General features: G+C 46.5%; 2 protein-coding genes across 3 annotated transcripts; both read right to left on the reverse strand.

Annotated features, from left to right (window-relative positions):
- Nucleotides 1-2,949: 2,949 nt before the first annotated feature.
- On the reverse strand, nt 2,950-67,367 carry LOC142587449 (epoxide hydrolase 4-like). Of its 2 annotated transcripts, XM_075698475.1 has the most exons (8): nt 67,151-67,367; nt 55,470-55,511; nt 47,175-47,403; nt 28,903-29,039; nt 22,635-22,747; nt 17,681-17,858; nt 8,370-8,506; nt 2,950-3,686 (listed from the first exon to the last, which is right to left on the reverse strand). In XM_075698475.1, the coding sequence occupies exons 3-8, from the start codon at nt 47,361-47,363 to the stop codon at nt 3,277-3,279; spliced, it is 1,164 nt and encodes a 387-aa protein (XP_075554590.1). In that variant the 5' UTR covers nt 47,364-47,403; nt 55,470-55,511; nt 67,151-67,367; the 3' UTR covers nt 2,950-3,276. The 2 variants fall into 2 exon arrangements, with proteins under 2 accessions (XP_075554590.1, XP_075554591.1); XM_075698476.1 differs by lacking the exon at nt 55,470-55,511.
- An 8,647-nt stretch (nt 67,368-76,014) lies between these two features.
- LOC142589042 (putative multidrug resistance-associated protein lethal(2)03659) lies at nt 76,015-113,755 on the reverse strand. Its single transcript, XM_075700830.1, has 2 exons — nt 113,570-113,755; nt 76,015-76,195 (listed from the first exon to the last, which is right to left on the reverse strand). Exons 1-2 carry the CDS (start codon nt 113,698-113,700, stop codon nt 76,060-76,062), a joined length of 267 nt encoding a protein of 88 aa, XP_075556945.1. The 5' UTR covers nt 113,701-113,755; the 3' UTR covers nt 76,015-76,059.
- Nucleotides 113,756-144,179: the final 30,424 nt, after the last annotated feature.

The raw sequence follows: 144,179 nt of genomic DNA on the forward strand, positions 1-144,179 counted from the left end.
GTGGTCGAACAGAAACTTTGCTGCAGGTGGGATACGATCCAAGAACGCCCCCACGCCGTGTGTGGTCGTCCACTAGTTATTTTAACTATTACAGCACGGCACCAGCTTGCACCCGAGAGCACCTCTTCCGGTTGCGTTGCTACAAAACATACGGTGAAGTAGTTTAACTACTGTGCCGGATGTCCTTTGATCCACATCAATGGCTTAGCTTTAAAGTGAGTTACGCTTGTGTAGAATTGCACAACTCTCCGGTGGTTTCTTCGCAAAGCCAACCTCGAATCATGTATCCATAGTGGTATATTTTACAGTAGGATTGCGACAATGCTTAAATGATGTACGCGTACCTCGCCTTCATTAAATTGTTTTGCCGGGACAAAATCTAAAGGCTTGCGTCCTGCTCCCCATCACTGTACGAGTGGGCTTTTTGCCCGTCCAGCTCTGCGCATTGAATTAGGACGCACTGAATGAGGTACCTCTAGATTATGAGTTTCTTAAACGCTGTTCAAGGAGAACGTTGGGGCGAAACAATTGCCAGAAATTCTAGCAAAGTTATAAATCGGTCTGTAGTCAACATTCTCCTCCTCCTCACGTCACAAGGTTGGGTGTCTGGATTTATTTAGAGCAAGGAGAACCCACAAGTGCTATGTCTTGAGCGTGTTTGAGACATCAAAATAAAAGAAACGTGAGAACTAGAAATGTCTCGCTAGGAGCACTTGTCTTGCTTTTGTATATGTAAAAAACATTTGTAAAACATGTAACGACAACAACATATGTAATTTTACGATATATGTAAAGGAAGTTATTCGGTTTTATGTACTAGACAAAGAGACGGCTTCACAGAGAAGACAGGAGAAACGCAGAGAAATTAACAAAAAGCGAAAATCCGGCTTGCCGCCCTCACTAGGCAGGGATGGGAAGGGGACGTAAAGAGATAGGAAGGAAGACAGAGAGAAAGGGAGTGCAGACACTAAATGATGGCAGCTGGTCACTACCACCGCTTCCTGTCACCACACAGTAACGCCTATAGCACTATACAAAGCGCTAGCACCACTTGTAGCAATGCCACTTTTGCTAATTTGCTGACCTTAAACAGTGAAACAGTGCCTTCGTCAACTTCAGGCGCGATCGCCCTTGTGAGGTCCGCATTCTAGAATAGTTTCCTCTGTTAACAGTTCTTGATGAAATTTTTACGTGCCATAACCAGGGTATGATTAGAAGGTGCGCCGTAGATAGGAACTCCGGAATAACTTTGGTCTTCTTGGCTTTTCTAACATTCTCCCAGTGCACGCATCGCCGATGTTTTTGTACTTCACGCCCACCGATACCCGACCGCCGTGGCTGCGATTAAATCCCGTGCCCTGGGGCTTTGCGACTGTACATCAGAGCCACCGCAGCGGTTACGATATGTAGCACCAGAGTTTCTCATGGGCTAGTTCCTCACTCGTTACTCAGGTTGAACCTCCGCACTTAAGGAAACACAGGCACATAATAAGGAGACAGCCTGGCATGAACTTCTACTACTGATTACTGAGACGAATGACTTATGAAAATGCTCGAAAACTAGAGTTGTACGTACCAAATTGCGTGTAATTAGTTACTTGCAAGCAATTACATTTTGGTTGCCTTGTAATTGATCACATTTATGCTTGGTACGGCTAATGGTAAGTTAATTACATTTTCGTAAACGGTTACTTTGCTGACAGGACAAACAACAGGCGACGCAGCTTCCGGTGTAACGCCCGCCGTCATTCCACGCAACAGCCTCGCCTATTCGCAGGCAAATCGCGGAGCTCATTATTTCTTTACTCATATTATTGCTGCGCCAATTGTTGGCTGACAAATTAACTGTCCCTCCTACGGCTCAACAGCAAAGGCCGCTTCTCACATTGATGCACAAAATTGCCTACGGGCTATTTCTTTTTGCATCTTTTCAATGGCCCTGCCAAGAGCGCCTCCTCCGAGCCCCATCATCAATGAAGTGCTGCACTTTAAGGATCCAGGCGCCAACTTCGCCACATTGAGTAACCACAGCACCATCCTTCCCTTCTGCGCGCATATACAGTACTCGCTGTATCTCCTGATGGATTCATGAGAAATGAATAATGAGGACTGATGAAAATTTCATGAAGCAACTGTTAGTGAAGATAAACACCGCGTGAAGTGCTGCAGAAGACGTAGTGAAAGTCCAAGGCCCTATCGTTCTACTTACTCCATTTGTGGAATTTTCAAAAAAGCTCAGAGAGAACAAAGGTAGAAGTATTATATTGCTATTCAGTATTTCGTCAATTACTTTCGTGGGACTGTCATTCACTAGGGACGTGCGTCGATCACGTGTGTTGGCTCCGCAGAATTCCATGCTTTATTGTGTTTAATAAAAGCACATAATAATACAACTGGGCATTTCTATTTCATGCCTGTCTTCCTTAAATTCAGAACACTACTTTTCTTGCCCGTACCAGTACAAATTTTCAATGAATATTTGATAGTCTTGCAGAAGTGTATAGTACATGTTATCGAAACTCAACAGGCAGTCTGAAAAATCTGGCACGCTTGTTTTCCTTTCTTTATGTGGTAGTGTTTGTCACACATATACACGTAACAAGAAAAAATAACCAATTACAATTACGTTTAAAGCGTATCCAGCAGCCAATTACCATCGCTTTATTCGACCGTGAATGTACATCCATAATTACCGGGCGATCACTGTTATTCATAAAGGAATGCCGGGAATATGGCTTTCCATCCATATATGGAATATGGATGGAAAATCTGTGGCCACTTCCAGACACCCAAAATTAAGGAACGTTGTTGGCAGGCTGGGTAATAACCTGCTATTAATTTCTGTACATTCAGTATCACGAGAGAAGTAAAAGTAAACGACGCTTCTCTGTATGAAAGAATGCGAGTAAGTTGACTTACTTAGTAATTAAGGCACACTGACCAAAGAAGCTGGGCTGGTTTATTTCTTGCTAAATTTCAACACAAGCAGATGTCTTAGGACAGTCATTTCTATATATCGTCTTCCGGTAGTTCTATCTCTACCAATAGACTGAAGCATACTCGTTGTCTCTGGCATAGCCGATGAAATGAGCAAATATTTTGGTGCTTCCGGCAGAATTCGTCCTGAGCATTTTTTTCCCTTCTGATAAGCGTATCCCGAAAAGTACTTGTTTCGTAGTGCAATATTTTCCATACAATTAAAAAGTTTCTTACGGTAAAAGGCAGCAGTTGCTTTCAGGAAACAAACGCATGAGCTGATCGGGCCATGCGCGCTGTTTATTCAAGGTTAAAATCGGGTACACTTGCGTTTGCAGGAAGCAACGGAAATATGGTCACCGTTTTGCTTTCATCCGGGGTCAGTGACTCTGAACACGTGTCCACGGTTTGCTCCGCAGATGTTTCATTCGTCAGAAGCTCGTATTTTTCATCAAGTGCAAACTCCTTGATGCGTGCAGCAACCTGTTCGGAGCATTCCCGCTGCAACCAGTGCCCAGCTTTCCCATAGTAAAGCACATACGATGTCGTAAGCCATTCTCGGTTGAATCTCGCAATGGGATAGGTAAGGAATGCGTCCTTTTGTCCCCAAAGGATAAGCGTGGTTACGTTGATCTTGCGGTATTGCAGCTTGTACAGTCCTTCGCTCTCGTTCACAGCACGATAATAGTTGATGGCCCCGGTCAGGGCGCCTGTGGAAAAGAGAACAGAAAAACATAATTAAATATCTTACACTTGTGGATGCAAACGTGTGCTTGGAATACTTTCTTCTACGTTTCCTGCCACTGATAGACGCAACAACGCCGGAATTGTGCTTTTTAATGGGGTTAGCATTATTTGCTTGCTTCAGCCGTTTTTGACTTGTACATATTGTAGTGAAGAATAACGACTGGACGTAGGCAGCTGGATTACCAAGAACATGTGCCCCCAGAGGCTGAAATTTAGAGACTCTGCTCGGTGAAGCGCTCTACCCGTCATTGGCCCTTCATCTAATAAATCTCTATAATTGGTGGACGTGCTGGGTCCCTTCAAATCTATCATTCTGGAACCCCGCCCTCGCACATTACCTTCCTCCATGTCACACTCAGAGCAGCCGACACTCTCGTCATTGCCCATTCCCTGCGCTTGCACTATTCACCAGCGGTATCCTACCATCTTCATCGGGACGGACAACGACGTTAAAGCGTGGCTTGCGTCCTATGAGAGGGTAAGCCTCATAACAAATTGAACGACTCGACCAAGCTAATGAACGTCGCTTTTTATATCGCGGGTAGGGACACTCTCTCGTTCAAGAACCATGAGGAGGATTTCCGAAAGAGGTCTACGTTCAAGACAGCATTCACAGAAGTATTTACCGCCCCACCGTCCGCAAACTCAGAGCCAAGCAGCGTTTGCGCACACGAAAACAGGACACGGGTGAAACACTTACCACTTACAGAGAATGTTGCCGATCTGTGTAAACGTATCAACACTATTATGTCGGAAGCGGACCGAATTAAGCGCATCGTGAAAGGAATTGGTGATGATGCCTTCTAAACGCTACTGGCCAAGAAGCCGAACACGGTTGCCGACTTTTTTACCTTCTGTCAGAGCTACGACGAGCTACGGAAGCAGCGAGTTTTCACGAGGCCTCCTCCTAGAAGCGATGCGTCCATCTCCAGCCTCCTAATTGGTTCCAACCAAGCGCCACTGGTCATGCAGTTCAGGGTCCTAGTCCGCGAAGAAGTCGCACGACCACTGTCCTTCGCACCCTTCACCCAGGTGCATGTTGTCATCCCCTCAGCGCAACGTAATTCAAGGGCAAGTCGATGACGCACTGCCGGTTGCTCCCTAGTAGACGCTTGTGGCCGCTGCGGCCACTTATGCTGCGGTAGGTGCCAGGCGAAGCCATGAGCCGACACCACCTTTTCATCAGTCCGTGCGTGGCTCTCCTCCACCTGTTTCCTGGGTGGGCCATCCTGTTGGCAAGCCGCGGAACACGCATGGAAGTCGGCCTATGTGGTTTGCATGTAGGTAGCCCAGACACGTCGTAATGCTCTGTTGCCGTATGCAAAAACAATGATCTACGGGTGCTCGTTAGCCGATCGAGTCCAATGCACACTATACTCCATCAGACCTACCGCCAATTAGTAGCAAGGCTTATTGTCCTCGCTTCGACCATCGCCGCTCGCCATTCCCGCGCCTCCGGTTGTTTTTACTGACGTGTCGGCGGCCCATATCTAAGGTCGATGGAACCTAGAAGAACACTTGCCGAGACAAGAAATTTTTAAATGCTTCAGTCCTCTTTCCATACTTGCTAATATTCCCGAAGGTGTCACTATAGTCGCTCTTATTGAAACCGGCGCAGCTGTTTCTGTCATGGATGGCAGATTTCGCTCATCACTTCGTAACGTCACGACGCCTCTTTATGGATTGTCACGCCGGACTGCAAGTGCTAAACCCACCAAACCAACCACAGCATGTACAGCCCATGTGATGATTCAAGACGTTATGTACCCTATAGAGTCATCGTGCTCTCACGCCACTATTCTAGGATGAGATGTTATATATTGACCCAATGCTGTAATGGACTGCGCTCGCGCTAAGGTTGAATTCACGCATCTCAGTGACCTCTCCATCGATCCTCCTTCTTCCGCCAATCTTGTCGTCAAGGGAGGCACCAATACGTAGTGCTCGTAAGCACTCGTAACAGTCTCATGTGGCGCCATATCCGATGGAACGGTCTTCTTCGAGCCACCCGACCTCTTCGTTGCCGGAAAATCCCTTCCTCGGCCTTTTGCTACTCTTGACCTCCCAGCCGACTCTGCACAATGCCCGTTTATAAAGCGCTTTCATCCCCACTCAGATTGCTTCGTCATGCTTTGTCCACGTCAAGACCACCGGTTCTATGCAGATTGTCTCCGTCGCTGACGAAGAGTCCTCTACGGCACGGCCTTCGTCAGAATACATTCTTACGAAGGCCGTGCCACGGCCGAAACGTTAAACCATTATAAACGCAATTTTCGTAAATGTGCTCCTTCGTATCTTCAACTACATATATATAGTGCTCACGTACGGGGCAGAAACCTGGAGGCCTACGAAAAGGGTTCTACTCAAGTTGAGGACGATGCAACGAGCTATGGAAAGAAGAATCATGGGTGTAACGTTAAGGGATAAGAAAAGAGCAGATTAGGTGAGGGAACAAACTCGAGTTGATGACATCTTAGTTGAAATCAAGAAAAAGAAATGGGCATGGGCAGGACATTTATTGAGGAGGGAAGATAACCGATGGTCATTAAGGGTAACACACTGGATTCCAAGGGACGGGAAGCCTAGCAGGGGGCGGCAGAAGGTTAGGTGGGCGGACGAGATTAAGAAGTTTGCAGGGTCGACATGGCCACAATTAGTACATGACCGGGGTAGTTGGAGAAGTATGGGATAGGCCTTTGCCCTGCAGTGGGCGTAACCAGGCTGATGATATATATATATATATATATATATATATATATATATATATATATATATATATATATATATATATATATATATATATATATATATATATATGATGTGTGTGTGAACGAGAAGGGAAAACGTGGCGCCCGGTGTGCGTGTGTGGGTGTGAGAGAGAGACAAAGAACAAAGATTTACTAATAATGTATATCCAGCCAGAGGTACGCCGAGCAAGCGACGGAAGTCGTCTAATAGCTAATTGGTTAGGCTGCCGTCATCATCATGCCGATGACGTCCCGCTGAAGATTTGCAATCGTCATCACTTCAGTAGCGTCATTTTATTCCGTCAGGCCGTTGTCTTCATAGAGCCTCGAATCTACTGAAGGTAATACTTCTTCACCCTTATATCGTAATTATTCAGTCGTCATTCAGTCGTTATTATGCCACCTTTGTCATGCCATCGTCGCGCCTGCGTCGTCCTTAGACCACGGCCATCATGCATCGTTTTCATATAGTCATCGTCACGTCATGATGGTTATTCCATAGTCCCTACTCCAACTTCACCGCCTGACTTTCGTCATGCCGTCATCGTCGGGTCATGGTCGTCAGGCAGTCTCCGTGATACAGTATTCGTCACACCATTGTCTTCCTACACTCGTTCTCATTCCGTCGTTTTCATACCGCTGGCATGCCATCGCCATCATGACGCCGTACTCATACAGTCATCATGATGCATTCGTTGTGAAACCCGTGACACGATCGCGGTTGCTACATCGGCGTCATTTTGACTTCGACATCCGAGTATCCTCATGCAATCGCTGACACGTGATTTTTGTCATGTAGTTGTTACATCTTTGTCGTCACGGCGTTTTCGTTGCGGTTTCATTTTACCGTCGTCGCCCTTTCATTATGTTCATCCTATTGTCGTTGTGAGGTGGTGATCATACCACCTTCAACGATTCATCGTCATTCCTTCTTTCTCATTATAGCGCAATAATGACATCGTCATTCAGCCGTGATTATTCCGCCGTTGTCATGCCATTGTCGTCATTGCGGTGTCATGAGACGGTCAATATCGTGCATCCGTTGCCATACCATCGTCGTCTTGGCGTCGTGGCCGTTCCATCGTCGTCCTTGCAGCTTTATCACCTGCTTGTCGGCTTACCGTCGTTATAAAGGCACTGCCGTTATACGTTTGTTGTTATCGCCTTGTCTCACGTCATCGTCGTCACGCTGTCAACGCTATGCTATCGTCATCACTTAGGACTCATTGTGTCATTGTCATCATGCCGTCGTCATCACACGAGTATGCTCATTGCATCGACGTCGTTCCTTCTTCGTCGTTCCGTCATTAAGGCTTTGAAGTCATGAAGTCGTCGTCATGCTGCCATGCTCTTGGACAACCATGACAAGTGAGTGTGATAGAAAATTGGGCCAATACAGAATAACGTGGCATATAGGCGAAGCAACGGGAGTGTCGGGACCACTATATATGGCACATAAACGCAACCTCAGAATCGCGGCGTCAGCACCTTGCACAAACGCTGATGGCATTACCACAGACATTGATCGCGATGTGAGTTCTGCCATTATTTTTGTTGCACGTTTGCCTGTCGAGGCCCTAAGCGCCAAATGATAAGCGTCGATTGTTGGATACATTCTCCATGCAGTATTCTTGCTCAGCTAAACGAGACGTGACGACACTCTGAGAGTATCATACTTCAACTTCATACAAATTTTAGGCAAGGGAAAGGCATTATTGAAGATTATTACTACCCCATTCCATAGCTCGTATTGAGTGCAGCTACAAGCAGCCTTTTAGAAAATAGCATCCGAGGAATAGGAAATGCCGTGTTGAAATAAGAGTTGCGTGCGATGAGTTGCATCATTTACGCTTGAATTTGAGACTATATATTAAGTCAATTGGATCAATATTTACATACCTTTCCGTGAGAACATGTATTTGTGGGCGTACTCTTCGTCCTTCGAGAAACCTCTGTGCACTTGATCAAAGAAGGCGAAGTCCCGCATCTCTAGGTATTGCTCGGGAACCACGGGGTGCCGAAACGGCATCAGGTACCTGCGCGGCAAAACAATTATAGACAAGGTCTTTCTTGATTTCTTTTTACTTTTTACAATACACGCCTTTACTAACTTGTCAATTCATACTGCCCAACAATTGCGTGGTGTTTCAGCAATTATAAGTATTATAAAATAACCATAGACTCTGTGCAACAAAAGATGAATTACGCAATAAAGGGTTGACTGGCATTGAAGCAAAATGACATTGATGCGCGCAGCAATTCTACTAATTACTTAATCCACCGGCTGGGCCAGGCTGCGACGCAGCTTGATCGAAAGTGTCACTGGGTTAAGTACTTATGACTGTCCCTCTAACGCCAATCTCGGTGATGTCTAGAGACTCTGTTAGCTGTCAATGATGGTAGAGTGGTTTACAAACGAAGCATTCTGAAATGAAGCTTCAAAAGTAGCAACGTTGTAGTCTTTGAGCACGTTTTACTATTTAGCGATAGTAATGTTTTTAGGATTATGGAAATTGCTGAAGCCATTCAGAGAAAGTTCGACACTTGTGTAAGCTGTCCACCGACAGTGCTATTGAACTACTGCTTGTCCACCTTTGACGGGACTTCTTTTATGTAGTGTTTTCTTCTTACCTTGTAAAGCCTTCTGTTTCTTGTGCCTGCGGCACATTTTGGTTGTGTATAACTTACATGGTCATAAAAAGACAAATTTCTTTGAGCGCTTCGACTGTACCGGTTTTCTTTCGCATCTTCTGCTTGAGCCTTCATCCATAAATATCTACGAACAATTCCAGTTGTCTTTTACTCTCTCAACTATACCAGACGATCGCACTTTCTAGGCCAAACCCGACATGAAACAAGGAACCCTACCCTGTTCGTAGGGTAATGTTCAGCTGAATCCACATGACAATGTTTCTGGCACCATATCGACAATGCCCTTTAAGGAAGACTGAATACACAACGGGGAGTAAGAAATGTAGCCCCGCAGTGAAATCTCATCAAATACAGAGCAGCGGTTAGCGCAACATATTAAATACTGTTTGAATAACGACTACACACATGACATAAACGGCTGTTGTGCGGCAATTTTTAGGCTCATAATACTGTTGTCTACGCAGAAGTGATTCACGGTATAGATATATCGATCAGAAAGGGATGAAGCTAAGTTAACGAGGTTAAATGAATACAGCGTGGCACATGCGCCTTGCTGCAGCCGATATTGCACAGCAAGAGCTGGGCAGTTTAGGTGAACTTCGGAATGAAGTCAAAAGTGTTGGCATTCTACTGCGCCGCCCGGCTTCCCTACTAACAATAAGTTCTTAAGTGATCAAGCCATGACAATACGGAGTAAGATAAACACTGGCGCTTGAGCTAAAATATTTCTTCACTTTCAGAGAGTTCTGCGCCCTTGTCTTTATTTTGTTTTCTCGTTTTATTTCGCATAACTTATAGTAAATTCATTCCGACTTGTCAAGTTGGCAGTCGTCATAGGGAAAAAATGTTCCCGAACTACAACGCATTTCTCAAACGTGTTTAAACAAACACGTGTGGCGGTGCGTAAGGCCAAAGTCCGCGAGAAGAGAGAGAATGGCGCACGCATATGCTATTGCCATCGTATTTGACAATTCGGAGAGCTGCTATTTGAAAAAAGCGCCGTTCTACAAGGCCCTGTGGAGCAGCCTTTGTCATAAAAGTTGGTGCCAGCGCTGGTAACATTTTTTTAAACAGTGATGCCTGGTCGCGAACCAAAACTGGTACATCGTGAGCAAAATATCGCTAAGTGACGATGATGATTTCTTTAGAATTTTGCGTTTTTTTTTGCTTTTTATTGTTTGTTTATAGGTGCCTTACTTAATTTCACACCTGACAATAGCGAGTGAATGGTCATAGTGGGAAAAGCCAAATAACCTCCGGCACATTAAAATTGTAAACTCGCTTCGTGTGAAGACCCAAACTGCGATAAAGTTTTTTCAATGCTCTAACAATTCTCGCAGCACTGCCATCCTGCACTTTGATGAACGTCAGAAGTAAGGCCAGAATTCAGTTTTCTCGCGGCATGAAATAGCGCTCTACTTCACCCTATGACTCATCCCAGATGTCCTCCGTTAAAGCAAGCGCCAAGTGTGAAGACAACACGTTTGCGACTTACGGTGCGTGCGACAGCCTCCTGCGCTCTTGCTTTCTATACATAGCTTGTGCCAAAGCTCGGTAAAACAATCAGCGAAAGAGAATGCTGCATGCCCCGTGCAGACTAATAATAACAAACTTCCTTCTCGTTTTCTACTGGGAGAGTGGGTTGCGGCTGGAAACTGCTGATTCTTCTATGGGGAACTGCAGTGGGGCTCATTTGATTTTTACGCTTTCTCGTGGCGGCGTGTTTCTGCGCACATTGTAATTGGGCAACTTGGCGCGTAATTTAATAGTGTGGTAGGCAGCGAACCGTTTTGTGGTGTGCTGTTTCACTGATTGTAATCAAGCTTTGCAGTCATGTAAAGGCTTCCAAATTTGTTCTGTTGGGCTAATCGTGCTTTGGAGGCATAGGCTATGTTTCTAGCCTACCGATCTAGGGTCCATATGCCACTCGCGAGCGATGATAGGCGCGAAGCCTTGCTGAGCTTAGTAAAGTGAGAAGGCTCCCATGTCCTACTCGCGCATGTAAGGCTCCCCGCTTTGTGCGTTCCTAACGTAGAGGTTTCTTTTCTGTATGAATCTTTGTTTTGTCACGAGATGGGCGCTTTTTTTAACTTAGTGCGAATGCACGGTCGACAAGTAAAAATGAATGCTCCCATCAGTAGAGTGTGCGCTGGCCAAACATTGTCCTGGTTTGACTGTGCATTCACTTCACTTCCTTGATTATCAGCCGAGACGATATCCTTACAATGCTGGCAGAAACGCAAATTGGCCAACGAAAAGCTGCCAAAGGTGGCTACGATTTCCGAAATACAGATCTATCAATAGCGTGAATAAATTAAAAACACGCTTTTCTTCCACAAAGAAGGTTAAGACAATTCGCGATTATTCCAAAACTGATATTCCCGCAATAACGCAAAGAATAGAGCATTTTACGGACACAATGATGCCTCATTTCGATCAATGAGCACTTGAACAAAACTGGTCCCTTTATAAGTGCAAACTGTTCGAAAATATGTTCCCCAACGAAAAGTACCCTGTAATCCCCAGTCGCCTTTGTTTACGGCCGCCTTGCGCCGTCTTCGTAACAAGAAAAAGAACTTTTATTTCGTTCCGCAAAAAAAAAAATCAAACAACCTGATTCCTTCGTCGGAATAGCACTGCATTAACTATGGATATTGTAGCACCATTTCCCAAGCTAAGCACACCTTTTTCAGCATTACATTACCGTCATACTTACATGTCAACCTACGTAAATTCTGGAATGTTGCTCGTGGTAATACACCAGCCACAATACAATTGTCCCAGTCTAACACCCCTGTTCAAAGTGATCAGTGTTGCACAATTTTTAATAATGTCTTTGCTCCCTTTTTTCATGATGCTGCACCTATGCTTTGGCCACCTTCAACGAAAGTTTGATACCCTATTGGATTGAATTCTTATAGACTGGGTGGGCATTAGAAAACTGGCCGGTAATTTGAAGATATCTTCGTCTGCGGGTTCAGATGAAATTAATTCCAAAACACTCAAATGTACTGAACTGTATTCATTTATTATTCTTTCTAGGATATTTCAACAATCATTATACTGCTCATCACTTCCAAGCGACTGGAAGGTGGGGAAGGTGGTTCCTGTTCACAAATCATGTAACACACATTGTGCCGAAAACTACCGTCCCATACCACTACCCAGCATTCCCTGTAAGATTATGGAGCAAATAATATATTCCCACATAATTTATTTCTTGAGACGAGCTCTTTTTTTTAACAGTCAGCATGGCTTTAGGAAATCGTTCTCCTGCGAAACGCAACTAGCTTGCTTTACTAATGACCTCTTCTCTAACACCGACTTAGGATTTGACACCGATTGCATCTTTAACGATTTTGCTAAAGCCTTCGATACCGTATCCCTTAACCTACTAATCCATAAACTTAGTTTTCTTAACATTTACCCGCTAGTACTGGACTGGTTTAAAAACTTTTTTGCTAACAGAACACAATACGTAATCGCGAACAATTCGTCGTCTGCGCCCCTCGTGGTAACTTCTTGCCTTGCCTTGTGTCCTCCGCAGTGGTGCGTACCCACTAGGGGGATAGGCCAAGAAGCCGGCGGTTTTCCGTATGGTTAGAAGTAAAGCGAAACGAGATTTGAATAGTGGAGCGTGGATGATAGAACTGTAATTTAGAAGTGTAATGAAAATATTGTTAAAAGTTTTGATAAAGTAGGCTAACATAAGGAAATGAAATAGTATAAATTATGGATAATTTTAGAAATTCAGCAAGATCCTCTTTTTGTCTCTCTAATAAAATGGTGAACTGCAAGAAAAGCATCCCTGTGGCTAGATCCCGGTGACGTCGCCTCAAGAGAAACAATGCTTGGCGAGGTTAGCTAAAGGCCAAGTTTGGTAAATAAGTATTCTAATAGTTTTCTTTGTCTTAGAAAGCCGCGGCACCAGGGAAAATAATGTTCGATAGTTTCAGGAGCACTGCAAAAAGAACATAGATGGGACATAGCGAGACCAAACCTGTGTAAGTAAAAATATGGAGGAGATATACGACATCTCAATTTTGTAAAAAAATATGTCCAATTGCCTTGGACACCAATTAATGTACCATGGGAAGCCAAGATGGTGGAAATCAGAAGACGGTGTTAGCATGGATATTGCGGTGCTTTGATATATAGCGAAATTTCCGTACCTACCCGCGGTGACATAAGCTGATGTCGGCAAAACAGATAAGATAGGGCCGTTCAGGGATGCTCGTGCGAGTGAATCAGCCATTTCATTCAAGTGCAACCCATGATGTCCCGGTACCCAAAGCAAACATACTTTCCGTAAGTACGGAGGTACCATCGCACTAAATGTTCTTTGAATTGCTGAATTTAAAGATGCAGTTAGTGCTGTACATACAGATAGCATGTCGGTCGCAATCACAGCTAATATGTCATTTTGGGGGAGTTTTCGTAATGCTAATTTAATAGTTAATAATTCTGCCTGAAATATAGGTGTGAAGTCGGGAACGCGAAGGGAGTAAGACCATTGAAGAGATTCTAAGATCCCCACTCCTGCCTTCTCATTGAACACAGAAGTGCCAGTAGCTATTACATTGTCAGTGTTTAGGTGGTGTAGGTGGCCGTGTAAGATATTAAATAAATCTCGCCTTGATAATTGTTTAGCATAATTTGGCAATATGTCCTCCAACTCAATTTTGAGATATGTTAAGGGATCATTTGAATGGCAAACTTTGCGCATGGACACATCCAATTTTTGTAACTGTGCTTGTACGAATATTATCTGAGGACTGTGGAATCTCGACCACGATACTTAAAGAAAGCTCAGACAGTTCAGTGATAAATGCATATCGCGTACGTCTTTTTAAAACGCCATAAATTTTTAAAAAATGTCTGAACCATAAGTATGCGGCATCTGCAATCTAGGGTGGGTATATATAGGCTGAGCTTCCTGATATAAAACAGCGTTGGCAACAAATCTATGTAGCCCAAGGCATGTCCGTAGAGCTTCTCTTTCTAAAAGTATGAGAGGTTTAATTTTGTAGGTGAGGCTACCTAGAAATATTACGCAGCCGAATTCTAATATTGGCCGAACATACATTTTATAGATCATCAGTAAGGCTTCCCTGCGTAGTCCAGAGTGACGGTGGCTGAGCCGGCAGAGCGTAGCTATACTGCTCGTTCTGCCTTTGCTTTAATATGTTCCATGTGACTGCGCCAGGTGAGTTTGCCATCGTAAATAACACCAAGGTACTTGACTTCGTCAAATTGAGGAATGATTTCCTGTCGGTATTGTAAGGATATATGCACCTGTGCCGTTCATGGGAATAATAATACCGTACTTTTGCTAATATTGAACGACATACACAACCCCTCTAGCCATGTCTCCAGCACCCCTAAGTAATTCTACAACGACTGTTGTAGTGAACGTATATTACTTGCGGATTTAAAAAATACGATACAGTCCGCATAAACATAAACATGTACTTCTGTAGACAAAGGAATTGTGCTTAGCAAAATGTTAAATAATACGGGGGAATGAACGGAACCCTGCGGTACACCTCCTGTCTGCTTGTGTTTGGACGTCGAAATACCGTGTTGGTAACAATAAAACTGTATTGCACTTATAAATTCATAGAGCCAAGCAGTTGTATATATTGGGAAATTCCTAGACTGAAGCTTATCGAATAGAATACAATGTTCTACAGAGTCGTATGCTTTGGATACATCGAGCGTCACCAAAGCTGCGTACGCCTGTTTGCGGCTACTGAGTCAGGCGTACCTCAAGGGCCAGTTCTAGGTCGTCTACTTTCCTAATCTATAATAATGATCTTGCTTCCTGTGTGAAATTTTCAACTACTACGCTTTTTGCTGGTGACTGCGTTCTATATCATAAAATTACTGATTCAATGATTCTCGTAAACTTCTAGACGGCATTACTAATGTTTTATGGTGCTACAAGTGGTCTATGAAGATTAACTTAAGCAAATGCAAATGCATCCGCGTATCACAGCGTACGAATACTACTAATCTGCACACATATTTCCTCAATAATAGCCCTCTCTCAGTCGTCTCTTCGTACAAATACTTTAGACTAAACATCACCAGCAACCTTTCCTGGCACATGCATGTCGACATTATATGTAGCGATTCCAATCGCGTGTTGAGCTATTTGCGCCGAAACTTCTCATCTGCACCATCGTCACTGAAAATAACTCTCTACGAAACATTAGTTCTCTCCAAACTGGAATACGCATGCGCATTTGGGACCCGGCTAACGTTACACTCATAAACAGCATAGAAGCGGTTCAAAATCGTGCAGCGCGTTTCATCTTATCAAACTACTCCCGATATGCTAGCGTTACCTCAATGAAAACAACACTTAATTTTCCAGAACTTTCTTTCCGTCCGTAGAGGCTTCTGCCTTTCGCTCTTCCATAAAATCTACCACCACAATCCGTTGTTGAAAGAACAGCTTATAACCCAACCGTCATACATATCATCTCGCTCTGACCACAGTTTTAAAGTTGGCGTGCCGACTTCACGTACTAAACTTTGTAGTAATGCATTCATCCCTAGCACAAGCAAAGATTGGAACCACCTTCCCGTCACCATTGCAGCCATCCTGGATGCCGACACCTTCAAAACCACCATTCATGAAATGCCACGTTGATTATGTCTTTGTATCTTGCACGATTTTTTTTGTTACGTTCACCCACTCCTTTCTGTAATGCCTTCAGGCCTTGAAAGCATTTTAAATAAATAAATAAAAACTGGCGAAATTTGATCGCAAAATCGCTAAGTTGCCACTAATGGTCGGTGCTCCTCTCTTTATCACCCCATGCTTATAAGACATTACTTCTTTGCGGAGTAAAGCAACGTTCAACCCTACCGTCTTATCTTTGCCCTTTCTCTTATTATATAGAACCAAGAAACCGCGTTATACATCGAATGTACACTCTATTTCCTAAAAAATCCATCGAAGATTATGATACTTCCTAGTGTGAATTTTGTGCGCCGTTTTTAGGTGCTTTAAATTTGCGATATATTGTCGCAAAGCACTTCCTTCCAAACGACAAGGTCCTCTCGCCGGCTGCTTTGAGCCTCTGCTCGGGTAGGTCGTTTAGCAGCTGCGGCAGGCGAACAGTTTCCACCGGTTACGTCGCTCATTGTTCAGAAAGAAATTTCTGACACATTTTGCATTGTGATTGTGTTGCCACATGGTAGTGACAGTGAAGAACGACACAGTGTCGAGACTGAGTTCCAAATTTTACTTTTTATTGGGCGAAGTTTTGCCCAGAAAAACAAGTAACACTCAAGCACAACGATAGCGACCAGCAGAGTCGGAGATTATTGAAAATCTGATCTGCAGCTCAAGCGAGTCGGCTTTTATACATGACTCATCGAAGGTTCCAGTGTAATCTCGGGTAGACGCGTGGCTTCCAGAAAGTACTGCACAACTCGACTCGCGAATACAAATAGTTACAAGTAGTAAGGCGCAATCTCTTAGTCTCATGGGGCACTCTGCTTTCCTTCTCACCTTTCACGATACTCTCCTCCTCCGGTTTTCGCCTCATTCTTTCACTGTAGCGTTCTCCTCCTCCACTTGCCTCCTCGCGCTCTCTTCCCTATCGCCGCCTTTCATCCCCCGCTGCGCCCCGCGTTCGCTCTTTCAGCTTCTTCAGCTGTGCTCGTTTGCTCAGTTACGAGGGACGCCCGGAGGCACAGACGCCCAAAGCTGGAACGGGCGCCTAAGAACTGCACTTTAAACAAAAAGTATGTGGGCTCGTGCACAGAGCATGAATTTTTCGCTGTTAAAAACACACAGGTGTAATCACGTTCACGACATGAGTGGCGTTCGCATTCTTTTTTGACGTAATCACTCAAGGACAACAGGGTAAAGTCAGGGTTGCATAACAAATAAGACACATTTCGCATTCATCTGCAAGAAATGTCAACCATGCGGCTAAATAGAAGGCCCATACTTACTACACGCTTCTACTTTTACCGCATTAAACATAAGTCTAAACGTACCATCTTCGAACTCTAGTATTTTCCTGCTTTTCGAATTCACAGAAATGTGTCAACTAAAACCGCTTTATTAAAATGTTTTTGTATTGTTTCTCAATCCTGATTTCTTCAGAAGCCTCTCCAGCCGCCGTTTATCTGAGCCGGATCTGACGCACCTATTGTGTACATTCGGGGCAATGGCTAAAAAGTTTGTACTAGTAAAGCAGTAGTAGTAGTTGTAAACTAGAATAGTAAACTAGAAATAGTAAACGGTAGTCGGAGGAGTCGTAATTAAAATACAAACTGTCTTCCAACCATGCGCCGGAAGGGCGTCCCCAGTAATGTCCTCGCCCTGGCTATCGCTCTTCTTGGGAGATTTTGCTTTCTTCTTTTTTTTTTGATTCACTGAGACAATATCCTTTCCTTGCCATTTGTTGAAAGCTAAGTCAAAAGCATATTATTTGCGCATAGGTATGCAATACTACTTGCTCCAACTCACCGCTACTGAACGCGAATACAGCAAAATTCTTCCTTTAGCCAAAACGCAGATATATGGTACTTACCACGACATCCTCATTTGCCTCAGGCTTCGAAGAAGCTGCTTAGAGAAGGCCTTTGGGTGCATGCCATTGATGATGATCATTTTGTTTATCAGCTTCTCGTACATTGTGGCAAAGCAAAAGCTGATCATGCCTCCCCAGCCATGGCCAACGAGAACGACCTTTCTGGTATGGTTCGGGTCTTCAGCAAAGAGGAAAAAAACATTTTCGTGTAAAAAGTCGAATCACACAGGAAAAAATAATGACTTTTATGCTTATTTTGCGAACTATAAATATACGAGACTGACGAAGAAATGTTTTGCAGGTAAACGAGGAGTCTGCCTAAAGCACGTTTTAAACCATCCTCGTTTGGCTACTTGGCATCTTGGTTGCTGGGAGCAGCCAAATCTAATTATATTCAGGGCTAGACGATTTACAGACAAGCATTTGTAAGAAGCACAATATTAGAAAAATCTTGACGTGAAAACATGAGTTTAATTTTTCTTGCTTTTTAAGCACATTTCTTTCCCCTAGGGTTACCCGGCACAAAAATAGATAGAGAGGGAGCCCATCAGGCACATTGCTTGTGAAAACAAAAGCAATCATTCAATCCCTGACACTCTGTACCGGCATTCACTGCAATTTCGTGCCTTTTTAAAATGTACAAAGCGCCGCAATATGATACTTGTCATTGTAGGACTGCATGGTTGTAAACCTCCCAGGGATGAAAACTCCCCACCTGGTTATTTTTCTAGCCCTTCAAGTTCCCAAGATATGGTACTGTGTCACCACACGTGCCGAGCTGTCTCGTATACCGCGAAATAATGTCCGCTGCTCAACACGTTATGCCGGTGTTTTGAAGGCTCTGCGGAAAATGCTACAAAGGGCTTTCACGCGTAACGTTTTTTCATCTATTGAGATATCCTCTGTACAAAACAAAATAGAGCATCACCAGAATATTGAGAACAAACAGAATTGGTGAACAGTGGAATCAACAGGGAATGTCGCTGGAGCCAATTCATCAATTATTGACCTAAACTGTTGTCCTGACAAAGTTTACCTTTGGCCCCAATGTCATCCATTGATTGGCCACTTTTGACACTCTGCGTCAGCACGACTTCTTATACGAATTGTATCCACGCTGGCTCGTTTCTTGATGCGAGAGGGTCAATTGGCCCTTTGAGCGAGAAAGCCGGCGGCATCTGTAGCAGCGAAACTTTCAACAGGCGAAACGCCCCGTCACGATCGTGGCTCGCGCGCTCGTTACGCTGGCTCGCGATTGCCGGCTCGAAGCCTCGACGGAGCAGAGCGCGCGAAAAGGAACACCTGCTGCCGCGCTGTTGCACGAGGAGAGAGGGCATCGTCGGGACACCACGTTACTCAGCCTGTGTTATGCGCGCAAGCTCTCGCTGGCGTTGCAAGGTCGCCCCGGTAAAGGGAAATCAAAACGGCCCAAGCGCCACATTGCTCTCGCGTGCCCGCGAGGACTTCATAACCCGGAGGACTGCACGGCGGCATATATATATATATATATATATATATATATATATATATATATATATATATATATATATATATATAATATAGTGTGTGTGGCCATATCATAAGCTCATAAGCCCACAAACAATGACACGAGGGACAGCATACAGGAATTTATTCGAAGTTCTTGATTGAATAATTCAATTTCATTTTCTTCTATTTGTCATTCCCTTATTCAATTAAGAACAAGAAATGATTTTCCCTCTTCCTCGATCAGTCCGCACCTGTGGTTGGTTGTTCTTTTCGTTCATTTTAATTTTTTAATCATTTCTTTACTTCAATTACGAAGTTCAATTTCCCCAATGTTATCCTTCGCGTCCTTGTTTGTTGGCTTCTAATTACATGATTATTCAAGCTTGGACCCGTCGATTACCTTTCTTCTCGTTCATTACATGACGCCGACCTGGAACCTACACACCTGTAGCCAGTTGTTTCTTCATCCGTTGTCATTGCTATCAATTTATGATTTCTTAAATTTGGTTAGTAAATACAAGTAATTTAACCTATGTTGTCCTTGGTGTCGCTGTTGTTTTCTTATAATATATTATGGGGACACCGGCCACATGGCGGCACACCTGTGCCGATATCACCCATCGGAGCGGGGCTCATGCGCCTGGGCCACGCGCAGCGAACTTTGCACGCGGAGCGGTGATCGGGAAGCTGATTTTTGGGCTTATTTGGTTTCGCACCGGACTGTAAAGGTTGTCCTTTGCATGCCTCCCTCACTGTGTCGTATCTGTTTGTGTGTTTACGCTCAAAAATTAACATTTGTATTTTAAAGTAGCACTGTGTGTGTCTGCTGCTTTCTGTCCCCGTCCGGTCGCGCTTGCACATTGAATCATGAATCCAACCAAATGGCTCTGCCCACGTGTTTTACACAACACAGTTTCTTTTAGCAATTTGTTACTGGAAGCTGGATTCGCTAAACTGCGAAATAGAAAACATTTTTCTACAAACAATTTTGAGAGCTGATAGACCGGAATGCACCTGTGGTCATGTGGATGAGGGTATATCGCATCTTCTGTTAAGATGTCCGCAACATGACACACACAGACAACGTCTAGCACGTGACTTAATGCCATTCGACCGCAGCCCCTTTAACCTCAGGAAAATCCTAGGTCCTTGGCCAACGTATTCTTTGCAAGTACGATCGTTAGAGACCCTCCAATGTATATAGAAGTGAGCAATGTTCTCCGAAACTATTCAGTAGTGTTTAGCTGTGATAAGCTCAATCTATGTGATTAATTTAGCCCCACTTTGGCCACTTCAACGCCGGGATTCATGTACCGTCCTTTAAGCCTAATACGTGATTTCTGTGCCTTGATTTTAATGTAGTTGTATGACCAGACTTTGTGTTGACTTTACTGCACTTATGTGACTCGACTTTGTGCGGGCGTGTTTCGGAGTTGACCTTCAGTTTTAGTGTGGCATTAGTGTGCTTATGTGACTGGCGTTGTGTTACTGTGGTTTGGAGCAGACTTTTATTTCTAATGTATTTGCGTTCAGTCTTTCTTTCATATCTCTATGGGAAAAGCAGTAGGTCGCGCTAAATAAAAGCGGCAACATCTCCCAAGTATCATATATAAAGGTATCCCCAAATGAGAACATTTTTGGAATAATGCTTGGTATAAGTGAAACTGCTGCAGGTTAAGGCTTAAGTAAACCATCCATTTACACCGACATAGGTCAAAGGGAGGCTCTGAAATTGATGTTACCGGTTTCGACTTGATTATTTATCAAAGGAACATAATAAGCCACACAGTATCTGGGAGAAGCATCAAGAAGTTGAAGTAACAAGCCAACCAAGCCGATGCGAGTCTTTCCAGCTGGCCGCCCTACTGCACTAAAATTTCACGTTGAATACGGATTTCTGTGGCACTGTAAGTTAGCAACACCACTGCCTGCGGTCGCAGGAAGGACACCTACGACTGTGGTGTCAGGAAGTTTCCAATGCGTAGAGAAAGCGTTTCAAAGACCCCTTCACAGGATGATGTCAGTGGTGCACTTTTAAACTTATTTCACATAAGTTCCAGATATAACAGCATTGCGTATGTTCGGCCACAAACGGAATAATGTGGATTTGGCGGCATGATTTGGGGACTTCTTTGCGAATCAGCCGTTACTATGATTTTTTTTTAAATGCGTGGATCAGCTCGTTCCTAGACGGATCACGAACTTTTCCAGCTAACACATCTTTTTGTTCTGCTTCCTCTTCCATTTATGCCTGCAGTGCGATGCCGCTAGACTTATTGCCTCTGGAAGCTCTACTCCAGCAATCAGGAACCTTTTCCACGAATGCTTGTTTCGCCTAAGAACGACTCTAGCAGACGATCAGCGCGAACATGCGCCAACCTGTCAAGAATAATGCCTGGAGAGGTAAAGTAATAGCTCCGGTGATGATAGCCAAATGAAAATGCGCGTCACGTTTCTTTACTTCCTTCGTCAATGTGGCTTCCCCTCTCTCTCTTGCTAGTCAATATGGAGCATACCCACAGGTATAGCACGGTAGTGCTAGGGAAACAGCGATGCAAAGCTTGCAGTATTACACTTGGCTTTTTTACTTCGCGTTGACCGAATATAACGACCGGCACGTGGTCGCCAGTAATGTATTCCACAGGCTTTTAGTGAAGACCTGAGCACTTTACACCCGAACGCTTAGGGGAATGGTGCACCAAGAATAAAATGAGCAGCTAAAGATACGACGTGAAAGTTGTCAATCGTAAATTCACTGTGCACCATCTTACTTAAGAAATAATGCCACTCAAAGTTTCTCACAAAAAAAGTATTTTTTTTTTATGAGAACCACTGACATTGAATAAATTGAATGTGTTGTTGCTTTCTTTGGCACTGAATGTGAGGATGAATTGCCGACTGATGCGTACACCTGAAAGTGCAATATTTTACGTGTGCGCTGAAATCTTGGCACGAGGAGGCAGCTTATTATTCCCTCAATTTGCTTAATTCCACTCCATAATTTATAAATGTAATTCGCGATTTCTCATGTGTGTTTGTTCCTTCCCCTTTTAAAGCGGTTTGGGCCTTGTGAAAGAAAGCGATAATATGAAATACAATTACAAGAAGAAAGCGGCCCCAATTGCAGTCCTGCAAACTTAATTATCTGCGCTGCTCGGTATCTTCCACCACTGAGTCTATCGTAGTGGAGACCCCCCCCCCCCCCCACGATTACTTTAACATACGAATGATAGTTCGAAACTTACATGTTGACATTAATTGACATTTGTCGTAAGCAACAGACTTGAAACTGGCAGACAAAAATTGTACTTACACAACGAATAAAGCTGATGGTGTGCCATAAAACATGATATGCAAATTTTTGCAAAACGACTGCACAATACGAGCTTTTATTATGTTTTAGCTCATTTCAGTAGTGTAGTAAGCAGAAATCATGGCAGTGAAACAGCTTCATGTTCATACTCACTTATAACGTCCAACAGGCCTTTCACATCATTGATCAGGAAAGTCATGGCATATTGTTCTGGGTCCAGCGGTTTTGTAGAAAGACCATAGCCACGTAAGTCGGGAGCCACAACACTGTTATCAAAAAGAGAAAATCAAAACAACCTGAAGGAATTCGAAGAGAACGAAGTGCTGTGTGCAGCTACTTAGCATTTAGTGTGTATTACGTGTCCGTACTTTCTTCTAGTTTGCCACATGCGGACAACATAATGAACGTGTACGCTTGCAGCAGTGTGGGACGCGCACACCGAAGGCACTGCAATTGCGCTTCTGGGGTTTTTGTCTCTTCAAATCAACATAATTATATAGTCTTACGGTGACTGGGAGCCGAAGAAAACAATTACTTGCAATGCCTTCAGGTGCGGTGCCAATGTACCAGCGAAACTAAAATGAATTTTGTTCATTCAACTGGAAGCAGCTGTAGTACAGGATTGGCTTTTGTAATAATTTTGATGGGGAACACAAAACCAGATGCAACGTAAAGTCAATTACAAAATGATGAAAAACAACTTATTACATAAATTCAACAAAAGACATTTGTTGTATTTGCGGTATACTTAGCTAAATGGCATAGTATGTTATCTAAAAAGTATAAACCAATATTTCAGAGCATGTGCCCAAAACTATCATGTTCATTGCCTCAAATTTCAGCGCTTAAGAGTTTGAAATGATATATTGCTCACTCTTACGGTGCCATCATTGACATAAGTACCGAATAAATGTCACTATGTCGAACTTAGCTACACAGGCATGGTTGCGTTTGTGGATTCTGCATCTGAGAGAGATTTCACATGCAAATTGGTGCTTTTCATAAAAGTGTGCGATTAGAAGCAAGTGAGGCACGTGCAGCACTGTTTACAGTGTTCGGCTAATGTGTGCTAAGAATTCTGTACTTCAACGAAAAACTCCAGATAATTGCGCCCGTGTAGAGTTGCTAAGTTAAAGCATGGCCATTATTCAAGAGTACTGTCGTCTAGTTTGAACCTGAACCCATTTTTGCAGCAGTAGCCGCGCCGTGCACACATCGTAACTGTACCTCTGTCAATTTGCAGTTACCGCTGAGCCGCGCAGTTACACTCAAGTCGGGTCTTCTTCGTGCCTCTGGATATTGCCTACAATCGCCGAATTCCTACTGAGCTGCTTCGAAGCGCCTGCCTTCGTCATTGTTCTTCGTCTGCCCTGCAGTGCCCTTGACTCAAGCGCCAGGATTCTACCAGCCCCAAATAAACCCCGTCCCTTGGCTAGGAAGCCATTTGGCAGCAGCAGCAGCGCCGTGTACACATTGTAACTGTACCTCCACCTCGGTGAATTTGCAGGTAAATGCACTGGGTTATTTGCCTTGGTTACACTTTGTTCTTGCCGCGGTTTCTGCTGCTGCCGCCACTGTCCCTATCTTCATGTGTGCTCCGCGACCATGACTTGTGATACCTCACTACTGTTATTGCAATGTCGGACACATGTGCATCGTGCCAAAAGACCAGTTCCACTAAAGGAGCGAATGGGAAGTGCTCTGAATGTAGCCATAAACACCACTTCGTTCAATCCGCCGGACTGACTGAAAAATCCTATAAAGGAAAAAGAGAGTTTGACAGAAAATCTTGGCGTTGTCCCACATGCCGCGCTGAGCAGCATTCCAGTTCTAGTGAAGATAGTAATTCTGACACTGATATGATACTGATTCCTGAGTCTATCAAACAAATCATTGAATGCTTATCTGCCCTGAAACTAAGAGTTGAGGAAATGGAACAAGCTATCGGCTTTATGTTGGATAAGTTTGATGACTTTGAAAAGAAAATAGACCGACAAGATACCGAGATAAAAGCACTGAAACCGACAGTTGCAGGCCTAGAACAGGTAGATGATACTAACGCAGTCGTGCAAGCAAAACTCCAACAAGAATTGGATGAACTCTAATTCCGAAGTCAGCGTCAAAATTTGGAAGTACATGGAATAGCAACGGTACCGGATGAGGACCGAATTGCTTTATTAAGTACTGTCCCTGAAAAACTTGAGGTTCCGCTCATCACGCCATGTGATGCTTCCGTTCACAGGCTGCCCTCTAAAGGAGATAATATTCCAAGCATTATAGCTCGATTTGCAAGGCAAACCACGAGAGACGCATGGTGGGCAAATAAAAGTAAGCTTAGAGATGTGTGTACATTCAGCAAAACATGACTCGGCATGATAAATAACTACCAAGATCGATAAAGGTTGCGGCCAAAGAAAAGGGCTATCGCTAAGTGTGGCATGTCAATGGCAAGATTCTGGTGCGCGAACTATGGAGCCGGAGCCGTACATGTCAAGAACACCGAGCTCTTCGATCGACTGTTATGAGCATGCACGTTTATTTGCCACATGAACTGATTGCTGTCGTGTCACCGTTATGACCTGCGTCTGTAAAATGCACACACCTAAATGCCAGGTCTGTCAGAAACAAGGTGCTTCCCTTAAAAGAGATTGCTGAATTTAATTTTTTTTTATTTTCGGCAATCATGTTGAGCGAAACCTGGTGCACAAATGACCAAGATGTTTTCAGGCTCGATAATTACAAAACATTCTATCTAAATAGAGTCGATGCACGAGGGGACGAAGTTGCTATCTTGGTTGAGGAAAAGATCGAATGTCAACTTATGGATCGTTATTGCGTGGTGACGTCTGACTTTGCACTGCGTACGCTGCATGCGGGCAATACAGTACTTTCTGTCTTTTGCTGCCAACCGAACGGCAGCGTTACTAAGTAAATGGAATTTTATGGCTCTTTTCTAACTTTTATTACTCAAAATAATTTTGTTCCAATTGCCGCTGGATACATTAACATCGATATGGGTTCTAATGACCAACGCGCGAGAGATTTTAGTACTGTTGTCACTTTCAATGGTTTCGACAATGTAAACACTGAACCTACTAAACCACTACTGAGTCCAGTTCCATGCTATACCTTCTTATTACAAACTCACAACTATTAACAGCAAAATCTAGAGTGATATCGTATGATACCAGTGACCAGCTGCCTGTGTCCACCTGTGTGAATGGTAGTAGACTACAGACAAACAATAATGAGGAAATGTACTATCAGACAATAACAGGTACTACGCTTTACTGGTTCCGCGAAGAGGTTCTAAAGGCTGACTGGCCAATTGACAGCCAGTTAACTGAGGCAAATAAAGGGTATAATGTATTTCTTTATCAATTTAAAAAGTTATATTTCTCTCACTTTCCTTTAAAGTGTCGCCGAAGAAGTCTTAAAATATGGAAGCCATGAGTAACAACCAAATTAAGGCACGAAATTAAAATAAGGGACCTGCTTTACCAACGTTTCTTAGTACACGAATGTCTGGTGACCTAGCCATTTAAAAAAGAAACACCGAAATGAGTTGACCAAAAAACTGAGATGCGCACAAAAAAGTACCACTTTCTTTTGTAAGCATGGAACTGGACAGACATGATTTACTATGGTCTCGACTGAACGTGCTCCTACACCGCCTTAAGTTTCGCACCCCGCCTTCGAAACTACAGGTCAATGGCCAAGAATTACCTGGAAAGGATTTAGCTGACGCATTTAGCAGTTTCTTTTCTAAGACTGGAGCAAGCAGTGGCTTGCCCAACGCCTTACAATACATGACTACTCCGAACAGTGACTATATTTCTGCCGCCTGCGACAGCTGAGGAAATATCTGTGATACAGAGCCTAAAAAAAAACAGTAGATGCCGTGATATCGATGACCTCCAGGTGCGCCCTGTGAAACACGTAGCTCGTATCATAGCACCAAGTCTTGCTAACATATTTAATGCATCCATAACGACAGTGGTCTTTCCGACAAAAATGCAGATACCAAAGGTAACTGTAAAATATAAAAAAGGCAACCGAAATTATTTGGGCAGCCATAGGCTGGCGTCTATACTACCTGTGATTTCGAAGGTATTGAAAAATTTTTGTACTTGCGTTTATCCAAATTCATTTACAAGTAAGAACTGCTTACTTAGCATCAATATGGCTTCACCAAAAATAAATCAACTGAACTGGTGCTTCTTGCACAGGAAGAATTTATGCTTTTTAACACTTAGAAGTTTTTATACTTAACACTTAACAGTAACACTTTTTATACTTAACAGTTTGAACAAAAGTGTATGGAATTTGAGGTATTTGTCGATTTTTCAAATGCTTTCGACTTGGTGGATCACAACATATTTTTGCAAAATTACATGTAAATTGAGTTCGCGGTAAGGCTTTACAATTATTACGGTCATATTTATCCAAGAGAAAACAAGTGGTACAGCTACCCAGTTCCTGTTATGCAGTTAAATCTATCCAAACTGGTGTACCACATGGTAGCATATTAGGACCTCTCCTCTTTAATTTCTACCTTAACGACATTATAAATATTATGATGTAGTATTTATTATTTATGCAGATTATGCTACTATGTTCTTCTCAGGAAAATATATCAGAAATGATATCCGCATGTAACAATACCTTGACCGCGCTAGGAAAATGGGCAATATCAAACTCTATGCTTATAAATGAACAGAAAACTGAAACTGAAGCAATCATTTTCTAACCAAATAACAAGATCATTCCACCACACCAACCCATAGTACTGAACTTTCGCAACATAAATATTGTAGAAAGTTTCAAATGTCTGGCCGTAATTTTCTCTTGTCTTATGTCTTAGGACGATCATATAAACTATCTAACGACAGAGATAGCCCCAATCACCGGTATGACAGGCCGATTAAAACATCAGCTATCAACACGAACGAAATTGATTCTTTATAACTCCCTTTTGTATTCTCACCTCAACTATTGTGAACTCGTATGGGGAACTTCAGCGCCCTCTAGCATGTAACGTATTCATCTTTTGCAGAAGAAAGACATTCGTCATGTTTATGATGCACCGTACAGATCCCACACACCTCAACTTTTTCACAGTTCCAGAATAATTAGTATACACAACTTATGTAAGTACCGACTGAGCGTGAAGTTGAAAACAGAAATAAGGCATAACCTCAATAGTTTACAACTTCTTGCAAATGTGCAAAGTAAATTAGCATACTACCCAACTAGATATGCAGAAAGCTGGTTAGTAAATACTCCTTGTCTTACTACCGGACAACAGTGTTTATCCTACACATTACCCTCTCTTTTGAACGCCTGCAAATTGGATAGCTTTGATTTTCTTGTTCTTACCAGAATCTTCGCCTTATGTGCAGTGCTTGATTCTGGACACTTCCTTTCGCAGTGACTTCATGTTATTCTGTGGCTTGTATTGTCATTAGAATCTTTTTCTGTTCGATCATTACCCGGTATATTTATTTAGCTCGGTAACAGCAGCAGCAGCTGCTGCTGCTTTGTTTTGTTTGCGTACTTTTTATGTGTTGCTGTGTTTGCCAAAATAAAGAGACCAGGGGTTGTGGGCTCGTCAAGCTGCCTGCGAGCAACTTTTTTCCCCTCCACGTTATTATTATTAATTCAAAAGCTGAGGTATTTATGACACAACGTTTTCGAAGAACGCCCGTAAAAGTATTCGCCAATATTCACTTCTTCATGATGTATACCGTTTATTGGGCCAAGGACAAGATAGGGCCAAACAGTGCCAACAAATTTCGGAAAACAGACATACTGAAATATAAATGTTGCTGAGCTGTTTGATAACTACTGGGGAAAGAAATATCGACCTGCAGATTTCATAAATAATCTCTTCATGCCATTTGTGAAATCCTTAGTGTTTATATTAGAATCTTTCTTCACATACGTACACCTCTTGCAATTATAGTAATAGTACAAACTACAACTGTAACTACCCGATAATTTGTGACTCGAGCCATAACATGAGAGTTGAATTTGGAATGACCAATAATGCTGTCGATGTGAAGTGGATCCATTTGTTAGCACTTTCTTTTTTCGGAAGCTCTCCAACAAGAAATTGGAACCTCCTAATGCGACATAATCCAGAGCCACCGCTATCCTTACGGCCAAGGTCACGCATTGTTTTCTACGCTTTCAACATACGAAAATATGACAGATAGTGGTGCTTCTTTTGCTTCTACATGTAAGGCAGAAAAGATTTCCACTGATGTTCTGGTAAGAAAAGTAGTCATTCACTTACTTTTATTTTTCGGGAAAGACAGTTCTTTGCCGTCATCAAATTTCACAATTTTAAGGTAACACCTGCATTCTACTTGCTATGCAAGCTGCTCGTGCCGCAATAAGATATAAGAAGCCTACTTACCAGAATTCCTGACCCAGTATAGGTATTTGCCTGTTCCAGATGTACCAGAAGTCAAGGAATCCGTGCAGTAAGAGAAGTATAGAACGATTATCCTCTTTGTTGTCACAGCCTTTTGACACGTAGTGAACTGTAATCGACTGAAAAATTCCGTATTGATTTTAACATAAATGCACACTTTCCTGTTTTCAGTAATTTCATACACCGGTAACACAAGAAGTATTAGTAGCTCGTCTTTTCATAGGAATAAGGACGGCCCAAGCTCTCTGATGCGCGACAGCGAATGGAGACCTTTTCTGAAAATCTCACCTGAACAGTGCGCCCTACTCACTTTCTTTTTTGCTTTCGATATGATTCTCAGGAGAACTAGGAAGACCGCGAATGTATTCGGAGTGTTTGGTAGCAAGTCAGTGGAGGGGGGAGGAGGGGGGACTGTAGGTTCCGATATCTGCGACATAATTGTGTGGAGGATACTCATGCAAGCAAAATGTGTAACTGTTGCGGAAGGCAAGGCTCAATGCAGGGATTTGTCTACATTTTATTTGCTCTTTGGAGTGAGTGGTATGCATCCCTTAAAACCTTTTTTTAAACTTCCATGCAGTTACAATTCTACTGAGTATCTGGAAAATCATACTTATCTTTATAAGAATGCAATTGGTTCACGAGTATGCTACTTAGTCCATAAATATTTCTCTAAGCTAACCTTTCTACCATTTCTTCTTCTTGCAAGTCCATCTTTCTATCACATGTGGAAGTTCAATGGGTGATGTCATGCCGAGCTAAGATATGTCTGCAAATAGCCCTGATTGCATTTCTTGCATTGAACATGTTTCGCATTTTTAAATGGGCTTCCATATATACACATGGAAGGATACAACTTCAAGAACGCTGTATCCATCCATGTGTATATATGGAATGCCTTTTTTTTCAGATACTGCAGCATGGGCTTGTGAAATGAAATTGTTCCTGGTACCATCGCTCATTGTCTTCAAAATGTGTCAGTGCTTGTCATTCTTGAGTGTCTCTTCAGTTAATGTCTTGTTCCGGAGTTTCCAAAGTAGATGCTGATGTAGATGTCCACTGAAGATGCAGCAGATGACACTTTAGAAATCAGTGAAATCAGGTCCGAGCTTAAAACGTGCAGACGTCCAAGCAAGGTACGGCTTCCGTGATAACAACGTAGTTCCAATTGTTGTTGTTTTTCTAGACTAGCTAAAAGCTTTCTGTTCACACATGCGGAGAAGAATGGAGAATGAAAGGGATAAATTAAGGGGGACAGGAAGGCTAACTACGACTGAATCCCACCGGCTGTGCTGCACTGGGAAGAGGGAAAAGAGGGCAAATAAATCTGACAAGAGAAATTCTAGTGTTTGCTTCGACAATGAAGTATTTTTTATTTAGATGTTGAAGCAAGTAAATAACATTCTCTCCTGTGTATTGTCTATCCATCTGTACCTTTTATGCCGGCGACATTACCATCTGGACAACAACGGGCAACGACGGGTAAATTGAAGCCCCTCTGCAAGACGCTATCGTTTCCGTCGAAAAATATCTCCAAGGCACGGCACTGCGATGTTGCCCCGACAAGTCGGAGCTCCTTCTATACCACCCTACGCTAAGTGGACGCCCACCACTAGGATCTACACACAAACGACCCTACGAATCAATTCAACTCTACATAAGGGATGGTGCAACCATGCCCGTGTTCTTCACCATCCGGTTCCTCGGTATGACCATCGGAGCCAACGGCGCTAACTCAACAGCTATATCCACGATCTTCCGAAAGAGGGCCAAGACGTTGCAGCTGCTGAAACGGGTGCCCAACCGGCGACAGGGCATGAAGGAAGAAAGCGTCATGCGCCTTGTTCACTCGTTCGTCGTCTGTCACATCACGTACGTCTTCGCGTTCTATAGTTCGTACAAAGCAGAAAAGACTTAATTGTACATCGTTATACGGGGCGCCTGCAAGCAATCCTTAAGACTGCCAAATAACACCAGCATGGAACTTCTAACCCAGTTAGTAATTCATAACACCCTCGATGAATAAATCGAAGCACAGCGTCGGTCTCATCTGGAGCGTCTCACCCTCACAGAAACGGGCCAGCACATTCTGACTAAACTCGGCATCACCTGCTACCGTCAACATGGAGACAAATACCTAATTTCACACGACGTACAGATTTGGCTACATGCCGACCCTATCCCCGAAAACATGGCACCCGGACTACAATGAAGAACATCGGAAGGCAAGGGCTGCCTCCCTCATTAAAACCTATGGCGTCACCTTCGTCGATGCAGCTGAATATCTAGACGGGCCGCCAGCATCGCATCCCAAAATGCTGAGACGGCCGAGGAAGTGGCCATCGCCCTGGCCACCCTCAATCCGGATTGCCACACCATCATGAACGATTCCTGCGCGGCAATCAGCATTTACGTAAAAGGTCGTATTCCACAAGAAACACTACGCATCCTACCCCAACCAAGTCACTCGTGTCTGGTTGCGATCGCACGACGTAATCCGCACATCACCAACATCAACGAGGTCGCTCACTCCGTAGCACGAAGCCTTGTGAACCGTGCCCTAAGCAGCGCAGCTGCACACGCAGAAAGCCATCGCCTCACCAGATACAACGACCTTACAAAATCATTGTATCTCGAAAGAACCTCCTTCCCTATCCCTCATCACAAGCTAAACGGAGCACAGGCAACCAGCCTTCGCCTGTTACAGACAAATACCTACGCCTCACTATCACGTTGCCACAGGATCTATCCAGACATCTACCCTAGTAACACATGCAAGATCTGTAAGACTCAAGCAGCATCGCTTCCCCACATGCTATGGGAATGTAAACACCAACATCCGGCAATTAATACTCTCACCCTCTCGTTGAGATGGCACGCCACCCTGCGCAACTCCCACCTCGACGACCAACTCTGGGCTACCCAACAAGCCTAAGAGGCAATAAAGAGGCAAGACCTTGACGTCCCCACGTGGGAGACCTAAGCCCAGCCAACAAAACTGATGGTTGCAATAAAATTTGTTCCTTCTCCGTCTCTGTATCAAAGATGGTCGCTTAATACGGTAGCCTTCCAAATTGGCAGCAGCACTTTTGTGGTCCTTTGCAGTCGTAATATGCAAGGCCACGTTTGCCGTATCGTGCTCAACGAGAAATGTCTTCCGTCTAGAAATCTTCGGTCAACATCTGGTGGATCATTAAAATGAGGAAATAAACACTGAGCTCCCGGGTGTGCCTTTCTGAACCAAGCATCTGTGAGGTTGTGTTGTGGCAGGACGATGGGCGTTCTGTGGTAGTTTCCACGAAATTCAACTTTTTAAGTACAAGTGTGTCTGCCTATCTTCTCAATAAAGTATTATTCACATGTAATTGGTTACTGAAAAAAGCAGTCGAATTACAGTGATAGTTACCAAGTAAAATAAGTAATCAATCAACTGGAAAAACGACCGAAAAACCACTCTCATAAGTTTCATACATTGCCCCTTGGGAAATCTGTTGAACTTCTCCGCTACCCAACAGCGTAACTCAATAGGCCGCACTTTTAAAAAGTGTATTTCAAAAGATCTGGATATTTTCAACAAATTTTCATTGGTAATTAACATCAACCGAGTGCTTCCTTTTATTAACATGCGCATTTATGACACCTAGTCGGCAATTATTCCTGCTTTATAGCAGTGTTGTAGTTCTAACCAAAACACTGCTATAACGTAGCACTCAAAACCGGCTAAGTGCCGTAAATGCGTATGGTATTAGAAGGAAGTGCGCTCGCTATATGAAAATTGTTGAAACTAGGTCGATCTTCCGAAATACAATTTGTGAAAATGATGCCTTTTTGTTACGTGGCGTGTTGCGGCGAAGTTCAAATATTGCCAGAGCGGCAATGCCCAAAATTTCTAGGCACCGGTAATTGATTACAAGTAATGAATTACATTTAATTCCTTATGTACATATTTGCCTATATGATAAAATTCATGCCAGATTCAGTGATGTAGACGAGTAGCTGGTGGCGAATGTTCGGGAAGCCTGGCAAATATGCCTGTAATTAACAACCTCCGTCTCCTGCTCTTTCGAATGTAACACCAACCTACGCAGCGAATGAGTGAGAAACTGTGGATAGAAATCGCAGCAGACGTATTAGACTTTGTAGAATCTCAACGCAATTTCCAGCGAAGCTGACTTTTTTTTTTCTCTTACAACAGATAAAAAAAGGAATCCAGTTGCCTATTATTAAATCAGATACTTGCTTAAACAATTGCGCGTATGTGACTGGTTCGTTTGGAACCTTGGACGTATGTAACCCTTTCAAGCAACTGTTAAGGAATATTTACAAAGGGCGCAATTTATTCATACACATTTTACTTGGCCAGAAGATTGATCATAGTGCCTCCCTCTCACTCCCCCATCTGTTTTCGCTCAATTAAATGTCATTTGCGCTAAGAGTTCTCCCAAGGGAGTGGAATAAGTTCTACAGTTCGTAAAGCGCGATTATAACCGGGCCCGTATCGCTAGCACCATTTTTTACTGCAAAGGCCTTAATTAGTCCGTGCTCTTCGAACTTAGCCTACACTTTAACATGAAGTGTCGCTTATAATTCTCAAATATAAACAATGTGCCTCATTTAGTTTCCTGAGGACACTGGAGAAACCGATTATGAAAATCGGATGACTCATAGAAGGCGGAAAGAACGAGGGTTCAGTAATTATTTGCAATGGTTAAAATTAGGCCAAGAATATGATTATTTCATCTCACATGGAACTTAAAATGGCCCTTCATTCTCACGTGATACAAAGTTACTGTAACGTATATAAGATTTGATATAGTATTCTAAAGTCTAATTGATAAACGCTGTATGACACTTTGGAAAAAATAATAAAGAATATTTCACAACAAATGTATTTAATGCACACGCAACACAGCACAAAGGTTTTCAAAAGCGTTTTCTTTAATTTCGCTAAATTTATTCTGGGCGGCATTCGTAGTTGTGCGAAGGCAATCCGCAAAATTCTGCACCATTCGTCCGTCACACTAACAATGCTGCACATCGCTTGAATACGTAATTTATTGCAAACACCTCAATTAATCCGCCCCCCCCCCTTATGCCTGCACACCTCCTTTTACATGTCACTTTCTTACCAAACCTGAACAAGTGGCCTGGTTTAGTTCACTGAGAACCCCCGGTTATCCGCATAAAACTGATGAAATACCGAAAGAGAGAGGATTTAATAACTATTTGTTACACTTCTTATTAGGCCAGAAACGCAAACATTTCACGACACCGTGCACTTAGGATGCTTCCTCGCCCCATTTTTACTAAATACAAACTTGGCTTAACGTAGAGTCACCTGGGGACGTCGGGGAGCATAGCTGATAGTGATAGTATGACTCCAACACTTCATGAAGAAATTTTTGTAGAAAGTATTTTATTCACATCTATTTCGCTTATACATCAGACGGCAGCGTGTGGAGAAGGATTGAAACGGTATGGTGAGCCGTCCTCTCCAGCAGTATCACAGTGGATGGGTACTGGTTGCTAGCAAAGATATCGCTTGATCCTTCAATGATTTCTACGGTCGCGAAAGATAGCAGAAACCCTTTTGAGGTGGAAAAGCCGTTCCATAGAGAAAGTAGAGAAAGTAATGCAGCGACATTGGAGATGCTGTTCCAATAGACTGACACAACCGTTCAGGAGTCCAGGGCGACTGTCGTGTCGTCTTTTACTAGGAGCTTGTTCGAAGCTGAAGGACCGTCGGCCAGCGTGAAATCTGATAACGGTAAGAGTTCTCTTTCGGTGCGTGCGCAAAAAATCACGGCACTGCGGCGAGATAGAAAATCCCAGCCTAAGATGAGGTCATGCAAGCGTGGGGAAATTATGCTGAATTTGATGGCGTATAGAGTGTCTGCAATGACTGCACGAGCGGTGCACGCCCCTATTGGGTGAATACGTTGGGCCTTGTCTACACGGAGGGTCAGTGCAGAAGGAGGCATGGTCATTTTCGAATCAAAGGGCTGTTTCGGGGTCACAACGGAAACGGCATCTCCAGTGTCCACAAGCGCAGATGCGTAAACACCGTCCGCAAACACGTCTATCACATTCGATTGGCTTCGTTGAGGGCTTTCAGATTTCGATAGCGTCACAGCCCATGCCTCGCTGACTGCGACGACAAGTTTTACTCTTCTGGAACGACGAAACGAGGCCGTATCAGCAGTTGGGAGTGACGACGTGAACAAGGCGAATCGCGAGTGATGTGGCTCGGGCGTACAGACGAGTCAAAAGGTGTGCCATCATATGGGTGCGGCAAACCTACAAGACGACTCGTCTGGTATGGTGTGGCACTAGAAGGATGCACGCGACTGCAAAAGCGCACCACGCGGCCGGCCTGGCCACACGCCAAGCATATTGGTCGATTGTCCGAAGTACGCCAACTATTCGCTCTGACAGCTCCCATCCATGGCACAGGATGTGTTGTACGGGTTGGTGGTAGAATGGTTGCGCGGAGTGCTGTGGGCAGGGTACAGACACGACGTCGGCGTAGCTGAGAGGCGCACACTGCGGTATAGCTGGGGCCATGCGACCACAGCGACGTAACTGAGGGGCGCATGTGCGCAGATCTGTGGGGGCCGGGCGACTATGTGAACGGAGCTGAGAAGTGCAGCCACAGGAACATATTGGAGGAGCTCAGGCAAGGCCACGTTGATTTCGTGCTCAATGACGAGGAGGAGCGTAGGCACAAAATGCGAGGAGGGTTTCTGCATATGCTCCAGCTGCGCAAAAGTCAGCAGTGATAGTTGGCGGGCAAACTCCTCCCGGACGAACGCCTTCATTTCCTCTAGCAGCGTAGGCTGGTCCGAAATTGTAGCCAAACCAGCAAGGGCTTCGCCGTCGCGCGAGGAAGAGCGACGTGGCAACGACCAGAGCCTCCTTAACGCTTCATCGCTTTGGCACAGCGTGATGATTTCTTCCAAGGGGCGATCATTCCTAGCAGCAAAAAATTCAGTTGCCTATTATTCAATCAAACACTTGCTTAAACCGTTGCGCGTATGTTACTGGTTCGTTTGGAACCTTAGACGTATGTAACCCTTTCGAGCAATTGTTAAGGAATATTTACAAAGGGCGCAATTTATTCATACACATTTTTTTCTTGGACAGAAGATTGATCATAGTGCCTCCCTTTCCCTCCCCCACCTGCTTTCGCTCAATTAAATGTCCTTTGCGCTAAGAGTTCTCTCCCAAGAGAGCGGGATAAGTTCTACACTGTTCGTAAAAGGCAATCATAACCGGGCCCGTATCGCTAGCATCATTTTTTTACTGCAAAGACCGTAATTAGTCCGCGCTCTAAGAACTTAGCCTACAATTTACCATGAAATGTCGCTTATAATTCTCAAATATAAAGAATGTGCCTCATTTAGTTTCCTGAGGACAGTGGTGAAACCGATTATGAAAGTCGCACGACTCATAAAAGGCGGCAAGAACGAGCATTCAGTAATTATTTTGAATGGTTGAAATTAGGCAAAGAATATGATTATTTTACCACACATGGAACGTAAAATCACCATCTATTTTCACGTGATACAAACTTGCTGTAACGTAGATATGATGTGATACAATATTGTAAAACATAGGTGATAAACGCTGTATCACACTATGACGCTGTATGACACCTTCCAGCACATTATTGATCCGATCAGACTCCGCTATGGACGAGCTCTCTTTCTATCATAGGTTCAGAATGTCTTCCATTTAACTGCTAAATGATTCAGACGGCTGCTGACAGCGCGTCCACAAACGCTGCTCGGCGCACATCTTATGAACAGGAGGCTACCAAATACATTGACGAGGGCGCTCTTGAAGGCGGACCAGCTGGGAAATCTGCTTCTTGGTTGTTATACCATAGGCTGGCGACATCCAAGAAATAGAATAGCACATTGTTTAGTTTGGCTGGTTCGTTCCACTAGTTATGCGCGCTAAGCCTCTTGTACATAGTTCGCCAGTCTTCCACATCGGCGTCAGCCAAGCCAGTGAAGATGGCAGAGTCGCGGTGACGAAGCGCACCAGGGCACGTGGTTGGTGCAGGAGGAGGTGGTTTCTGGGAGGCGTCCTGAGGCATGGTAGATGGCAGAGCACGACATCGAGGTTCTAGGGTGGAAGTTTTTAGGGCACAGCATTCTCCGCCAAATGTGGTCAGATGCCAGGGCGCGCCGGCGCTTTCGTTGAGCAGCGCAAAAGCGGGTTTTCCGAACACGTTTTGGCTTAGGCAAGTCACGCGCTTACGAAAGCCGACAGTAACTACACCGTGACGGGAAAAGAATGTCTGACGAACATCTGGGCTCTTACTGAGTTCCGGCCATGTATGTATGGACGCCGATTTGACGTCCGTCACGGACCACCACGAACTTCCTTGGTGGTTGTCACTGAAAGACCCGTCAGGCTGCCTAGCCCTTTGGGCACTTCGCCCTGCAAGACTACGATACTCGTCTGCTCTACCGTAGCGGCCGCCAAACTCTGACGCCGACGCCCCCTCACGCTCTCCCTTGCCCAACGACAATGACCGTTGCTCCGTATCCCAGCTTACCGTTTCTCCCATCGGCCTTCCTACCATCGCTTCCAAACTGTGCAAGAGTCACTGGGTCGCCTCGCTGATAGACTTGCTCTCTGATCCATCGGCACAACCAACCACTGGCGCGTTCCGGCCCTCAAGTTTCGCCACTCGCGACGACATACTCCACCGACGCGTTACACTGCCCATAGTCGCCAGTGGTTACTAGTAGTACCGCGCAGTCTGCGATCTGAAATATGCGTGTCATTCCACTCTGATCTGTAATATGCACTTTCTTGAGTGTTCAAAACTTAGAAGCGTATTTGACAGTGGTACAACTGGCGTAGGATGTCCAGCTACGGCGAGAAGTTTATTTGCTCGTGCACCTGTGTTCAGCGCCAGATATCGTCACCGCACCTCACGCCAGCCAGTGTGAAACCGTTACCTCCCCTACCAGGCCGCTCGGGCACGTCGGCATCAATTTGTATAGGCCACTACCCCTTACATTGCTGGTAACCGCTGTGCCACAGTGGCTGTTGACCACCTCTTGCTATATGCCGTAAGTGCTGTCCTCCCAGCGGCTACAGCGCGTGATATTGCCGCCTTCCTGCTTCGCCAATTGATACTGCGTCATGGTCCACTAAAGTAGTTGTTCAGCGATCGCGGGCGTGTCTTCTTGTCGGAAGTCCTCGAAGCCATCCTCAAAGAGTGCCACGTTGTACACCGCATAACTACTGCTTACCATGCGCAGGCCAACGGCCTTCCAGAACGCTTTGAACGTACACTCGGTGTGCCGTGATGTACGGAGCCTCCGACCACACAAATTGGGATGCCATCCTGCCCTTTGCAACCAACGCCTACAATACCGCTACTCAGAGCATGACTGGTTTTTCACCTTTTTTCTTATTGTAAGGCCGGCACCCGTCACAGGCAATCGACACAGTACATTCGTACAAGCCGGATGCATCTGATTGTGGGCCTATTTCTGCCACAGCCAGACACGCTGAAGAGTGTCGCGATATCATGCGGGCCTTTACTTCAAATGACCAAGAGCGCCAGAACAGCGTTAGCGGTGGCACCACAAAGTGTCCACGTTCCTCCCCGGGGCGCTTGTGTGGCTCTTGGTTCCTTCCACTGCGCCTGGTACTGACCAAGTATGGAGGCCCCCACCGTCTCCTCCAACGCCCATCTCCGGTCAATTACGTAATCGAGTCTGTTGAACCATCTTCGGACATGCGCCGTCATGGACCAGACATTGTCAACGTAGACTGTCTCAAGACTTACTATGACCCACTCATAGTGACAAGCTGTTAGGTCGGCGAGTGGCTCCCTTTTCGTTCCCGGGGGTAATTGCAGAGAAGCACTGGAATCGTATAGTTCTGTGGGTCGTCCTCTTCCGCGCTTTTGCTCCGGAATGCCGCTCGTGCTCGGAGTCATTGCCCCGCCGCACTGCTCCTAGTCCGATCAAATAAACATCTTAACGAGTGCAATTTTGCATAGTCTGATTTTGGTGGCATTTGTGGTTACTCCAGCGCAGTGGGCTCAATTTCGTTCCACTCTTGAAGCTCACTCATGGCGCTCCGAAGCACTTACATACGTAATTTATTGCAAATGCTACAATTACCCCATACTTTGAAATTTGCATGCGCGCACATTATCCCTAACGTGTGCCTGGCTTTTGTTAATATAAACAAGGTGCCTTGTTTAGTTCAGCGAGGTCACCGGACAGACCAACTACGAACCTGGTATGACGCATAAAAAGAAAGAGAGAAAAAACGAGAGTTCAAAAAATATTTGAAACGCTTACAATGAGGCTAGGAATGCGAACGTTTAGTCACACGTTACACCGGAAGTTTTCTTTATTTTTCTCGAATTCAAAGCTTTTATCTTGTACAGTTGCTTTAGGGCTCTGCGAAACAGCGCAGATAACGGAAGTACACTCTGGAAGCTGCGAAAGAGTAACACCCCTGTCAAGCGGGCAAGCTAAGTGCACTTACAGGGAGTGCACTTCGGAACCTTGAGTGTCACTTTAGGCTACGCGGTGCTAAATGCGAAACCAGAGCGTACTCGCACTAAAAAAAATTGGCGACATCCACAGAGCGAGTTTTTTAAAGATGTAGATGAAAAAGAAAGAAATCCTCTAAAAAGTTATTGTTTGACGTAGATAAAAGCAACCATAATGTATATTTTCTCAACAAAAAACGAAAAGATTTTTATTATAAGTGTTGCAAGTCAATGCCGGCCAAGACGAATGTCTAGCAAATCCAGGACCACATGGTGGCGTGCGACGAGACTGCATTTGATCTTGCTAAAACAGAATATGAGCGAGTCCTGTTCTCATTATTTTGTTAAAAGTAGTTGAAGGACTAAAATTAGCTTATGTGTCCTTTTTTTATGCATTACATTTTGTGCCATTCACGCCGCTGGCGGCGACGCTACGCACTCGGCATGCAAGGTGCGTTCCGTGAAAGCATTCCGTCCGGAGTGCACTCTTCCCTAAGCACACTCAACTTGCGACGTTTAGATTTGGCAAAGTGTACTTAAATCGAGTGGCACTATTCGTAAGTGCACTTAACTTGCCGGATTGACAGGGCTATAACTTTGTACATAAGCTATAATTAACCAACACAATCAAATCATTTATCCTTAGTTTCCCACTTCAATAAAATACAAACACCTTGACTCGCATATTTCACCTAGAATACAGTGTAATACCAAGCACGTAGCTTGCGTAACGCATAATTTTTGAGAGAAGCGTATCCAGTAATTAATTTCAGAGAACATGATTAGGGGACATACAGACTTAGGACTTTCGGTACCAGTTGCCCATAAAGTGACACCTATGTTTTCACAAAGTGAAATCTCTGCTGTTTCGTTTCATTTAAGAAAAGCATTAAAAATTATGCATTTAAGGTGTTTACACAGGCAGAGAACGACAATTCCAGCAGTTTCTCATTAACCTGTAATTTGTCAACACACTTCAAAACTTGCCTCCCCATTTCTCAGAGCATTCCTAACAGTTTCGTAATATATAAACGTCGTATATAATCTATGTTGTTTCATTTATTTTTTCAGCTGTTGCGGTTACTCGAGGTTAGCTATGATTAATTAATGCTGGCCTAATATCTGTGTAATTAATACGTCTGCCTTCTCAGCCGTCTTCGTCTTCTAACGCGTGACCTTCCCTCTTTCCGTGGCATGTCTAAATAGAGTTTATTATGTCTACGTGTAATGACAGTGATTGAGTTTGTCTGTTTTGTCTTCATTGGTCTTCCTATTTTAGCTCTCGCTTTCTCATAGTTATTGGATGGTGCTGGCGTCATCTTGTTCTTTTCAGTAAGAACATGATGCCTAACAAAGGGGCAGCCAAATATAAATCTGAGAAACCCAAACAACTCCAGCAATTAGAAGGTAAAGTGCTGTTTTAGTAGAGGCCAATGACTAGGTCCGGATAGGTGAGAGGAGTAAAAAATTCTACGAATATTCCAATACTCCCTAATGAGAAATTTGAGCGCAGCTATATACGCGTTTTCATTTTGCGATATATTGGCAAGCGCGAGCAATCCGTCTCGTGCGGCACGTTGCAAACGGAGCCTCGCTAATCGGAAGATCACGAGAAGTAGCGCGTGGGTGACGTGTGGGCGAGATTCACAGCGGCTGCAGCAGATAGATCTCCAAGATGACGCGCGCTACTCTGGTGCCTTCTCGTAGCCAACGTCGCCGTAGTGCGCGTCTTGCGCACGACTAGGCTTTCTTCTCACACTTTCGCCATAGCCTCCTTCTCTTCGTGAAGCGTGAGGCTTTCCGCCTCACGCTTCCGCTGCACCCTTCTCCTCCGATTTCCTCCTCGCGCTCTGTTCGCTCTGACCTTCTTTTTTTTCAGCCCCCGCTGCGCTCCGCATTCGTCATTTCGTTCGCTGCGCTCGTTCACTCGGTTACGCCGGGAACGCCGACGCCCAATGCAGGAACGGGGGCCTACTCGCTCTAAAAGGCCGAGCCTGTTGACTACAACACTGGGAGGCGCCCCTTCCTTAAGCAAGGAAGTAGCGCCTCGTTGCCGAAGCAGATATATAAAGAAAAACCGAGTAAATATGTTGGAAGGTGGATAATGTCATGAAGTGGTGGAAAAGCACAAAGGACTGAAGCAATAGTGTCCCGCCTCCATTGCTGTTCACGCTTTATGTTACGGGCATAAAAAGACGACTAGAAAACAGTGAAATAATGTTTGATTCATCTCACATTTCTAATGAGAAAAGAGTGCAACAGAAGGTGCCTGGACCAATGTATAGGGATCTTATAGAGTTACTTGCGGACAATGCAGGAGGCTTACACAGACTCCTTAATGTTTGCGGCAACGCAGGGACAAATGTACACTTTAGGTTTAGCACAGAGGAATCCGGAATAATGATATTTAGCGAAAATACAAGTAATTACGCCGTAATAATTAACATGTCATACCCATAGTCAGTCAACACAAATACCTCGGCGTATACATAAACAAAGGAAAGACTTACTCAAGCACCAACCAATTTAATCTTAAATTAAAGGGGAAGCGGAATGGAGAAATAATAAAACAGAACACATTGGGTTAGAAAATATGACGTGGTGCGTAGAATCTCCAGAGGAGTAATGATACCAGCGCTAACGGTCACAATTACTTAAATATTTACTTAAAATCGTATATATTGTCTGGCTTGGAAGTTAACTAAATATAGATGGGCGGGTTGGCTTTCGGAGCCTACGGTAAAACCGAAAATGAGGCACTGCTGGGTGATATGCGTTGGACTTCTTTTGAAGTCGTAGAAACGCAGAGCAAAATTTGCTTTAAAAGATACATGTAAAAAAGGTTGAGTCACTTTCGCATGCGCTAAAGACGATAACGGCGAAAGCCTCCGCGCTCAACCGAGATTCATTGGATTACTTTATATTTTTGTTCGTATGCATTGTTGCTTCCTGTTGCGTTCTCCAACAAAGGTCACAGGCTCCAGTGCCTGACGGCCTCACGAGAAGGAGACGGTGGCGAACTGTTGTGCCAAAACTTCGAAGAGACAGAAACAAGTCATTGCTAACTGCAGTATGATGAATGCTCGCCTCAGGAGAGACCGCCGTAGGATGGAACCGGATATCTGCAGGGAAAGAGCCAGCCCAGCGCGAGGCGCGAACGTCTGTCGCGACGTAGCGCGCACGCTTGCGTGCACGGAAAACGCGGGAAGCAAGCCTAAGTTAACTGCGTTTTAATTAATTTTGCTCTAATTAACACCAAAGGAAGTAGGTTTGAACTGTCGACCTTCACGATGTCACTTGGAAACCAACTTAGAGATATGGCCGGTTTTCTCATGTCTCCAAGTTGGTTCCACTCCCGCCAAAGATCGTATGTTGGAGTGTTTTAATTAATTCTGTCTTAATTAACAGTAGCTTAATTAACTTTGCCTTACCACCACAGGTCGTGCTGGCGCTTCTTTTTGCGTCGGCTTCACACTTCCTTTTTTAAAAAAAAACATTGATGTCGTAATTCGCCCGAACACCAAAGGTCGTTTGTTTGACTCCCACCAAAGGTAGTAAGTTAATTAACTTCGACTTAATTAACACCACAAGTCGTGGGTTGGACTCTCACCAAAGCTTGAGAGTTCGACTCCCTATGAATTTTGTGTGTAATGAATATGGTGCCATAACGCCGGACACTGCATTTTTCGACTCAGGTGGCATGAGCCACGTGAGGCTTTTGCCTTAGTAAATGGGCGGCTTAAGTGCAGAAGTATGTGTACCGGAAAAGCGTCGACACAGAATAGACGAAAAGGTCAAGAAAGTAGGCGACCAAATACAGGCTAATTGTAGGTGTAAACAAACAATCATTAATCATCACAAAGAAGGTGAGAGAAACAGAGATAGTGAATTGAATGCAAATAATGGGGAAAAAAGGAGCATGGGCATTTACAATACTGGGAAGAAAGAAATTATAAGGAAACATACGTGTCGACACAAGAGCATTGCCAGGCTATTTGAGGCTCGAGCTGGTTGCCTAAGGACAAAAACCTACTCGAGCGAACATTCGCAAAAAGATTAGGCGTGCGTCTGCTGCAGCAAAAATTCTGAGCCAACTGAGCACATCCTAATAGAATACGAAAGTATTCGCTCAATTAAACCCGTAGGTAACGTACACATTCCAGACGCGCTTGAATTCAAAGTGGACGGAAGGATCAACCGGTCAGCAGTCTAAATTTTCAAAAGACGTTTACAGTATTGGTAAAAAAGAATCAGGGAAGGGAATGATGTTACCAGATCTGTTACAGGCGTAGCGGTACCAGGTGCATAGAGAAGTTTTGAGGAAGAGAAGAGTAAGCAGATATATACAAAAATACTAGAATGAAAAGCAAGCATAGCATACCTCATGAACTCAAGCAGGCTAGGGGACTATTTGTCACCGCCCCCCGTTTCAAAGGAAATGCAAAGAAATCATCATCATCCTCAACCTCAATAAAATTCCCACTTTTACTCCTGCAAAGATTCCTTGCTCGCACGTGATCGCAACAGTCGTAAAGAGAATCTAGAACGGTTTCGTCTGAGCTACTTAGTTAATCATTATAGCAGCGTACATACCAAATTTCGAAACATGAGATGAATGTCGTGTTGTCTCTTTATTTTTCTCTCTGTAAGGTTATTCTGTACACTACGGAACTGGATCGAGGATACTGGCTGCTTTGACAATGAACATCTGCGGTATTTCGTTTAAATTTTAGCGCACCTCGCGCTGTTGATATGCGCACACAAGGTTTCCCACGACGTTTCCCTCGTATCATCTAAGCAGAATGCTCGGTATTTTCCAATTCCCAAGGAAAAAATTGACTCGACACATTGGCCCTGCTTAAGTCGATGCCGAGGGAAGCTGTTGAAAACCATTACTGCAACTGCTGATAAGGGTATGCAATGTTTTATTGCTTTAGAGTAATGGTAGTAATGGTTTTTTATGGTAATGGTAGTAATGAAAGCAACGGCAATATTGAGAGCACGCCTCCGCCCATAGCGGTGGTGCAACAGCATTGAAATCAGTTGCTAGGCTGGTTCTTCTATATACGAAAGGCTAGGGACGTCACTCCCAGTGCGCAAGCTGCCGTCGACTCGGCATCTTGCGCAAACACCAATTTTTAGCGGAAAACCTACCCGGGGAGAACTACGCGCTTCACATTGTTATCAGGTGCGCCTTATCACAAATTATGTTCTTCGGATGCTTGTTTTGTGCTTGTTCTTTATTGAAACGTATGCTGTTCTGTATGTTTGGACCCTATAATGCAAAACTATGCCAATATGTTGTTATTCCAATCTAGCGACGTCAAATTTGCGTAACCGCCGACGCAAGCATCGGGCGGTGACCCTCAAGGTTGCCTGAACAGACCAATCAAACGCTCTCCTCGTTTGTAGGAGGTCACTTTTGTTTGCTTTAAAAACGAATAGCATTGTGAGCGACTTGTCTTATTTAATTAGCTGACAAGAGGCGAGAGCACGCTCAATTGAAGAGGGATGCAATGGGGCCGACCCACTGCATTGAAAATCGATAACCGCTTGAAGAGGGTCGTGCCAGCGTCTGCGATTGGTCCGCTTTCCCTTACTTTGCTTGAGGTGGCTGGTCGGAAATGGCGGCGGCATGCAATCGAAGATTAATAATACCGCTAAAACGGATCCTTAGCAAAAAAGAGTTGAAAAAGCGAGGTCGTAAACGTGCCAAAAGTTTTCGAAACCGTTATACGGCCACGCAAAAAGCTTTACTGTACGCAAATAAACCCATGCTCTCCGGCAGACACGTGTAGCCAGTGCCTGAGCGATCGGCGGCAGCCGTTTTTATTCCATTCGGAACGGGGCAGCCTGCGGCTATTCCGAAGAAAATTCAGTTTTGTTCGGCATATTAATGCGTCTTTAACGTGTGCACGTCACTTTGATGCGGCGAGTTTTCGCGGTCCTGTGACGTCACGTGACAGGGAGGTGAAGTGGGAGCAGCCCGAAAACTTTTGACCAATATCCAAGGGTTAATGGCTAAAAGGCATGGAATCAGAAATAACGTTTTTGTTTGGTCCCATGATGCATAATCAGTGTGTACGCGACATATTAGATGGGGAGCTATCGCGGTTTTCGTGACGTCGCGGGACACACCGGCGAAGTGGGGGTGGTTAAAAAAGTTTTTGACCAATCACGGAAGGCTGATTGCAGAATTAGAATAGAAAAGTTTAGAATAGCTTTACATTAGAGCGCCCTTGCATGCATGATTCCAAAGAATTCATGCACTCTTCACTCTTCACTTCACTTCACATTGCTAAGTGCTTGAAGCCTCTGCCAGACACTGCTCATGACTTACACGGCCGCCGGGATCGGCCCACATTTTCGCTAATGGACGCTGAAAAGGAAATGCCGACCATCGAGATGCTAACGCCTTCGCTGTAGTATTAGGGGCCCTATTATGGCGAAGTTTTCTCTAGATAGGACCCCGGAATTTCTTCGTGGCGTAACGTCGACAGAAAACTATCAATAGCAATGGCTTATACCTTAAATACAATGGCCCGTACTCCTGTAAAGCAGAGGCTACAAGCACTCAGCAAGTGAAGCGAAGAGTGCACATATTCTTACGAGTCACGCGTACAACATACAGAAGAGCATACCTTTCAATAAAGAACAAGCTCAAAACAACCATCCGAACCACATAAGTGATGATAGTTATATCATTAGAAGCTAACAAACAAACTCACCAAGGACAACACGGGAAATTACTTGTACTTGTTAATTGAAATAAAGAAGTTATAAATTAACGCAATTGAAAGTGGATGAAGAAACAACTTGCCGCAGGTGGCGAACGATCCCACATCCTTCGCAGTTCGCATGCGATGCTATACCAATTGAGCTACCGCGGCGCCGTCTTCCCATCCACTTTCTGAGGTATAAATATTAGAACTAAACCTGGGAGTGTTAGCCAGCGCCACCACTCGCAAACCTTGGCGGTGGATGTGGAACATCCTTTCTGCCTCAGGCGTCAAGAGTACGTGATCTTTTTGGGTGAACGCAACAGGTCCCGCACCTGCGGCAAGTTGTTCTTTCATCCACTTTCAATTCCATTAATTTATAATTTCTTTATTTCAATCACTAAGTACAAGTAATTTCCCCTGTGTTGTCCTTGGTGTCTTTGTTTGTGGGCTTGTTATGATATGGTTAATGAAAAAATCGGGCCCCTCGGTTAACCCCCTTTCTTGTAAGAGATAAGGCGCTCCTGCGCCTACATGCAATGCGAAGTACGTAGCGCTCCCCGCATATGCTTTCCGGTTAAGGTTACTGTTCAGCAAGCTGCCGCGGCGACGGCAGCTTGGCTGCACCATTCGAAGCAGGGAGTGACGTAACTACACTTTCGTACGTAAAGGAAAAACCCGCCTAGCAACTAATTTGCGCTGTGCCAGTGTTATGGAAGGGTATGTGAGGCGAATTTCCCTTCCGCCTGGTCCACTCTTTCTAGCTGCCGGTAGTCAATTCACAAGCCGTTGAAACGTCTTAGGCTAATAATTTGGTAAACTATATGTGAATGTCGCCACGTGAATAATTTCAGCCTACATCAGAATGGGTAATCGTTCTTCTTGTCGTTTACAGCTTCGCTGTCCAACCACCTTCACAGCATGAATTGGAAACCATCTTTCTGGCGATCAACTCAAGCACTGCTCCGCCGTGATGGCGACTTGTAGAAGAGGATACGTACAGAAAGATTCAAAGTTGTATGCTTTCCGTAGGTAGCGTTGTTAAAGTCCACAGGCTCTTTCCTTTCCAAGGGCTTGAGTATAGATTCTCCGTACCACGATATTTGCAGCTTTACGTATGCCTCCATCCAGATCCACATGCTGGTCCCAATAGCAAGAACGATGAGTTTGCCCACACTTGCAGGAATCATTTTGGAGAGAATTTTTTCAGTAATATTAAACCTGCGCAGTCTGAAAAAAAAAACGATAGTTACAGCATTACATCTTATTAGATAATGACGCTAAGATCACAGGGAGAATGCATATTGTCGGAAACCTTGAAGCGCTGCAACCCTCGCACCCAGTGGTTACGCGCGCCTGTACTCTTCTCAAAATCCTGCCATTTCTTTAAATTAAGGAATTCGGTAATGTGCTCGTTGTGCACGTCATGACGTTAAGTATGTGTAACGGCTATGCTGTTCACATGGCGCATAAGCAGAGCGGGATAAGAACCGAATACCTTACATACCGCCGCGTATCTGAGCGCGGATTTACAAAACTTCTCGTTCGTAAATGCTCTTTGGAACTCTCTTGTCGTCTTCGCCAGCACGTACGTGTAGTATCCGGATTTCCTGGAATCTATTCGTACGAACAATTCTACCAGGAAACCCTTTTGCGCATACAGGCCATCATTTTTGCGCGACTGTTTGCCGGTGCGCTACTCTTTCCGCCAATTATTTAGAGTCGTGACGCAATGTAAACAGTCTCAACTGTGAAACAGAAAGCCGGAACACCGAAGCCGTCGCGCCAAAATTTGGCATGATACACCCGATCATGCGCCATTGACATCGTAAGCTTCTACCGGGTTCCCAGTGGCGGCAAGTGATTCCTCATGTGGCATCGGCTATATTGCGATATAACTTTCGCACGGCGAAGTGATAGCTCTGGCAGCCTGATGAAGTAAAGAACGAGAACTGTCTCTACACCCATGATGAATGCGGTGGATCGTTCGACGCGCTACCCCGTGGCCGTCGCCTTTGTCATCTGTTCACTCCCGACTGTCACAATGCAACAAAACAGTGCTTTGTTTCTTTTTCTTTTACATTATTATTCAAGGGCGTCAGTGCATAACTCGCGGCATTGAACTTGACTCGGAAACTTTTCTTTTTTCGTGCAACGGATCAGTAATGTGCGCAGCTTCAACGAGCACGTGTCCTATTACTACGCGTACACGGGCAAAACCTAGCGTATATACTAAAGCTGTTATCAATATGGGGAGGCAGTGCAAATGCGCGAGCGCTCGTATTTCCTCGAGGAAGTCAGCCGATTTTATTGATATTCCGTACTGAAACCTAACAGCTAAACAGTATAGGACGCCACAGAGCTGCGTTTCTGGTTTTTGAGTTGACGTAATTATGCCTTTACGCTACCACAAACAATCATCTAATGGCTGCTTAGTTACAAAACAACCATTCTCTGAAATATTGCTTTCCCACTTGCCAACTCATCATGAAAACCTGAAAAGTTCACATAATCTATGACCGCGCGCCGGCATATACGCTCATCATGCGATGCATTATCAGTAATCATAATTAGACGTAGCTTAAAACACAGGCACGTCTGCTTGTCGTGAGAGATCGAGTGTTGTTCATAAGCCAAAAAGCGACAAAACAATGGCGCCATCACCGCATGCGCGGCTCCCGCACTACGGGGAGGGGCTTCCCTGCATAAATTTAGAGCCTAAGATTTTGGATCAGCGCGCAATTAAGAGGAAGCTTTAGCTCGGGTGCTTCTATCTATATACTTGTAAAAGAAGAATTACTTTTTCGCAGCGACCAGTGCAGCAAATTTGACGAGGTCTGTTGCATTTACACGAAGAACTTAAAACCTAGTGACTGTTGGTTCTAAATTCTTTATTAGGTCTAATTATTTTATGAAAAATTTGCAAAAATCGCGAATTTTCAGAAAACGAAATCAAATTTATAACTCCGTAACTCAGCAACGAAAAACTGTCACAATTCTATGAATTGCATTTTATAGTACATCTAAAGCGGACAAAATTGATACCCTAACTTGAATCTCAGAAAATTTGGTAATATGGAAATACAGCTTTTCGAGAATGCTTGTACAAAACGTAAAGAATTCACGTAAGATATAAATTGACATATCGAATTTGTTCGCTTTGAACGATCTAATGGCTGCCATTTATAGAACGGAAATATTTGTTCTTGATGCAGAGCTATTAAATTTGTAAACTTCGTGCTTCTGGTTTTTTGAAACTTCCTTGATTTTTTAAAATTATTTTAAAGAACTGAAGACCTAAATCGAACGCCGGTTATAACAGTCACTAGAATTCAAGTTCCTCTCTCGAATGCAACAACTTTCATTAATATCAGTCCAGGGGTTACCCCAAAAAAGCGTTTCTGCGTTTTACATGTATTTTAATAGGCTGCGTCGGAGTTGGGCCAGATTCCTCTTATAATGGGGCACACTCTTGCGTGCCGGTGTCTCGTGTCGTCCTTGTCTTGTTCAAGATAGCTTTGCAGGGCTGTCGCAGGGCGTCCCAGCCCTAACACCCAGCTAACACCCAGTTTCATGCTACTACTTCGCCGCAACCCGCACTGGCTGTCTTGCTTCAGGCAGTCGGCGCGTGGAATTTGGTAGTGTAACGCGGCCTTCCTCGTATCAAAATGAGATGAAAAGGATGCAATGAAAAATCAAAACGGGATGGTGACTGAAATGGAGCGCCAATAAGCAGGACTCTCTAATGCTTTCTGTTCACCCATTTACGAGGAGTACCTCATTGCGAAAATTGTCGACCAGTGTGGAACAAAACCAACCTATTTGTGCCTTTGGCAATTTATTTCTGAATATTCTTTTATGGTATTGGCGACTAAATAATTTCATTATGATGTACAGCTCTGGGGCGATGTAGTAAATAATTACAATGAACAAATGAATAGTACGTTTGTCACGAAAAAGTGGTCGATTTTAGAAATCGTTGTCAAAATTTGTAACTCTTAAGGGACTTTTGCGCGCCAACGTTAGCAAAAAAGCGCCTCCGGATATTGAAGACGAACCTTTGTAAGTTCAGAATGCGAAGTTGTCAAGCGTTAGGCGCCGAAATAGATTTTGTATATATATATATATATATATATATATATATATATATATATATATATATATATATATATATATATATATACCGCTTAAAACACGCAGCAGCCAGCGTGGCGTCCTATTCGCGGTGATCGTTGGAGACGTACGTCGACAGCTCTCTGTCATTGTTCAGTTGAGACGTTCCATAAGACCGTTCGTTTCTGGGTGGCAGACGGAGGACAGCTTGTGCTCAGTGGCACACGAGCGGAGGAGGTCGTCCACAAAGCCAGACAAGAACGAGCGGCCGCGGTCTGTAAGTAACTGTCGAGGTGCACCGTGGTGAACGACGTCGTGAAGGAGAATATCAGTGACGTCTGGTGCGCAACTAGTCGGCAACGCCTTTGTTATCGTGTAGCGTCTCGCGTAATCAGTAGCGACGGCGGTCCACTTATTCCCTCTAGTTGTCATCGGGAATGGGCCAAGCAGGTCAAGGCCTACGCGAAACAACGGTTCAGAGGGAACTTCAATTGGATGGAGTCATCCGAAAGGTGGCAAAGGAGGTTTCTTCCGGCGCGGACACAATTCGCAAGTTGCGACATAACGACGCACGGAGTGGTACAGACCCGGCCAGAAGAACCGGCGTCGTACGCGGTCGTATGTACGCAAAATTCCAAGGTGTCCCGCCGTCGGTGCATCGTGAAGTTGATCGAGAGCGACGGACTGCAGATAGCGAGGAAGGACAAAGGCCTACTCAGGGCCGTCAGGATTGATATTCCGGTGGTAGGGGATGCCATCGTGCAGAACGAACATGTGGCACGGGGCGTCAGTGCTGTCAGATAGCCCTCCTGCCATGATGGACTGTAAGGAGTCGTCGCGTTGTTGTTCAGCGCGCATGTCGGTCCTGTCAGTAAAATCCATCATGCAGGTCACCGGATCATGCTCAGCAGGCTCAGGGGGATCCACGGAGCGACGAGAGAGGTAGTCAGCGTCCTTGTACAGACGTCCCGACTTATAGTTGGCAACAGACGAAAATTCCTGGAGCCGCAAAGCCCAGTGACCAAGTCGTCCTGTCGGGTCCTGGAGAGAAGACAGCCAGCAGAGGGCGTGGCCGTCTGTAACGGCCGAAAACGTGTGACCGTACAAATATGGCCGGAACTTGGCGACAGTCCAAACTAAAGCCAAGCAGTCCCGCTCAATGATGTAATTTCTCTCGGCAGGTGACAACAGGTGGCTGGCGTAACCTGTCACGCACTCGGTACCATTCTGTTGTTGGGCCAGAACAGCGCCGATGCCATGGCCACTTGCGTCAGTGTGGACTTCGGTTGGTGCAGATGGATCAAAATGGGCAAGTATGGGAGGGGTGGTCAGAACTCCGATGACAGCGGCGAATGCGTGAGCGTGCTCCGGGTCCCACAAGAATGGCGTGCTCTTCTTTAGAAGGTCTGTCAAAGGCCGAGCAACGTCAAAAAAGCTTTTGACGAAACCGCGAAGGTAAGAACACAGGCTGACGAAGCAGCGCACATCAGAAGCAGAACGTGGCACAGGGAAACTGCGTACAGCGCGAACTTCTTCCGGATCTGGTTGGACACCGGATGCGTCAACGAGGTGTCCCAACATGGTAATCTGACGGAGCCCGCATGGACACTTGGAGGAGTTCAGTTTGAGGTCGGCTTTTCTGAAGACCGCAAGAATGGCAGCGAGTCAGGTAAGGTGGCTGCTGGCCCTGGGAGAAAAAACAATAACGTCGTCAAGGTAACAGACAGCTGGTACATTCATAGTCTTGCAGAAGAGAGTCTATCAAACGTTCATATGTCGCAGGAGCATTGCATAGGCTAAAGAGCATGACTTTGAACTGATATAAACCATCCGGCCTGATGAAGGCCGTCTTCTCGCGGTCCATTTCATCAACTGACACCTGCCAGAAGCCGGATCGAATCAATGGATGAGAAGTATTTAGCTCCGTGCAAGCAGTCCAAGGCGTCATCGATGCATGGTAGTGGGTAGACTTTTATTCGCGTGATCTTGTTTAAGCGGTGATAATCGACGCAAAAACGCCAGGTACCATCTTTCTTTTTGACAAGGACGACTGGCGGAGCCAAGGACTGGCTGATGACTCAATGACCCCTTTGGGGAGCATTTTGCCCACTTCTGATTGGATCACTTGACGTTCAGCATGCGATACACGATAGCGACGGCGATGTATAGGTTTCGTGTCTCCAGTGTTTATACGGTGCTGAACAAAAGATGTTTGGCCTAAAGGCATGTCGCCAAAATCAAAGAGGTAACTGTATGATTTAAGCAGGAGCTGTATGTCCGTGGCCTGTGCAGAGGTGAGGTCGGGTGCAATAATTTTCGCGAAGTCATCCGTTAAGGAAGCAGAGCTGTGAGCTGCAGTTGGCGCTGATAAGCCACTCTCGGCATTCAGACTCTCAATATCAAATTCGGAACCACTAGAAACACTGGCCAAGAAAATGCCGGCCGGAATCACTTGAGGGCACAGGCTGAAATACAGAAGCGGTAGAACGACGTCATTATTAGTAACCGTGACGAGCGTATGTGGAACAGCGTTCCGATTCAAAACCACGTCTACGATGGGGCGAAGCACATATTCACCTTCAGCGACCTGTCGCTGGGCGGTCAAAGTGACGCAAGTAACTACCTCGCGTGACAGACGCACATCGCGAAGCGACCAGAAGTGCGGTGGGGTGGTGGTCAGAGCATCAGCGAGTTGAGGCAGTTCTAACTGAAGAACGCCGGTCGCGCAGTCGATGAGAGCAGAATGAATGGATAAAACGTTCATCCAAATATAACGTCGTGAGGGCAGTTATCTTACACAGCAAAGAGAACAGAAGTAGGTCGGGCGGCTATACTTAAACGCGCAGTACAAATTCGAAGAACAACCAGCACGCCGCCGTCAGCCACACGAGGCACTCGTGCAGCTGCGGGGGTGCGGACCTTCTTTAAGGGTCTACGTAGGCTAGCATTCATCACCGCAGATACATGGGCTCCAGTGCCGACTACTGCTTGGACAAGAACGCCGTCTATTTGAACGTCAATTACACTTCTCCTTCTGGGCACACACACAGGATTTGCTGCAGTAGTCGGCAATGCAGCACCACCTCCGAAGACTGCATTTCTTAGTTTTCCGATAGCCACAGGGGACGAAAGGCGACGTGGCTGCGGCGAACGGAAAGATAGGCTACGTGTTTGCAGTAAACGAGACTGGTGTCCGCGCACCGATGGTGAGCGGCTGTACCAAGTAAGCATTCCAAGCAGAGTTGTCGGCGCTGTTAGACTCGGTGGTGGGCCAAACATTGGGGGAATTTCCATCAAAACGACTCAGGTTGGTCGGCATGCGAGTTGTTAAGGGCCACGAGTTGCGACCATATCGGGGGACATGACCAATGCGGCGACAGGTGAAACATGTCGACTGGTAGTCCGCAGTCCTCTACTCAGTCGGGTTGCGATAACGCGGAGAGAAACGTCGAGGCGGAGCGAAAATAGTAGAAGGGCGTTCGTTAGCTCTGGGATTGGCGACAGCACACACAGACTGTAAAACAATGTTTTCGAGTTCCTGGCGAACGATGGCTTGTACGAGGGGAACTGAAATTGTAGTAGCATCAGGGCTACGCGAACAAACCTGCGGGCACCATCGCATCCAGTTCACGTCTAACGATTCGCACCACGTCCTCTGATGGCGATGCATGCAGCTGTGAGGGTTGGTCTTCACACCTCGACGTTACGGCAGTACTGGGACGTCTGGTGAATGGTTTGGCCTTTTTGCCTGCTCGAATTGTCGGCACTCTTTAATGATTGCATCAACTGTAGAGCAGCTCTTGCACATGAGCAGATTAAACGCTTCGTCAGCAATACCCTTAAGCACGTGCCCGACTTTCTCAGCTTCTGTCATGTCGTGATCGGCTTTACGACAAAGTGCCGGCACGTAGTGGATGTACAAGACGTAGGACTTCGTGGGGGATTGGGCATGGGAGGCCAGCTCCTGCTCTGCGGCAATTTTACGGCCTGCTTGTTTGCCAAACAACTCTGTCAATTTCTCTTTGCATCGGTCCCAGCTGGTTAGCTCCTTTTCGTGGTTTTCGTACCACATCATTGCCGCGCCTCTCAGGTAGAACAACAGGTTAGCTAACATAAGCGTAGGGTCCCATCTGTTGATTCTACTCACGCGTTCGTACACGGCCACCCGCTCTTCAACGTCGGCGCCATCGGTCGCGCAGAAAGTTCCAGTATACTTGGATTTCACAGCTACAGCCAAAGGTGACAGTGACGTAGCATGCGACGGTGACGTAGGAGGCGGCAACGACGTTAATCCCGAGTGCTCACAGTCATTCATGGTGCGGACGGTGATGCGACGTCCACTGCGGAGCTCCGTTTCCAGCCGTGGTACCGCGCACCTTAATCAATATGTCACGGGGATGTTGGGAGTATAGAATATTATATTTCCAATATATATATATATATATATATATATATATATATATATATATATATATATATTATAAGATGGCTGACCACCAACACACAGCAGCCTGCGTCCCACGACTTCTTCTTCCTGTCTTCTTTCATCTTTCCGTAACAATATTAATAGCAAATGGAATGGCATATTAACAACTAGATTGAACGGCACAGAATGAGATCAAGAAGAAAAATTTTTACAGTCGAACTCACGTCTCGATAACTATCGATGTAATGCGATTTGCATTGGAGCAATGTAGCGACAAACCATACTTCTCCACGTTTATTTACCATCTGTAGTGGTCGTTTTCAGACGTCCGCTGCTTCGGTATAGTCTCACCTTGCTATGGTACTTGCTGGCCAAGGTCTCTGATGAGAATGGAGGGATTACTATGATTGTATGACGCGACCGCGGTGAGGACGATGCAATTTTGCGTTTACGTTCGCAAAAGCCGTTGTGTGCTTAAAATGAGAATCCTTCGCGGTGTTTGAAGTTAACCAAAGGTCGATTGGTCGATTAGCATGGCGGGCCTACGGTAAACAGAAAAAATAAGGCACAACAGAGGGACATGCGTTGGACCTATATTGAAGACAGAAAAAACGCAGATTCAGATTGGTTTTGAAGAAAGCCTCACGAACATGGCTCAAATTAAATTGGCGGTTAAAGCGAACAAGAACTCGTACATCAAAAGCATGGACACAGAATGGATGAGAAGTGAAAGTCTAGAAAGTTGGCAAGTACGTACCGGTTGATTGAAAGTGTAAATAGACAAGCCGGACTCTGCAACCTGGAAGCGAGAGAAGACCGTACGTTTGACCCAAAGAATGAAAATAAAGAAGACTGCGAAAATTTACAAGTACAGCACAAAATAAATCAGCAAGGAAAATTTGGGACTACTTGGGGCCCGAGCTGGCTGTCTCAGCACAGCTGCAGCAAAATGTCCTCAACTGGCTGAGGTATGTGTGTGCTGCAGCATAATTCCGAAAACAAATCAGTACATTGCAATGGAAAGCGAAGTTATTCACCCAACAAGAAACGTAGAGAGCGTCCACCTTCTAGTGACACTGTGATTCAAAGCGGATTAAAAGATTAACTGTCAGCAGTCGTGATGAGCAATAGAAATGTAAATTATCGGTGGAAAGACAAGAGATTGATAAAGCCATAGCCGTTACAGGCATTTGTAAATGTAAAATATAGCGATATAGGTTTCAATTAAAAGTAAAAGGTTATGCAAAAGTGGGCAACAAGCTAGACTGATGCGTATGTATAAAACGTCGATTAGCTAAAGAAGGGTAGGTGACATTGCCGCCGGCCCGTTCAGAAGGTGATGTCAATAGACATCATCACAAATGCCGATGCGCATGGGCACGCTGCCTTCTGTGTTTCTTTTCATACAACTTACTACGGCATTTAAATGTGGGGAAAGAAGATAGAAAAAGGTAGTGGGCTAGAAAAGTGGGCTATTGAATGGGAGGTTTCCGATTGCAGTAACAATTTGGCATTCGAAAGTTCGCCAATGGAGCATTAGCTATTATTTCAGCTAATTCGTTTGGGTAATTGGTAATTCAACACAATAGAAAAACACGGTATTTTATGGAAGACTAAGAACAGAACAGCGTTGGTCGCTTCTTGAAAGCCTAAATCTTTAAAAGCTTGACCCACGTCAGCCTGGACACCCTGTCAACAGTGAGCAGTTCTGTGTTCTCTCGTATGGCACCGCATGTCTTCACAGGAAACGCACCGTAGTGTTCCCGTTATTGCCACTGTAATCACCGCAATTGCTTCCCTTTTTTCCAAGCGCCATTTGTGATGCTGTGGCGCTGTGCACAAGTGGTGCCGCATTGCAGCCCAATGTTCCACGTTTTCACGCGGAGCATTGCAGTTCAACAAGGAAGGCAACAGGCGTACCGCCAAATGGTGTTCTTTAAGCGCAGCCGAGAGCATCAGTGACGAGCATTTGATTGGCTGTTTGTTGTGTTGGTCGACATACAATAGTTATTATTTGGAACTTGCCGGATTTTGAAGATGCCTGATCGTTGTCACTTATATACTGTGACCAAACAAGAACTACCTGTAGGTAGCGTCGCTATCCGGGGCAAGTAAAAAATTTCCTGTTTTGTTTACTGCCTATTTTCCTGCGTTATCATCATAATTAGCATGCTTTCTGTTGAGCGGTTTCACTGTTAGTGTGGATGTTTGGGGATTTTCTTCCATAGGGACCAAGGCGCAAAGAAAATCCTTTTCTACAAAAGGCCCAACCACGGAAGAGTCGCCTGAATGGCGGCCAGATAAAAACACCGTTCTTGTTTTGATATTTATGTTCATAGTAATTGTTTTACATTTCAATTTCATCAAAGGGTGTTTTCAAGGAGGCCCAATTGACGGGTATAATCAGTAACTTCTGTCTGATTACCTTTATCTTGGATAACAATTAAGAATAAACTACCGAATTCTAGCACTTCTTTTTCCGGCTCCTGAAGGAACGACAAGTGTCTTTCTCCCATAACAAAAAATAGGAAGGTGGCAGACATTTACGAACACGGGAATTTCCATCTACAAAAAAAAAGCATTGTTAGGGCACATGCAACCACGTTCCTCAATGCGTTTGCATGTAGCATAGGCAGCATTATGGACACCGTGCTGTTATCGCTACTGTCCGGTAATCTTGCGTAAGGCGAGCATTCACTGCACTGTATGTGTTCTGTTCCAAGTGATGATGAAATGTTGACGGTGCAAGAGTATACGGACATTTTCAGGCTAATACGAACAGTTTTCTCAACACCGAGAAAGAAATATTCGCAAAGGGAGAACCACACACATCGTTGCTCAGTTCGTTTCGTGGACAGAGTAAATCGCGGTCCGGTGGCTTTTCGGGGAACAGGAAAAAGGGAGGATGCTACATAGCCTGCGTCCTTGGCCATAGCACACAGAGCATCCAGTCAGTGCCTGGATTTATCGTGTATGGTTTGTATGTTCGAGCGTTAGCTTTCATTGGCTTATTCCAATAGCCGTTTCGGGTGGCGATGTCTTCCGTCGCCACCGATGTCCGTCGCAGCTATCGCCAGGCTCCTACCCGCTATGGGGTGATTGGCCAAAAAATGAGTGGATTGTTTTGAGGAAGAAAAATGTCACATGCTGGCGCCATTCATACATGAAGTACACGTAGGATATACCTCATTAAATCAAGCAGGCTAGGTGACTGTTTTTTGCTGCCCTATTTGATAGGGGATACCGTGACCATAATCATTAGCATCGTATCGTGCCTCTTGTCACACGAGTGAGATGCGCGCCGCGTAGCGTCGATACTTGCGCAGTTTGCATTGCATTTGCAATTATTGCACTAGGTCGTACACCAAGTAGCACTTGTATAGGTAATGGTACAAGGTTTTGGGGGTTTCCTATCATGTATGCGGCTTCCACCCAATTTGGCCGATTGACAAAGAAATAAATGAATTGTCCTGAGGAAGAAAGAGAAAGTTAACGAGATGTATAAAAATGCGAGAATAAAAAACATGCATAACATACCGTATTACATCCAGCAGGCTAGATGACTGTCACCACCCCGTCACAAAGGGGATGCCAATAAACCGTCATTGTCAAGAGCACCAAACATGTCCCTCGTCACGCGATGGGACAAGCACACCACGTTGCATTGATACATGCAAAGTTTGCACTGCAGTTTCGTTGTATTGAGTCAGGTGTGCTGACATCTGGCAGTTGCATTAAGCAGTTGGATGTAGCATGTAGCTGAACCTGGTTAACTTACGCACGCTATATGACTGTTTGTCACAACCCCCTATCAAAGGCGATGCCAAAAGTTGACAGTCCCTTTCGCGAGCGAATAAGAGGATGATAAGAGCCTGCGTGCTCGCGAGACATTCATTACATTAGTTAAAATTTTCATTGGAATGCGTTGTCACTTCTCATAACTTGTTTTCTCCAACCAAATGTCGTGTGTTTGAGTCCTTTAATTAACTATACCATAATTAACTTCACCTTAGTTAACATCGCCCTAATAACTGCCTAAGGTCGTGCTGACGTTTCTCCGTCGCCTCGGCTTCATGCTTTCTTATGCAGATATTGATGGCCTAATTCACCTTAATTAACATAAAAGATCGATGATTCGACTTCCGCCAATGCTCTTCGGTTCTCACTTCTCCTCATTTACCACCATAGGCCGTGGGTTTGACTCCCACCAAGGGTTGCAGGTTCGACCATCAATGGTGGCACCATTAACGGTCATGCCATTGAATTTTTGTCCCAAGCTGTCGAGGAGCACCATGATGGAAAATTACATCATGAAGAAGAAAGTCGGCGACATGCGTAGCGCACATGGTTGGGGTGGCACGGGTAATGGTGTATCGCGTCGCGTAGTCGGTCGTGATAGCGACCCACTTGTTGCTTGATGTTAAGGTTTGAAAGGGGTCAAGAAAGTCGAGTCCAACACGAAAGAACGGCTCCGCGGGAATGGCGATAGGATGAGGCAGAACGGCAGGTAGCTTAGGTGGTCGCTTGCGGCGCAGGCATTAATTGCAGGTAGCGACATGTCGCAATGAGCGGTAGAGGCCAGGCCAGAAGGAACGGTGCCTGAGGCCACCATAAGTGCAGGTGACACCAAGGTCACCGCAGTGGGCTCGTTGTGAAGCTGGCGGAGAACAGCTGACTGGAAATGAGCAGGCACGACGAGGAGGCAGTCAGGGCTGTCAGGACGCAAATTCTGGCTGTATAGAGTGCCGTCGTAAAAGCATAACAAGTGGAGTGAAGGGTTGGGTGTGGCAGAGCTGAGACTGTCGATGATCAAATGTAAAGCAAAGTCGCGGCGCCGTTCGTCCGGTATGTTAACGAGGTCCGACATAGACATGACGCACACGTCGGTGTCTTGCTCGGTGACATTAGGGGAATCCACTGGATGCCGTGACAGGCAATCGGCATCTTTATGAAGCTGACCTGACTCGTGTGCTACCGCAAACCAGTATTCTTGCAGGCGAAGAGCCCAACGACCACGGCAGCTTGTAGGGTGGTTGAGCGAAGAATGCCAACAGAGGGCATGATGATCAATTGGTGCGGCCAAACATGTAGGGAAAAAACCTGGCGGCAGCCCAGACAGCAGGAAGACACTCTCGTTATCTGATTGAGTAATTCTCCTCCCAACCAGTCAGGCGGCGGCTAGCGTGAGCAATAACGCGGTCGTGTCCGACTTGGCGCTGAGCGAGGACGGCACTGGTTCCATGGCGGCTGGGATCTGTGAAAAGATCTGTCGGTGCAATCGGCTCAAAATGCGCTAAAATAGAAGTCGCGAAGGCCTCAATGAGCGCCGAAAATGCAGCAGCTTGGCGTGAGCACCATGTAAAAGCAACGTCTTTTTTGAGGAGCGAAGTAAGGGGACGTGAAATGTTGGCCAAATTACAGATGAAATGGTTGAAATAAGAGCACAATCCAATGAAGCTTCGTACGGCTTTAGTCGAGTGAGGGATAGGAAAATTCTTTGTGGCACTAACTTTCTCAGGATCGGGCAGGCCACCCACCGTATTGACGATATGGCCAAGTACGGTTATTTCACGGCATCCGAAACGGCACTTTAGGCGTTGAGCTTGACGCCGGCATTGCGGAATACCTCGAGAATCGGGGAAAGGCGCTGAAGAAAGCTATCAAATCTTGGCGAAAAAACGATGACATCGTCAAGCCAGTACAAGCAAGTTGACCATTTCAAGCAACAAAGAAGCGAATCCATCATGTGCTCGAATGTGGCTGGGACATTGCAAAGACCGAAAGGCACGACTTTAAAGTGGTAGAGGCCATCTGGTGTTACGAATGCGGTCATTTTTGCGGTCCAATAGTTCAACAGCAATTGACCAGTAACCTGAGCGAAGGTCAATAGACATAAAATATTGGGCGCTGTGAAGATAGTTGAGTGCGCCATTTATACGGGGCAAGAGATAAAAGTATTTCTTCGTTATCTTGTTGAGGTGTCGATAATAAACAACAAAGCGTCAGGTTTTGTCCTTCTTCTTGACCAGCACTACAGGTGCGACCCATGCACTAAAGGACGTTTCGATGATGTCCTTGGCCAGCATTTTATCTACCACTTTTTGGATTAGGATGCGGTCTACAGCGGAAACGAGATAAGGACGCTGGGGAGCCAGTTTAGCATGGCCGGTGTGGTTGATGCGCTGCCCCATTGATGTTTCGCCTAAAAGGCGACTTTCCACATTAATAATATCGGCATATGCCAGCAAGACCCGACGAAGATCGCCTGCTTGCTAAGCGCGAGATCGGCAAATATCATTTTTTTATATCGGAACATGGGGATACGATGGCTGCGAGAGAGCCGCAAACACTCCGAGGGCCGTCCATAGCTAACAGAGAATTATTGTATTCCATGTAACAACGACATGGTGGCAAGCACGATACCGGCAAGTAGCACATGGTTAGAAAGTCTAAAGTATAAGAGGCAGGCAGGTTCTGTTTAGTTCTGTTCGGCATGGCCTTGGCGATAGAGATTGACAGTTGGGACGGTGAGTGGCTAAACCTGGAGTGCGGAAGGCAGCATTGGAAGTATGTGGGTCAGAAGGGGGGGGAGGAATACGGCAAATGTTGCCTCCAGGACGACGCCAGGATCCAGTTGTCAAGTTTGAAGGCGATGAGAAACTGCTGCGGTAGTAACGGGCAATGTGTCCAACGCACGAGCAGTTGAAGCATGTGGGTCGATCGTCTGCGGTTCTACAGTCCGCGGGTTTCTGTAGCACGAAGGGTAGAAATGGTTCAGGGTGCCATTTCCCGAAGTACCTTAGGTGCATGGATAAAACAGACGGCGGATAATTAACACAGGTTCGCCAACTCCTGGCGGACGGTTGCTTGTATGAGCGACATGATGGACAGGTTGGCTGACTGAACGTCTGGACAGATGAGTGTAGGAGTTGACGCTTCGAGTTCACGGTGAAGAATCCGAGTTACATCTTCTGACATTGTAGACTGTGCAGCCATTGGTGGGTTCTTGCATGACGATGGAGTGGGGATGTTGGGCAGCCGAAGGAACTGGCGGGACATGCGGCAGCCCTTCGCTTGTTGAAAACATTGAGATCATCGTATAGTCCTTGAATACGAGTAGGTTAAACGGGTCCTCGGCCATGCCCATCAATATGTGCGAAATCTTGTCAGCGTCTGTCATTTTTCTGTCAGCTTTTCGACAAAGGCCCAGTACGTCCCGTATGTGCGAAATGTACGATTCACTGGTGGTCTGGACGCGGGATCCCAGCTCCTTTTTAGTGGCTTGCTGACGACCAAATGGTCTGCGAACAACTCGGCAGCTTCGCCTTGAAAGGGTCCCAACTTGTACAATCTTCATGCGTCTGGTACCGCAAGCGTACCGTTCCTTTCAAGTAGAAAATCACATTCGCTAACATCAGCGTGAGGTCCCACCTATTGTAGTCACGGACGTGCTCGTACATGTCGGTCCACTCTTTGACATCCAAGCCATTTGTGCCAGAAAATATCCCCGGGTCTCGTGGGTGTAACAGAATCACAGGAGACGCTGGCTGCTGCGCCGTCGTCACTTCGGTGGACATCACTGAGCAAGCAAGACGGCGACCGCTGCGAAGTTCCGTCCGTGCTTGGTTGACGGTGCCGGCACACTGTCAGGTTTTCCCTGAACCTCTACCGAAAAAGATGTTACGGTGATAACGTATATTTACAGATTTTTACTATATATAAGGTTACAACAACCACAAGCAGTGTCGTCTGATGCAAGGCTTTAGCGCGTGCCTCAGGCCACTTCGCCGCCATCGTATTCGTCCAACCAACAGTAACAGCCCGTTCACTCTCTCGTGGCAATATTGTGATCCTTCACGTATTCTGGCAACCTTGTGTCGCATGTCGCGTACGCAGGAGCTCAGTTTTGTAGCCGCGTTCGATGCAATTTTACCGTGTTTTTTGCCCATAAAATCAAATTTATTCTCTTAAACGTTGTGTCCAGGTTGCCATTCCTCACATTTGGCGCATTCGAAGACGAACCATGCCGAGAAACCCAGACCCACCCTTCCGCTTCGCCTGAGCTGGTAATTGGAGCTCACCAACCACCTTTGCGCCTTTGCCTACCCTAGCCTCTTTCGATTTTGACTGCCTGCTCCTCCTCCGGCATGCCACTCATGAATTGGAAGGAAGCTACCGCGGAGGACCTCTATAGTTTCACAACCAACTATATTCACCATGCACTGTCACGTCGGAACCTGGAGACCACCGGTTCGAAGGATGAAATGATCGAACCGGTGCTTGCCGACATCACCGACAACTATCCGCCGTCGAGTAGCCCTGATTGGTCCGCACAACCCGGCTGACATATACCCAAAGCACTGAAGTACTGAGGGATTTATTGCAAGTTTCTAGCGCTGTCAAACGGTCGACAATTCCCGTTCAAGTCACAACGCTGCCCGACCTTTCCGCCTCGCACCCAACCTTTGGTAGCGACGGCCGCATTTCTGCTCGCCAGGGGATCGAAGAACCTTGAGCTTACGCAAGAATTGGCCTCGTGGACACGTTCTAGCGTCCTTTTCGTAGCACTTGGTAAACTCCATGGCCCTTATGCAGACAGGAAAAGCGTGGCAGGAAATCACAGCCGCGCGTGGGAAAACTTCAATACTGCCTTGGAAGAACACTTTGGTGACAAGCTTTCACTCCTGCAGTGGAAGAACATAGTCATCAGACGTGTCCAGTCACTTGGAGAGAGCCTTGTCGATTATACGCTGGCCAAAGTACGCATCATTTCAAGATGCCCTGTCCAACTGACCGATCACCAGCGCATTCAATATGCACTACAGGGAGTGCTTGACAAACACTTGGCGACCACAATTGAAGCACAACGTCCGTCGATTGTGGGTGTGTTTCTTGCCATTGCCACTCAGCTTGATAGAACTATAGAACATTCCTCTGTCTTCCGAAGTCCGTCACCTGTTGCAGCTAGAACATAAACTCCACAAGCGCCTCGCTTGCCTGTGGAGCATCGTGATGTTTCGAACAACACAGTTTCTTCACAAATGAGTCCAGCTGATTCAGCAGCCTCACGTCGAATTTCCTCGTTACCACTAGAACAGCAAGATACCCGCTATCTTACAATCAGCTTTTGACATGGCGCACCTCCCTATCTTTCTGGGGAAGATCTAACCAAGGCCATATGTTATACCTGTCGCCAAATCGGCCATCTTGCGTCTAAGTGCACTCATTCCATATCCAATGCCCTACAGCCATCGAGCCAGCAAACGAACCGTGTTTCCATGCCATGCCTTCAGGCTTCAGAACCACTTGAGGGATCAGTTGTGCAGTGTGGTGTAATTCAAGAATACATTCCACTTAGAGGCACTGTTGATGCCTTTCCAGACAGTGGTTCTAAACAGACCATATTCTCGCTCAATATCATTGGATCTGCCAACCTGTTAACAGGGACCATCCTCCCATATCTGTTGTAGGTGGTGGTACCGTCATGCAAGCTGGTAGATTATGTACGCGAATCACTCTTGGTCCTCCTTCTGTAGTACTCCAGGTACCAGTTCTTGCTAGAAACCGTTACCTTTTGTTGTTGGGGAGGACTACTTTGAGGTAGCTCACGCTGAGCTCCTTGTACAGCTACCTAATTCAGCGGAAATTCACCATCCTAGCACTGGTGTTGTTATGCGACGCCGGGAGAAACTGCTACCACGGATGACCAATGCTTTTGTGTTGCCCAGTAGCACTATTTCTCCTTTCACACAAGTAACGTCATCTACAGGCTGCCTGCAGTTTGCACCGTTGCCGGACAACACCCAACCGACATGGCTATAGTTTAAACAGCATGAAAAGCTACCTGAAATAGTATCACGTGAAGCGGAGATGCTACTTGTCAGCAATGATGACAAGTTGGTACACGAATGCTCACAGATGGACGATGCTCACATAGGTGCACAGCTACATGAAGAAGTCTACTCGCTACTGATGACAACGATCTGGGCTTTTACGAGGGGACTGAACACACCGCTGACCTTTTGCCTGATGCATTACCATATTATTATTAGTATTTAAAGCTACCTTACCGGCCCCTAGAGCCATTGTGTCAGGGGGGAAAGTACACTCAAAGATTATACAATCGGAATACATATGTGAACACATATACAAAAAATACAGGGTAAGAAATGCGCTTACATACAGTAAAGTGGTGTTAAAATTGTGCAATGGACAAACCACATGCTTTTGAATGCGAGAGATCAGTGAACAAGAAACTTTCACAAAGTAAAATATAAATGAAATGAGCATCAACCTTACAGATACAGCAAAAAATGACCGCGACTTCGTTGAGCGCCAGTATCGAGAACTTCTTATGAAACGTATGATTGTGCCATCCTCGAGCCTTTGGGCTTTCCGAGTCGTTGTTGTCTGTACTGCCGTGTTCGCCGTGAACACAAGTCTTAACAAAAGCTTACAATTCTCTCCATTTGAACTGCTCCATGGGTATATTCCAAAGCTACCAGCAGAAAGGTTCCGCCTTCCAAGAGATGAGACCTTCAAAACAAGTCTTCTAGACCTCGCCAGGACTCGTGCTGAAGCACAAGAAAATACCGCAAGGGCACAGCATAGTCGCAAACATCAGTATGATAAACCCCATCGGGATGTCGCCTTTCGTGTTTGTCAGCATATATGGCTCCAACGCCAAGAGCCTATTACTGATGCTCGATCAAAGTTCACTCCAACAGTTAAAGGCCCTTACAAGATCACAGAGCAGAAGACTTCTATTAGTTTCGTGATCTGCGATGTCAATGCTAACATGGAAAATCCTTCGACAGTCAACGAAAAGGTTGCTCATTTTAGCCAACTGAAGCCATTATATCATTCATATGTTTACTGTGCACTTTTCCAAGTCAGAAAGCACTTCAGATAAAGAATCGACCGCTGCTGTTTGTGGAAAATTGCAAGCCGAGACAGCCAGTGATGATTCTTCGGCAAGTGAGAACGACAAAGGACCTGCAACTGAACCGTCAGGCCCTACTTCTAGTGACAATGGCTATGTTGCACTGCACCGTCGTGACCGGCCTCGGCGTCTCGTTCGGAACCTCAGTGGCTGCGAGATTATGACATTTAAGAAGGGGGGGGGGGAGTTGAGGCTGAAAGCCCATCACGGACACGACATTTAACAAGAGGGATGGGGTGCGAGATTGAAAGCCTATCACGGATTTTAACAAAGAGGGATGGGATGTGAGCCTTGTCTTATTTTTGCAACCTTGTGTCACATGTTGTGCAAGCAGGAGTTCAGTTTCGTAGCTGCGTTCGGTACGCGTGCACCATCACTGCAATTTTGCCATGTCTTTTTTGCACATAAAATCACATTTATTCTCTTAAACGTTGCGTCCACGTTGTCCAGTCCTCACAATATAAACCACTTTGCACTCGGTTGAAGAGATTGAATCCTACAGATTCATACCTTCTAAGCAAATGAAAATTTCTTTCTGTCCGTTTGCACCTCTTACGCAGTGTGTCACTAAACATTACGTCATAACCATGACCACCGAGCTACAGTATCGACGCTTACCAGAAGGGTGATCATTTTATCGGAACGTTCTGTGTGCTGCAACACCTCGAAAGCGTCGGAGCCAAGCTGAGATACCTCCAGGAAGGAAAATAGACGCCTTGAAAGGGTTGATGGATAGGGTACAGGCCAAATTGCGACACTATGGACAATGAAGCTTTTCTTCGGTCTTAGGGCAGGTGTTAGGCCAACATGTGCGATATTCAGGAAATGGCGAGCTATGCGCTTCATTATGTAACAGATACCTACGTCGAAGAGGCTTAGCCGTGCTGCCACGAAAGAGATAGCACGTGAAAACGTAGGCTTTTGAAACAAAATCTACAGTTATCTTAGGATTTTGAAAGCATATTCGCATTCCTTTCCGTTCTTAGTGACATCATAATTGCGTGTAATATGTGAGAGCCTACGCTCAACATTCTTCGCAGCCGGTTCGCCACTTTAGTTCTTTCTCTGTGCTGAGCGTGCTTAACACTGGTAGCGCCCCAACAAACAGATACTGTCTCTAAAGGCTCTATACGATTTTTTCGTCAACAGTGGCTTGGTAATGTATGCGTCAACAGCAGTTTATGTGCAATTTATTTTTCTACATGTCTGACCTATTCATGATTGTCTTACTCTTGCTTCCCTAAAATATTTTGCTTCTTTTTCACTATTTTCTTCCTTATCCCTGAACTTACTTTGTTAGTGTATTATAATTTCTCATGATAACGTTTTTCTAATTTTGTTACCATTTCATTCTTTGCACTTTTCTAAGCTAGGCTTTTGAGATAGCCTGCCTGTTATGACGTCAAAGTGGACATAATTCACCGCTAATAGAGAGGAAAATCAGGAAGGAAAGAAAAGGCTGATGGTGCCCTCACCTCTGAAAAATAAGAGCTTACCTTCGCGGAGACTGTTCTTTGGGGGAAAATATTACGCAGCCTTAACGTTACGACGAATATAATGACAGATGGAAGGCAGCTGCATGCATTTCTTTTGGGTGGCGTACTTTCAGATCATATGCATGGCGGGCTATAAGATCCCGGAAAAATCTTCGCAACGCTAGAGTCACGTTTACATACTTGCACTGAAGCAGAACTGTAAGACAATGTGAAGCACACATAAGGTGCCTTCTTTACTTTCTTTGTCACCAAAAAAAATTCATACGGTGGGCAACGAAAGCTATGACTTCTTAGCAGGTGCGCATTGTGCAACTTTTTAAAGAAAATACTGCCACACTCTCGTTCCTTAGCCACAGGCTACTCCATTGTTCTTGCGGAGGTATGCTGATCCCATACATTCTCAACATTATTCTGTTGAAGCTTTTTTGTTTATCTTTTTGTCAATCGTACTGTTTACAATGATATCTTCGACGCATAGCATTTTTTTCTCGCAATAAACATACCGTTAGATGCCGCACCTGCAGCAGTGCCGTGGGAGATTTTATTCAAACATTTCATGGTAGTACTGTGATTAGAAACAAATTGGTCAACTTCAATCAGGCAAGTAAACAGATAGCCGTCAGAGAAGGGCGAAAAAGTATTGTCGAGAGAGCAGAAAAAGCAACGAATTGTGAACCTTTCAAAACAAAGCATAATGATTTGCGTTTTCCGTAAAGAATTAAAACCTTAACGTGGCCTCTATATGCTCCTAAGATAAATGTTGGTGGTTGCATTGTCGTCTTTTATTACAATAGTGTATTTACTATTTGTAGCGCAATAGACTTACTGCGCGCGCTTAAATTTTTTCACACCGCGCTTCTCCAGGATCGTATTCTTGAAGCATAGGATTGCCTTTCCACGTGCATATATATATATATATATATATACGAGGAGAAAGGGGATTAACCGAGGGGCCCGATTTTGATTAGTCATATTATCAGAAGCCAACCAACACTGACACCAAGGACAACTTAGAGGAAAGTACTTGTGCTTAATAAATGAAACAAAGAAACGATCAATTTTTGGAAATTAAAGTAGACGAAAAAACAAGTTGCCACAGGTGGGAACCAAACCGCAGGTGGGTAGAGCATCGCATGCGAAATGCGAAAGTTGTGGGTTCGGTTCCGACCTGCGGTAAGTTGTTTCCTTCTCGTTTATTAAATAACGAGGTTCTCGAATCCGGCAACATTGACGCCTTCAGGTAGCATGTGCGGGTTTATTGACCAGCTGCCCTCACCAAAAAAGATCACGTTCTGGTGACGCCTGCGGCAGAAAAGGACATTCCACGTCCTCCGCCAAGGTCTGTGGGTGGTGGCGCTGGCTAACACTCCCAGGGTTCCACTAGGACACATAAGTACCCAAGAAAGTGGATGAGGAAACGGCGCCGCGGTAGCTCAATTGGTAGAGCATCGCACGTGAAATGCGAAGGTAATGGGTTCGGTTCCGACCTGCGGCAAGTTGTTTTTTATCCACTTTAATTTCCGTTAATTTATCATTCCTTTATTCCATTTATTAAGCACAAGTAATATATATATATATATTTATTAAGCACAAGTATATATATATATATATATATATATATATATATATATATATATATATATACATGTGTGTGTGTGTGTGTGTGCTTCTCTTTTTCATTGTGACAAGGCACACTCTTCGCAGATGTTGTATTTGATCTCACAAAGTGAGTAACTTCAAGAAGCTGACTACATGACTATTTCCAAGACAAATTCCAAGCTCCAGTTTATATTAGGAAAGCTTTACAAATTACATTGGACCTAGTTACATTAAGTAGGGTTCATTTAGCAGAAATTCCGAAATAACTACTGGTTTCAAAATATCCGTCCCCAAAATATTCTGCGGAATGCAATGGCGGTCACACCAGAACTTTGAAAAGATAGTTTTGACACTTGATTCTCATGCCGTGGCAGACCAACAACGCCGGACCAGATCTACGTACAGTCAACAGCAAAGGTTTGCGGGATGTGCGAGCGCCTGGCAAAGCGACCCTCCTCCCCTTCTAGCGGTGAACCCCCGGTGTCGAGACCGACGCCTGCACGCATGTGCGTTCCGATACTGCAAGCGTGCATGTTTCCGCGCTTCCTCTTGGCGCGCCGGCGATATCCGAATGTAGCCGCGAGGTAGCCCACTTGCGATATGCGCCGTGGCGGCTTCGACGGACAGAACTTCGTTTAGTATACAACGGAAATCAATTGTCCATTTTTGTCTTGCCGGTCTCCTTCTATATAGGGCGTCTTCTGCCACGCTCTTCTGCGGTAGAACGCAACGTTCGTAAAAAGAAATAAACAACAAAAATTGGCCACGTGAAGGTGCAGCCCAGAAAAAGAAAAATGACTTATTGCGTTCGCCACCGGGCCGGCCCTATGCGTCAGCGCTTGTGACTCGACAAACAGCGGCCGCAAGTCCATGCTTCTAAACACGTTTCACACAGTTTCGCCCGTCGAAGCCGCCACAGCGCATATCACAAGAAGGCTACCTCGCGGCTACATTCGCATATCGCCGGCGCGCAAGGAGGAAGCGCGGAGATATGCACGCTTGCAGTCTGGGCGGGAAGCGCATGCGTGTAGGCGTCGGTATCGACACCAGGGGTCACCGCTAGAAGGGGAGGAGGGTCGCTTTGCCACGCGCTCGCACATCCCGCAAACTTTTGCTGTTGACTGTACATCTTCATCATACCCTGTTGGGAAAGCAAGCCCACTGACAAGGAAAAGTCGAAGAGACACAAGGATACAAGGCACTCGCTAATATATGCCAGCGCCATTGGTTTTTTTTAAAGGAAAGCGCAAAGTTGCAAGAAGCGCTAGCATTCTATGAGTCAGCTGAGACCCACAAAATCAGTACTTTCGAAATGTATTAAGTGCAGCGTAGGTCATTGCACAACAAATTCAGTTCGGAGTATATTGACTTCGGGGCTATAATTTTAACAAAAGTTTCTTAGGAGATATTCGGCTGGAGTGAGTGAAAAGCTCATTTGGTGCCATAAGATCAAACAGGTTGTATTCTTATACCACTGCGTTACAATGCCGTCTCCGAAAGCGTGAAAATATGAGATCACAACTTGCTCGAAATGCTGACTCGATAACTATCGTTTTCAGAATGATGTTTCTAATGAAGAAAACGTACGAAATAGCTGACATCTTTTGTGACTTCCCATTCTTTATGCTTCTTTTATTGCCCCTCGCAGTCACTTACTCTCACCGAATATATAGCGTCACCTGAGCAACAGGCACCCAGCAGCCTCCATTCCACTGGGTACAATTTTTAATTGCTGCTATGTCCATGAAATTTAAGAAGCGCTTGATAATTTTATACCAGATCTTATAGTTATATGAATGTAGAATTTCAATACACAATATTTATGAGATTGGGATATTCAGCAGCAATAAAATCGTTCCGCGATACGTTCGCCATGCAATTAATCTTCTAACCAGTCTTTTTACAAAAGCCTTACACTGCAACAATTAGAAATGTCATTACTACAGTACCCTTTCATGCTCCTTCTTCCTGTATTCAGGGTGGCCTTTAAGTTTTTGTGACGCAATGATTGCTGCAGGAGTCCTAATGCTTTTTTTTCTTTTTACAAAAGCACACCCCATTGAGAAACAAATTCAGTTTCGGCGAAAAGGCGATGCAGGGATAGCAATAGCACAGTATTTGGCCACTACACAACGGAAGGGTCACAGTTTTATCGGCTATGTAAACTGAAGCGCCCATTCGCTTACTAATTAACTTAGCGAGCGCTGTGTCGTGCGCACACAGTCACAGGAGCAGGTTTTAATCAGTTACCGCGGTCACTCACTGCCTCAGCGCTGGCGCAATAAAGAAATTGCTGGCTCTCCCGTAATCGAGAGCAAATGTATATAAGCATGAAACGGCAACCGGAAAAGCACATTTGTTGGAGATGATACTAGCCACAATCTTAAAATGGGTGCAGTCCATATTCGCAACTGCACACCCTACCCAAACGCACTAAGCCACACTGTGCACTGGCCCATAAAAACGCTGCCCAGGAAGAAAACCCGCAAAATGCAGGCACGACAGGCAGCGAAAGACGCCAGGGTGACATATCGCACCGCCAAACTAGAAGAAAAGCGCCTGAAGAAGGTGCCACGCATTGTGGCGCCATCTCGCGAGGCGAGGCGAAGCCCGCGCCCCGGAAGTCACGGACTGCTAGCGTTGAAAAGAGCACAGGCAACCTTGTCTCAGCGCCAAAATATGACAAATTGTATGCTGCCCTGTATCTGCCTTTTTAATGTCGCTATTGCAAATGACACATAAAATTTCAGTGTAATAGCAGTTACAGCATCAGTGGCATAGTGAACAAACATTAGCAAGAATTCGGAAACAACCGTAACCCTTAATTGCCGATGATTGCGTAATTTTCCGAGAAATAACAAGTTCAAATGACGCCGCTCTTCTTCAAGCTGACATTAATGCAATCTTTGAGTGGTGTAATATATGGCTTATGGAACTAAACATTAAAGAATGCAAATTCATGCGAGTGTCTAGAAAGATTACTAGTTTACCCACTTATCACTTAAATAATTCACTACTCGACAGCGTATCTTCATATAAGTACCTCGGAGTTCACATCAGCTGCAATCTAACATGGGTTACTCACATCTCTCATGTTGTCTGCAACGCTAATCGCATGCTCGGACATCTGCGTCGTAACTTTGCAAAATCACCTTCGTCTCTCAAACTAATGCTATATAAAACACTCATTCGCCCTAAGTTAGAATATGCCGATTCGGTTTGGGATCCGCATTATAATACTTTGGTACATACACTTGAAATGGTGCAAAATAATTGCGTCCGTTTTATACTTTCTAACTACAGTGGAATCGCGAGCATCACGGTAATGAAAGCTAACCTTAATCTACCTACGCTTGCTTCTCGACGTGCGATGCTTCGCTTAAGCCTTTTTCACAAACTCTATCATCATCCCTACCTACGTGATCTACTAATACTTCCTCCCCATTACGCTTCGCACCGTCTGGATCAGGCTCATAAAGTTGGCATTCCGTTGTGTAAAACAGAATCATTCCTACATTCCTACATACCACGCACTTAAAATGATTGGAATTGCCTTCCCAAATTGGTAGTAACAATTTCAAGTCATGAAAAATTTGTGACTTCATTAACCAATGCTCTGTAACATCTTGTTTTTGTTTGCCTCTTTATAGCTATTATTGTATAATTAGAAAACTGGCCTGCTTCTTCTTATATATATGGTATCTTTCGTAACATGTATTTTGCCTGTTCATAACTACTATCGCATAATTAGAAACATTGTGCTGCTTCTTGTAGTTAAAATATTGTTTTTCTGTGTTTTGTACCACTCCCCTCTGTAATGTCTGTTGACCCTGAGGGTATCATAAATAAATAAAAAAATAAATAAATATTTTTTGTGACGTGCTTGGTTAGTATCTAGCCTATGTAATGCAGTCGTGTGCAAAGGGTTGGGGGCGAGAGACCGCACTTTCTGAAGTTTTGACTGCTTGCCCGGATTACCTCGTATTGTTCTGGCAACTTGCCCGGATGATCTAGTTTGAGTGCCCTGATAGCGGCTTTCTGTGTTGGCTCAAGGTCACTTGAAGGTCGCCGACAGCGGGAGCTAAACGCTTTTCGTGCACAAAAGGGCAACAGCGGTGAGGCAAAGCTTCGGGCTGCCTTTGGCTTTAGCGCATCTCCTAAACTTCATTACGCGACCTCTAGCACTAGGCGCACGAGGACACAACTCACACGAACTCCACAGCCATCTCGGCTCGCATAACGCTTGCACCGACAGCAGATTACCTCCAAGATAGCTCGTGCGGACCCGTGCTCAGTCACGCCATGCGCAGCAACGACTGTATACAAGAGGAGACGCGTGCTGCTCTGTCCCCACCATCTCCTCTCCTTGATGAGCACAGCACTTGATGAGCGGGACAACGACGCACATCATTCCACCTGCATTCCCGGCTTACCCCTGCTATGTTTTCCTCTCACCTACAAAGTACGGTGGTCGGTGCTCGATAGGATGTTACCACACTTGGCCTTCATACAGAACGTCACGCCGAAGCAAAGGGTTGAAGTTGCTTTGGAGTGTCCCTATACTTCTTATTTACTATATATATATATATATATATATATATATATATATATATATATATATATATAATCATCAGCCTGGTTACGCCCACTGCAGGGCAAAGGCCTCTCCCATACTTCTCCAACTACCCCGGTCATGTACCAATTGTGACCATATCGTCCCTGCAAACTTAATCTCATCCGCCCACCTAACTTTCTGCCGCCCCCTGCTATGCTTTCCTTCCCTTGGAATCCAGTCCGTAACCCTTAATGACCATCGGTTATCTTCCCTCCTCATTACATGTCCTGCCCATGCGCATTTCTTTTTCTTGATTTCAACTAAGATGTCATTAACTCGCGTTTGTTCCCTCACCCAATCTGCTCTATTCTTATCCCTTAACGTTACACCCACCATTCTTATTTCCATAGCTCGTTGCGTCGTCCTCAATTTAAGTAGAACCCTTTTCGTAAGCCTCCAGGTTTCTGCCCCGTACGTGAGTACTGGTAAGACACAGCTGTTATGCCCTTTTCTCTTGAGAGATAATGGCAACCTGCTGTTCATGATCTAAGAATGCCTGCCAAACGCACCCAAGCCGATTCTTATTCTTCTGATTATTTCAGTCTCATGATCCGGATCCGTGGCCACTACCTGCCCTAAGTAGATGTATTCCCTTACCACTTCCAGTGTCTCGCTCCCTATCGTACACTGCTGTTCTCTTCCGAGACTGTTAAACATTACTTTAGTTTCCTGCAGATAAATTTTTAGACCCACCCTTCTGCTTTTCTTCTCAAGGTCAGTGAGCATGCATTGCAATTGGTTTCCTGAGTTACTAAGTAAGGCAATATCATCAGCGAATTGCAAGTTACTAAGGTATTCTCCATTAACTCTTATGCCCAGTTCTTCCCAATCCAGGTCTCTGAACACCTTCTGTAAACACGCTGTGAATAACATTGGAGAGCTCGTATCTCCCTGCCTGACGCCTTTCTTTATCGCGATTTTGTTGCTTTCTTTATGGAGGACTACGGTGGCTGTGGCGCCGCTATAGATATCTTTCAGTATTTTTACATACGGCTCATCTACACCCTGATTCCGTAATGCCTCCATGACTGCTGAGGTTTCGACTGAATGAAACGCTTTCTCGTAATCAATGAAAGCTATATATTAAGGTTGGTTATATTCCGCACATTTCTCTATCACCTGATTGATAGCGTGAATATGGTCTATTGTTGAGTAGCCTTTACGGAATCCTGCCTGGTCCTTTGGTTGACAGAAGTCTAAGGTGTTCCTGATTCTATTTGCGATTACCTTAGTAAATACTTTGTAGGCAACGGACAGTAAGCTGATCGGTCTATAATTTTTAAGTCTTTGGTGTCTCCTTTCTTATGCATTAGAATTATGTTAGCGTTCTTCCAAGATTCCAGTACGCTCGCGGTCATGAGGCATTGTGTATACAGGGTGGCCAGTTTTTCTAGAACAATTGTCCACCATCTTTCAACAAATCTGCTGTTACCTGATCCTCCCCAGCCGCCTTCCCCTTTTGCATAGGTCCCAAGGGTTTCTTTACTTCTTCCGGCGTTACTTGTGGGATTTCGAGTTCCTCTAGACTAATCTCTCTTCCCTTATCGTCGTGGGTGCCACTGGTACTGTATAAATCTCTACAGAACTCATCAGCCGCACGAGCTATCTCATCCATATTAGTAATGATATTGCCGGCTTTCTCGCTTAACACATACATCTGATTCTTGCCAATTCCTAGTTTCTTCTTCACTGCTTTTAGGCTTCTTCCGTTCCTGACAGCATATATATATATATATATATATACATACATAGGGGTTTTCTTCAAAGTTCAGCACGCAGAACCCGGCATAACATACGCAGGAAAGAGACGACGAACTTTTTGGAAGACTTCTTTTACTTAACGTTTTCGGCTGGTGGACCAGCCTGTGTCAGAGTACAGTGTCCACTGTACTCTGACGAAGGCTGGTCCACCAGCCGGAAACGTTAAGTAAAAGAAGTCTTCCAAAAAGTTCGTCGTATCTTTCCTGCGTATATATATATATATATATATATATATATATATATATATATATATATATATATATATATACTATTGGAAAAACTAACAGCAATACTATTTTCACGAATGTGATTAGGAGCAGTGCTAACCACCTAACCACATTATTTGTCGGCTTTGTTCAGCAGATATACATGACTCTCTTTGAAGTTTCAGAAATGTCCATGCGCCGCATTACGCCAAGACTAGGCGCTAGCACTCTACTTTTGGAGCCTTCTGCGTAATGCATATAACCTGCCTTGAGTGGAGCAAAAATGGCCAACAAATATTCTGTAGCCTTACTTCACGCCAGTATAAGCGTGAATTTGGAATCCTAACGGAGTGCATGTTGCTCACAACACGCTCATTTTCTTCGATATTGTCTTCGACTCATCGCAAGACATCCCCGTGAAGAGTTTCTTCATTTTCGTGACTTTGGTCTTTCAGATGCACGTATACAAAATTATAAATTCAGTAGAAAAGTCCGAACCAGTAAAGGTCGAACCGAAGCTTCCATTGCCGAGACAGTGAGAGGAAGAAACGTCTTTTCTGAAAATAAATAAGAGGCGACCAATGGGGTACTTCCGGCGAGGAGCCTCGATTAAGTAGATTGTTTCGTTCCTCAACAAGTACAGCAGGAAGCTTCCGTATATGGCTTTCCGGTGGTCACTTTTATTGCGGTAACTGAGTAAACGGTAAGGTCGATGCGGCCCACAAATGTCACTCAGACGGTTCACTAAAACTTCTAGCCAGTCCGGCGTGCCGCAGCATTCCGTGGAAGGCTGATTGCTGACACGAAGCTAGCAATTGTGTCGGTCCATACTCGACCACCCGTCCATCTTCCATCACCAGGATCCTGCGCACGGCAAAAGGTGACACGGGTTACACCAGATAATCGGGTGGCGATCGCGAACTTCGCAGCAGGCAGCGTCAAAGGGTGAAATGAAGGTAACTGCCGGCACATTTCTCTAATGGCAAATGTTCAGTTCTTATGCACGTAGGAAGAATAATTGAAGTCTCAATGAGACTGTGAGCATAGCGCTGTCAACGTCATAATTCCCTCACGACACTTACTGGTTATGTTTGACGATATATTTATCAGTAAGCATCTATATGCCTAACCAGAGAAAACCATGGGATTTTCATTACTCCATCTCACTCCCGCTCCTTTAATAGGTAGGGATCCTACGATAGTGTGCAGGCTTCCAGAAGTAGGAAAATTCTTGTTTGCCAGTGCAACCATGCGAACTAATAGGATGGCTTACGTCACGCATGATAGATTTCTGACTGAGGGGTTTTGTCGTTCCAAAGCAACACATGGGTTATGATACATCGCGAATTTGAGGTTTACGAAAGAGGTTTGACCGCCTCGGGCTTCTTTAACATACAACCAATCCTCAGCACAAGAGCGCGTTTTTACAGCGAAGCTGTTAAGGGCTACTTTCCCCACTATCATGTCTCCGTGTAGAAAAAATTCCTATGATAGTGGAATGGCGGGCTGACCCGCGGCGGAGGGGACGCAGGCGTTAACTCTTTCGTTAACGCGAGAAAATGGTCATATTTTTATAGGTCCCGGCGAAAATTATATACCAGTACAAATAATATTCCAGCACACATTTCAGCATAGCATAGCTCTTCCCGAAAAGTGAAGTTGCCAAAAAATTTATTAGGTAAAACTAAAATTTTAGAAAGCGCCACTTTTGCTGCTAGTTGATAAAACCAGCATTAAACATGATATGTATAAAACCTTTAGTATCAAATGAAATTCAGAATGCGCATTTCAAAGATAAATAAGCCAGGAATAGTGTCAGAAAATCTAAATGCTCAGTACACTGGCGTTCTTCGGATACAAAAGAAGCAAGGACCCGTTCATCGTTGACGCAGTTCCTGGATTTTCTGGAGCGTAGGTGCGCAGTGCAGACTTTCCAACAAAAAAGTCTGGTATTTGATCAAATATACAGTCCTCGTAACACATTTTGGGGCTCAGCCTTTTCGGCATCTTTTCAGGATGGTCCGATGAGAAGTCCAAGTAACGTACTTCACTAGTTTGTCCAAGTCATGCACCTCTTCCGGGACCGATCGCTGTCAGCATACCTGGGAAACTACCAGATTATGCATCAAAAATATCTGTTTGCATTTTTGCCGATTCCTTTTATCACCCCTGCAGAGAAGAAGAGTAGAAGGAAATCCTACGCCGTCGTAAACTGTCCTGCGCTTATCAGTAGTGCTTGGTCCAGACGTGCTACGGGCAGCCTTCTTGGAATGAACGGAAGTTTCTTTGCTTCCGCTGGCAGCACATCATGACCAAGCTAAGTATGTACTCTGAACATAATCAGTAGGGCTCTCCGGTCGAGCAAAAACATCGGCGGATAAGCGCGCACAAAGAAGGAGTCCGATCAAGGCCGTAAAGGAAACTCGCCGGCAAACAGCTGCGAATGGCCCATGCTGACTCAAAACATCGTCGCCCTCAGAGCTTGAATTTGCTTTGCTGTCATCTTCAGAATCATAACTCTAGTGCTCATCACTAAATTGAAGTGCGGGTGTAGCACAGTTACAAACACGATGCTTTTCTCGCGACGCAGCCGCGCGGGAAGACGCTATGGGAGCGGAGCGACTTTCGATAACTGCGCAGTCACATCGGCAGCGCCCCTGGCCTGGCTTTGACGCGAGAAACGGAACGGAAACTCTTGGAAACTGGTTTAAAATGCCAGGTCCACAGTTGCACCCAGGGCTGAGCTTCAGGAATACACGTTAGTGGAATATAAAAGGGCTCGGACTCCAAACCAAACCTCACTAGTGAATAGCTGGCGTCATTTTCGGTTATTTATCACCGATCAGCACTGCTGGACGGAAAAGCCGGCGATACAATTCTTGACTTTCTGTCAATCATTTGATTAAAAAAAATTATGCTAGTACAGCATAATCGTGAGCGGCATGCTTTTTTCTCCAGCGCAGCAAAAGGTGTCAATCATCCATCTTTTCACTAAAAGATGCGCACAGTAGTTCGCAAAAAGGTCCGTGAAAAGTTAGATCGTGGGAGCGCGAAAATTGAAACTGATTCAGAAAGTTCAGTGGCTGTGCTAGCCACTGCACGGCCTTCAGCGGATAAGAAACGGCTCCAACATGTCGAAATCGGCGATCGAAAAAACATCGATCACTGATGATCGATTTGAATAGGCGCGGTAACGAAGGAGTTAAGCAATCTTCATACGTGGGTCAATCCTGTGGATAGTACCATACCGGGCCGACCCACGACGGAAGTGAAGCACGCGTTAAACACTCCCCATACGTGAGTGGATCCCGAAGCTAGTGAAATGGCTGGCCGACACGCGGCGGAAGTGCACTTCGCCATTAGGGGGCCCACATACACATCTTCGGTAGTCATCTTTCTTCACAGACTGCAATGGCGTTGAGTTTTTTATTCCTTATCTTCAGAGTGCGGTAGGTGCTATAAAGAAGGTTAGCTGTATCAGGGTAGCTTTGATACTCCTTACGCAAGGTCTTGATGTAAGTAGTATCCAATCAGACCGTGAGAAAGGATGGTCTGCACACCGAAGCTTGCAAACACTGGGATGCAGCGCGAAGAGGTAGCCGGTGTAGCCACGATTTATATAGGCCAGTCAGCCACAGTGCCGCTGCCGGAGTGGCAGACACCGCGGCCGCTCAGGCGGAGTGCGCTGCCGTTTTCTATTCTCGCGCCTCCTGCACGAAAGCCCTCTTCGCCGGCTCTGGAGGCGATAGCGGCTGCGGAGGCTGTGAGGGCGCCGCTACAAGGCGCTTCTCCTAGTGCGAAGCGCGATTGAAATAAAGTCCAATGGTGAAGCCCAGGTAGAAAAAGTCCAGTCAAAGTGTGTAGATGGTGTCGTCGTTGGCAGTGTCGGAATCACGCAAACCGGGAGAGATGTAACAGGCAGCCCCAGTAGCGCAGGTTCTCAGCGAAACGCAGCCACATTGATGCCGTAGTGCGAAATCTCGATATGCCGCCGGTTGTCGTAGATGGTCGGGCCTGTAGAAGTCGTATCGGGCCTGAAACACGCGGTGTACGCGGATGACGTCACCGTGTGGACGCATCAAGGGTGCATCGGGGAGCAGGAGGACGTCTTACATCGAGCTCTCGACATTATTCACGCCTATGCCACGGAAACGGGTTTACACACTGCCCTAGACAAAAGAGTTTGTCGTCATTCATGGTGGCAGGTCTAGCTTTGGAAAGTAGGAAGAAAAGCAGTCTTTTAAATTGTACATCGGTGACCAACCCATCACACGGAAATCTACTCTCCGAATACTCGGTATGCACCTAGACGAGGACTGCACAGTGAATACTTGGTTCCAATGCGTTACGAAGACCAGCAAACAAATCCTGCACGCTTTACGCAGAATCTCTACCCGCACCCGTGGAGTAAACAAACGTGAAATGCGGCAGTTCGCTCAAGCTTTTCTTGTCTCCCGTATCATGTACGGGCTGCCGTATCATCCAGTCAACCGCACACAGATGCACGCGCTCGACCGGTTACTTAACGAAGCCAAACGCATTGAAACTGGACTCCCAAGGTACACAAGCCTCCAAGCGCTTAAAAGTTGTAGCAAACTGAACAACCAGTCCGAGCTCGTAGACATGCACATCTATACACAAGAGACGAGAATTCGCGCCACAAAAGCCGGGCGACACACACTCATGCTCCTACGGTATGACGTCCACAAAATGCCCATTTTGCCCAACTACAAGCCGCCGTAGGAAATCACGGCTCTCACCGATGGCAGGCCACTTCCTGTCAATGTGGACCCTACTCAGGGAATGCGGCGCCTTGCATATGCCAAGAAGCATGCCAAGGCTACGAGTTCACTCTCCTCGACAGAACGCATCGTATACACGGACGCTGCACTGCCTGCAGACGACGTTAGTAACACCTGTTATGCGACTGCGTGGTACGACCAGACAAATGAAAATCAGAACCGCCGCCATCATATATCAGCAGAAGCAATGTCCAGCACCCTCACAGAGCTAATGGCCATCCTAGATTATTTGGAGTGGGCCTTCGCAACTTCGTCTCAAACTGACCCTGTTCACCATCATGTGTACACAGATTCCCAGGCTGCCCATCAGGCGTGTGCTAATGTTATTTACACAGATCCCGTACTGCAGAAGATCAGGCACCAGGTACGCCTGCTCCGCGAATGCGGTCACGATGTTACCATTCACTGGGTCCCTGCGCACTGCGGTATCCCCAGAAACGAGAAAGCTCATAGACTGGCGCGCGCTCATCTCTCTACCGCGCTAGACAGAGCCTCCGATAATCCTTATCCTCTCCTAGCTACCACACCGGAGGTAGCAGACCCAATGGCAGACAAGCATGCGACGAAACAACGACGTGCCGCCTACCTCGCAGCTATGGGCAATCCACTCTCTATACCGTCACTTCCACTGAAAGTATTCACACGGCGAGAGTCAGTCTTGCTTCGGAGAATCCAGACAAGCACCCTCCTTACTTCTCACTTGTTGAACCGTTTCCACACGGGTGGCACACCACCACCCGTAAGTGGGTTCTGTTCCATGTGCACATGTCGTGCTGATCTAAACCACCTTTGTTGGGAGTGCCCCCTCTACATCCCACCAAGGCTTCGTGCCCTGGCCACCATACAGCGGGGACCCTGGCCTTCTCTCCGGACTTGGGCTTGCCCGGATACCGCGTCTCCGGACCATGCCATCGAGCTCTGGCGAGCATTGCTGCTGTTCCTTCAGGACCCTGCAGCACCACCCGTCGGCGATCGGCTCCGCGACAGCCACAAGCGTCATGCGGTACCCACTTAGCTGCCTCCAGGACGTTCATTAATAAAACGGAGGCAGCCTTACCCTTACCCTTTTGCAATAACACCCCTCCTCTTTCCAACGCAGCGTCTTCGGCGCATTTTAATGTGGAATAAACGTGGTTTCATTAATTAATTCCAAAAGTAGGCCGTCTGGCAGATCGAGACGCGCGGAGATAGCGCAAATGTTGCTTGCTCACGATGTAGACTTAGAAGTGATACTCGAGCTGGGCAAACCAGATGGCAGAGCTGCGCCTGTAAAAGTTTGGTAGGCCATGCATCTGCGGAAGTGTGAGCACAGAGCATCGGAAAGCTCGCCTGCTGCTGTTTGCGGGGAAATCTCGAATGCCGATAACATCAGAGTTGCGGTGGTCGCTGAAGGCATCGCGAAGGTTGTGCTTGTGGCGGCGTCGTACCAGCGAAATGAAAGTTGCGCCCAGAAGGGCTGGTGGGAGATCCTCTGAATCGGTGATGAGTGAAGTGCCCCGAACTAAAAGCGGACAGCTTGCGGAAACATCCAAGGAACGGCAGCCGTGGGTCGGAGAGTAGCTGACAGCGCTAGGATTTGGCCCAATTAATTTCTTAGAGAGTCTTCACTCAGCTGCGTTTGAGCTGGGGAGGTGGCTCATCGACCGAGTAGAGGTTTGGTGCTGTGACGAGCGCATGCTGAAGATCGGCCCGGGTGGACGTAGGCGATGTGGGTCGACAAGACGCGGAATGACACAAAGGTTGAAATGGCGAGAGCTGTTGTCCTTGAGCGCCCGAGGCGATTAGTGAACAAGGACGGCTACCGGCAAGTCCGCATAGACGTCGGGACCGGCAGATGACAGCCGGAGCTTAGAAAGCACCGGACCCTGGAACCTTCTTGAGAAGGTAAAGGCTCACCAGCTGAATGAACCAGGTGTCTGGCATTTTCACGTAGACTTCCCGGACACCCTACAACCGCGGGACGTCTGCTGGAGCACGTAAGGCCACGTCAATCGCCTTGGTAGAGTCGGTGCGCTGACGCTGGCATGGCTGGGCTTCGTCGTCAGCTGTCGCCGATTTGTGGAAGTCAGGGTGAAGAAATAGAAGCCGTAGACACGGTTTATAAAGGCTGGCCAGCCTTGGTGCCGCTGGATTTTCGGGGCGACCGACGACACCGCGACCACCCAGGTAGAGCGCGCTAGTATGGCCTATTCTCGCGCTACCTGCCCATGAGCCCTCTTCTTCGCCGGCTTCGGAGGCGATAGTTGGGCCGCTACACAAACTGTTCCCACTCCAGTGGTGACGAGGGATGTTGCAAGATTATTTTTGTTAGCTTTCTCGCACGACACATGCGTATCCCGTCCACACATACGTACCCTGAACCCTTTGTTACGGCACCAAGTGCCAACTAGCCTCTCCGGCGGATGTTCAACACTGCTCCATCGCCCATGGCTTGATGCGGCGACATCTCCAAACGCGTACTGGTTTAGTCTTGAAATGATCGTTACACCAATGTACGACACCTGTGGGTCTGAAGAAACTATCGGACACATATTGTGCATTTGCCCTCAATACGACGTCCAGTGCATCTCGTTTCAGACCACAGAAAAGCGACTGGACTATTGTAGGACATTTTCTGTATCGCAAATTCTTGAACCAGGGCCACTACCATCGATATCGCAAAAAGCTACTTGTGCGCTACTATATATATTGAGGAACACAAGCCTCAGTGACCGATTGTAGTCTCGCTGCCATCACCTTCTCCCTCCTTCTCATCCCCCTTTCTTTACCTCCAGCGCAGGATAGCAAACCGGATGTTCGTCTCGTTGACCACCCGACCTTTTCTTTTCTTGCTTTCTCTCTCTCTGTGTGGGTCAACATATGGGGGTTCATTATCATATTGATGTACCGAAAATGACAGCCTTTAGTGGATTCAAATCCTACTTTTATTTGAATGCGGCTGGCAGGACGGGGAGTTGCCCTCTGGGAGACGAGCATTCCAATATTAAACCGAGCGCCGCCTCTTACCTCGGGTGCCATATACATTACATACTGTAGTCGGCATTGAAGCACCGCGTATATTGTGATCTGCAAGCTTCCACTGCAATTCTGTTACCATTGGTTCCCCAGCCCGCTAACTTTCTACGGCGCGATGTAATCACCTTCCAAGCTCCTGATGTTTGGGAGTGCAGATCTAGCAAAAGTTATGCTACGCATAAGGCAGGGAGCGCGCGATAAAGCGGGTAAAAATAGACCCATGGATTCTAGGCTTCTGCTCCTAATCTGTATTTTATTTTCTGTTCATTATCCGCACACCTCTGTACAAATATGTATGCGAATCGGTCTGCCGCGCGTGTGTAAGGTGTGCTCGCCATCTGCTGTAGTAGTTTCCAGGAATAAATTCTAGAAGAGAGATATTGCTTGGATTTACCGGGCTGCGGACATGCCAGCTGCAATACGGGAGTGGTTATGGACAATGAGCTTCTCAAGGCACTTCTGAATTTTTCTAAAGAAGAAGGCCTGGGAACATTTAAGTATATTGAGGTACCCACGCGAAAAAAAAGACTTTCTGGGGCTACCGGTATGCTCTGCTTGATATTTTCTCTATAGTGTATCAACCACACAAAATAAGATAATACAGCCAGCCTACGCTATTCAACAGCCTTAACTACGCCGCCCTGGTGCCTTTGTATTAGTGAAGGCTACCACCCACAGTAGAAACCGGCCTAGACCACCACTTACACATTCACGAAATCTTGTTTCCGCCATTTCGCCTTAAGCGACATTTATAAGCTTTAAAGGGTGCAAGGTTATCCAGACATTTGTGAGTCTTTCTTAGCTGTATGGCATGTTAATAAGAGGTCTAAATGTGATAAATTGGTGCGTTGCAGCCTAGGCACACTCTGCTTTCCTCATCTATATAAGATATCAGGTGGTAGTGACGTTCAAGAGCACAGTAGAAAAACTGAGTGGCGCAATGAGCTCTTTATTGCGCGAGCCTCTGCGCAGAAAAACAGGCTACACTCAAAGCAGAGCGATGGCGGCGAACACTGTCGGCGATCGTCGAAAATCTCATCTATAGGCCGAGCGCTTCGGCTTTTATACATGAGTCATCGAAAGTTCCAGAGTAATCGCTGGTGCCCGCGTATCTTCCAGGAAGTACAGCACACGTCGCGTCGCCCATACAATCAGACTACACAATATTCGGTGACAACAGACAGCGGATAGAGCCATCGATAACATTCGAGAAGCTTCCAATACGTGTCAGTGCGCCCTGCGCTGAGCAGTAACGTTTCCTAGACGGCGAAAAGCGGTCAGCCAAGAATCATTAACCAGTACACGTATCAATATTTCGAACATTTTTGTTGCTACAGGACCATGTAACAACCTTCCGCTTTATGCGTCCAAATAAATAAAATCCTTTTTTGCTCTCTTGCCAAAATTATGTATGAACACCTACAGCACTTCTCTGGCTACTTGTGCTGTACTATGTTTTCCTTCGCGGTTCTTATCTCTACATTTAGTGTTCAAGTAAATGATGACCCATCATTCTAATTGTTCGCCCATTATTCGGACACTTCTCCTTTCTCTACAATGTAATACAATAACCTAACGCTTCGCTGTTATTACAGACCTCTGCACATGGCCTAACGCTTGCAGACCATACCATAGCATTCAGACTGCCTCAAGCCGAACTCGATGAGTGCTATATTTTCACAAACTTTATACGTGCCGTTCGTTCACCAAGCATTTTATCACGCTAACAAAGCTATTACCCTTGTTATCCTATTAGGTAAAAGCAGAATACGGGTCACTGCAAGACGAAGACTTGCAAGAGATAGCAATGGTTGAACAAAGGATGTCGCTGAACCTGACGCCTACATCAATTACGCTCACATGCTCAAACCTTATCTATTTGTTCATTATTTCTGGGAAAACTAGGCCTACCAAATGTAGACAATACACGAAGACTCTTTTTCCTTTATGTGATGTCTATGTCATGGAAGAACCGGCACTCAAGTCCCCTTGTCGAATCGTCGGTTGAAGCGGCAATTTTTGTTCGACCTCTATGAATAACTAAATATTACTTCAGAAACCGCTTCAGCGCTATTGTTATGCTCGTCCACGTAACATAGATACTATTAGGCATAGTCATCGTCGCCGCTTATCCTTTTAATGCAGCGACGCGCACATCGCCAGTATTGGTTTCACCAATCTTCATTTCGATTTCATATTCCCGGTGTCAGAAGATATGTGAGCTCACTTTAACATTTCCTACCTCAATTCCCACCTCAATTACATTTTTTAGTAAATAACGTTGTTTCCCTACAATAGGATGGCGGAGTAACTGAAAGGCAATTTGTGCTGTGGTCTGGTATTATGACTTCCAAGTGTCATACTGCATACTCTAATTTTGCGTTCAGCCAAATTTAGAATTAAATTGAACTCAGATCGTCATTACGTAATTAAATACTAGTTTGAAGCTAAATTTCTTAACAACTTGATACTCTTCACAACCTGAAAACGTTAGCATTTTCATATATATAGAATTGAGAAATGCTTTTTTTTTGCAGTGAAGCTTTATATCTCTGTGCCCCAATGCGTTTGTCAAGTCCGTGGGCAAACAGTCATCCAATCACAGCGGAATGCACACGTCGCTTGTGCGACTTGATTTCTTGCAGCACCACCAGATGGCGCTTTCCGCCGTGCATCCTTGTTATCATCGCATCATTGTTCTAGCTCAGTGCATAGAGATTTCAGTAGCTCAGAATAGACCTTTATAGGTAACGGTTGCAGATATTGAGGAAGCCTACGTCAATGTAGACAGGGAATTTTTATGGGATATCCTCAAGCGCGAAGGCATAGACGATGTTAAAAGAGTTGAATGTTGGGTTAGTTGGTAATGTTTGTCTGCCTTTCTGTCGTGCCATCCCATTGCGCCCTATTTCAAGGTGGTCCTCATATCAGAGATGTCGCTTTCAGGGGCTGCTGAGGTATATATATATATATATATATATATATATATATATATATATATATATATATATATATATATATATATATAGAAAGCGTCTGACAACCTCTTTATCGGAGGGTACGGGAAATTGTGCGACGGCCGCAATTTTTTCGGGATCCGGGCGGACACCTGCGTGGCTGACAACGTGACCAAGAAACTGTAGTTCGGCAAAGCCAAAGTGGCACTTCTCCGGTTTCAGGGTAAGGCAGGCGGACCGGATGGACTGCAGAACCGCTTCAAGCCGTTTGAGATGTTCTTCAAATGTTGCGGAGAACACGATGACATCGTCGAGGTACACTAAGCAGGTTTTCCACTTCAGGCCTGAAAGCACAGTGTCCATGAGGAATCGGAACGTAGCAGGGACAGAGCACAAGCCGAAAGGCAAGACCTTAAATTCATATAGGCCGTCTGATGTCACAAAAGTAGTTTTTTCACGGTCTCTCGTGTCTACCTCGATTTCCCAATGCCCGCTTTTTAAATCCATTGAAGAGAAGTAACGCACGTGTCGAAGTCTGTCGAGTGAATCGTCTATACGGGGAAGCGGGTACACGTCTTTCTTTGTCACCTGATGTAGTTTTCGGTAGTCCACGCAGAAACGCAAGCTGCCGTCCTTTTTCTTGACTAGAACTACAGGAGATGCACAGAGGCTCATGAATGGTTGGATCACGTGGTCTTTAAGGATTTTTGTCACTTGTTGTTATATGGCTTGACGTTCTCTGGGAGCAACACGATAAGGATTTTGGTGAGTTGATCTTGCCGCATCCTATAATTATTCGGTACTTTGCTAGAGGTGTCGGACTGACGCTGGACGTCGACGCAAAGCAGTCGCTGAATTTCGCCAGTAGCGTAAGAAGCCGTTTTTGTTCGTGCGGCGAAAAAACAGTGCTGACGTCAAGTACAGGAGCTGGGTATTGCGTAGGCGCTTCTTCGAGTAGTGAGCAGTAGCCGCGGACATCCGCGACACCGTCAAAATAAGCCACAGCCGTGCCCTTTGGAAGGCACCGTCGCTCTGTGCTAAAATTTTTTACCAAGAGGTTCGTGCGCCCGTCGGTGACATCTACTCGTGCGACCAAGATACCATGAGTGAAGAATGTGGCTATTTGGTCGGCAATGCCTTCGCAATGAAACAGTACGTCACATGCTACCGAAACAAGGGTACATGATCGAGGTGGGATGCCAACGTCGTCTTCTGTTAGACGAAAGGGGTGGTGTTGCGGCGATAAGCAATAGACTTAAGCCAGGATTCCTATAAAACGTCACCACGCGATCCGGGATGCTAATTACTGCGTCATATTCTTTCAGAAAATCCATTCCAATAATCAAATTTTTACAGCACACAAACCGAACGATGAAAGCGGCCACGAAAGAAGAGTACCCGATATTAATTCTGGCACTACATCTTCCAGTAGGCATCAGTATTTGGCCGCCTGCCGTCTTTGTGTGAGGTCCCGCTCATGGCGTCTTTTTTATTTCTTCAGGCGGAGGACGAGTTCCCGACTCATTATAGAGAAGTCGGCACCAATGTCGACTAACGCTGTCACTGGCTGTCCATCCACCGAAACATCAATGTCGGCGCCCACAATTTCTTCGGTGTTTATCGGCTTCACAGAGTTCTGCAGCGGGAGTGTTGGGGGCTTTTTATTGTTCTTGCGGCGGTCCTGCAACCTTACCCCTAGACGTCGCCGCCTTCACTTTTCCCCGGCGTGGGCTGGGCGACCTTCGTCCTCGCAGGTCAGCAATAGTACGTCGAGTAGGTGAAGCCATCTGACGTGGAGGGGTTGCAGAACGCGACCGACGACCCAAATCAGACCTATCATTGGGCACGGATTCGTCATTCGGGTGCGCTATTCGAGGTTACCGAAAAGTACAGTCGTCCCGACGTAGCATGGAATCGTCATTTGCACGTCGACTATAGGACCAATGACGATGAGGTCGAAATGATGTGTCGCGATGCCAGCAACTACGCGAAATATGGCCGGCGCCTCCGCAGTGAAAACAAATTGGCCGCCTATCGACGGTGCACCATACGTCGGTTCTCCGAAATTCAGGCAGTCCCGTAGCGTCGTTTTGCGGCGTTGACCAAGGGGCGGCGAACGACAGCTGCTGGTGTGACTGCAGCGGCATAACGGATGCGCCCCTCGAAGGATCCTCTTGCGGCGGTGACCAAGGAGCGGCTGTCGGAGGCTGGTGGTACGGAGGTGTGGTTGCGACGGATGGTGGACATCGGACAGCGGTGGCGTAGGTCATGGGAGGCTGGTGATCTTTCAGATCGGCTGCCGGTAACACCTGCCTGATTTCTTCACGCACCACTTCGGCGATTGATACTACGGTTCTATCCAATGTCGGTGTCAGAATCTTTTGCACTTCCTCTCTGAGAAGCTCTCTGATCAATTCACGCAAGGGATTCTGATACTCGGCAGTCCCTGCGGCGGCATTGATTGCAGTGCTGGTGGACAGTCGATCGCACTGCCTGCACCTTTGCTGAAGGGCCCGCTCAATAGCCGTAGCCTCTTCGATAAAGTCAGTGACGGTTACTGGTGAATTCCGCACAAGCCCCACGAACAACTGATCTATTACACCTCGCATGAGGTAGCGACACTTCCTATCTTTGGTCATGTACGGGCCGGCTCTACGAAAGAGGCGGGCCATGTCCTCGACGAACATTGTGACCGACTCATTAGGTTGTTGTACCCGTAGCTCCATCATCTGCTGGGCGCGGTCGCGTCGGTCGGTACTTGCAAAAGTATCCGTGATCTTCTGCCGAAAGTCATTCCATATCTTCAGGCTAGCTTCACGGTTCTCGTACCAAGTACGCCCACTGTCGTCAAGGGCGAAATAAACGTGGCAAAGCTTTTGCTGCTCAGTCCATTGGTTAATCTGTGCGAGGCGTTCATACTGGTCAAACCAGTCTTCAATGTCTTCGAAGACTGCACCGCGATAGCGATCGGGAACCAGTTGATGCAAAACGGTTACCTGTTGTGGACTGGGAAACCGGCTGCTTTGGGGTGCTTGCGGTGAGCTAGTTTCGGTCGTTGCGAGGTGTGTGCAGCTCCCGGAGAGAGGTGGCTGAAGAGGGAAAACTCCGGGGCAAGGCCTAGCAGTTGACGACTAAAGCGATGCACGGGTGTCGTAACTGGTGACAATGCGTCCGCGCTAGACGAATGACTCCGTGAAGGACTCCGCAGCATCAGGCGAACTCAGTACCCAGCACCTACACCAGTGTCGCGGTACAACGCGGACAGAAGACAGGGAGACGTTTTTCAAGAACAAGAAAACAACCTGTTCAAAAACAAACGGGACAGAGGCACGTCTTCTTCGTGCTCACCCAATATCAGCCACCCGCTAGACGGAGTCCGTTAATTCTCGGTCTTCTGCGTAGAATACACGCGTCAATATATATATATATATATATATATATATATATATATATATATATATATATGTAATGCGACGAGGTTTCTCGTCGTTCACAACGTTGTGGAACGCTAGGAAGGCACTGCAAGGGATGTCCGTGGCACGGGACTCACTCGCGATTACGGCGCGGTCCTTCGTCTTCCTCTTCAGTCGGCACTTACACAGGAGCGTGTCTGCTTCATTACAATGCCCCGGGAGCGAAGCGTAGCCATCCTGAAGACTCAAGGTGCGGAGAAGGTGAGCGGGTCGTAATACGGTTTCAGACGGTTGACATGTACTGTTTCTCGCCCACGACGACGCAGGTCTGGTGACACTGTGAGCGGCTCGACGATGTAATTGACCGGTGAAGTGGCATCGATGATACGGTACGGACCATGATAAGGCGCGAGGAATTTGAAAGAAAGGCCAGGAATGTGGGCTGGTATCCAAAGCCACACAAGTGAACCAGGCGCAACGTTGTGTTGTGGTTGATGAGTACGGTCATGTCGTGTCTTTTGACGTTCTGGAGTCTCACTAGTGAGGGCACGTGCCAACTGACGGCAAGGAGGAGGAATAAGCTTTTATTTTGAAACAGCATCCCGCGGTAAGCCCCAGTTCTACTCTAGGTGGGAGGTCTCCTCATTCCAGGAACCCTCTGGCATTCACTGCCTCCTTAGCCCTGGCGACGAGGCGTCGTTGTTGTTGCAAGTCCTCGGAGACGAGCTTGGCCTTCCACGTTTCTATGAGATATTCGCTTTTTTGTCGGGCTTTGCAACAGTCTCTCGGTGAAGGCAATGCATCTGTGTCTAGATGTCATGAACATTTGAGGATCAGGTGCGCTAAGGTGTCCAGCCCGCCGCACATTGGGCAGTGGTATCCTTGTAGCGTTGGGTATAATCTACGCATGAGGATTCCGTGGATGTAAGTATAACTTTGCAGTCTTATGAGTATAGTGCTTTCTTCTTTGTCGAGTTTTGGGTGAGGTGGTGGGTACACCCTGCGTTCCAGCTTGTGATATTGAATGATCCCTGAGTAGATGATGGGTACGCTCTCTGTCTCCGCTGGCGCAGACCGGGCGTCTCGAGAGTAGGAAGTGTTGGCCCGGCAGGTGTGGCGTCGGGCCGCGGCGTGTGCCGCTTCGTTCCCCTCCAGCACCTCGTCCCCAGGAACCTATGTCACGCATCTGTAAGGGATCGGAGTGCTGCGGTGCTTCAATATCTTCAGTGCTTCTGTCGACTTCGGAAAGCGGAGCATACTCTGTAGCGTCAGGTCGGTACGGCATTATGATGTACAATGTACATGAAGGCTCACGGCCATACACAAGAAAAAAGGGGGGTCAAGCCGGTGGTCGCTTACGTCGCGGTGTTGTATGCGAACGCAACAAGGGGAATACGGTGTCCGAATTGCAGTGGTCGAATGAAATATACATCCGCAACATGTCGCCAAGTGTGCGATTGAACCGCTCGGTCAGACCGTTGGTTAGAGGATAGTACGCGGTCGATTTGCGGTGAATTATCCTGCATTCAGCTAGGAGGGCTTGGGTGCCCTCCAACAGGAAGACATGGCCCCTATCACTCAGTAGTTATCGGGTAGCCCCGTGTAGAAGAACAAACTTGTGAAGGGTGGAAAAACCAACGTCACGGGCGGCCGCTGCCGGCAGAGCTGCAGTCTCAGCCTAACGAGTAAGGTGAGCCACGCCGACAATAATTTACCGATTTCCACACCCTCTGCATGGAAGCGGGCGGAATGGACGAGACGGATATGGTAGCAGCTGCAACGTTCCTGTGAATCGCGGGGTAGGTGTCTTGCCTTGTTGCCATGTAGCACAAGACTGAATGTACTTTTGCACAAAGTTGCAAATGCCTCGCCAATAATAGCACTGATGCCACCTTTTGTAGGTTTTGAGGACGCCGGCATGAGAGCTTAGAAGATCAGCGTGAAAGAAGCGCAGATGGGCTCGTAGAGCGGCCCCGTGCTGGGCCAGTGTATGGACGGCGCTGCGGAGACAGGTGGCGGCCTGGTGACGGCGACCGGGATGGCTGTCGAGGGTTCCACTGAGTAGCGGCGAGGTAGTCGGCGATGTCGCGAGGGCGTTCGCCAATCTGTGGTCGCGGCGCGTTAACGGCGAACCCTCGCAGTCCCATCTCCCGGTATGGGCATCGGCGGTAGATGTGCCCGGCTTCTCCGCAGTGATAGCAAAGCGGACGGTGGTCGCGGGCGCGCCAAACATCAGTCTTCCTTGGAACCCCGTGTGAGGTTACGGGTTGGCGTGCTGGCGGCGGGGGTGGTGGTGGTGGTGGTGGACGACGGAACTGTGTCGTCACTGGGCCCTGCCGTGGGCGCGGAGGGGGAACGTGACGGCGGGCTACAGCGGCGTATGTCATCGCTTGCGGCTGAGGCTGCGCCCATTCAGGGGCTACACCGAGTTGTTGGAGCTCCTCACGTACGACGTCGGCAATCATGGCCACTTGAGGCTGTGAGGACGGGAACAGCTTCTGTAGCTCCTCCCGCACGATCGCTCGGATAGTCTCGCGCAGGTCGTCGGTGGCCAGTGACTGAACGCCAGCGTAGCTTGTCGAATTCGTGCGGCGGTTGAATTGCCGGTTCCGCATTTCCAGTGTCTCCTCGATGCTAGTGGCCTCGCGAAGAAACTCGTCGACAGTCTTCGGTGGGCTTCGCGCCATACCGGCGAAAAGTTCCTCCTTTACACCACGCATCAGTAGCCGGACTTTTTCTTCGGACATTTCCGGGTCGGCGGGGCGGGATAGGCGGCTCATTTCTTCTGTAAAAATCGCGGTGGTCTCATTAGGCCGCTGCACTCGGGTTTCTAGTAGCGCTTGGGCTCGTTCTCGGCGTACGACGCTTGTGAATGTCTGCAGGAAGCCGCTTCGGAAAAGGTCCCAGGTCGTTAAGGTGACTTCTGTGTTCTTGAACCACGTCCTGGCAGCGTCTTCCAATGCGAAGAAGACATGTCGCAGTTTCTCGTCACTGTTCCAGCTGTTAAATGCAGCGACCCTCTCATACATCTCGAACCAGGTTTCGGGGTCTTCGAATGTTGAACCGCGGAACGTCGGGGGCTCCCTGGGCTGCTGCAGCACGACGGGGGACGCTGGGGCTGCCATTGGGGTGGACTTGGTGGCAATCTTCCTGCTCGTCTCAGGTAGAAGTCCGTGCTCTGCAGGCAGTCCTTGCAGTCGGTGGCTAGCACGCTGGTCTTGGGCGATGTTCGTTTTGTCCTCGGGCTTCGGGCTTGGATCGCGGCTTTGCGGGGGCGTTCGGTACATGAACGCACAAGCACCTCCACCAGATGTCCCGTGGTGGTGACGTTGAAGAACACAGTAGCAATACTGTGAAAGACAGAACTAACTTTTATTGGGCGAACTTGTGCCCACAAAAACAGGCTACACTTATAGCACAACGATAGCGGCGACCACGGTCGGCGATCGTCAAAAATATGATCAGCGGGTCGAGCGCGTCGGCTTTTATAGAACAGTCGTCGAATGTTCCAGACTAATCGTTTAGACTCACGTGTCTTCCACAAAGTTCTACACCATTCGCGTCACGCGATGAAATCAGATAACATAAGGTTCGGCGACAACAGACAGCGGATAGAACCATCGATAACTTTCCAGAAACTTCGGATACATGCAGGCGCGTTCCGCGCTGTGCGTTAACATTTGTTAGGCGGCGAAACGTGTCCCCCGTTAAAGAGAAGTACACGTGTCAATATGACGAGGAATAGCAAGGAGTCATTTCCGACCGTAGGGCATATAGCTGCGGCGATATGGAATGTTGTCCCGCACGGAAAAGTGGGTTGCTTGGGGACGAAGTGCCCTTGTCGAAGGGGCATCAGACGGAGCGGCAAGGTAGACAAGTAGCATTACGAGTGTGGTGTCCTTGCGCTGCTCTGTGAGCATGTCAGTGCTAGTCAACGGTGAAAGGGTGGACGAGTAAGCTGACAAAGACGCCAAATCATGCATCAGTGGGAAGCGGGAGAGCGCATCAGCGTCGGAGTGTTTGCGACCGGAGCGGTACATGATGCGAATGTCGTACTCTTGCAAGCGAAGCGCGCTACGTCATAAGCGTCCCGACGGGTCTTTCAAGAAAGAAAGCCAACAAAGGGCATCATGGTCAGTAACTACGACGAAAGAATGGCCGTACATGTATGGTCGAAAGTTGCTTAGCGCCCAGATGATCGCTAGGTACTCCTTTTCTGTGGCTGATTAATTTAATTCTGCTTTCTTTAGAGTACGGCTCGCATAAGCGATGACGTATTCATTATTGCCAGCTTTCCGTTGCGCTAAGACCGCACCAAGGCCAACTTCGTTGACGTCAGTGTGCACTTTCGTGGGAGCATCGGGGTCGTAGTGGCGAAGAATCAGTTGTGAGGTCAACAAGTGGCGCAATTGATGAAATGCTGCATCAAATTCAGGTGACCACGCTGCTATGTGAGTACTAAAGGAAAGTAAACTTCTCAAGGGCGCCATGATGGATGCTAAATTGCGTACGAAGCGACGATAATAGGAACATAAGCCAATAAAACTTCTGAGCGTTTTGATAGACGTGGGCGTTGGGAAGTCTGCAACGGCGTGGAGCTTGTCTGAGTCCGGGAGGACGCCGGGTGAGATAACGTGACCCAAGTTGGTTAGCTCGCTTGCAATAAAACGGCACTTTCTGAGGTTAAGCTGTAGGCCTGCAGATGCGAGACAGGCGAGCGAGGTGTGTCGGAAATCGGTTGGGAACACGACGACGTCGTCGAGGTAACATAAACAGGTCTTCCTTTTGTGGCCGCGAAGGATGGTGTCGATCATACGCTCAAAAGTAGCAGGCGCGTTGCACTACCCCAAGGTCATGACGTTAAACTCCTAGAGGCCGTCGGGTGTAACGAATGCGGTTTTCGGACGGTCAGGTTCGGCCTTTGAAACTTGCCAGTATTCGGAGCGCAGATCCAAGGAAGTGAAATATTCTGCACCTTGTAAGCAGTGGAGAGCGTGATCGATCCGAGGCAGTGGATAAAGGTCTTTTCTTGTTATCTTGTTTAGGCGTCTGTAGTCGACACAAAAGCGAATCGAGCCATCTTTTTTCTTGCCAATACGACAAGTGAAGACCAAGGACTTTTAGAAGGACGGATTACTCTACGTTTTAGCATGTCATCCACTTGCTCCGTGATGATTCAGCGCTCTTCGGCAGAGACACGATATGGGCGCTGTCGCAAGCGTAGTGTGATGACGTCTGATTACAGTCGAAAGAAGAGAGAAACTTGAGAAGGTGAGCGAGAATTTGGCAGCGATGAGATGGGGAAAGAGCAGGGTCGATGACGTTGTCAAAACCCACAAAATGTGATGAGTCTGAGACCCAAGCGATGGCGTCAACGTAACGAAGGGAGTCGCTAGGAACATCGAGGTCGTCAACGTAGTCGACCGCCTGAAAGTATCCTAGGGTCTCTCCACGCAGTAGGCTGATCAGGTACTGGTGATAGTTGGGGACCAGCATCACAGTTGACCCAGAAACGGAAGAAGAATGCCCTTGCCCTGAGCAAATAAGTCGGACCGCGTCAACACTACAGTGGCATAAGATACGGCATCGGAGGACAGGACAACAGTCATCGGCGACTCAGGGGGTATGGTTGTGTCGGCATCAACAGTGAGCTTGTCGGCAATGTGAGGAAAGCCGGTCAGCAGTGATTCACATAGTGGTAACAGGGGCACTTCTCCACGCTAACAGTCAATGACAGCATGATGACGTGACAGGAAATCCCAACCAAGGATGAGGTCGTGAGAGCACAATGTTAGCAGGAAACACTCGATTATGTAGAGAAAGTCGTTGATGACAACACGGGCCGTGCATACAGCTGAAGGGTGAACTCTCTGCCCGGTGGCAGTGGTGAGCACCAGGTCAGAGGGAGTGAGTGAGTGAATAAACATTTATTTGGTCTAGAAAAAACCTGATAAAACGCGCACCCGGCTAATCCCATGACGGGAATGACAGATCTAGTCTGCCGGCCCAATCGCGGGCGCGCTGGACGGCCCGGATTTGGTCCTCAAAGACGGGACTTCGCAGGAGCACGTCCCACTCTTCCTTGGTGAACTCCGGGCCCAGCGACCCGCACTCCCAGAGCATATGAGGCAAAGTAGCAACCTCACCACAGGCCACGCAAGAACAATTCGGATAAATCTCGGGATATATGCTATTAAGGGACGCCGGATTTGGGTAGCAGTTCGTTTGCAGGAGTCTGAGTGTGACCGCCTGCGGCCTGCTTAGCTTGGAGTGAGGTGGCGGGAAAATCCTTCTCTCTAAGTAAAAGAATTTAGTGATTTCGTTGTGCGTGATAGGAGCGTCTCTGTGTTCGGGGACACAGTCGCCCGATCCGAGGGCAGCGCGGTCGGTAAAGCCACGCGCAGCCTCATGGGCAGACTCGTTGAGGTTCAGAGGAACACCCCTAATCGCCCCGATGTGTGCAGGGAACCAAAGGATTCGAGTGTATGGAGGTGCCATGTTTGGCACCTTTCATAATTTGAACTACCTGCCGGGCTACCCGGCCTTTCTGGAATGCCCTGACGGCGGCTTCCGAATCGCTATACACCCTGTCTCTCCGACCGTCTTGCATGGCGAGTGCAATGGCCACTTGCTCGGCCCCCTCTGGGTTTGTCGTCCGGACGGAAGCACAGCTGATGACTTTGCCCAGCGTGTCCACGGCGGAAACCGCAAAAGCCTTGCCGTCTCTGTATGCAGCTACGTCCACGAAGCTTGCTTCGATCTTCTCATTGTTTATTTGGTTTAGCATATTCAATGCTCTTGCCTTGCGACGACTTGCGTTGTGAACGGGATGAACGCTGCGGGGCAGAGGGGCGACCATGATCTTCTTCCCTCTTTCTCTGGGGATTTGGGTGTTTTCAGCCAAGTTCTTGGTGGGTGTGAGTCCGATCTTCTCCAGGATACGCCTGCCGGCCGTCGTGGTGTACAGCCAAGTCAGCTGGGCCCGTTCCTGATCCTCGGCTATCTCCTCCATTGTATTGTGTATGCCGAGCCGAAGGAGGTCCTCGGTATGCGTTCTGACGGGCAGCCCAAGAGCTCTCTTGACAAATTTTCTAATAAGGGCATTAAGCTTTTCCCGCTCGGCTCTGAGCCAGTTGTGCATGGCCACCGTGTAGGTGAAATTACACAGCACAAAGGTGTTGATGAGCCGAAGCACGTTGTCCTCCTTGAGGCCACGATGTCAGTTCGTGACCCTTCGGACGAGGCGAAAAGCATTGTCAGTTTTCGCAATTATTTTGCGTAACGCAGTGCCGTTGCCGCCGCGTGATTCAATGAACATACCCAGGACTCTGATGGTGTCGACCATGGGTATCGGGTCACCGCTCCGACTGAAAAGGCGAATGTCACTTTCCGAGACCGGTTTCCAGCCCTTGGGTCTGCGGCCTTTTTTCTTTTTTATAAAGCAGAAGCTCAGATTTGGTCGGGGAGCATCTGAGTCCGGTGGGTAGCAGGTACTGCTCCGTGACGTCTACCGCCTCTTGCATGGCGCTTTCCACTTGCCCTTCGCTACCGCCGGTGGACCAGTTTGTGATGTTGTCTGCATAGATGGTGTGTTCGATACCTACAGCTTGGGCCAGATTCCTCGAGAGGCCCATCATGCAGATGTTGAAGAGAGCAGGCGAAATGACCAAGCCTTGTGGCGTGCCCCGTGGGCCTAGGAGCACCTCGTCGGAGACAAAGTCGCCGATCTGCAGCTTCGCTTTCCTCCCCGTCAGGCACGAGCGGACGTAGTTATATAGTCTGTGGCCCAGCTCGAGGTCTGCGACGGAGGCCACAATGTATTCGTGGAGAACGTTGTCAAACGCTTTCTCGAGGTCGAGTCCGAGCAGGGCCTTGGTGTCTCTGGTACTGCCGTCGATGATTTGATGTTTGATCATCTTCATGGCGTCCTGCGACGAGAGGTCGGCACGGTAGCCAATCATGTTATGAGTATAGATGTTCTCTTCGAGATATCTGTTGAGTCTGTTGAGGACGGCATGCTGCACCACTTTCCCGACGCAGGAGGCGAGAGAGATGGGTCGGAGGTTGTCCACGTTCGGAGCCTTGCCGGGTTTGGAGATCAGGACGAAGTTTGCGGTCTTCCATTGGTCTGGGACGCTGCCGTTTTTCCACGTCTCCTTGACCTTCTCGGTGAGGTACCCGATCGAACCGTATTCAAGGTTCCGCAGCATCTTGTTGGTGATTCTATCGGCACGTGGCGCACACTGAGCGCCAGGTGCCGACGCAGAAGCGCGGAAATGGCTTGTCTAATTTCCCCCACGGTGAAGTCTTTGTCCAATTCCGGACGGGCTGGGCCGAGGTAGTCGGGAAACCGGTCTTCCTCGCCTTCGTGCTTTATGGGAAGGTACTTCTCCATGAACTTGGCAACCAGCTCCTCCCTGGAACAGGATGTGGTACCTTCGTGCAGAGCTCTGGCGAGCGTGTGTCTCTGACTGGATCTGGTGCTGCCCTCGTCGAGATGTTTTAGCATGCCCAGGACTTGCCGTTACGCATCTGCGCATCGATCGAGTCACATACCTCGTCCCATTGCTGCTTGCCGAGGGTCCGACAGTGATTTTCGATGGCCTTGTTAAGTTTGGAGATCTTTTTCCTCAATCTTCGGTTAAACCTTTGTCCCTCCCATCTTAGAAGCAGCGCCTGCTTGGCCTCGATCAGATGGGCCAGCCTACTGTCAATCTTCTCGACCTCCAGGTCACTGACGATCTTCTTAGCGGATGACTCACTGGCACTCTTGATTCGCTCGCACCAATCTTCCAGGTCTTTGAGGACGGGTGCGCTGTCGTTGCCGCGGAGCTTGCGAAAAAGGCCCCACTCCGTGATAGTGAATTCTCTGAATTTACATCGTGTGACTTCGAAGCGGGTTTCCAGCCCATAATGGTCGCTACCAAAATTTATTGCGGTGTTACTCCACTCGGTTCCCTGGATGTTCTTAACGAACGCCAGATCGGGGGTGGTGTCCCGGCTCACCGAGTTGCCGATTCGGGTGGGGAACGCCTTGTACGTGATAGGCGTGAGGTCCATTTCATTGGCGTTCTGCCACAAACCCCGGTCCTCGCTCGTGTCGTAGACCTACCCCCACACTCCGTACGGTGCGTTGAAATCTCCGAGGACGACCAGGGGATGGGTGCCGGCCAGGTCGACGGACTTCTTGAGTATCGTTTTGAACTGCTGTAGTCACTTTTCGTAGTTTCCAACAAGGGTTCTCGTGAATGACGGAAACAGCTGCTGCGCTATCGACTAGCGCCACTGCGGGTATTCCCTCTATAAAAACGGTGATCACATTTTGCGGGAAGATTGAGGCCTTGAGAACGTCCATGTATTTGCAGTTCATGTCTCAGGAACTGCACCAGTCAGTTTCGCTCTTCAGTGGGAGCTCGACGACGCAGGTGCGAGATCGAACGAGGACGAGGCGAAGGGGAACGCCGACTTTGTGACCGGCGATCAGTGGCAAGACGTCGCGGTGAAAATGGAGGCGTGGCGGCGTATTGTGGTGCGTAGCTGGAGGTGTCAAAGGTGGTGCGCGTAGTTGGGGCACGGCCGCGACAGAAGCGCGCCACATGACCAGCAATGCCGCATGTGAAGAACATAGGCCGGTTGTCTTGAGTGCGCTAGGCCTCGGTGGGACAAAATAGTGTGGTGACGGTCGGGCAACTGGAAATGAAGCCAGATGCATCGTTGATGAAAAGGAAGCTGTCGGCGCAGGTGGCTGTGCAACCACGGCAGGGTAACTGAGTGGCAGCGACATAGGGTTATTAGTAAAGTCGGTATAGGACAGCGGCACACTCAGGATTGGTTGAGGGGGTGGGGGGGGGTTGTAGGAGCTGCAGGAAGCGCTTCAGATATCTGAGTCCGGATGGCTTGCTGCAGCATTATAGCAAAGCTGCCGTAGGTGCGTCGCTGTCTTGCCCGGCCACTTCTTCGCTAATAAAATCTTTGATATACTGCGAGAGCATCGAGTAGGTCAGGTTGGTAGATACCACGATGCTCGAGACGGAATGGGCGTGCTGAATGTTCTGGCGGGCGATGGAACGTTGGTGGCGCAGCTCGTCAAAGCTCTGGCAGAGGTTAACGAGGACGGATACGCTAGTTAGGCTTTTGGCCAGCAACACCTGGAATGCGCTGTCCTCGATACCCTTGAGTGAATGCTTGATCTTGTCATCCTCGGACATGCTGGATGTACCCGCGTGCATAAATCGAGAACATTCCCGATGTAGCTGGAGAATGTCTCTCCAGGCTGCTGTGCGCGTTGGCGTAGACGCAGTTCAGCGCGTGCTTACGCACAGCTGGGCGATCAATCACTTCGGAAAAAGAGTCTTAAACGCTGACCTGCTTGGAAAGTCTAATTCGTGCTTGAAGAACCGAAGTTTGGCTACGTTGGCGAGGTGGAAAGGCACGTGCGTCAACTTAGACTGGTCATTCCATTTGTTATGGGCACTTACACGTTCGTACGATGAGAGCCAGTCTTCCACGTCGTTTTCGGCGGTACCACTTAAAATGGGTGGGACGTGTTGACGAGGGACGCCGGCACAGACGACAGTGGCAGCCGGTGGTGCAGGCAACTAGATAGCGCGATCAGGCATAGTGCAGGGCGATCTTGTTGGTAAGGTTCGAGTGCGGAGCTCCAGGATGAGGCGAAGGATCTCAGCAACCTCCACCAAATACGACAAGGTTTATTGTCGTTCACAACGCCGCCGAACGCTAGGAATAGAAAGGCACTGCAAGTGCTGTCCGTAGCAGGGGACCGCTCGCGACCCTTCGTCCTCTTCTTCAGTCGGCACACACACAGGGGGGCGTCTGCTTCATTACAATATATGCATAGATATATATACAACCGAGTAAAATTGTATGGGACGGCCAAAGTTGCAATGAAGAAGTGGACATTCACCAATGACTGAAGGAAGGATTGCCTCTGTGAGCATTGTTGTTTACGCTTTATGTTAAGGGCGTAGAAGCATGGCTGGAAAATAGTAAATTAGGATTTGGCTTATCGTACGCAGGTAATGGACAAATTGTGCAACAGAAGGTCCCCGCACTGACGTATTGTGACGACATAGTGCTCCTAGCAGACAATGCGAGATTTACAGATACTTGTCAATATGTGCGCAACGCAACGACAAACTTAGAAATTAAATAAGCACAGGGAAATTGGAAATTATATATTTAGTGAGGAGACGAGTAGCTAGCTATACATGATATGAATTTGAGAGCAAGTCACACCCATCCTCGCCCTTCGTGTCTCTCATTCGCTTCCCGTTGTTCAGCGCTGTTTCTCGCTTCCTTCGGGACGTGTACCGACGAGCCCAAGTTAGCAGGTTATCACGCCCATAGCCAAGCAATATGAATACCTCGGCATATACATAAACGAAGGCAATATTAAAGCACTCACCCAGATAACCTGATAATAAACCAGAAACGGAATGCAGCAATAACGAAATATAGGGCACTTTAAGGGCGTTGCAAATAAGAGGTAGTACGTGGAATCTGGAAAGCAGTCATGGTGCCAGTGCTGACGTTCGCAAATGCCATCTGTGCCTAATATGAGATATATTGTCGGCGTTGGAAGTTAACCAAAGATTGGTAGGCAGGTTGGCTTTAGGCAGACACGGCAAAACATCAAATGAGGCAGTGCAAGGGCACATGGGTTGGGCCTCGTTTCAAGTCAGAGAAGCGCAGAGCGAAATTAGCTTTGAAGAAAGCCTCAGGAACATGATAAAATAAATTCGCCGACAACTACGCCTTAATGCGATATTTCAGCGCAGCTCTATATGTGTTGTCATTTTGCGCGTCAATACTTTGTATAATGATTATATAGGTACACAGTTTGTATTAGGATATTTACGCTCTGAGTGACGCACTTTGTTTCTATACAGAGGACGCGAGCTACTCTGGCGCCATACCGTAGCCATCATACCTCGTTCTTGTGCGGCACTACTCTCTTCTCGCTCTTTCGTTCCACCAGTGATGACAGCGGCCCTTCTTCGTGGGGAAGTCATCACCAATATCAGCGCCCAAAGGAGCGTCGCACCGAGCCTTTACTCGTACCCGCTGGTCATCGTCGCTTGCGGCAGCAGGGATGGCCAACACACGCTGGTATCGCGGACTGACGACGCCGTGGACGAGCGTAGCCCTCTCCACCTCACGCTAACCTCTCCTCCCCCCTCCCCTTCCTCGGGAGCGCAAATCAGATCGCCCACGCGGTGGCTGCCGCCGTGGCCGCCGACAACTTACCGCATGCGCTGGCCGTCTCCCTTGCGCTCTTTCTCCACGTCATGCTTTCACTGTAGCATCCTCCTCCACGTTCTTTCTCGAGCGGTCTTCTTTTCTGCTGCGCTCCGCATTCACTTTCATCGTTTTCTGTGTCCGTTGGCTCGGTTACACCGCCTAGGTATGACGCTGACGCTCAACGCACAGACGGGCGCCTAAGAGGGGCGCTCTAAAATGAGTGGCTAGAGTGCACGGGTATCTTTACCTAAAAAGTGTGGACACAGAATGGAGGAAGAGGTCAAGAAAGTTGGCAACGAAGTACAGGGTAATTTAAAGTTTGACCAGACAACCAGGAGTAATCAAAAAGAGAGACAGCGAATTGGATGCAAAGAATGTAAATGAAAAAGACCTTGAAGGCTTGCACGACTATGCTGCGATATGGTATGGTAAAACTTTAATAAAGTCCTGCACATCGTGAGCCTTCATGAAGCGGGCCGCTCTCACGTCGGAACCGGAAAGCTGAGCCTCTCGGCCGCATCGTGGGCCTGCGGGACAGCCCAGAGTTGGTCAGCCAGAAGACGGCATCGGAGAACCGCCTCACATCTGGCTGAGCTGTTATCGATGATAGAGCGTGACCGGGCACAGCACCAGAGCATGTGGTCTAACGTGATTATTTCTCCATAATCGTGGCAGGTAGCACTGATGTAAGTATCCGGATAGATTTTATGTAAGAGCGACGGATTGGGATAGGTATTCGTTTGTAGTAGACCGAGCGCTAATGATTGAGCTGTATTGAGCCGCGGATGAGGAACAAAGTATGTTCTACCGCTGAGATATTAGTGTTTAGTAATCTCGTTGTAGGTGGAGGGCGTGTCCCTGTTCTCTGGGGAGTCGGCTTCCGATTGGTCGAGGGTAGCGCGGTGGGCAAGTTTACGCGCAGCCCCGTAAGCCGACTAGTTGAGGTTGGGAGGAGCACCCTTTATGTGACCCTGATGTGCGGAAAAGCAATAAATGAAGTGGTGCGTGATTGCCTTGCCCCCAAGAAATTTGAGGGCCTGTTTAGAAACGGCGCCTCTCTCAAATGTTCTGACTGCACTTCTTGAATCACTATAGATGACATCCCGTGAGCTATCCAGCTGGAATAGTGCAATAGCCATTTGTTCAGCTATTTCGGAGTCCCTCGTCCGAACCGAGGCAGCAGTGGTGATTCCTTGCCGACCATCGACAGTGACGATCGTGAACGCCCGACGTCCCCTACAAGAAGCGGCATCCCCAAAGCTATCCCGTCGCTGATTGTCTGTATTTGCCTAAGGAGGTTGGCCGCCCTTGCCCTCCTTCTGCCGCAATTATGATCGGGGTGCATGTTCCTAGGTATTGGCGCGACCGTAAGGTTCTCACGAATTGACGGAGGAGCGTCAGAGAACTCCTTCGCTACTCTGTCGGGGTGATATCCGAGTCAATGCAAGATGGATCTCCCTGCCTTCGTTGTAGTGAGGCGAGTTAGCTGTGCGCGCTCCTGGGCCTCTGGAATCTTTTCAAGAGTTTTATGAATGCCAAGCTGCATTAAGCGCTCTGCACAAGTGTATACGGGTAACCCGAGAACCCACTTAGAAATCTTCCTAAGCTGTGCATTCAATTTATCCCGCTCTGCCCATTTCCACTGATGCATGGCTGACACGTATGTAAAGTGGCACAGAACGAAGGCATGCATTAGTCGAATGAGGTTATCCTCCTTGAGTCCATGATGCCGATTTGATACCCTCCGAACTAGACGAACAGCACTTTCCGTTTTAGCAATTAGCTTGCGTATAGTCTTGCCATTTGTACCCCCTGACTCAACGATCATGCCCAAGACCTTGATTAAATGGACTCTGTGTATACGGCAACCGTTTCTTGTATATAGGTTAATGTCTCTCTCTTCTAACGATGTCCACCCCTTGGGCCTTGGACCGCGTTTCTCGGGACTATACAGCAAGAGTTCCGACTTCAAGGGGGGGGGGGGGGGGGGGTTCTGGGACCGGTGGGTTCGAGATAGATTTCGATAGTGTCTATGACCTCCTGTGAGGCTCCCTCAACCTGACCGTCATTGGCTCCTGTGCACCATATAGTTATATCGTCAGCATACATAGTGGGCTTGATGCCTTCAATCTCGAGAGGCTTTCTGCTTACGTCGACCATGGCTATATTGAATAAACAGGGGGAAATGACTGATCCCTATGGGGTGCTCCTCTCGCCAAGTTCCAGCAGTTGTGATGCAAGATCGGCCACTCGGAGGGTAGCCTTGCTATCCGAGAGGAACGATCTAACATAGTTGTAAAATCTCTCACCGAGATTGAGCCGAGATATCGAGGCTAGGATATGCGAATGTAGAACGCTGTCGAAGGCCTTCTCAAGACCAAGAGTCGTTGTCTATGATTTGATGCTTAATCAGTTTCATGGTACCCTATGTGGATAGGCCTGGTCTTAACCCTATCATACTATGGGAGTAAATGCCGGTATTCTGCAGGAACCGGGAGAGTCGATTCAGGACCGCGTGCTCCGCTACTTTACCCACATAGGATGTAAGCGAGATCGGCCTCAAGTTGTCAACGCTAGGTGTTTTGCCAGGTTTGGGGATGAGTATTGCGAGAGCAGTCTTCCAAAGTAATGGGACGGTTCCATTTCTCCAAATTTCATTAATGTCCTCTGTGAGGTGTGCGATTGATTTGTAATCTAGATTTCGCAACACCTTGTAGGAGATGCCATCAGGTCCTGGTGCGGACCTACAATTGAGTCTATGTAGAACCCTACGAATCTCCTCAACGCCAAACTCCGCATCCAAGTAGGGATTGGCCTGGCCCCGGTAATCGATATGTGCAGGAGACCGCCCTGAGCCGACTGGGAGATATTTGCTAGCAAGCGTGAGGATTAATTCGTCCTGAGAGGTCATTCGTGCGGCATCATGTATGGTTCTACTAATGACATGCCTCTGATTACACTTAGTATTCGCATCGTTAAGCAGATGCTTAAGCAAGCTCCAAGTTTTACCATTGCGCATTTGGCCGTCTATCAAATTGCAAACCTCGTCCCTCTGCTGTTTACAGAGGGTTACACAATGCTCCTCTATGTGTTTGTTAATCTCAGATAACTTTTTCTGTAGCCTACGATTAAGTCGTTGACACTTCCATCTATTGAGAATGGACTGTTTGGCCTCTAACAGATGGGCTAAAATGCTATCCATTTTCTCAACAGGAAGGTCGGTGCAGACCTTAGAGGTTGCACGCCGAACTTCCTCTTGGACCTGAACCCTCCATTGCTCTATGGTAGGTCGGGAATCTGAGGGAGGCCTCTCCTCCCGAAGCTTGCGGAATTTATCCCAGTCCATGTACGAGAATTCGCGCGGTTTTTTACCCAAGATAGGAAGCTGGGCCTCACAAATATAGTGGTCACTACCAAGGTTCTCAGAATAGTTATTCCATTTGGCCTTAGTCACGTTCTTGACGAAGATGAGATCAGGCGTAGAGTCTCTACACGTAGATGTCCTGATTCGGGTAGGAGAGTTAGGGTCAGTGATCAGCATCAGGTCCAGATCCATGGCATTCTGCCAGAGATGCTTATCCTTATTGGTATCATACTTTTTAACCCCAGTCATGAAGCGGGGCATTAAATTCCCCTGCGACAATAAGAGGACTTGAGCCTGCCTGTCTACGGCCTTGCAGAGCAGTCTTAAATCCTTGCCTTTTTTCGTTGGGACAACTATATATGTTAAGAACATATATGCTGCCTCGGTTGACCCGACCACGTGTGATCTCTACCATAACATACTCAATATTACTATCAGCCAATTGGAGATCTTGTGTCACATGGGTGAATTTCGTACTAACGAGAGTACGTTCCCCCCTCCCCCCCAACCCCCCCGAGTGCACGGTTTAATGCCCCTACAGCCCCTATAGTTTCATTGCCAAATTCGGAATGTCTCAAGGGGCGTAGCCATCTCTTACGAGTTAACACTGACCCTAGGTGGGGCTAGAATCGGGGCTACGTTGCTAGCTGTTGGGTCAGAAAGACGGATCGGTGGGTTCAGTGGTGCTACCGGGCCCACAACAAACTCGAGAAAGGATTCCATTTTGGCCAACCGCTGGTTGGTGTTTGCTTCGAAGGTCGTCATCTTGCTTTGCATCTCAGTGATCCTATCACCTAACTGTTTCATAATCTCGCTGAGAGCGGTTAACATCTCGCGCACCTCTGATTTAGCTTTACGTGACACGTTCTCCTGATCACAAGCTATTGCCCTCTTCTTCAGTGGTCTTGACCCGTCGTCCCCTCGACCATCGGGACTTCCAGAATTTCCGCACTGATGGTAGCGGTAGGTTGCGAGTTCCTAGCGCCCTTATTCTCTGCTATCTCAGCCATTAGCCTATTAATGTTCTCTCTCATGGCCGCGTTCTCGCGCCCTAATCTCGTTATTTTTTCCAAAGTATCATCATGCTCTGACAGCGGCTTCGCCATCACCTCCGATGGTCCCCCACGGACCCGATCTGCCCAAGTGGGGCGGCCCTCCTTCTGAATCACCTGCTGCTGATGATGATGTCCCTGGGCTCTGGATCTTGACCTAGATCGGCTTCTGGGCTCGAAGCGAACCATGGAAGCAGATCGTTCCCTGGAGAGACCACAAGAACGGATCCGGGATAAACTCCTGGAACGGTGGCGACCCCTAGACCGCGATCTGCACTCTAAGAACCGTTTACACCCTTTGGCTCGCCCCTTCTGCCACACAACAATAATAGTCATCTGCCTTGATGCGTTTCCTTTCTTTAACGCTGCTAGCCCCGAAGTTTCCAGTATCGAACGGCATGCGCGCTATCAGAAGGGGCACTCCAAATGGTGTAAACTGTTCTATACTGATAACGAGCGTGCCGTTCGTTACTGGAACGTTCCGGGCTCGCGGCGTTAAAGAAAGGAAACGCATCAAGGCAGGTGACGATTATTGTTGTGTGGCAGAACGGGCACGCCAAAGGGTGTAAACTGTTCTTAGAGTGTGGAGCGACGGCGACCTCCTTCAGGGGCTGTTTGCTGCGACCGATGCTGGTCGAACTCCGGAAACTGGAGCTCAGCACCGCGGTGATCCGGGGTATGGCTTCTCATCCGGCTCCTTTCGGCTCTGGCTCGTTCTCTTCGACGACGTCGAACGACGTATGGGATTTTAAAGCGTTGCCTGCATTCCTTTCCTGCCGTGGGATGGCTCTCACCGCACAACTTGCATTTAGGCATGCACTGATGCTGCTCGTCTGGGTTCGAGGCTCCACATCCTCGGCATACGGCTTCGCTGGGCGTCGGACATACGTCAGCACGATGGCCAAGCCTTCCGCAAACGTAGCAGATGTCGACCTGCTTACGATATAAAGCACATCTGACCAATGCATTGTCATACCTGACGAAGTTGGGTACCCTGTATCCGTCAAAGGCAAATATAACGGTGCCGGTGTCCTTGATCCTCTTGGCTGCGAGCGCCAGGGGGTTTCTTGCATTAACAATCGCGCTGCAACACCTCTGACCCGTCACAACAGGCAACGTCTCGTATTACACCTTCGCGTAGCATGTGGTGTCGTGCGGTATACCGCTGCCTCGTGCAGACGATCCGCCACCAAAATATTCTTGATTCTAACATATTTGGTTGCATTCTCCTCCTGGGGGGTACTGAACACGACGATATTCTCTTGATAGTTAGGACAGATCGTATCCGCTTCACGCTTCGAATCCTCGATGCAAGCAGCTGTCTTAATTGCATCAACCACCACCAGTCGGGCCTATCCTGAATATATTCACGCCCGCCTCACTCTGATCACAATTTTGATGTCCTCCCTGGGAAGCGGCGGCATTCTTCCTCGACGAATTATGCGGCTCTTGACACCAGCTCCGGTTCTGCCACCATCGTTGTGCCCGGACACCACGCTAGGCCTGTCTCCATTGTCGAACCTGTCTTTCGACGATTTCGTCAAGTGGTGTCTTCGGCCAGCTAATTGCCAGCCGGAATCCTCTAGAAAATCGTCGGGGGTAGCTCCTCCCCTTGCATTGTATACTCCTAAGAAGAAGTCTCACCGAGCAGCCAAAAGGCCGGGAGCGGTTTCCTGCCACGAACTCTTGTGGTCCACCGGCGACGCGGTCGAGTGAGAAAAAAAAAGGGAAAATCTGTACGATAAGACCAAGGGAAGTCCCTTGCTATTTGAGGCTCGAGCTGAGTGCCTAAGAAGAAACACATGCCGCAACAAATATTCGCAATTATATCAGGCATGTGTGCGCTGCAGCAAAAATCCGGAGCAATCCTAATGGAGTACGAAGGGATTCATCCAGAGAGACCAGTACGCAACGTACAACTTCCAGAAACGCTTGAATTTAAAGTAGGCGGAAGTATCAACCGGTCTGCGGTCAAGGCAAACAACAGACGTTTAGTGGTGTTAAAAAGCAGGGAAAAGACTGATACCATCACCTCCATTACAGGTATAGGCAGCGGTACAAAGTAGATACAGTAGCTTAAACAGATGCATACAAGAATGCTAAAAGGAAATGCATTGATAACATAAATGAATAACTCAAGCAGGCCATGGGGCGATTTGTGCTCCTGCCCAGTTACAAAGGTAATGCCATTAAATCACTATCATCATCATCATCATCAGTGCGGCAGCACCGGCGCCGGCCGTGGGAGTTAAAGACAAAATTCACCGACGATTACGATACTCCCTAATGCGAAATTTGAGCGCATACTAGACCTGTTTTCATTACGCGATATATTTGCGGACAATCTGTCTCGTGCAGCGTATTGCAAACTGAGCTAAATGTGGCACGACTGCCTGGCTAATCGGGAGATCTCGAGAGGAAGTGCGTGGATGACACGTGAGCGCAATTCTCAGCAACCACCGCTCATGCAGCGCTTTGTTTCTATAAACTGTTTTACTGAGTGCGCCGCCATTTGTCGGTCACAGCGCCATCTATCGTCCGGCGCCATGCTGGTATGTGGGATCGCGAGGGAGAGTGCACGCGAACGTCCTCTTGATGACGAGTGGCAAGTTTTCGCGCTTTCCCAAGAGGTGTCAACAAGTTGTCTGGATTGCGAAACTTCATAGCGTGTCGTCTGTAAGCTTTTAGCTTCGATACAGCCGCAATATCGGACGGCGACGGGCCTAGAAGCACTCCCGTAGGTCTGCCTATGATCGAACGAGGAGGATAGTCAAGTCTCAACACTCTCGATACGTAACAAGAAAATGTAACGCATTATTATTGTACATCTAGCCTTGAATTATATTAAGGTATCACTCAGGCAATCCGAGGGGTTTCTATGTGTCATGCGGTGTGCCGCACCAGCGTACATCCCAATCCGGGTAACTGCGAAGCTCCGAGGAAACGCGTTTTGCTAGCTTTCGTGCTCCTAAAAGTTTCGCGGTACGACTTTCCAAACATTGATTATCTGGCACTCGGGCATAAAGCTTTACAAAATAAAGAACTTTAAAACAAGTAGATCGAAAGGCCGCTTAACACGCTTCAAATGAGCTTATTATAGTGGCGCCGAATATGTCGCGATCAACCAGACGCACGTGACGCTTTGAAAGGTGATGCGCTCTTGGGTCTCCAATGGTGCCTGTGTGTGCAAGAGCACCTTGCCTACTCGAGAAAGCTGACAAACGAACTACTCTTTCCAACAGTAATTTTATTTTCTGCACCAAAACAGCGTGCGATGAGTGGTGCCGACAGCTTGCCGGGGAAGTTTTGAAGCACGGGAACTAGGGATGGCCGGCACATGGTAGGCACGGCTTTGGTTATAGAATGGAAAAGAACGCTTATCATTTCTCAGTCACCGCGTACTGTTTTCATAAGTCCTCGGTCAACTTCAACCAGAACGTTGGTTCATGATAACCTTTGAACTTGTTTGAATAGAATAAGTTTAACGTGCGTGCACGAAGAAATAGTTAACTTCATTTATTTGCAATAGTTCACTGATTACGAGAAAGCGTTTTATTCAGTCGAAACCTCAGCAGTCAAGCTGACGTAACGGAACCAGGGTGTAGACGAGCCGTGCGTAAAAATACTGAAAGATACCTATAGCGGCTCCACAGCCACCGTAGTCCTCCATAAATAAAGCAACAAAATCCCAATAAAGAAGGGCGTCAGGCAGGGAGATACGATCTCTCCAATGCTATTCACAGCATGTTTACAACAGGTATTCAGAGACTTGGGTTGCGAAGAATTGGTTTGTTCTCTCACCCAATCTGCTCTCTTCTTTACACCCATCATTCTTCTTTCCATGCTCGTTGCGTCGTCCTCAATATAAGCAGAATCCTTTTCCTAGGCATCCAGGTTTCTACCCCGTGGGTGTGCACTGGTAAGACACCGTCTTTATACACTTTTCTCTTGGTGGATAATGGCAGCCTACTGCTCTTGATCTGACAATGCCTGCCAAACGCACCCCAGCCCATTTTGATTCTTCCAATATCGGTCCGTCGCCGTCCGATATTGCAGCTGCATCGAAGTTAATGGAGAATGCCTTAGTAACTTGCGATTTACTGATGATATTGCCTTGCTTAATAACTCAGGGGACGAAATGCGATACATGATCATGGGCAGACCTGTGTGAGTGCTTCTAGGCCCGTCGCCGTCCGATATTGCGGCTGCATCGAAGTTAATGAAGAATACCTTAGTAACTTGTGATTTGCTGATGATATTGCCTTGCTTAGTAACTCAGGGGACCAAATGCAATACATGCTAACTTACCTGGACAGGCAAAGCAGAAGGGTGGGTTCAAAAATTAATCTGCAGAAAACTAATGTTTAAAGGGGCCCTGAACCACCCCTCGGGCTTGGTGAAATAACATAGTCCGTGGGTAGCATGCGCTGTTGTGAACATTTCAGCCAAGTTCTGCTGTCGTACGCAGTCCGTGGAGCTCGCAAGCGGAGCGCGAAGTCACCTTTTTCTCAAAGGCTCTCGTTTCAATAACCCCATGCTCCTCGCTCTTTTCTGTGTGCTTTATTTCGTCATAAAGCACACTCCAATACGCGGCTGCTATTGGTCGCGGCGCTAGGCTACACCGTGGCCGCCGCGAGGTGCTGCCAAGAGTCCAGTGGCTAAGCGCACTTTGACTCTCTGAGGAGAGCCGCGTTTAGTTTACCTTTAGCGTGGCATAAGCACCAAATCGGAAATTTGAACTGCGCGTCACGGTGACGTCTCCACCGTAGCCTTCGCAGTGCAAGGCATTGGAGGAGGAAGGGGAGCACAGCTGAGGCCGTGTTTGATTGCGATAACTCCGCTTCTGCTGAACGCATTGGTGTACTTTTTGCGGCAAAGTGGTTCTGAAATAGCCCATCTCGAGTTCAAGTGTCTTTCTGCACTTCGATAAAAAGTTGTTCGATAAAAGTCTCGGAAGAGAACAGCAGTTTACAATAGGTAGCGAGGCACTGGAAGTGGTAAGGGAATACATCTACTTAGGGCAGGTAGTGACCGCGGATCCGGATCATGAGACTGAAATAATCAGAAGAATAAGAATGGGCTGGGGTGCGTTTGGCAGGCATTCTCAGATCATGAACAGCAGGTTGCCAATATCTCTCAAGAGAAAAGTGTATAACAGCTGTGTCTTACCAGTACTCACATACGGGGCAGAAACCTGGAGGCTTACGGAAAGGGTTCTGCTTAAATTGAGGACGACGCAACGAGCTAACGTTAAGGTATAAGAAAAGAGCAGATTGGGTGAGGGAACAAACGCGATTTAACGACATCTTAGTTGAAATCAAGAAAAAGAAATGGAGGCATGGGCAGTGCATGTAATGATGAGAGCAGATAACCGATGGTCATTAAGGGTTACGGACTGGATTCCAAGGGAAGGGAAGCATAGCAGGGGGCGGCAGAAAGTTAGGTGGGTGGATGAGATTACGTTTGCAGGGACGACAAGGCCACAATTAGTACATGACCGGGGTAGTTGGAGAAGTATTGGAGAGGCCTTTGCCCTGCAGTGGGCGTAACCAGGCTGATGATGATGATGATTCAGAATAGTTGACCAACTCGAAAACGAACCATTCTTTCATATCATAGTGTTATCATGCGTGCGGAATTCCGAATTCGTCAACGAGCGCTCACTGGGAACAAAACGCTCCGAACGTGACTCGATGGCATAAAAAATTTAATTATAGCAATTCAGGTGCCAAAACCACGATCTGATTATAAGGCACGTCGTAGTGGGAGACTCTGAAAATTTGGACCACCTCGGGTTCTATAACGTGCACCTAACTCTAAGTACACAGGTGGTTTCGCACTTCGCCCCCATCAAAATGCGGCCGCGTGGCCATGATTCGATCCCGCGACATCGTGCTTAGTAGCCCAACACCATAGCCACTAAGTAATCGCGACGGCTGCGATGGCATCAAGCGCTTTCTGTTAATGCTGGCGGCAATAGGAAGCGCACGCTTCTCTGCTATCGCAGCGGTGGTGTCCGCGAAACCGCCGCGGCTGAAGATGCACTTCACGCTTTTTTCCGAAAGTTATTTTTGAAGCCGAATACAGCAGAGTGGTAGCCCCGAAGACGCTGAGTCACCTGACATCGCAGAGATCTGTGACAGAACACGTTAGCATCGCACTAATTCGCAATTAAACCGCTAACATTGCAAGCTGCCGCAGGCAAAAAACAGAATCTGCACATACCAATGCGAGGAGAGCGACGCAGCGCGCTAGTTCGAGGCTACGTTCTTCCTCGCCAGTAAAACGGTCTGTTCAGACGACGCGTTACGACGCGTGCGACTCTGGCGCCATCTCGTAGCCATCCCCGCAAAGCCACTCGTGCGCGGCACTATACGCGTCTCACGCTTTCGCCATACACTCCTCCGCTTTCCGCTTCATAGTTCAGCGGCACCCTCCTTCTCGCGTCCTCTTCGCTGTGCCGTTTTTTTTTTCATCCGCCGTTGTGCTCCGCTTTCGTTGTCATCTTTCGCTGTGCTCGTTCGCTCGGTTACGCGGATGCATGCCGCAGGAAGGAACGTCAGCTGCGCTCCAAATAGAACCAGAAAGGCCGAGGTCAACTTCGCGCATAGCGTTCGCCGCAAGCACTTACCGGTAATGACTACGGTTGCATGAGCTGTGTTTGCCGGGAAGCGGGAACTATAGCATTTCCCTAGCGCTATAACTGATAGCGCTAGGGAAAGGCCACGCATAGTTAGGACTCTCGAAGAGCTGCATAAACACAGCGAGCGACAACGGGAGCAGCAGCGTCAATATGCAAACGATGCCGTGCTCATTATAGGTAGGACGCAGCGGTTCCTGCCCAAATAAGCCACACACCGTTATGGTGTCTGAAGAGTAGCTCGTATGCGATGACCAACGAAAGGGACAGCAACGTTAACATGCACAAAGGCGTCGTGCTCAGGTTCGTCAATACCCTGTTAAAGGCTCCGTCACACTGGTCTATCGGATCAGGGATACCACAGCTTCGTTGGCTAACTACCTTCAAGGAGGGGATTGGAGCCCATTATTTTTTCTGACTCAGGCATACTTTACCGAGCAACACTGATCCCAAACAGAGCGACTACGAAAGTAACTCAGGTAGAAAAATTTAGCCCCAGCCACTAGGGTAACCCATGCAGAATACAGAGCCCGAAAGGCAAATAATAGGTTGTTTAGTCATTCTAGCATAAACGCTATCCTACTGGTCGCGGAGAAAGCCAAATACGTGAAGCTGTCTTTTAGCGCAGAACATTGGGACTTTATCGAAAGCGGAACTGCCTTGTAGGAAGCTGTATGTTTAGGGTATCCTTTTTCTGCTTCGCGGATTGACTCCATCTGATAGTAATCGCTCACTTGTCGTAGTTGAGCACCGTCTCCAGCTTGTGGGCGATAGTCAATACTGTGCAGTGTCTAAAGCTACGCTGCAGCGTGCTCTGAACGAGCCTGTCCGTGTCGCCGTCCATGTGTGACGTGGCCTCGTCCATTAGTAGCACACGGGGACGCCGAAGAAGCGCTCTTGCGAGACATACCAACTGCCTCTGACCAGCACTGCAAAAGTTTGGTTTAAGGAACAATATGAGGGCATCGTTCAAACATGGCGGCAAAATGCATGCGGCAACTGAGGTTAAAATGAGTATTGGCAGGAAATTCGTGCCCCGATTTTCAAACTTTCTTAAGTACCTGTGAGCTCTGTAATTACGGCGCGAAATCTCAATTACTTGGGAAGGCTCCAAATAATTACAGCACCTTTTACGCAACCCGCTGAATACGCGGACCAAGCGCAGCGTGGTCTTGGACGACGAAAGCGAGGCTATTCACGTCACCGAAAGCGAAGCTGTTGGTCACGTCTTTTTACAAGCCACTTAAGTACGCTTCAGTCTACCCGGCGCGATGTTTGAAGGCCACACAATGCGATGACCGTGTCACCGATGGTGTGCAACTGGACCTTCCGATTCTGCGTTTCTCTTCGAAACCCAGTGGGAGATTGTCTACTTTGTTATCACGCCTACGGCTTTCGGCAGCCCGGTCATATTGCCTGTGTGTGCACGGCAATGGTGTTTGGCACCACGAGACCACCACAGCAGGTTTCGACTACGTGAATAGCCTCGTACAGTTCCCGAGCTGGACTCCTCTATATGTACGTTTTCGAGGGATCACGTGAAAAGGTACCAAAGTTACTTGTTGCGCTCTCGAAGAATTGAGGCTTCACTGCGTAGTTCCTGGGTCGACCACTATCCAACATTGCGATGAAATCAAGACAAAACGTTTCTGTCATTACTCCTTAAGGACTTGGCATCGAAAGCTTCTCTTTGTGTTACTGGTGACTTAAAAAATGGTGAAACAAAGGCGGACGAAGGGCACTGCTTTACCACAAATATACAGTTTTAATCCTCGTGGCACATAGAGCCGTGTGAGATGAATTCACCTGCAGATGATTCATCATGAAGAATGCTTCTCCTCCTGAACTCATACGGTGACTGGTTATGAACAGCCTTGAAATAACATAGGTTTCGTTTAGTCAATTCAAAGCGGAAAGACCATGCATGAAACTTAAAATTGGACAGGCAACCCGAGGCGTTTCCGTTGCACAAAGCACCCGCCCACGAGTGAGCGGTAGCCGTGCGAAACGTATCTAATGTTTGTGTTCACTTTAAGGTTACTAACGCAGATACAACTGCGTTGTTTTTAAGCTTGGCGGTGGCATTATGGCACTCTACCGGAGTAAGAACGGCAACGCTACAGAAGCCTTACTCGCCATGTATATGGCTATTGTACTATCAAGGTACAATCTTTACGGGGTTGAGCTTGCAATAGATACATATGCCTCCTGCGCGCAAATTATTCACCTAGTAAGTGATGGCCCATCACGGAGACGATCGTCTCATGATCGCTGTGATGGCTGTCATGAGTGGCGGGTATCTTTACCCCTGCTCTACACGTAGTACCATGCATGGGGCCAACATTGCAGGACTGCAGCTCGAAAGCAGTCTTCAGACACCGGTCGACTACAGCGGACGAAGAGTTCTCTGGACTGCAAAGCTGTAATGCGAACACGACACATAGCAACCTTAAACACCTCTATCAATGGTTTCCCGCGTGTGCGCAGGCTTTTATATTTTCCTCCTTGTTTCGTGAAACTTGATGCAAAATTTTATATTACCTTTCTTTGCCTATCATGATAATTTTTTTGTAGTAAATAACGGACGTCACACCTAGAGCCGAAGGGGTCACATAGGTCCCGAGGGTCATGACCTGGGTAGAGCCAGCAGAGCTAAAGCTCACAGTAGTATTAAAGCACAAATAAATCACCGGGGGAAGAGGGTTGCGCCGGTATCTCGGAGTCGTCCGGTAGCGGCAGGCATCACAAAGGAGAAGCGAGCATGAAGAGGATGGTCCAAAGTGGTCGTGGCAATGTGTACCCGTTCTCGGCGACCTTAGCACACCGTTGCGGGATGCGTTCACGGTCGAATTCCGCTGCGTAACTCTAGTCTGTATACCCCGTTTCGTCTTGCCGGCTGACCATAGCTTCGCATAGAGCAACTGCCACAATGCGTGGGATATATGCGATGTTAAAGTGTATGATAGGAGCATTGTTCGTTCTCCGCAAATGTAACGAGCGAAGAAGGAAGCGCAGCTGCTTAGCCATTCATTCTCAAAAAGATTACACCGCTTGAGGCTTATCTTGTCCCACAACAATAATCGCCATCTGTCTTGTCATTTAACGATGCGAGCCCGGTTCTTCCAAGTCACGAATAGCTTGCGCGTTATCAGCGTGGCACAGCATTCTGGACAGAAAAGTACCGAGCGCCGAGTTTTCACGAACGTAAACGCGGGCAAGGCAGATGGCGATTATTGTTGTGGGACAACTACACACCCCAAAAGGTGCAACCTTTTTAAGGGTGTTGTCGTGCCATCATCGTCATGCTGCAGTGTATCCAATGTCGTTATGTTGTTAGACAATGCTGCCATCGTTGCCACGCCATCAATATCTCAGTCATCGTGACACCCCCATCGTCATATTCAAATGCCTTCTACTAAACATGTGAACGATAATTTGTTCCGCCATCACCAAACACCATTATCGACGACAGCTGTATACATAGCAAATGTTGCTAGTGGGTCATATTGTTTTATGCGGTCTGCAGAAAATACTCTTAGTTCGACAATCATTCGCAATCGTTTAAGCACATTTTTAATGCTATTGGCATTCTTGGGATAGTTCGCGCACTTTTCGTTGTGTATCTGTCTGTCAGTCTGCATGCGCCTCTAATTTTTGTCGTGCCAACTTGGGTCACTGGGTAGTCCATGGTCAAGTGGGCAGAGCATTGGGATGCTCTATTGTAAGAACCAGAGCCCGCTACAAAGTGTGTGCTAGCCTCCATTCGCACACGGAAGGTACCTCGAGAGCGCAACCTAATGCGCCAACTGCGGTGGACCACACCCTGCTTCATATTATTTCACCCACACTGGACAGGGTGCGTTAAAGTAAAGGCTGCCACAGTTGCTCGCGCGGTGGAGCATGAACAGTGGAAACCACCCAAGCGTCATGGACCACCGCGTAACCCCGACGTGGTTTTCACGAATACGACAAGCCACTCCCAGGAACAATCACCACAAAGCCAAAAGCCATCTGGCAACACATACGCTGATGCAGTCAGAAAGCAACATGAAAAGCCCACCGCGGCCTCATCGCCTCCTTCGAAGCTACCGCAACATGTCTCATAAGACCCACCAAGCGACCACTGCCGCCGTCAGCCTCAGGCGCCACAACATGACAGAATGACCTGCGAAAGGCAGTAACAGAGAAGCACTGAAGAAGACATTACACGCCTACTGTTTCCGATGTCGTTTACAGCCCTCAAAGCTCTTGTCCGCGCCAACCCCTCGTCAAGATATCTCCCAGAGGCAGAAGCCGTCCTTACGATGGAGCGGTTGGTGTCGGCATCTTACGATCTCCAGGGGCTTACTACCTCACAGCAATAATCATGGCTTCTGCAACGGCAGCCTCACCTGAGCTGACCATCCACAATATTTTTCGCACATGCACCGTATTTCAGTGGAACGCTCGAGGCTTTCGCTTGAAAGTCTCAGATTTCCGGCAGCTGGTGCGAGCGTGTCACTTCCCTTTGATATTCATCTCTGAATTGCCTGTCGAGGAACATTTCCGAAAGCAAGGGTACTATTTTCATCATTCACAGCGACCGGATAACATCAGCAGATTGCTTGTAGGCTTTCGCAAGGATATTCCCGCCTCTGTGGTTGATATTCTCCCTCACAGTGACAATGAATATGTGTGTGCCATAACATTAATCGGCCAACAAGAATACACTCGCATTGGAGTATACCTGGAACCAGGCAGGCCATTCGCCACTTCCAGACTTGAAAACTTGATTGTAACGACACCTTCTCCTCATATTATTTGTGGAGACTTTAATGCTCACAATAAAATTTGGCGCAGCTCAAACACATGTGCAAGAGGAGCCAAGCTCGCAGAGCTTCCCTCAAACTATTAAATTGAACCTCTAAATAACGGCAGTTTAACCTACCTCAAAGGCCCGACGACTACCAGCAGCATCGACGTGACCTTCGCAACAATTTCAGTTGCCCGCAACTTTACCACGTGTACCGACTTGGAAACACGCGCAAGTGACCATTACCCAATTGTTATTTAAGCTGTCTGCATGAAGTTGTCACCAAGGAAAATTCTTTACAAAATCTACAGATTGGGATGCATACAAGGATGCTGCAGGCAGAGGAATTACTGCTGCAACCGAGGTCGAGCAATCACTCACGACAATGGCTCATTGTCTGAGCAAATGCACACGAATTTCCACAAGAAAATTCAGCTTACCGCCAAATGACGAGGAATTTGAAACATTGCGTGCCATTCGAAGGCGAGCTGAAAGGAAATTTTTACACACAAAATGCCTTGAAGACATCCGTGCCTGCTGATGGACACAAAATCATATCCGGCGATACCTGGCAAAGTCGGCAAAGATGGCGCGACTTTTGTTCCACGTTGGATGTGCGTTAACCTGTAGCCGAAATTTGGCGGATCCTTACAGGTATGCGCACGCCGCCCCAACAGCTTTACCCCTTTGCTGCACTCTCTCTGCATGAAAGAAATCCCGTCAAATAAATCTCAGATGAACACTGCAGACTACTATAAGCGGGTTCAATGCCTTCAATTTCCTCCACAGATAGTCAGTCCGGCATCCCAAAGGCAGCAGCGCCAGTGTTGGATCTGGCTTTCACAATTGAAGAGCTCACCACTGCTCTCGCTGATTCAAACAGGTACACATCTCCGGGCCATTACGAAATAAGCTATGAAGCCATCGCAAAGCTGCCCCGCACCTCCCGCTTACAACTCCTGGAATATTATAATTTTTCGTGGATGTCTGGTGAGGTCCCAACGGAATGGAAGCTGGCAATAATTGCGCCGATTCTGAATCATCCTAAGCAGCCAACAAGCTACGCGTCTTTCCAGCCCATCGCTTTACTGAGCTGTGTAGGCAAGCTTATGGAGCGGATGATCTACAAACGTATTACATGGTTCCTTGAAAGCCACAATAAGTTTCCTCAAGAAATGAACGGCTTCCGCCAAAACAGGTCTGCTATTGAAAATGTCATCGCCCACGTCTCTTCACTTGAAGAGGACATTCGCGCTGGGCGCATCCCGACGGCCGTTTTCCTTGACATCAAGGCACCTTTTCACTGTTTTCCACCACGCCGTTCTCCCAGCTTTGGCTAGCCTTCGCCTCGGAGGAAAGCTATACAAATGGATAGAAAACTATATAACACAGCGGAAAATGTCTTTGAGTACTGCGAAAGGACCTACACAATCTTGCGCAGTAGAGAAGGGCGTACCCCAGGGTGCTGTGCTCAGCCCGCTCCTATTCAATCTCACCCTCATACACATAACAAGAAACCTGCCGCGAGGAGGACACATCACAATCTATGGCGATGATATCTGCAGTTGGGGCGCATCAAGTTCGCGCTATATCACCCAAACAACGAATTCAAAAAGCATTACTGAAGCTATCCATGTATTTGACACACCGAGGTCTTCACCTCTCGCCAGCAAAAGCACATCCATGGCTTTCACACGAAAGAAAATGAGCAAATCTCCACGCTTACTTGGTGGATGACCGCTGCCGTACGTACGGTCTCAGCTATTCCATGGAATTGTGATAGACGGAAATCTCTTTTGGTCACCTCAGGTATGGAAACTATTTGCGAGGATTGTTGCACCATCGCAACTTTTCAAATTCATGACAGGAACGCGGTGAGGCTGCAGCTGCCGCTCAATGGTACTACTTGAAAAAGCCTATATTGAAGACACATTGTGCTATTGCCTACCGGTGCTTCAGAGATTATCACCAGCAAACAAGAGGACTCTGGAAGCCGCGCGGAACAACTGCCTGTGGATTTTCCTGGGCTTCCCGAAGGGCTCTTCAGCCTTCGGAACAGTAGCGGAACCAGGATGTCTACCGCTAGATGTCATCACTTCCGAAGAAACAATGAGTACCCATCTATGGCATGTGCTCCGAGGGAAGAAGCAACGCGTCCACATAACCCTCAGTAGGTCTGGCTTTGGCTAAGCTGTGCAGACCTTGCACCTTCCTCCGTTTATTCAGCCACAGAAGTTACTGCCCCCGACTTTTCTTCTCTCGACACTTTCGCCTCTAGATATAAACCAATTTGCATCAGGTGTAAATGGGACAAAGAGCCGCATGCCACAGGCCGCGCTGCTGCTGACCACTCTCCTCTACTTAGCCGAAAAATATACTCAGCACACCCACATCTACAATTATGCCTCAACCACTCAGGAGACTTCCTCCTGTGGTCTTTATGTGCCCTCAACAAAACAAATGCTTTCTTATCGGCTCCAGCGGAGGACATTCTAAACGACAGCAGGACTTCACGGCATCAAAGAAGTTGTCCTCTATGTAATGCGCCGAGCGCCTGATCACTGGGCGATTTTCACTGACTCTAAAGGATCACTACAAACATTCTGCCCAGTCTGTTAAAAAAACAATCAGCCTGTTTCTTTCGATATTGCGTACTTACATCACTTAGCCACTGCATCTGGCCTCTGTATCAAATTCCAGTGGATACCTGCTCATTGTGGTATTCTGGCCAAGGAAAAAGCAGATAAAGCGGCACGCGAAGGTCGTCAACACCAAAACTATAAGCGGATTTATTTCGCTCAATCTGATGCTTCGCAACTAGCTAAAAGATTTGCTTCTGAAGAAAAGGACTGGCGGTGGAGCTTGCCGACCCAACATTACCCTTTCCTTTACTCAATCGACCGAAATCTCAGATCCAGATTCCCATCCAACATTCCTCGCCATTTGGAAACTCTATATCATCGTCCTCGCCTGTACTCCTATGGAAACGGCTTACGTACCGTAAGCCGTTTCCATAGGCGAAGTTCAACCGCGTCGGTGAAATGACAAGTCCACACTGCAACAACTGTGGCTTAATTGAAACCGTGGATCATATCCTGTTTGAGTGTCGAGCGTATGCCGTCGAGCGTGCGTTCTATGAACATTGCAAGCATTCGCTTAGACAGAGACCTTTGTCATTTGACTGTGTCTTAGGCCCTTTAGTCTGCCTCACACAACATAGGCTTGCGATGAACGTTGTATTCACATACTTAGAAAAGAGTGGTCAACACAACAAACTGTAATTTTATTCTGTCACCCTCATGTACCCTTCACGCAGCGAATTCTGACACCTCATTGTAGGACGGTGCATATACTGAAGTACTTTACCGTAGCACGCCATTGCCCATGAGTCAGAAAACTCAGTGGGTAATTTTTTTTAACTTATTCCTTTTTTCGCGCCTCCCTGCTCCTTTCTTTCTCTCCCCAATTCCCTTCCCCACGCGGAGTAGCGTGTCAGCGATGTCACTACGTCGGCTAAAATCTGTGCCTTTCGTTAAAGGGTTCTCTCTTCCTCTCTCTTCTTATACAAACAATTAATAAAAGCCGATTCTAGCCAATCTTCATGCTGGACATATTAATAACGAATGCGGCCGTCTAATGGCGAAGAGTACTTACGCACAAAAAGCTTTGTGGATTGGACCACAGGTGCGGAACTGTCAGATCAACTTAAGTCACTCGGTGTGTGACACGGGCGACGTTTAGCCCTTCAATGCGCCTCTTTGACGCCAACCTGGGTTACTGGGTAAGTGCAACTTGATACGTGCACTCATCAGAGCATCTTCAGAATGCTAACGTGGGTCGCGATTGAATATGTGCCATTTCGTATGTGCCGTTAATTAATGAGCCTCTTTGACGCTAACTTGGATCACTAAGAATGGGCCACTGGGTATGTGCCACTTTTGTCATCAACTTGGAATAGGTCTTCCCCACCGTCATTTGCTGAGGTGTTCGGGAGCCAGGGTAAGGTTGTCTGCCTCGCTTCCTCTTGCCTCGTGTGCCAGAGGGGATTGACCATACTTTAACTCATTGTAGTGCTTTGTTCCTTCCACAGGCTGTTTTTCTTTCCGTTTCCGTTCCAGAAACCGTGAGTATCGGCCTCCGGTCCTAGCCAGGGATCGCCTTGGTCGGCTAGTCATCCCTATGAGTCGGTGCCTCTGGAGTGTTTCTTCTGGAACAGAGTGGATACCTTGGCCGTCGCGCTCGTTTCCACAGATGGTGGATCCATTCGGTTGTCTGAATCATAAACTTTCCAGGAGGAGCTGAGTGCAATAACGGCACATTTCATTGACATATTATATAGGTGAGGCGTTTTGGCAAGACTCGCATTCTATGCAAGTCGTCTAATGTTCAGTGCTTCAATTATTCGTTTAACTGAACGATATTTGCTAGCATCACGTTCGTACCTTCTTGCCTACTCACCTCGCATGCGTGAAGGGCATTGTTCCTGGGGTACCCACCAATATCACTCCTGAGGCTTTGTTGAAGAAGCTCTCTCCGGCTGGTCATATTTCTGTCTACAGATGCAATAGGTCAGTGGGTGATAACCGAGCTCTAACTGACAGCCGTTATCATAGCGTTCGCCGGTTTAACGCGCCAGTCTGAGGTGAAGGCATGGCCATATTTATTCCGCGCGAAAATGTTGACATCTAGACCACTGCAATGCCGAAGGTGCTGGAGATATGTACACAATGCAAATGCCTTCACATCTTCAATGAGATGCTGCAACTGTGGCGGCTCTCACTTCGCAGCAGCCGGCGACGTAGATGCACCAAAGTGTTGCTTGTACGAAGGAACACATAGTGCTACGGATAATAAATGTCCTGTGCGAGACCGTGAGCTTCAGATGCTTGAGATAGCGGAGAAACGCTGCTGTTCTCTTACAGAAGCAATATCAGAAATTAAACAGGGTGATGTCGGTTACGCATCCGCTGCACCCGTAAGTCCATATCTTGGGAATCCACAGTTTCGGCCGCAGTAGCCGCACTATTGACAAGGCAATGCCAATAGTTGTGGAGCGTCTCTTCAACATGTTTGCTGAAGGTATTACAGAGATGCTAACGGCCAAATTCAACAGCCTTCTACAATCGCACTGTTCGGCTGCTGCCCCCTCTTTAACTAGTATTTCAGCTCAACATTCAAAGGAAAGAAATTTTGAGTCAGACAAAAATTGAATATGATACTTCCATGTGTCCTATGCTATCTGCGACAGCGGGACCCAGCCACTCATTTGGACACATGAGGCCTGGAACGATAAACAATAGAGGTAACAGTTCCCAACTGTCTCCCACTGATTCTCCTAAATCTAACGTGAAAGAAAAGAAAAAAGAAATCTGTGAACACAACGAGCACGACTCGTTGTGTTCTGTCGTGAAATCATTCATACTAAGGTCACTATTGCATAAGCGAAAGCTCCTTAATTAAATTGCCGCTTTATATCCTCCACTTACGTTGACTTATTTTATCTATTCCACAACCTAATTCCACATGTTATTTTACTTCAATAATCATGGCTTTCATCTGGTCAGCGAGTTACTATTACTAATTTTTGAACATTTCGTTTAGGTCGCGCTTCTGCAGGCGGAGGGCTGTTAGCATTAGTCTCATCAACAATGAATCATAGGGTAACTGGTTCTTTTGGATATAAGTGCTGCGACTGCAAACTTTTGGGATTAGATTTTTTACTGCCTCGTTGACTGCGTTTACAGTGGTTAATGCATACTTGCCGAACAGAGTCAAGTGCGCTGATCACCCGGACTAACTGTACCGAGTTTGTTCAAATGTAATGTAAGGGTATTTTATTTCTCATCGCTTTTTTTTTTGGAGAAAGAGGAATGAAAATGAATGTTTGTAAAAAAGAGTTGTGGAATCGGGTGAGTAATAACAATGTTCAATATCACAATTCAGATTGCGTTGCTTTTCTACGTGGGAGATTCTCATCTCCATCGAGCATACTTTCTCGTCGGCTGTCTGGTCGGTGGCGTTGTCGGCATACAGCGACAGGGTGCCTCTGAGCGGCAGTCTGCCAAGTTGTCGGCCGATCGTCGGTGCCTTGTCCGCATGTTGTCAGAATTAGTGCCATGATAGGCCCAATGTTACCGGGCCTTAGTGACATTCCAGCTAGGTCAGGAACAATGATAAAGTGACGTCGCCAGACTGAGTCTCAGGATTGATAAAGGAGTGAAGCATTTTCTGTGTTAATTGCACAGCACATATTGAGAGGGAGGCTTAGGCAAACGCAATGGTTTTGACGCCCCTAGCAGCTCTTTTGTCGGGTGAATGTGCTGCTAGTTTAATGTCCTTGGCTTTTCACTCTGTGCCGTGCTGTAGACTGCTGTGCTTTTTGCATAAAGTGGACTCTGTGTTACCCATGGCAATATGGCTCGGCGCGACGCTGCGCTACGTTGGCCATGCGCGGTGACGCACTGCGTGACAGTTAAATAATTTCTCTTCACGTTTTAAGCTACAAACGCAGTGCCTGTCCTAGACGATAGCATGCGGCGTAAACAGCTGATGTGTGGTGGCCATGTCTAGTGTGGCCGAACAGGTCATGCTCGCATGGGCGGACCGGCTTTCGGTACGAACAATTATGGTAGCAGTGACACCAGTGGCATTCCGGTGCATCTGTGGCAAATTAAGTAGACCGCGAACTCGCCAAAAATATTGTAGTGGGCGCACATTTTCCCACTTTTCACCTTAGCTGAGCGAGGTCAACACGCTTTACTGAGGCGCCAATGCTCGCATAATGGGAGCAGTACTTCAACACATTTCCTTTAGCCTTGTTAGAATCTTTTATGTTACTGTTACGCATTCACTGCTGTAACGCTAACAAAACCCTCAGGCTTCTGCTTTTATTTTCTTTGCACATACTTGCACATGCCGGTATATTATACTTGCAGGTGTATCCCCGTATTTAGCTAGTTTCTCTTAATATTGTTACGTAAGAAGACGCAGATGAAAAACTATATACAAGTATATTTACACCGTAATACGCCGCACTTGGCCAAGAGGCAACAGCCCGCGTTATCCTCCAATCGTCGTCGTCGTCTTCTTACTGCTCGCCTCTTCGTCATTGGAAATACTATTCCGTAACACTGGAGTCGAAGGCAGCCGGATAGGCGGCCTCAATCTCACGCCAGACGAGCCTGGTAATATCGCCAGTGTTGTTGGGACGAGGAGCGTCGGCACAGGAAGATGTCGCTGGAGTGTTGGGCAAACAGGCAAACTGCTGGTCGATACGTCGGCTTTTAGCGAGTTCCATGCGGCCGCACTCTTTTATAACTGCATCCGCCATAGCGACGTTGTTGAATACGAGCTAGTTGAAGGCGTCATCGACAATGCCTTTGAGGATGTGGGATACCTTGTCCGACTCAGTCATGTGTGCGTCAACTTTGCGGCACAGAGCCAAGACGTCCTGAATGTATGTGACATAAGGCTGTGTTGACGTCTGCACACGGCAGGAAAGCGCCTTCTGCGCGGCAAGTTGGTGACCGTAGGGCTTGCCGAACAAGTCTCGGAGCTTTTGCTTGAGCTAATCCCTACTGGTGAGCTCATCTTCGTGCGTCCGAAACCAAACTCGAGGTGTGCCACCGAGCTAAAAGACTACGTTGGCGAGCATGATAGTAGGGTCCCACCAGTTATTGCGGCTGACGTGTTCGTACAGGCTGATCCAGTCCTCGACGTCTTCCCCATCTTTGCCTGAAATACGCCAGGATCACGAGGAGCAGGGAGGGTGATGTAGGTCGTCGAAGTGGCAACAAGTGTCGGAGGTGGCTGAGTCGAGTTTTCATCGCTGGGTGCCATGAAGGAAGGCTCAACGTACCATCCACTGCGAAGCTCCGTGACGAGGTACAGGGATCGTCCACCTCCACCAGATATCTTACGTAAGAAGACGCAGATGAAAAGCTATATACAAGTATATTTACAACGTAATACGCCGCACTTGGCCAAGAGGCAACAGACCGCGCTAGCCTCCAATCGTCGTCGTCGTCTTCTTACTGCTCGCCTCTTCGTCATTGGAAATACTATTCCGTAGCAATATCAAGGTCGCTGACATAGCGCGCCGCTAAAGGTTCGTCAATTGTTTCTTGGCAGGGCTGGAGCATTACGCACAATGTGTCAAGTGCGGTGTGCTCTAACTAGTGGAACGACAAGCATTCTATCGTCTCTTTGGAGCAGCTTCAGAAAGACATAGATGACTGCCTTATACGATGGCTATGTTGCTTGTCCTGTGTTGAGAATTCCACGTTTCTTACAATAAAGGACAGAAGACGCTGCAGGTCATCAGCAGTTTATTAGGCGGGATAAGTGGTGCACGCCTTTCACCTCGGGCTCATGTGGAAAGTGTTGAAAGCGTGTCCTGAATAATGTAGGAGGTTCAGGAGGAAGGCAACGCATTTATTGTGCTGCTTCTTTGTGCGTATTTTGCTCACTTGCCAAGATTCCACTTTTGCTCAGGGCTTTTTTATTGCTATCTCTTGTATACGGAAGACAGAGAAATAAAAATATTTCGCGTCTTTTCCGATCATTTTATGTCACATTTTGGTACCCTGTCGACCAAGGTAGTAAAGCACTTAGCAAACATTGCTATCAGATTTTCAAGCAAAGCAAAAATCCCAATATAGCCCGCGATAGAGCGTGGTGTAAGACGGAACGTCATGCTTGAGGGCATAATTTCGGAAAACAAATATGTATGTATGTATGTATGTATGTATGTATGTATGTATGTATGTATGTATGTGTGTATGTATGTATGTGTGTATGTGTGTGTGTATGTATGTGTGTGTGTGTGTGTATGTATGTGTGTATGTGTCTGTGTATGTGTGTGTATGTGTGTATGTGTGTATGTATGTGTGTGTGTGTGTGTGTGTGTGTGTGTGTGTGTGTGTGTGTGTGTGTGTGTGTTTGTGTGTGTGTGTGTGTGTGTGTGTGTGTGTGTGTGTGTGTGTGTGTGTGTGTATTTGCTCGTGTGGTACGACTTTCGGCCACCGTCCTCGCTGGAGCAAACCTAGCACTGTGTTTCTCAAAGAGCGAGGCAATGGATAATGTGTAAGCGAAGTTCAAAGTGGGTGACTTGTAGCTATTCAAATAAGTTGTGTTTGCAAGCGCTCCGAAACGTTGAGTGTTTTACGAAGGTGCACAATTTAGGCCGTTTCTCTGGCAGAAAAAGGAACGACACCGTGAATAATGTTAGTGAAAATAAAGATAGGGCTATGTCGAATGTTTAGGCTAAGTCATTGCGTGAGAAATAAATGTTGCCTTTGGTAAAAATTTGCACAACTGCTCCAAAATATCATAGTTCCGCTATCAGACATACTTCTAAATAACTCGAGGTAACTCTATATTGCGCCAAGTTCATCTTTATTGGGCATGAGAGTTATATTCAGTGCAATGTGTGACAAAACATTGAATGATCCTGATCAGGTTAGAAGCGTTGTACGTAGTTAGTTAAGTCAGTAATTACGAGTTTCGAGAGTCGTACGAATTTCTTACTAGATTTATACAACGTTCTCGATAAACTCGATGAACCTCGATAAAAAGGTGCATCGTTTATATCTATTTAAAAAAGAGGCAGGCTGTAGGTGTTGTGGAAACATCGTCAATGTGTCGGGATATGTTGCAGGGTTCAGCAGTAAATAACATATTCAGGTGATCTGGAGCGTTTTAAGTGTTCTTTAAGAACAACGCACACCTTAAAATACGCCTCTAGGTGAACTGTACATTCCAACAAGATTACATCTTGTGAAAATTGGGGGAATATTGCGGTCAATATTGTCGCCAATTAGAATGTGTGGATAAATTATTCAATCGGTAAAATTTTGTTACCAAGTTATATTCTGGAAGGTTTAAAGCGTGCTAGTCATATAGGGGCCACGTTTTAAATTGTGTGTTTTACCTAAGTACACGCAACTAAGTTATTAATGTGACTGCCCGAAAGAAACAGCTTCGCTGGAAGTTAGGTTATGATTCGGCGAGGTCGCACAGGGTTGTTATTTCAAATATGGACATGCATTTAGACATGTAATCTCTGGCTAATGGATGTGCGATGTCAGAAGGCTCACGAGACCGTTACAATTGTTTTCTTTACCTATCTTTATATATCTTTAGTCGGTATATCCCTCTGAGCACCTAGCTGAGATCATGGTTCAATGTATGTACTACGCTTGAAATAGGCCTGGCGAGGAAAACTGAGCTTTTGCATATCCTTAACATGGCCAGTTTATCCACTGCTTGTCCAGTTTGAACTGAATAAGCCGAGGCAAACCAGTGAAAAAGAAAGAGCTGCTGGTACAGAAAATCATTTCTTCAGGAGAAATATTTTGATGTAACACTCCTAACGAGAAATAACTAGCGTTTATTCTAATATAGGTGACTACCGAGCGCACCCAATCGTTTGTTAGGAATGAATGAACCTTAGGCAATAATTATGAGCTTTCCGCGAACTTCATAAACGGCAAATAGGTTCCGTATCACGTAACACTAGGTAAATGTGCCAAATGTAAACATAAGGTTTAGTTTTCGTTTTTATTTATCACTGGTAGCTATATCAGAGCCTGCTGCAAGCAAGCAGGTGGTATAGCTTGACCAATCACGTTTCTAAAACCATTCGTAATCACTAAGCAACGTTATTACGTAATACTGAGTCGCATTATATCAAGACAGCATGTATTGCAGATGTCTAGCATTGATTACTAACGCGATCACAGCGCAGACCTATGGTCAAAAACTCGCTTTTTTGTCTTGCGATATTGAGAGCCCAGGCCACTCATTCCGTTTTTTTCTTCATCCTGCCCTAAAACGGCTACAAAGCGAGAATCGTGATAAATGGTTTGGCGCAATACCTGAGGTTTCGTCCGCCATCGCCCACGTGCATCATTAAATTGTCCGAGTGACACGAAACAATCTTGGCCAAATCTACTTGGTGCAACGCCAGCCATATTTCCTGGTACGAATGGCTGCGGGTGGGGTCCAAAACATCCCGCAGTGTACCCTGCATCAAACATGGGTCCTGAAGTAGAAAGAAAGTAAATATAAAACTCATCACTAGCTCAGTATACTTTTCAAAGCACAATGGCTAGGCTCTTTGTCCGCCATTTGCACAGGTAGTCAGCAATTTTACAATCTTACTACGGCTGAAGCAAACATAGGCATGAACGTAGCTCGTCAGTGACACAGCGTTTGACACAGCTGGTTCGATCACAGATGCGGCGGCAGCCTTCCGAGGGGGGCAAAATTCAGAAAATGCTGGTGTACCTTCCCGTTGTGTGCACGCTAAATAACGCCACATGGTCAAAATAAATCCCGAGTCACTCAGTATGTTTCGCCCCGTAATCGAATGGTTGTTTTAGAGTGGAAAACACTAGAGTTTATTTTACTCTATTGGCACTCCGTAATTTTTTATGGGGGAGGCTGTGTTGAAGGAGGAAGACGCCCCTGGTACTTTTGATATTTACGAGCAGTAAGGACATGGCAGCAAGAATTGAGCTTCTTTGCTACAGGGTTTTAAAATCATATTTCTTTTTTTCAGTTACATGCTTGGTATTTTTCTGTGAGCTTGCGCAGTATAAAATACCATCTCCTTAAAGGGACTGACAACAGGCCAGAATACGTTGCGAGACATTGACGGAAATGAAATTACCATAATTTATAGTGATAGAATCTAGCACGCTGTTCGTATTTTAAGTAGGAACTATAATTTCAAATTGTCAGACAAAGTCTCAAGAGCCAATAAGTGGCCAGGCTTGGCGGTTAAATCTTGGTACTTCGGATGAAGTCTCCGAAATTACTATACATAAGTCGGCTGCAATTAAGTACAACAAAATTATTACTTGAAATTGCAGTTCGCATATCATTAGAGACTTGTGATTTATCCTATGTTTCGGAAATCAAAAGCTCACGCACGGTTACGGCAACCTGCTGAACTGCAGATCACATGTAAAAACTTCGTTTCGTTTTCGAGCTGATTGGCTTCGTTTGGCTGCTTAGATAGCAAAGCAGTTGGACAGGAAACCACAAAACATGTAACTATTACTGCAGAAATACTTTAAGTCTTCTTAAAACATGAATCGCAAGAATATCGCTAGATAAAAAAAACACTTTCTCACAGTTGCGGCCGCACTTGTCTGCCTCACACTGTTGCCGGTCTATAATCGCTATCACGCTCGCCTTACACCCTTTTCAGCATGCTTCCAGTGGACGACTACATCCTTACGGCAGATAGAAAAATTCTTATAAAAAATGTTCCACGGTGGTTTCCGCGTTACCACTTCATGATTAAACACTCTGACCGGTAATCTTCAAGTTAAGCATTAAAAGAACAGGTTGAATAGAATTTTGTTCTAAGCTCCTTTGAGCAAGAATCTACTGTCGCCAGTGAGTACCAGCCACAACAGATCTATGCCTTTACGTTATTGTAACAATGAGTTGGCTACAGGTACAGCTACTACTATCAAGCAAAAACCGTCCTTTTCGTTTTGCAGCACACACGAGCATTCGCCACACATTTCTTGCCTGTGGGATCACGGTGACGACAGAGCGCAGCTTCTGCAGAGGAACCGATGCGATGTTTACGCCGTCGATGCGCACGCTTCCGTGCGTTGGCTTCAGGACCCGAAGCATAGCCATGAATAAGGATGATTTTCCGGCACCGGTGCGACCGACAATTCCAACCTGCAAAAATATTGAGCATGATTTCCTGAGCATAGGCGGCTAACACTGAATCACCTCATCACTTCCAAAGCTATGTGATCATAGCTATTACCACCTAATGATTTTCCTTTCAATACTTCTGCTGAAGAAAGCCATTACTGAGTGCCATTCCAGCCAATTTCTACTGCCCGCATTTTCATCCCTTTGCGCTTGGGCCCCTTGGGTACTCAATAAATAAATATGTGAAAGTGCACACACACTAGCTAAAGTATCCCAACGACTCCATCCTGAGGAGCCTAAAACACCATTCATCTGAAGATCGTACGCGAACTCACGCATATTTTCAAATGAAGACCAAGAGGCGCACTTCGCCTCTAGCATAAACCCCTGTAGCAGCAAGCCAACGTTAGCTGCAAATTCACATTCGTACGGTTTGCACTCTGGTGACCTCAGTATGATACAATTTGTAGATTATGAACCAACCAGATCATTAGTGCATGGTAAACTACTGGCAAGTTTTCGATGAACCGGAGGATTTCTTATGTACACTTTCAGCGTACAAGTTACCGGTATGAAGTCACTGAATAAAGTCATCTTATAGTAATGAACACGCATATTAGCATTTTCGAAGCATTACATAAGGCACTCGGGCTCACAAAGACTCAGATTTGAAAACTCGATGTGATCAATCAATTGCTATGGGTTCTTCTGCTGAGCTGGAGGCTGCGAGTTCCAATTACAGATGCGGCGGACGAATTGGATGAATTCAAGGGGACGAATTACAAAAAAAAACGCTCATGTACCTACACTCAGGTGCACGTTAAAACAAAGCACGGTAGCCAATTTAATCCGAAGGTCTCCACCACATCATGCAGTTTCGAGAAACAAAGCCCCTAAATTTCATTCAGTTAGTCAGAGTCAAAGCGAGTTTGGCACTTTCGGCCACAAGTGGTGACATCCTCACGTCCCATCACAGTCACAAAAACTGGCTTTCACAAAAACAACTGCTCGCACTCGTATGCAGTACATTCGTTCAGGTGTCAACGTCTCGGGTTCTCCAACTGCCACTCCACTGGGCACTCTGACTTGTGCCCGAGAAATGAGCGAATCTATACACGATTCCGCGGCCACGTAGCGTACAACTCGCTGCGAGTGCTGGAAAATTTCTAGTGCTTCTATGCGGCTTACTGTGCTATCGTGAGCACAGTGGGTGTGCTCTGCCACTAGCTGCTAAGCGTTCTTACATATATGAGCCAGTGGCAGGCATATTGAGCAAAGGAGTACTGCCAGGACCATCGCGGCCAACATGCCTCTTGTTTAACATTTTTACACCGTTGGCTGCTTCTTCGAATGCCGTCCGCATTTTAATTTCGGGCTTCCTTGCTTTCGCGTACGGATTGCCTATCGTTCACAAGTTTCGCCACTCAAAACACCCATGATTACTTTATTGAATTAGGTGTCCTACAACCAAATGAAAAACGCACTGAGAGGGGTCATAGTTGTCAGCTCCGGCTCATTCTTCACGTACAACCAAACACCCAGTATTCGAGCATTTTCACATCATCCCCCATTAGGATTCCGTTTAAACGAACGAATCCCCCGTCCCATGGTCAGCTGCAAAATTCAATCTCAGACAGCTAGATAGGGGCTCATCGACTTGTTCTAGTGCCTCAAACAACCGGATCTAATTTCTACCAGGCTTTTGACCTTCAGATGTATTGGACGTATGCATTGTAAGGCTTGCAATGCAAGGCACGCAGGAACGGCTCAGAAACTTTGTAGGAGGATTGCCCAGCCGTCTTACATAAATTGGAGGACGCTTAAGCTTCGCCTTTTGAGAGTGGAACGCCACAGCATTTAAATATCCCTGACTACTTGTCACACTTCCCGGCAACCGCGGCTTTATTGCGGATGCGCGGAGGCGAGCGCCATCTGGATGGCGCTGTTGCAAGGAAGCGAGCGGGCCGCGCCTTTATATGATTGGTATAAACGCTGGAAAATGGGTTTGTGTTTGAGTTTCTGCGTAAACTGCGTTTTCTGGTATATTCAAATGATAATCCGACGCCATCATGTCTGTAGGTTGTGCCTATGTCGTACTGTACGGTTTTTCTAACGCATTTTACTTTGAGGAATTCAACTAGTTCAGTAACACCTCTGCACCACGCGGAAGGTCTGCGTGGTTGTGGTTCGGAACGATTTTTCACGAAATAACATCTGATGCAGACTCCAGATCTCTTGCGACATTTTGCGACACCATTTATTTTTCATTTTAACGCTATCATGTTAAAATAACACGAATGCTCTCGGAAGAAAGTGGGCGCACTATTTTGCCCTTACGCTTTAATTGATCAGAGCAATACATCACACTCTTAATTATTGCTCAATTATTGACAAAACCCGGCTCTTTTTTAATATTCCACCTAAAGGGCACAAAGCGCTTGCCAGAGTGAGCGTGACATTACATATATCTGGGCCGTGTTCTTGGCATGTTTCACTGTTAAAAATACATCGCGAGGTGCAGCATGTTCCAATTCAAGCGAAAAAATATAAATGATTGGTTATTGCGTGCCGAAACCACGATCTGATTGAGGCACGCCGTAGTGGGAGACTCCGGAAATCTGATGTATCTGGGGTCCTTTCATCATCATCATCAGCCTGGTTACGCCCACTGCAGGGCAAAGGCCTCTCCCATACTTCTCCAACTACCCCGGTCATGTACTAATTGTGGCCATGTCGTCCCTGCAAACTTCTTAACCTCATCCGCCCACCTACTTTCAGTAGCCTGCCTTCTCTTGGAATCCAATCCGTATCCCTTAATGACCATCGGTTATCTTCCCTCCTCATTACATGTCCTGCCCATGCCCCCATTTCTTTTTCGTGATTTCAACTACAAGATGCCATTCCCTCGCGTTTGTTCCCTCGCCCAATCTGCTCTTCTCTTATCCCTTAACGTTACACCCATCAATCTTCTTTCCATTGCTCGTTGCGTCGTCCTCAATTTAAGTAGAACCCTTTTCGTAAGCCTCCAGGTCTCTGCCTCGTACGTGAGTACTGGTAAGACACAGCTTTTATACACTATTGAGGGGTAATGGCAACCTGCTGTTCATGATCTGAGAATGCCTGCCAAACGCACCCCAGCCCATTCTCATTCTTCTGATTATTTCAGTCTCATGATCCGGATCCGCGGTCACTACCTGCCCTAAGTAGATGTATTCCCTTACCCCTTCCAGTGCCTCGCTACCTATCGTAAACTGCTGTTCTCTTCCGAGACTGTTAAACATTACTTTAGTTTTCTGCAGAATAATTTTAGAACCACCCTTCTGCTTTAACTCTCCAGGTCAGTGAGCATGCATTGCAATTGGTCCCCTGAGTTACTAAGCAAGGCAATATCATCAGCGAATCGCAAGTTACTGAGGTATTCACCATTAACTCTTATTCCCAATTCTTCCTAATCAAGGTCTCTGAATACCTCCTGTAAACACGCTGTGAATAGCATTTGAGAGATCTTATCTCCCTGCCTCACGCCTTTCTTTATTGGGATTTTGTTGCTTTCTTTACGGAGGACTCCGGTGGCTGGGGCGCCGCTATAGATATCTTTCAGTATTTTTACATACGGCTCGTCTACACCCTGATTCCGTAATGCCTCCATGACTGTTGAGGTTTCGACTGAATCAAACGCTTTCTCGCAAACGCTTTCTCGGTCCTTTAACGTGCACCTAATCTAAGTACACCGGTGTTTTCGCATTTCGGCCACTTCGAAATGCGGCCACTTGGCCCGGATGCAATTCTACGACCTCGTGCTTTGCAGCTCAACACCATAGCTACAAGTGTTACGGAATTACCACTCCGGAATTGGAATGATTCCGGAATCATTTCACATTTTCGCAACCCCGGAATGGAATGGGAATGGAAATGGCGTAAACGCTAGGAGGAGTAGAATCGCAATGGAATTAAGCGCCTTTTGTCAGAAATGAAATGGGAATGGCATTGCGTCTTTTCCCCCGAATAGAGCGCGTTTTCATCTACGCGCTGTTTTTTGTCAAAATGTTCCGAAGAACCAACCAGCCAACGTTCAAACAATAGTTAGTCAGAGCCTCAAATTTAACAATAAAGCAGTATTTTTTAAAATGGCTTGGCTGGTTACAAGGACGTTACATTCATAAGAAACGCGCCCACTACAATTCTCTCCTCGTACACTTAGTTGCTCCGAAGTTTCTCGCGATTGATCGCGTAACCGCGGTTCTATGCCGTTGGTATTCATCGGGCGGAACTACAATGGCTGCATTCCCCTCCCCTCCCATCCCAAACGCCTTGTGATTTTCTTTTTTTTTTAGCTCAGCGGCCCCTTGGCCCCGGTAGCCTGCTGTGTCCCCACCTTTCAATTCTTTGCTTTTGCTTCAGGAGCTATCTTCTAAGGAGGGTTCTGGCTAGCGGCGCCGCCGCGCTGGCGCCTGTTGGCGGCTACAGAAGCCGAATGGATAACTTAGTAGCTCGCTCAAGCTATGAATGTTAGACAATGTTTCGAAGCAACCCCCTCAGCTTTCTGTGCTACCACACCTACCCTCCTATGCAGCCTTTCCTTGCAAATAAAAAGCGCTTCCATAACGCACTGCCGCACCAGCTCCTGCGCACAGCGGCTGACGCACGCAGTAAGTCCGCCATCATGGCACATTGGAAACAATTTGTTTGAAATCACCCGCGAAGAAAACAAAACAAGCTACACTCTGCAAGCTTTGTTCCGAAACTATACGTGCTGTATAGTTTCGGAACGGATAATTTGATTCGGCACCTAAAAAGAAAGCACGAACGTGAATACACGCAACAAGAGAGAGGGCTGGCAAGCCAGCCGAAGATAACGTCGGCCTTCCCCGCTGGGTGCAGCTCTCTGCCTGTTCGTCGGAAGGCATCGACGTCATGATCAACACTATTTGCACTGACATGGAGCCCTTTCGTGTTGTCAAGAGGGAGGGATTCAAACAATTCGTAACGGTAATTAGAAAATAATATAAGCCACCTTTCATTAAAGTAACTGCTTCGTATCCTTTCAGATTCATGTCGCCGTCCAGGGCTACAAGTTGCCATCGCGGGATGATCTCATAGAGAAGTTCCTGCACGGGAAAGTATCAGCGCTGCAGACCAAAATATTATCGTCTTAGGCGGGAGTGGAATACGTCTGTATCGTACTATACGTGTGGACGTCGCGGTCTGTGGAGGGCTTCCTGACTGTCGAAGCAACATTCGTGGACGGCGACTTCACGGCTCACACGTGCCTCCTCAGTTTCACTCGCCTGACGGGGAGCCACACAGTAGCTCGGGTCCGCTTCGAGTATGACGCAGTGTTGTTGGAGTGGAAGATCGATGACAAGGTGAAGTATCTAGTTTCGTAGAATTTCACCTCCATTAACTGTTTTTATTTCATTTTCCAGGTCCTTCGCGTGGTGACAGATAACGCTTCATCAATGATAAAGGGATTTACATTTGCCGGGTGGGAGACTGAAGAGGACGATAATGATGACAATTTCGATGACTAACCGGAACGCTTAATCAAGGAGATTGTAAGCGAGTTCCGTCAGCTGGAGCAATTTCGATTTGGCTGCGCCCCCACAGCCTGCAGCTTGTCATAAATGATGCCTTTCGGCAGGTATGCGCTATTAAATAACATATTGGTTTTATCTTATGTGCGTTGATACGTCGCTCACTTACTACTATTTTAATAAACAATTGTTTGGGCTAAGCTTTGTTAAATAATTTGTCATGAATGCATGGACAAAGAATGTATGAATATAATAATTGCAGTTCGAAATGTAAGGGCAGATAGCAGCGCTTATTAGAATTTCCGTGCATTAATGCTTTATTATGCAACTACCGCGAGCTCATGTTTAGCCGAATTGTCAAGCCTGCTTCGCTTTTTCATCTTGGGGATTCGTGGTCCATTTGCTGCCATGGCCAAGGTCACGAAATCTGCTTCCCATCAAATAGTGGCTGCGGATCATTTTTCTGCCACAGGCCCGGCGCTGAGCTTACGCGAGTCCGAGGAGTGCTTTCACCCTCTCAATCAACCGTTCTGAAATACCTCTAAATACAAACAAAACAAAACTGCCAAATCATGTAAAGAACGCCCACGGTGTGCCGAAGTTACGTTTGAAGAGATCTGAATTTGGTTGGTTGCTTGTTCGAGATATTTTTGTTACTTTGTTCTCCCTGTTATTTTTCTCCTTTCGTGATCTCCCCCTCCTTTTTTTGACTAAACCCCTACTCCCTCGCCCGGTAAAATAATATCGTTTTGCCCGTAAACACATTTACCTGGCATATAAGACCAGTCAGCGAGGAGGAAGTCTGCTGCAAATATGTTTATTTCAACTACGAAGCCCATTTCATTAAGGTAATATCAGCTGTAGTGTCGTACACCCTTAAGCAAATGTACACCCTTTGAGTCGTATCTTGCCACACAACAATAATAGTCATCTGTCTTGCTTGCGTTTAAAAGTGACGTATTATGAATGAGGTTACTTTTCGGACTATTTCTACTAACGAAAAACAATAAGTTTTGTTTTGATAGCACACTGTCATTATGACCTAATAAGATTACGTTTGGTCAGTACGTGCCTTTTCACGGGGTTCAGCAACGAAACAAATGTCGGCCAGTGCATCAGGCAGAATTCCTGGCTTGTACGATGCTGTGTAGTGGTCAAACTCCACTCTCCCGTCAGTTGGCCAAGAAGCGTCTGCCAGAATCATTTTGCAAGGAGTAAGCAGGTCGCACCGAGATCCGTGTACTTTCCTTGTTCCATCGAAGAAACTGTGATGACCTCCGTCCTCCTGCACAAGATGGTGGAAAACAAGGAATATTTATCTGATATTCGCAGTACTCTGTTGTAGAAGAAGTGACTGAGAGTCTTCAAAGTCTACGATATTTCTTCTAAGATGACTCGGTGTTACCCGAAAGACGCGATTACTACAAAGCTTAAGAATACATTGACCGCACAAGGTAACGTCAGTTACAGAGGAGGAGGAAAAACTTTATTTGTTCTAATTGGTTAGAACTCAGCCGTGGCAAATGTGTTTGGCCGTCTTCACGGTCTTCTTCCCCATCTGCGCAGGGTCGACGCCCCTATTCCAGCGCACCACTGAGGGTGGCTACTCGGTGAGCGTGCCTTACTAGTCCATGCTGTACTTTCGGGTCGCTGCTGGAGAGCAACCTCTCCCACTGCTCCGCACTCGGGTCTCTTTTTGAAGGAATTGCTGATTCTCAACGCATCCCCATGTAATATGATATAAGGTGCCTTGACGCCGTACCAGGGGCAAATGTCTCAATACTGGGTGGGAAACATCTTGCTTAGTGTGTTTAGATTTGGGTACGTTCCTGTTTGCAGCCTTCTCCAAGAGGTTGCTTCATGCTGATTTAGGCTGTTGTGGGGTGGAGGGTATTTTATAGTAATTCAGAATGTCAGAGTAGCTTGTGTCGACTGGTATGGGTTCCTCAGGGTCTGTGTTTGTGGCCACTCGGTTTGTGTGCTCTCGAGCTCCCTTGTCCGCCCTTAGGTTCCCTTCTATTCCAGCATGTCCCGGCACCCAAAAAATTGTATGCATGACTTTGTTGTTAGCCCTGCAGGAGCGGAGGATGTGAAGCGCTCTGCATCCTATTCTGCCGTTCATGTATTTCCGACGCGTGGCTTGCGAGTCGGTGAGCATTGTTAAGGTTCTTTCGGATCGGTAGTCCTCCACTGCCGCTAGAGCTATGGGCTATTTCCTCAGCTTCCGTTACCTACCAGTCCTTCAATGACGCGCTGCTGATCGTTTTCTAGTGCGGGATTAGATCCACAATTTTCTGTGTACCTGTGACTTTTAAAAAAATACAATGTGAAGAAAAAGGCCACATCAGGAAAAACAGCACCTCCAATTACGTGCTAGTGTGGTTGTTTACAAAAGCTGTCAAAGAGGTCGGGAGCTTTTTATGAATAACAATGAGGAAGAAATTCAGCAGTTCGCCACAGTGACAATTCGATGCTGCCCGCCACCCCTTGTCCCAAAAAAAGGAAAGAAACTGTGCATAGGGGAGGGGGGGGCCTTACGCACAGTGCAACAAATTACCTGAAAACTCATCTCATGGTGCCTATCGAAGGTAATACAAGTAGCCATCGATCAATGTAACAACGCACCACATTCCTGAAGTAACAATTATTCAACACATGTATTGGTAATTCTGAGACTTTCGTTCATCGTCCATATGCCATATACGCATATACGCCATTTGGCAGCAGCGGCTTGCGGCAGCATGTATACCTGCCTGACACTTGAAATTTTTACCGCACAGACTGTCGGTTACCGATCCTGCCGAAAGACCACTCCGGCGCCAGCCATATCGTCGTGCTGTTTCCTTCGTGGGAACGCGTGCACCAACTGCATTGTACTGCGCCTGCGTGGTTTCCAGCGTGGCCGCTGAAAGCTCGTCGAAGACCCAGGAACATTCCACTTGGTAGCAGTGGATTGCGGCAACGTGTATACCTGTCTGACACTTGAAATGTTTACCGTACAGACTGCCGGTTACCAATCCTGCCGAAAGACCACTGTGGCTCCAGCCATATCGTCCTGCTGTTTCCTTCGTGGGAACGCGTTCACTGACTGCATCGTACTTCGTCTGCGTGGTTTCTAACGTGGCCGTTAAAAGCTCGTCGAAGACCCAGGAACATTCCATTTGGCAGCAGCGGCTTGCGGCAGCGTGTATACTTGTCTGACACTTGAAATTTTTACCGTACAGACTGCCGGTTACCGATCCTGCCGAAAGACCACTGTGGCGCCAGCCATATCGTCCTGCTGTTTCCTTCGTGGGAACGCGTTCACCGACTGCATCGTACTTCGTCTGCGTGGTTTCCAACGTGGCCGTTAAAAGCTCGTCGAAGACCCAGGAACATTCCATTTGGCAGCAGCGGCTTGCGGCAGCGTGTATACCTGTCTCCCACTTGAAATTTTTACTGTACAGGTCAGTGTTTCTACCAAGCTTTTGTTGTATCTATCACACCTTCTCCTGCCGTTGCTGCTGCTGCTACTGTTGCTGTTCTAGTGCCTACTTTTTCTTAAGCTGCGCATTACTGCCTCTCTGTATCTACTCAGTGTTGTACTTAATCTTGCTACTTTCAATTTCACAGTACTTGCATAGCATGATAAAGGAAATGCATAAGTTGTTTGAGGAACTCAAGCCAACCATGATGCAGTAATTTCGTGATTTTCGAGAAAGCCTTGAGAGGGATTTAAGAAAGGACATCAGGAAAATAAAGGCCAGACTTAACTTCATAAAGGAAGCCTACGAATCAATGAAGGTGTCCGTAGATCGAGTCCGAACAGAAAATCAAGCTTTAAATGAAAGTGTTAGGGTGTTGGAGGGTAAGCATGATGCCCCGTATGCGGAGCCGAAGCAACATGAGACTAGACTTATGCGCAGTGAACAGCACTCAAGATGCAATAATGTAGAAGTCAAGGGCGTGCCACATGCTTCGAACGAAAACATCCAAGAAATTGCCAAAAAACAAGGACAAGCACTAGGCATGCCCCTTGAGGACTCTGACATTGAAATCTGCCACCGTGTTAAAACATCAGGCAATACTACTGCTCCTAACATTGTCATTCAATTTGCCCTAAGATCATCACGAGACTCCTTCCTAGACAGGGCTAGGAAACAAAAGCTATCGTCCGATGCCTTGGGATTTTCACCAAAAAGTGCCCATTTATGTAAACGAGCATTTGTGCCCTTCCATGACGCGGCTATTCGGTTCCGCGAATAAAAAGGGGAAATATTGTAAATGACAGTATGCGTGTACAAGAAACGGCAATATCTTCGTTCGCAAATCGGCTGGGACGCCTGCTGTTCTCATGAATAGCCTGGATGATTTAAGGAACATCGTGTAGGAAAGCTCAGTCGTTTCTGTGTTTTCCTTTTCTATGTTTTTGTGTTCAGTTACGGGGTTTTTATTAGATGATGTTAACATACTGATGAATGCAAAAAGACCATCACGGTCATTTTTTCATCAAAATGTTCGTTCATTAGTAAATAAAACTGATGAAATAGAAATGCTCCTGGAAAGCATAAATGCGCCGTTCACGGCTATAATGCTTACAGAAACTTGGTACACTAACACGTCACAAGTGTTTTGTCCCCTCGGCTATCAAAGTTCTTATCGAAATCGGGAAGTGCGGAGGTGGTGTTGCTATTTTTGTTAAGGAGGGTATCACATGTGAAATTGTGGACGATTTCCGCGCTGTCAGTTCTGATATCGAAGTACTTGCACACCGAAACCGCGACAATCTTTTTTGTGTCATCTACCGGCCACCCTCCGGTGATTTTATTCGCTTTTTGAGTTTCACCTGAAAGCTTTTCAGTCATGTTGCGGAGGAAAATTTTAACTTTTTTTGGAGCTGACTGTAATGCAGACATGCTTACGCACACGCACTATAAGCAACGATTTCAGGACCTGATAATCGTGAACAGTTTAAGCAATGTAATTGCAGCGCCAGCATGTGTTACTCAGGGAACTGCCACACTGTTAGATATTTTCATCACAAACACTTACTTTGATGATGTAATAGCGGATATTATTTATACAGATATCAGCGACCATTTAGGTATTGCTATGTTAATCAACAGTACCTTCTGTTTAGTAAAAAAGAGCACACCAATTCGCTATGTTCAAGACATAACGGCACGTTCTCTGGAAGAATTTCGCCGCTCCACCAATTCGCAACAGTGGGACAATGTTTTAAATTCAAACAATAGTTAAAATGGATATTCCGCTTTCAACATTACATTTAAAAAAATATACCATGAAAATTTTCGACTAAAAGAAGTTAGAAAAAGCGTCGAAAACTCGTAAACCTTGGCTTAATTATGAATTACAAAACATAATTAGGCATAAAAATGCGATGTGCGTCTATCTTGTTAAATATAAACATCCAGCTAGTTTGAAAGAGCATAGGTCGTACCGAAAAAAACTTACAAGCAAACTGAGAACAGCTAAAAACTTATATATACAAAACTTATTTTCAAAACCGGAGCCTACGGAATCTGATGTCACATGGAGAAATTTAAACTTTCTGCTAAGCCCTGGTAAACCTCCCATTATTCCCGATAACTTTCTACATCAAGGCAAACAGCTATGTGGCGCACACTAGCAGATGCTTTTATCGATTTCTTTGTGCAACAAGTTAATCCCTGTAGTGATTTACTAAGTAGTCATTATGATGCGTTGCCCATTAAAAACATGAGCGCGAAATAATTTTTCTGCACTCCTACGAATTGTGCTGAGGTTTCTTTTTATAAGCTCTGTTAAATATAGTAAATCGCAGGACACAGATGGTATACAAATTGGACATGTCCTTGATATCATTTGTCCTGTTCTTACTCACATTTACAAAACTTGATTCTATCATCTGGCCAATTTCCGAAAGACATGCAAATTACTCGAGTGCAGCCTGTGTTTAAAAAAGATGACAAGAATTTGCTAGGCAATTATCGTCCAATTTCGATCCTACCAGTATTTTCGAAAGGCATTGAAAAGATAATTCACGCTAAAATAGCCTCATATCTTGACAAAAATAATTTGTCAGGCGATTTCCAACATGGCTTTAGGAAGCATCGCTCCACCGAATCAGCTCTTTTAATTCATAAAGAAACCGTTCTACAAGGGTTCAACAATAAAACATTACTTATGGGAATATATATAGATTTTTCCAAAGCATTCGATCTTGTAAATTATAAAATTTTACTTGCTAACTTGCTAGCTTATGGTATCCGTGGTGTCGCCTTGGAGCTCTTTGAATCTTATTTATCGCATCGAGCACAATATGTAGAGTTTAAAAGGGAAAAGTCCAGTCTTCGAGATGTAAAAGTTGGGGTGCCGCAGGGAAGCATCTTTGGTCCACTCCTGTTCATAATGTTTGTAAACGATATGCCACAAAGTTCAAAACGGGCAAAATTTATTTCTTATGCTGATGATACAGCAATGTTTATCACGGCTACGTCAGAAACTGAACTACAACTTCAGGTGAACAGAGCGTTAAGAGAATTTAAATATTGGACTGATGCAGACTGTTTGCAAATAAATGCCAGCAAGACAAAAGTAGTCTATATGCAAAGTTGCGAAAAGTTACGCAGTACAATAAACATGAAAATAGATGGGGATTAATTAGAGATTGCTAACCGACCTCTGTCTTAGGCGTAACATTCGCTAAAGACTTAAGTTGAAATGATCACGTGGAACATGTAAGTAAAAATCTTTCTTCTGTTGTAGGTATAATAGGTCGATTGAAATATTTTCTTACCGTTACAATTAATATTTTACTTTATAATACTTTGGTATTGTTAGTTCTGCAATATTGTGACTTTGTTTGAGGCACTACTAACAAGGTAAACCTTACGAAATTGAATTTGCTCCAGAAAAGAGCAGTGCGATACATTGCCAATGTCCCTCGTTTATTTTCTACGACAAATCTGTTCTCAAAGTTTCAAATCTTTCCTGTACTCTCTGTATACAACTATCGTTTAATTTTGAGCTACAAGTCATACTTGAAGTCTAATAAATCTATTGTGTTTTCTCTGGCAGACTTAAAAGCTAACCGTAGCATCCGTGATACTAGGCATAAAGAGGAATGGCACGTACGCACACTTTGAACCAATTACGATAAACAATCATTAACACTTACAGTACCCATTCTGCTTAATCAACTCGCACAGGCAGACTTCGATTTTTATGCAACTGCAATAATGAAATAAGACTATTTTGTCAGTTATGCCAAATAGACTAGAATCTCATAATATATTTATTCACATATTACAGTCATGAGTGCGTGTTAGCACACCTGTCCATGCGTGTATATAGATCTGTGTGCATTGCTTGTGCATATGGTATGTATCTGCATGTGTGTATATATGCATCAATGTGAAATTGTATGTGTATACAAGTATGTATGTATTTTGTGTAATTTTATACTAGATTTTTCTTCTTGTTGAAAGTGGATTTGTTTCTAATATTACTTTCTTGCAAGTGTTCCATTTTTCGTGATGTTTCTGCAGTGCTCTGCTGTCAAACGTATAAGGGGGCGGGACCCTCGCCAAGCTGTACCCCAGGTTTTAGTCTTGTCTCCTCTTTTTCAATGTGAAAATAAAATAAAACACCATTCATTCATATCGTCACTCGTTCCTATGACGCCCTCTGGCCAAGGTCACCCATGAGCACAGATACATGATGGCGACTGTATGACGACGACGTAATGAGTGATGACGATGACCAACAGTGATCAAACTTTATTCTAACATTCGGGATGCTGAGGATCATCGTCAAAAAAACCGCTACATGGGCTTGACTAGGACCACGACACAGTACAAATGGCAGGGATGGGCAAATACAACAATTCAAAGATACATTTAACGCAAATAAAATGAGCAATTGCGCATAATAAACCAGCCAATATTCTCACAGATATTGCGAGTACATATACAATAGAAGCATAATTATATTCCATTGTGTCTAACATTAAGGGTAGGCAATGAATGTACTATATCTCAACAGACGCAAGATCGGTACCGAGGCTACAATATATAAACATACGAGTGATATGCAAGAGAACATCCGGTACAACAAAAAGTACAGCAAACATTACTTCAGCAATAGCATGAGAAAGTGGTAAAATGGAATAAACAAAACAGTACCTTGTCGAGTGTATGACGACGATGGTGTGACAACGAGGGTATCAGAGCAGCTGGAAGACGAAGCTAGAATGACGGCTTTGACATGAACACTGTGCCATGACGAAAACAGTAGTCATGCGTTGGCATTTTCGGGGTGCTTCACGCACTTTCCCGGGTGTTTAGGAAGGAC

The sequence above is a fragment of the Dermacentor variabilis genome, chromosome 7 (assembly GCF_050947875.1).
Source record: "Dermacentor variabilis isolate Ectoservices chromosome 7, ASM5094787v1, whole genome shotgun sequence".
NCBI lineage: Eukaryota > Metazoa > Arthropoda > Arachnida > Ixodida > Ixodidae > Dermacentor > Dermacentor variabilis.

Bases quoted from the DNA above. Each gene is read 5' to 3' on its own strand.
- LOC142587449 (XM_075698476.1), bottom strand. From the start codon at position 47,363: ATGATTCCTGCAAGTGTGGGCAAACTCATCGTTCTTGCTATTGGGACC. The intron at 22,748-28,902 runs GTAAGTAGGCTT...TTTTGATAACAG, and splicing joins ATACTGGGTCAGGAATTCTG to TGTTGTGGCTCCCGACTTAC. The intron at 17,859-22,634 runs GTGAGTATGAAC...TCTTTGCTGAAG, and splicing joins AGGCCTGTTGGACGTTATAA to ACCCGAACCATACCAGAAAG.
- LOC142589042 (XM_075700830.1), bottom strand. From the start codon at position 113,700: ATGGACGAGGCCACGTCACACATGGACGGCGACACGGACAGGCTCGTT. The intron at 76,196-113,569 runs GTGAGCGATTAC...TGCCGTGCGCAG, and splicing joins ACGGTGCTCAACTACGACAA to GATCCTGGTGATGGAAGATG.